The sequence below is a fragment of the Peromyscus eremicus genome, chromosome 8a (assembly GCF_949786415.1).
Source record: "Peromyscus eremicus chromosome 8a, PerEre_H2_v1, whole genome shotgun sequence".
Classification (NCBI taxonomy): Eukaryota; Metazoa; Chordata; class Mammalia; order Rodentia; family Cricetidae; genus Peromyscus; species Peromyscus eremicus.
Genome location: NC_081423.1, coordinates 92,471,963 through 92,616,141, shown reverse-complemented (window position 1 = coordinate 92,616,141; position 144,179 = coordinate 92,471,963). Strand labels below are relative to the sequence as shown.

Sequence of the window (144,179 nt, the reverse complement as noted above, 5' to 3'; positions counted from 1 at the left end):
TGCATTCATTTTATGTTCTTACCACAGAAATACTTAACATGAGTGCATTGTAATTTTAAAGTGCACAATGCTGTATTGTTGACTGCAGGTACAGTGTTTGGTAGCAGACTCAACATTTTAGTCATCTTGCTTGACTGACACTTCAGCTTTGTTAATTAGGTCTCATGTCCACTTTCTCCAGTTCCTAGAAACACCATTTACTCATTAAGTCTATGAGTTTGACTATTTTTATTAACTTTTATTTTTTACTACATCCTTTTTTCAATTTATTCTCTTCTCATATAGTATATCCTAACTTCAGCCTTCCCTCCTTCCACTTTTTCCAATCCCCCTCACACCTTTCCTTTCCCCCAAGATCCACTACTTCTCAGTTTTCCTTCAGAAAAGAACAGGCCTCCCAGTGATATCAACCTAACTTGGCATAACAAGATGCAATAAAACTAGGCATATAACTTCATATCAAGGCTGGATGAGGCAGCCCAGCAGGAAGAACTAGGTCTCACAAGCAGGCAAAAGAGTCAAAAATCCCCACACCCATTGTTAGGAGTCCAACAAAAACTCCAAACTAAAGAACCTCAGCATGCATGCAGGGGGGCTGGTTCAGACCCACGAGTTGGGTTGGTTTTTCATTTGTGTTGTGGGTTTTTTTTCTTTGTGTGTGTGTGTGTGTGTGTGTGTGTGTGTGTGTGTGTGTGTGTGTGTTTGGATGGCAAAACAATAGAAACTCTAATAACTATTCATTTAAAATGGGACAAGAACTTGAATAGACAGTTCTTTGGGAAATGCATATAAATCATCAGCAGGTATTTAATACAGATTTATAAACAGATTAAACTCACACTCATCATCTGATATCTTTCAGAACTGCAGGATGCATAGAAAGTAGAACCATCTACACACCATTGATGAAAATGCAAACTGTTGCAGCTGGTATAAAAATCATCATGTGGAAGACTTTCCTAACATTACCATGTAATCAAGCAATCCTTCTTCTAGGCATTGATCATGATTAATGGACATTGTTTTCTAAGAGAAGAATTAGCATTATTCCGCTCAGCTCAGCATGTTCACGACAGTCAAAATAGAAAATGACCTAGAAGTCTATTGATAGTAAACAGATAAGGGAAAGGCAGTATAGGCATAAAATGGAATTTGGCCTTATAAAAAGAAAATCTGCAATGCCACACAACATAGCTAAACTTTGAAATACTTAACCACAGAAACCAAAAAACCAACTACAGAAAGACACAAATGAAATAATTACATTTAGACAACATGCTTAAAACAGCCAAATTCAGAACCAAAGAGGTAAGTCAGTGGTTAAGGTGCTGAACACCAGACCTAAGACAGAACCTGGCAACCTACAGAATGAAAATAGAGAACTGACTCATGAAAGTTGTCTTGTGACCTCAAACACACACACACACACACACACACACACACACACCAAGGTGTAACAAAAAACAAAAATCAAAGTCAGTGAAAAATAGACTCAAAGACTCAAAAAGTAAATGCTATTTCTGGGGACTGGCAGAAATGAGACATAATTAACAAATATAAAGTTCGGTCAAGCAAGATAACTAAGCTGTTGAGACCTGCGATCAAACACTGTACCAGTCAACAATACAGTGTTGTGATTTTAAAAATTAAAATGCACTCAGGCTAAGTGTTTCTGTGGTAAGAACATAAAATGAATATAACGTTTTTTGGTTTTTTTTTGGTTTTTCGAGACAGGGTTTCTCTGTGTAGCTTTGCGCATTTCCTGGAACTCGCTTTGGAGACCAAGTTGGCCTCGAACTCACAGAGATCCGCCTGCCTCTGCCTCCCGAGTGCTGGGATTAAAGGCGTGCGCCACCAACGCCCGGTGAATATAACATTTTTGATGGAAAGAGTACATTGTGTAATTAGTAGCTTATATCTAAACTGCATGCAACTAAACAAAATTCTAAAGAGTTCTAAACCATAAAATGTCTTAAAACAATTATATCAACAAAAAAATAAAATATACAAAATCAAAGTTGGCTGAGATTCTATAGGAAGATGAGGTTACTCCTGCCAAGATACTTAACTGTAGAGAACTGTGTAGTGAGAGGGAATCAGAGATGAAGGCTAACTGCTTCTCACTTGCAGCTGAATAGGATGATTGAGATAGCTTCGTTGTCAAGAGTTTATAATCACATTAGCCTCTTTACACCTGGAGAGCATGCTGCATGACCTGACACTTCTCCACATTCTAAGTCAGATGCCATCTCTGCTCAGCTGAGGCATGGGCTTTGCCCACACAGTGTTTCCAAACGTGCTGTCTCAACATGCACAAGCCATCAGAGACTCAACGTTAAAACTCCCATGTATTCTCAAGTAAACCAATGGTGTCATCTGTCTCCAGTCTGTGATCTTAAGACTTAAAAAATATCTAGTGTCAGTTTCCTTTTCTGTCTTTCCTCCCCTACTCCATTATCTATTTTCTCTCTCTCCCTCTTCCCCCCCCCCCCGCAAGTATCAAAACATCTTTCATAAAACCAAGTAGAATTGTATGTATCTTGTTAAAGTGGCATTTTCCTATGTCCCAAATGTACATAAGAAATTGTTCTAGTGTTCTAGTGATGAGTTTACAGAGTGTACCCACCCTCTTCTACCCTTTCATCCTGTTTATCATATTCATGCCAGTAACATTATCTGAGGCATTCTCATACTTGCACCTTTTGACTGACCTCCAAGAGCTCACAGTAGATCTCCAGAAGCACATTCACCCACTAAAAGACTCCACACACTGCACTTTGCTTACCTCCATCACCTTCAATATACTGCATTTCTAAAAGTGTGATCAAATAGCTCATAATCGAGAAAACAATATAGAAGATTGGAGAAAACCAAATGATACCTCCCTGGTACCCATATACGCACATCACGTACCTTTCTTCTACTCACAAAATAGTGCACATTCTCTCATGTTATTAAACCTTACTTCACACAGGATACGCTTCTAAGAACTCAAGTTTGGAATCAGATACCTTTGAATTCTGGTTCTGCACACCTAGACTAGGTGTTGGCCTTTAAGAGGACACAGCTTTACTTTATTGTAATTGACTAATTTTTAATTCACAAGCAATCAAATTTCATTTTTTTTCTCCCTGGTCATATTTGATGTTCCAACCAACAAAAGTATTTTCAGCTTTAGGAAAGGTATCACTTCTCACCTCCACCTCATCTGCCTCTCCCATCTTTCAATTCTTTCATGTCTGGCTATTTGTGATTCATTGTTTACTTAGTAGACCAAGCATCACACCAACAACATCTTTCTGCAGATTGATAGGAGTGTCTTCTCTCTGCATTCCCATGGAGACCACCAAGCCCTTATCATCACAGTAAATAATGAGATAAGATAGACTTGTCTTTCTCTTCATCATTAGGCATATTTTTATTATTTTTTGCCATCTCATGTGCCTACCAGAAAGCCTACTACAAAATTTATTATTTTTTAAATTTTTCACCAGATTTCCACATCAACAAATAGCTCTATACATTTCTAATCTCAGTACATTTTATTTTAAAATTAAAAGCAAAGATAAATAAATCATATTACCTTGGTAACCAGAGTCATTTAAGAAACTGCCCATAAAGGCAAAATGGAGAACTGAGTCATTCAAAAGCAAAAGAAGTTGTTACTTGCATTGTAACTTCATCTGTTCTTATACATAGGTCAGACACATCACTGGACACATTAAGAGCCATATATCCAGAAACCACATGTGGTATTCAAAATTTCAAACTGTCTTTATACTACTTTACCAAAATGCCTGAGAAAAGCAGCTTGTAGGGAGAAATGGCTTACAGTTTGCAAAGGTTCTTTCAGTTACTTTGAGTCTATGAAAGTTAACACATCATAGTAGGATCTGTGGGTAGAAGAATTAACTTGCCACCTCAAAGTCCAGGAGCAAAATGAAAGAAAAAGGAGAAGTTTAAGAGTCCACAGTTCTCTCTGAGTACACAACTCCAGTGACTTTAAGACCTCTCCCAATGCCCAAACTCTTAAATGTTTCATTGCCTTTCCAATGAAGCAATCAGGAGTACTATGTCTTTAATGTGTGTGTGTGTGTGTGTGTATATATATATATATATATATATATATATTTCACGAAAAACTATATATATATATATATATATATAGTTTTTCGTGAATTATTTTAGTCACTTATTTATACAATGAGTACAAGATATAGACAGAAGACAGACAAATGATAGATAGGTAAAAGATATATAGATTTTAGATAGATGATAGATGGATGGATGGATTGATAGATACATAGATGCATAGATACATAGATGATACATATATATATACATAGATACATACATAGAAGAATAGTGATGGATGCTGATAAGACATAAACTGATAAGATATAAGCATTCATATGTAATATATTACAATATACATTTCAATTTAAAATATAATCACAGCATTCCCTTCCTCACTTTCCTCCTTCCTACCCCCCCCCCATTTCTGTCCTATCTCCTACTCCTGCTCTGCCCCAAAATGCATGTCCTCCTCTTCTGTAGACATTCTTGGTACAAATGCCTATAGAAAGATAAATATTCAAATAAAACCTATATTGTGTGTAGATATATGTGTATTAGCTCTCAGTTGTAAATAATTTATATGAGTGTGTGTGTATATAGATATATAGAAAGCAAGAAAACAAATAGGATCTGTTCGTTGTGTGTTTAGGGGAGAGAAAAACAGAGACAGCGATACATCAGACAGCCAGTCTGGGAAAATACAGACCCTTCAAAGGCATCCCAGTATCCTACTTCCTCCAATTGGACACAAATTCCTAATTGCCAGTTCAGCTATGAATTAATCAATAGACCAATCCATTATCTATTTGCCATCCTATTATCTCTTTGGCAATACTACCAGCTAGAGATGAAAGCTTCAATTCTTAGCAAGAATTACCACTAGAAACAGAAAACCTCTATCAGAAATAGTAATACCAAAATTTTTCCAAGGTAAGTTGGGGCTAATTTCTCACTATAAACTTGTGTGTGAAATTATAAATAGCCTGATAGTTTCCACTCCAGAATGCAGCAAGCTGGTTTCAAAACATTCCTTTCCATCTTACAAACTCTTGAGTTACTATTCAACTCTAAGATTTCTTACACATGCTGAGATAGCTACCTTGAAGATACCTTCCTTCTAGAGTCAATCATCTGGAAACTAACATGAGCAAAGCAGATAACCTTCATCATATATTTTTAGGACAAACATTTCTAAATATGATAACAGCTACTCAAAATAATGAAGTTAATAGGAATAATAAAGAAAAATTCTAAAGGTTATAACAGAAAAAACTAGTAAAATCTGGATTAATCAGAGTCAAGTGTCTGTTGATATGGAAGTATGGAATTCTGCTGTGCACAGAGATTGCAAGGGGTCCCAAATATTGCTTATTTGATTGGTTGGTTGGTTGGTTGGTTGGTTGGTTGGTTGATTTTGATTTTCAAAAACATCTCTAAGAAAAAAATCAAAACAAACAAAATCTACAATCTGTATGTATTATTAGGTCAATTTATATGCAGTAATCTGCACAGTGTCTAACAGATGTTGTTGCTATTTTTAGAAAAATGACAATATCTCAAAATAACCCAGCAGTTTACCGCAATACCCGAGAATGTCTCACACATAATTTTGAAAAGAACTACAGGTTCATTGTGTTGGTTAACTCACGATTTGAGACACATTTGAATTCTGACTCCCTCAGCATAACATATGTAAGTTAGGCATTTTTGTAGCATGAGGTTCATCATTCATATGTACTTTGCTCAATTACAAATTGGATTTGATAATATTTACTTCATAGTTGTTTTGAGGATTCAATTAAGGAATACCAAAAAGTATATAATGCATAGCTCACTAAATATTACCTATTTTCATCTTTACTAAGCATATTTTATGTCATGCAATATTCATGTGATGATTAACTTTGATTGTCAAGTTGACAGGATTGAGAATAACCTAGGAGAAATACCCAAGGGTGTATCTAGAAAGCATCTACAGAGAAAGATACATAACAAGAGGAAACCCACCAAGAAGGTGAGTAGCATCATTTTGCAGACTGGGGTTCCAGAATGGATAATGAGGAGAAAGCAAATAAAGGACCATCATTCATCTCTCTCCTGACTCTGGGTGCAATGTGGCCAACTATGATACAGTTAAATGCTCCCTGCCTTCCCCATCATGGCGAACTGCATCACTTCAAACTATGGACCGAAATACTTTTATTTTCTTTAAGTTGCTTCTGTCCAGCAATGAAAAAGGGAACTAATAATACAATTTCATTGCCAGGCACAGAAACTATCAGTTAGTCTTAGGAAGAGCCATGTATAGGACTGAAAAAAAGTTCTGAAGGCAGCTTTATCAAGAGAATCCTCCAGATACTTCCAGAACATACCAAAAGAAGAGCTTAGTCTTCCATGCTATCCTTTCTTAAAACAAAATTCTTGTTTCAATTAAGGCTTAGTCATGCAACTAGCTGGAGTTTCCAAGAAAATAATGTCTCTATATCTTTAGTATCTAATTAAATACAAAAAGAAATGCAATAAGTTAGCCAAGCTTTTGATTTTAGACATGAACAGTCTCCAGCCCACTCAGTGGACTGGCATTTCACTCTTACACATTTATCAACAGGAAAAGGTAGTGAGATTGTGATGTCTGCTGTAAAAGAAGTTGCTGAGAAGGGGAAAGAGTCATCACACAGATTTTTCACAGAACTGTGTCTACTCCAATACATTTACTTTGTTTGGCAGAACAACTTAGCTGGTTTTTTAGTTGAAGATAGGATTTTTCAAGATGATATAAAAGTTTAAAATGTGGTCACTCTCCAGCTCAGTGTTAAAACTAGTGTGATCTTTTGGACCAATGTTGGGCCAATGGTATTAGCTGTACATTTCTCCTTACTACAGTGGTTATCATGGGTTTTGTTTTTCTTTTTAATACTATCTGCCATCTTACTCTTCACTTCCAAATTTTTTGATTATCATACAAAGTAACAAGTTTCTTTATGCATTTTCACACAGACCCTTCCTCTCGCCCATCTCCCATATTCCTCCCTTGTACCTTCACCACAATATTCCTCTTTCCACCATGTCACCAAGGTTCTATTCCCTCCCACTCCATCCCTTAAAGTCTCCTTTCCTTCATCATAATCTTCCTCTTCATAATCAAATCTCTTAACATATGAGACCTCTGTTTGCATTAGCAGTCATGGTAGGCTGCAGCATGCAATAATATATTTTTCTGAAGTCAAAGTGGGCATCTCCCACCCTGTTGGTGTGGAGGACGCCATGTGGTTTTCTTTGGCCAATGAGAATATGAATACAGCATAATACTTACAAGTCTAGCCTGCAAATGTGTCTCTGTTTGTCTTCTTTCATTAGAACAGTGGTACTACATGTCAGAATGGACATGAGGATTTGCCACCACAGAGATGCCAGTGTTCGAATTCAATCTTCTACTTGAAAACTCTGATCACCTCTCTTTTGATAAAGTCACCTCTTCTATCCATGGCCATGTTAACATGCCATCATCATCATTTCTTTACTTCTGAAATTTTAATTTCCAGTGTTGCATGCCATTTCTAACCTTTGTGTCTTTACTCTTTAAATCCTCCAGCTTTTTCTCATCCTTGTTTCTTTAGAATGAAACCTGAAATAAGACCCCCAAATTTTTAAAACTATATGCTTCTTTCATTATCTTCCTCTGCTTCATTACCATCCTACCTTGGTGCCACACATGTCTGAACATCACCAATACTACCAACTATGTAGAGATTTCTACCATTGCACTTTTTCTGCTTTTCTGTCTATTCCAACCCATTCCTTACAAAAATCATGGACCTTTTTTAACAATGATTTTCACTGTAACTACTACTACAATAAAACAACACCCCAACTTAGTGATTTAACAAAACAAGCATTTTATTATTTGTTATATCCTTCAGAACAAGAAATTGGGTGAGATTAAATTAGGTGCCTCCTGAATGTTATATAGTTGAGGGGTGAACATGAAATATAAAGCCAGTGTAGATTCATAAGATAAAAATTTAACTTTACCTAGACAGATGATAAGGTCACATATTAACTGCCTGTTGAATGCTAAATCTTGTTGCAACTATCTTCAGGAAAGCATAATCTGCTATAGCAACATCTAGGAGTCCCTCACCCAACCCCTTGTATAAAGGCCATTTAGTAAATTTGAATGATCATATGATCTCTTGATTAAATCACAATTAAAATTTAGTATAGCAAATTATACTAAGTCCTAAACTGCTACTGAGGTGTGGAGGCTCCCTAGAGAGATTCTGGATTAAGTTCATACTGGACAGATGAAGAACATAGAGTTTATTGTCAGCAATAGTCTACTGAAGCACTCACTCAGGGGGAAAAAAAACAGGGGGGGGGGGAGGCAAGCTGGTACCAGGTCCTTTTTCCTCTGACTTACAATTGGAAAGTGCTACTTTCTTAGAGGGCAGATCTTCCTGGAAATGCCATCAAACACAAGCCCCTAGCTATGTCTTCTAGGTTGATTCTAAAGTCAGTAGCATTGATGTTAAGCCTAACCATTATACCAACGCACAGTCTCCTTGTTTTGTAGCTATACAGGGACACGAGCTCAGACAGACACTAGATCATCAGTTCTGTGTTAGAGCAAACTGTTGCTGGAGTTTCCTCTCCAGGTCCTGCCAATCCCCGGCAGTTCCTTAGCCCACTTATAAAATAAACATACAGACACTTATATTATTTAAACTGCTTGGCCATTAGCTCAGGCCTATCATTGTCTAGATCTTACTCTTTTTACCATTTTTATTCATCTATACTTTGCCACATGGTTCGTGGCTTACTGGTACCTTACATCTTCCTTGTCCAGGCACGGCTGCAGGCAGTCTCTCCCTCTCCTTCCTGTTCCCTCAATTCTCCTCTGTTAGTCCCACCTATACTTCCTGTCTGGCTACTGGTCAATCAGTGTTTTATTTATACAGAGTGATATCCACAGCAGCAAACAGACCTGAATCTAACTTATGAGGATCAAAGAAAACATTGTGAATCTGTGAAGGAAACTTTATTTTCGTGTTTCACCTCATATTAGAATCAATGAGGAGGAGCAACTCAGGCAAGACAAAACAGGCTTTCTTATAGACCTCATTTATCTTCTTGAGTCTTTTAAAAAATATTTTGAGAATATTATAAATAAATACAATGTATTTACATCATTTTTTCCCCTCGCTCTTTCACTTCAACTTCCTCAACACCTTTCTCCTCTCTAAAGCAATTATTATTGCTCTGTGTGTGTGTGTGTGTGTGTGTGTGTGTGTGTGTGTGTGTGTGTGTAAAACCTATGGAGTTCCTTTACTGTTGCTTATATGTACATGGGTTTAAGGGTTGACCACTTGGAATTAGGTAACCTGCCATGTCCTCATTCCATTGACATATAGACTGGTATTGTCATCATGAGGTCTTGTTTATGCAACTATATTGTTGATATTCTAAAGGTAGACCATGATTCTCATTTCTAGAAGACATTACCTCACAGCAGACATCCTGGTCTTTTGGCTCTTAAAATCTTTTGTTCCCTCTTCCATGATTTTCCCTGAGGCTTAAATGTGGGGGTTGCATTGTTGATGTACCAAGTAGAGCTAAGCACCATATAGCCACTTATCCTCTTCATTCTTGATCACCTGTGGTATCTTTAATCATCTGTATTGCAAAATGAAGCTTCATTTCTTTTTATCTGTCATTAACAATTTATCTGTTATCTGTCATAACAAAGCTGGGATGTCACACTCATTGGGTGTGAATTCAGGTTCATGTGCACTATGCCACACATGTCGGGGTCATAGGACAACTTTCAGGGAGTCAGTTTGCTTTTTCCACCATGGTTTCTGGTGTCAAGCTTAGGTCATCGGGCTTGCGTGCAGAAACCTCACTTTCCTTCTCTAAGACAGAGTTCAGCGTCTGTCAAAAAGCCTTCAGAGTTCAGTATCTCTTTGGAGATAGGCTCTGCTCGTGTCTAAGAAGCATAGGCCTTGACAATTCAGTCTCTTAAACTTTTGAGTTTGAAACACTCACAAATCTCCCCTAGCAGTCCTTACTATCACTCTAGTCTCTATCAGGATCAAAGAATCCATAGTCATTATCTCCCTTTAGAAATGTATCTCATTTTCTAATCTGACCATGTAGCCTGCTCTCTGCAATGGTGCCAGTTTCTTCCACCTTGTTGCATAGGACTCATAGCTCCACATGAGCAAATACCTCCATATCTTCACCTTCACTCATCCCTTCTCCATGTGCTATGTGAATTTGGAGGTTCCCTTGAGTCCTTGGCACCACATCAATTCTCACACTATAGGCTGACTTTTGCTTCAGCTCCACAGACACCATGGTGGAGGTGGGGTGATGTGTTTTTCTGTCTTCATTGCCTTTTGAAACTCTTTTTATCCATCCCCATTTGAATTAAATATTGTCAGAATATACCTACTCCCAACCTAGTCATCACCATTCATGATTTTACTGTTCTGATTCCATTTCTGCCTCCTTGACTACTCCTGCAAAGCCTCGAGTATGGGTTGTCCTCTTGCTCAGACTTCAGACCTCAGAGAGTCCTTGGGACTCTCTTTAGAAAGTTATATAGTATAAAAACCCTCCACTGGCCTCCCTGTTTGGAACAAGTTTAAGCCTACCCTATGGTGTCTCCATTGCTTCACATGACAACCACAACATGCACTTCAGTCTTACTCAGTTTTCTGTTTTGCTTTTGTCCTTTTCTATCCCCTTAATAACTTTTCTTGCACTTAAGCCAATGACTGCCCTCAGGTACAAATGCTTCCTGATGAATAGATAAATGAACAAATGGATGAATGGATTCTCTTTCTAAGATTTATTCTATGAAGAGCTAGACAGATGGCTTAGTGATCAAGAGTACTTAATGTTTTCCTGAAGGACCCAAGTTTGGTCCCCTGAATATAAGCTCACAACTTCCTGTAACTCCATCTCTAGGGTATTAAACTCCCTCTTCTGCCTTCTGCAGATTTCTGCACATAGATGGTATGCACTCGTTTATAGACACATGAATACATTAAGATGAGCGGGCTTTTTGGAGCTCACTGCCAGACACCTTATACAGACTTGGTCCAGGGGGAGGGACTTGGACCTGCCTCAACTGAGTGTATCAGGCTCTGCTGACTCCCCACAGGAGGCCTTGCCTTGGAGGAGGTGAAATGGGGGTTGGGATTGGAGGGAAGGCTGGGGGTGGGAGGAAGAAGGCGAGGGGATCTGTGGTTGGTATATAAAATGAATAGAAAAATTCTTAATAAAAAAGAAAAGAAAAAATAATTTAAAAAAAACTAAAAAGACAAATAAATAAAATATTTTAAAATTTTATTCTATGCAACCATCAAAGTATACAAGCTACGACATCTCTCCTACTACTATCCAAGCAGTAAAGAACATGTAAAAATCAAATGACCATGATCAATGAAGACCACACGAGAATAGGAAGAAACAAAGTGCTAGAGAGGCCCACAGAAATCCACAAAGATACCCCCACAACAGACTGCTGGCAATGGTCGAGAGACACTCCGAACTGACCTACTCTGGTGATGGGATGGCCAAACACCTTAATTGTCGTGCTAGAAACCTCATCCAACTACTGAGGGATCTGGATGCAGAGATCCATGACTAGGCCCCAGGTGGATCTCTGGGAGTCCAGTTAGCGAGAATGAGGAGGGTTTATATGAGAGAGAATTGTTGAGACCAAGGTCGGATAAAGCACAGAGACAAATAGCCAAACGAACGGAAACACATGAAATATGAACCAATGGCTGAGGGGTCACCAACTGGATCAGGCCCTCTGAGTGGGTGAGACAGTTGATTGGCCTGATCTGTTTGGGAGGCATCCAGGCAGTGGGACCGGGTCCTGTGCTCATTGCATGAGTCGGCTGTTTGAAACCTGGGGCCTATGCAGGGTCGCTTGGCTCGGCCTGGGAGGAGGGGACTGGACCTACCTGGACTGAGTCCACCAGGTTGATCTCAGTCTGTGGGGAAGGCTTTGCCCTGGAGGAGATTGGAATGGGGGGGCGGGCTGGGGGGAAGGTGAGGGGAGCGGGAGGGGGGAGAACAAGGGAATCTGTGGCTGATATGTAGAACTTAATTGTATTGCAAAATAAAAATTAAAAAAAAAATCAAATGACCATGAAACTGATTAAGTATGTTGTATCAGAGCTATGTAGCAGAACAGTAGATAAAAAGAGAAAAAAACAGAAATCTAATAGTTAATCATATTTGTTTTCTTGGGGAAATATCAATTAGACAATGTTGAAGGGGAAAAGTTATGTAACCAAACAAAACTTAAAGTGTGTGTCCATTTATACACTCTTTAACTTTCAATGTTGAATGTAAACCACGTCTTTATGCACATATACATGTGGTCTGGAGTCTAGAATCCTCTTTGAAGTTTTAACGGGGATTAACCCGAAAAGACCTGGGAATGATTTCTACTTTCTTCCTCCTATGGTTTTCTGAATCATTTCAGATTTTATATGAGCATTTACTATACTAACAATCAGAAAAATAAAAATGGAAATGTCTACTGTTAGGCTTTTAATCATTGTATAGATGATCCTAAGATTAAGTGATTTTTTTTTCAAGGAAAAATATTAGTGTTTCATTCTACCACTCTATTAAATTCCCTTCATTCCCCCCCTTATGGTTTCTTATTATTTGAAATATGAAGATGCAGTTAGCATCACAAATAATAATAGTAATATAATAATAGTAATAGTAATAGTAGTAGTAGTAGTAATAAATCCAGAAATATGATTAAGTTAAGCTTTGCAAAGTATATTTTAATATAGCATCAAGTATATGCACATTTTTATTACTGATTATAATGTTCAACAGCCTGTGACACAACAATCCAGGCTTTGGCAGGCAGAGCACAGTTTCCATTTCTTTTAGTAGAAGATGTAGGGTGTGGAAACTTTCTACTTCCTTGGAAACTCTTCTGAAAATGGGTTTTCACTCAATTCAGCCTCTAAGTGTTTAAGAGGTGAGTGAATTTCTGAAAGTGGTCTGACTGTTTTAGGGTTGCTGGCAGTGACTGTAATTTTCACACTATGTGAAAGGAGGAAAAATCCATATTATTAAAAATTTGCCCTAGATCTCTTTCCCATTTCCTATTTTTTTTCATAAAGAGGCCAAAGTATCCAGGATAATTTTTCTATGGAAATATTTAAACTCAGCATTCAAATATTTACTTATGCAACTACATCTCTGAATGATAATTATGATACTAACAGAGTTAATGTTGAGGAGACACTCCAAGTAGAAAAGATGACTAGATTCCATGCAGCTCTTTTTCCTTTCAACTTTAAGTCATTATATTACCAAAATTGATACTCATCTCTATTCAACTGCCTGAATGAGGATCAATAAGGTGCCGCAGTTCCATACAAATTTTTTTCTGGGAGGAAAAAAAATTAGCTTCTTAACAGAAAATATAATGAACATGTTCCAAAGGAAATGGGCTCTTCCCCTGTTACTGAGCATGAAATTGGTACCTTAGTCCATCTAGGTTGCTATGACAAAATATTATTAACAGGGTGGCTTGTAGACAACAGATACATATTTCCCCTCATTCCAGGAGCTTGTGGATCCAAACTCAAGGCAAATTCAGTGTCTGTTGTAGAACCACTTTTAGGCTCATAGAAGTATCTTCTTGTGGTGTCATTATAGGAAGGGGCAACAGAGTTCCCTACATCCCATCTTATAGGGGCACTAATCATTCACACGCTGCTCTTAAGACCACACTATCTCTTAAATACATAATATAGTTGCCTTACGGATTAGTGTTTCAACACAAGAAGAGAAAGCTATCTTAGTATTCAAATCATGGAAGTTAGCTTCCTAGGACAAAAATCCTACTAATAGTCAGCTTTCCTGTCTGCTTTCCATATTGCCCTTTGTTTCTATAGGCTAACAAACTAGTGTCCCAATTTCCAAGAGAGTCTTTTTACATTCTCTGTGAATGGAACCCAAGAAGAATGTGCCTATGAATTGTGAGGGCTACTATGTTTGTCCCCAAAGCCATCTTTCAAATTGCCAGGGGTAAGGGAAGGGGGAGAATAGATGACAGCACATCATTGAAATTGCCCAACCTACTCTGCCATAACAGAGACGGAATGTGGGTTTCCCCAAGCCTCTCTCTCTTGCTTCTCTTTTGTTGAATTTAACATCTCACCAGTTTCTATGGCTTTAATTACTAAATTATCAGTGGAACACTGATACATCTGAAGTCTCAGTTCTGCTCTTCACTTCCATTTTGAACTTGAGGCCCATATGGGTAAACTGCCTTCCTGTGATCTCAGCACGGTGCACATTGCTTCCACCACATTCCCACAGATCTAGCTTTCATTTGGGTTCTCTGTTGGTATCTGTCACCCAATATCCTTCAACGTTGATGTCTAATGTGAAACGTGAAAATGCCCTGTTCACCTCCCCCTTCCCTTCAACTTTACAGACTGTCTCCAACCTCTATAAATTCCACCTCATCGACATGTCTGGAACCAATTTCACCTCTCTAATCTAAGTGTCATTTCCACAATAGAATGTCCATTATCTCTAGTCTGGACCACAGGTTGGCAGGCTACAGACCACAAGCCAAATCCAGACACTGCTTGACTTTGTAAATCAAGTTTTATTGGGTTGTCTGTGGCTACTTTCACACTACAAAGCCAGAGTCGGATAGTTGCAGCATGGACTGTATGACACATTAAGTCTGAAATATTTACTGCCTGGCTATTTAAAAAAAAAAAAGCTTCACTATCCAAACAAGAGAAGTAACCTCCTAGAACTTTATATTGCTCTAATAATTGACTCAATAGAGAAGAATTGATAGTTAAGCAGAGGAAAGAAACACAATACAATGTTCAGCTCCAATAGTAAGCACACAGTGACACGATCCTATAATCTCAGCACTGAGGCAGGAGGATCATATGTTCTTAAGGTCAGCCTGAGACACATAGTGAGGACCTGTCTCACAAGAATGAAATAAAATAAAGCAACAAAACAGAAAAACATAATTGTTAAAAATCCTTCTGTGTTTTCTTCCAGGTACACGGATCCCCATTATTTCTTACAATAATTGAATCCTACTTTAGATTGCATTAGTTCATTTTCTGTTATTATAACAAAAGACCAGAGGCAGGGTTCTTTATAAGAAAAAAAAAGCTTATTCAGTTCACATGTCTTGAGGTTCAATAATGAAGTGTGGCTATCAGCCAGGTTCCTGTCAAAGCTTCACACAAGGGTTATCATGGAGAGAGTATGTGGGAGCAGTCACACAATAGGACTGAAGGTGGAGAGTAAGGAGGGTGTTTTGATAACAGTTCACTTGTGTGAGAGATATTTCTGAGTTCGCAAGAACTACTTTTATTCCTCTGAGGGCAGCATCCTCCAGTGACTCATCCAACTTCCAAGAGGCTAAGGCCTCTCCACACTGCCACAGTGAGGACAAAGCTTCTAATGCATGAGTCCTTGGGGAGACACTAAAACTTCATCCATGTCCAAACCTGACCATGTACACAACTACACAAACAAATACTATTTTTCATAAGCTGAATGGGGATATTTTTATTAGATGAAATCTCATTATGTTGACCATACTGATCTTGAAGTCCTTAGCTCATATGATTCTCCATCTCACTCGGCTTTGGAGGATCTGGGGTGGCAATAATGTATCACCATGACTGGCTGAGTCATGGCTTTAACAATTTTCAATGAAGATACCACCTGTATAAGACTTTATGTCTAGCTAATGTTCAACATTACAAAGATAGTTGGTATACTTAGATCCTCTGATATAAGACATTTTACTGGCATATATTATTATGTCATATTCTACGTGGGTATGCAATGCAATAATTTAATACATGTGTACAACATGCAATGACCAAGTCAGGGTAAGTAGTCTTTCTGTCTCCTTAAGTATTACTAACCTTTATATTGGAAAACTTTGAACTCTCTTTTGGTTGTTTACAAAATGAATACTAAATTGTAAGCTGCAGACCCCTTCTTTGTTGTAGTACATGTAAATTTATCTTCCTCTGCAGCTGTATTGGTACACATTTCAGATCATAAAGAAAGGGAATATAAAGTCTATTTTTATTCAGCATTTAAGATATTGTAGGATCTACTTACAGGCTATCTTTGGATCCATTCTTCACTGTTGCTTCCCCTGCCTTTTATTATCACCTATTCCACTCATATAGACAATCTTCCAAGTCAGGCATGTCATTTACCATTGAGCTCAAGACTATCTCTTCTATTGGAGACAATTACTCTACTAGGCATTATTGCTCAGGCTGCCTCTTCATTGTTAGCTACATACAAGTATAATTCCCACCTCATATTCTCACAAATGTTCATCATTGTTGGAAGGCCAAAATACCAAATCCTATTCAAGAATATTTCTTTCGTGGGACTCAGAGAATGGAGCAGATTCTCTATAGAAATGTGTATTAAATCAAAATGAATGAAAGAGACTTCTGTGAGACTAACTTGCCCACTTGTCTGTAATGCAATTTTCTCCTTGCTTCTATTTTTTTCTTTGTTCACAGTCGTGTGCACCATATGTGAGATCATCTGCTGCACCACAATGCATTATTCATATCTGAGAGCTTTTCCACAGAATGACTAATTTGGTGAATAAAATATTTGGAAGTTTTCATTCTTTTCTTCCTTAGTGTTTGAACTAAGACTGTAGGATAGCTAACACAGAAGGATCTTAGTAGTACTGATAGTCTATTAACATTAACAGGCTGTAGAAAAAATATTTAAAAATAATCTATTTGCACCAAGTGAGACATTTCTTATGAAATATTGTTTTCTTATTCTTTTTTAAGTTGTATGTATTTGTATGAATGTTTGCCTGCCTACATTGCTGTGCACCATGTGCATGCCTGATACCCACAGAGGTCAAAAGAAAGCATCAAATCCCCTGGGACTAGACTTACAGGTGGTTGTGAGCCTCCATGTGGGTACAGGAAACTGAATGTCCTCTGCAAGAGCAGCAAGTGCTCTTAACTACTGGCCCATCTCTCCTCTCCCATGTGTCTTTTATTCTTAATCAACTCAATAAACAAACTCTGCAGAAAACTCCAACTGTTAAGAACTTTACAGGACTTCGAGTGAGAATGGAGAGATCATAATGGAGGTCAGAAAGCACAGTGTGAACACCTATCCGAGTCCCAGCCTGGTGTGGTGACTGGGAATCCCAGGTAGAAAGTGTTTCTAGGTACAGGGGCTGACACAAAGGAATGGGTATAGACTTAAAGTGGGAACTAAGAGGGTCCACGGGTAGGAGCAAAGCTGGATCGACACCAAGATTTGATGGAGTCCCCCAGGTTCACAGGTTGAGATCTGAACCCCCATACTTCAGACTGTGACTGTATCTGAAGACCTGGCTTTTAACAAGGAAATTGAGGTGAAGTGAGATGACAGGTGACTCCTGATCCAACCTATCTTGCTGAGAAGAAGAGATTAGAATATGGGCACACACAGAAGAAAGAGTATGCGAGTAGAGGAAGAAGGGAGCCATGTACAGCAAACACGAAAAGAAGCCTAAAAAGACCAGTGAGATGCCAACAAGCCTGGTGACCTGAGTTCAAACCAGGGGCCCACATGGTACCAGGAGAGAACCAACTCCTGAAAATTTTCTTCTGACCTCCACATACACACTGGGACACACATGTATATGCATACACACAGAGAAAAATAAGTAAATAGAATAAGGAGTCTAATCAAGCCAGTGACACCTTGATCTCAGACATCTCACCTCCAGAATTTCGAAAATGTAAATGTGTTCTGAAAATCATATCGCCATGCTGTTATGAAGAGCTGAGCAAGCACACCCATGTCTCAAGTCAGCTACTAGAAGGAAGAGACAAAATAGACATTTTATTATGCTTTTTCAAAAAGACAAATTGGAGAAGATTGTTTGGAAGTGGGAACTTCAAACTTTGAAATTCCCAAACTCCAAACTTCAGTTAGAATGTTTCCAAAATGAAAACTCCTTTGGAGAATTAACTTACCATGTACATTCTTGCCTCAATATTTTAAATCTGTCCAATCATAAAAGAGAATTCACCTGGAAATATTCTGTCTTTTCTGCCTCGATTCTCTCCTATACACACTGATTTCTAGTTCACTTACATGAAAAATCACACTCTATACCTCTAGTGCATTTAGTGATTTATCTTCTCACTCATCAAAAGGGGGGCGGGAGGGGGGAGAACAAGGGAATCTGTGCCTGTATGTAGAACTTAATTGTATTGCAAAATAAAAACTAAAAAAAAAAAAGTTATACAGATACATATTGATAGCAAACCAGAATTAAAGGCTCATTCTAGCTTTTACAAGGAGTGGAGATTGCAAGGCAGTGGATGACTATAGTGAAACACTGTCTTCTGTACACAGCAGGATCATTGCACTACAAACTGACAGAGGCTGTGATTTCATGTACAATACATGTACAAAATCAAGCCAGCTGAAAAATTCCAGCATGGATGAGGAGCTGCTTGGAGAGGGAAAATTGGGTTTTTTCAGGGTTGTGCCCCCTAAGAGGCTAGCCATGCTCCAATAAATGTCCCTCTACCCAGGCACATCTGTGTTTTAAGAAGATAATACATGAAATCAGATGGGAATAGTGGTTGTGGGGAAAGGGAAGAATTGATGTGAAAGGAACCGGGGTTTGGAATTCACCAAAAATATACTATATGCATGAATGAAATTCTCAATAAAACAGTATCATTCCATATCCTGGAACTATACATTTAAAAGTGGTTTCTTCCCTATGGAGTTTGCATTTTAGTAATGGAGACACAGATAGAGCCATCATCAGGTATCAATGATGATAATAAGTCAGGTATTTGCATGTTCTGAAAAAAAATTACAAAGCCCAAATGGGACATTGCTACTTTATTTAGAGTTGCCTCTACAGTAAGGTGAGAATTGGGTCTGCTCTGAAATATACACACCAAGTGGGAAGAATTGTGCTCTAAATAGAGGAAAGATCAGGTTCAAAGGTCAAGAAGTCATATTCCTAAAAGAATCTCTGTGTGCCTGGAAGAGAATATGGACCAGAGAAGAACACTGAAGAAGATACAAGGCCTTTGCAGGCTGCTCTAAGGGAACATAGCGAGAAGAATGTTCACTAGGAGTGTGCTCACGAGATTGTATCTTGTACTGACCCTCTCATCTACCTTGCTTTCCTTCTTGTCTGTCAGGAGATGAAGAACTCTCTCTGCCATGCACTCCTAACTCCATAGTGATCTGCCCAAGCACATAGACCCAAGCAACCATGGATTTGTACCTCTAATACCTTGAGCCAAAGTTAAACCTTCCCTCTTTTAAGTTATGCTCTTGAACATTTTCGTTACAGCTACCCAAGAATGACTGTCCTTTACAGTGGCATTATACTCTATGACCATAGGGAATTTTTTTAGACTCTGGAAAAGATGAGTATAACATTTCAAAAGATGGAATGTAAGGTATCAATCTTCATCTGTTTATCCTTCCTCTAATTCAACCCAAAATCTTGGGTCTGGAGAAAGGCCTGAGTGTTTAAAAAATGTCTGCTGCTCTTCCAGAGAAACTCAGTTTGGTTCCCAGCCCTCAAATCAGGCCATTCACAACCACCAGTAACTCCAGCTCTAGGGAATCCAACACTCTCTCTGGCTTCCGTTGGCATACACATACATTTGGCAGATATATATGCATACTCACAAATAAAAATAAATCTAAATTTTAAAACTTGACATAAATGAGTTGATAAGATATCAGTTTGCCCTAAGTAATTAAACCAACTATTCCATCTCTTAAAAAATACATTTACACTATTAATACCAAAATTATCAATTATATTCATTTTTTGTAACAGAGAATGTCGGGAGTTAATCCATGACCATGCCATGTGTCATTTCCATGACATGAGTTGACACCCTCTGCAGGTCACTATAGCTATCTTTGTCTGTTCTTCCCTATACATCACTTCTTTTCTCTTTCCTTTTATGCCATTCTCTTGTTCCTCATGTTTGATTCTTCTAATCCGAGTTTGCAAGCCAAGGATTATAAATGGAAATTTGTGTCTAATAATGTGAATAATCTCAGGACTCTATTTGCATAAATGAACATGTGTGGGAGCTTTTGTCCTTGGTTTGTACAAAGGGAAGATGCAGATGGCGCAGCAGGAAAGGGGTCTATTTTTGGAAACACGCCCTTTTTAGCTTGGAGCACACGAGGCAGTCCAATGAGCCTGTTTGGAAATGTGAGAGATGAACATGTGGGGGAAAGCCACCCACGACCGCACACCTTTATTTCTTCATGACAACTCACCAATGATGGAGAAATGGAAAAAATACAGAGAGCACGGCATTGGTAGGGGAGAGAAGAGGGTGAGGCAGCATGAGAAGGCATTCTGAGGAAGATACTGCACAAGCCACTTGTACAATAGTCCACTTTCTGTCAGAAGCACCTGGGTTTTCCCTCAAGAGTGTATACTTCCAGTCTTCATTCCCAGTGTTGATACCGGCAGCCCTCCACTCCCAGAGGGCATCATGCAACCTGTGGGACAATCAGTGCCCTCTAATCCCAGTTACCTGCCCTATGTTAGAATCATCAGCACACTGGGATCTCAGACTTGATCTACTGAGGAAAAGGTATCGCGATTCCTGTCAATAGCATCTTGCTGAGTGGTCACTATGGAAGCTAGATGATGGAGACTTACGTCACAGAGAAACCAGGGGTAAGAAATGGTCCTGCTGATATCCTTTGAACAATAAAGGATCACGGATTGCACACATAGTCCCTTTGATTGAAGCTAATGAGAGTGGCACTTGTAATCACTGACAAAGGAGAGAAACTGCATTCCCAGGGTTCCCATGGTGTTACTGGTGTAAGGCACTCATCACATTGATCTCCAGTGGATGTGTAGCTGTGGGTATATGAATATAGTCCTTCCCACAGAGCCCTAAACTGGATTGAGAGCTGATGTTGTTAAGGGCCCCAAAAACTGAAAAAGCAGACTATCTGAGGAATGGAATACAGCTTTAATGAGAAGTACAAATAAATCAAAGACAATTTTTTTTTGGCTCAAATGTTTTCCTAGTGCCAACACAGTGTGATAGTTTGAATCAAACCACTGAGGGAAATAATTATGAAAATGTATATGTTCATTCTTTGTTAATGGGTGTATAGCCCAAATGAATCTAATAATTGGGTTCATTCCCTGCTTCGGCAGAAAACCATTGAACTTGTAAACTTAAAGTACAATACAACTTGATTGACCAGGCTTTGGAGCATCCTAGCATGGACATAATTAACTGTTGACAGTATCCATTCTACAAACATGTTTGAAGAGCTTAGTATTAGAATCCTGGGAAATTCAAGGGTATCTCTTTAGTTTCATGGACCCCAAATTCATCAAACAATTGCAAGTCATAGTGAAGAAATGAAGTAAAATACTTTAAATAACATAAACTACGGAGCCCATGATATGTGGTTCTTTGAACAGACAGTGCATATCATATATACAGGAAGTTAGGGTATAAAATGTTAAAAGTCAGTGGTGATTCATTGAGGGTGAGGACACCATGGGTTCTATTATAGAAATTCATTTATAAATCCAAGATGCAAGGTTCAGGTGTCCGGTGGTAGTCACCTTCTTTCCCTGTACACATATGCTGCAGTGTTCTTTCTCCACTCTTCTGCTTATCCCCTTGAGTCTGTCTGGCTCTCATAACTACTGACCAGAAATTAAGGTATAACTTTTCTTTTTTTCAAGACAACTTAGGCTATGTCATAAGAAATCCTGCTCATCCCACCTAACTACTTTAGTCATTTATCACACTCTGCATTGCCAAGGTCCATTAAAGGAAGGAAGCCACCTGCTAAGGCTGATACACTGTGAGGAAGCCCAAGATATGAGTGCATGAAAGACATATTCAGAGGAGAGGGGGAGACAGGGAGGGCATTAAAGGATAGAGAAAGAAAGGAGGAGGGGAGAGAGAAGAAAAATGGGGAAAGGAGATAGGAGAGGACCGGAAAAGAAGGGAAGAGGAGAGTAGGTGCAGGAACATGGAAGAGAAGGAAAAGGAAGAGGATGAGAGAGGGAGATGAAGGGGAAAGGGAGAGGGGAAGGATGGGAGAGGCAGAGGACCATCTGTTCAACTTTACCTTACCACCCAGCCCAGGCTCCAAACCTGTGGATAATACATTAATCCTATCAACTGTGTTGTATTGAACTAAGGGAGCAACTAATGCTACACAGGAAAACTCCTCATAAGCCACCTGAGAAGGCAGAAGTACTGTTCCCAGCAATGCCCTAAACATCACAGGGCACTGAACATCAATCCCAAATGGGCCCTATTTCATTCAATTCCCCCACAAAATTTGTGAGAATTTGACCTTTTATGTGACGAGGTATTGCAGTATCTTGTTACACAGTATTAGATAGCCAGAGCGGCAACTGTCTTCCAGAGTCAGTATCTTTTTACCCCAAATTCATACTTGAAAAATGAATAGGGTGACTATGAGGCAAAGTCTGAAACTAGAAGCTGGACACTAAAGAGGTGGTGGGTTTTAGCGTTGCTGTATTGTGCTTTAAGGAGGAAAGCAAGAAATGGATTTATCATAAGATGGTTCAGGAATATAGAAATGGAAGTACTGCAAGCCAGAGTGCTGAGATCTAGCCTGGGCAAATTAAAGACAGTGAGAAGCATGTTCAGCACATGGTCACCGAAGGCACAGAAGCCTGTCACTGTCTGTGTGAGGTAATCAGGCCAACTGAGCACGTCTGAGATGAAGCTGTTTTGCCAACACGGACTGTGTTCTGCTTTTCCAAACTTATACTACATTTGACCTTTATGATTAAAATCTAATTAAAAGTACGGTTATTTTTAAAAGGTAGAAATGGTGTAATTGTCTCATCTATTAAAGTTATGACTAATTGTTAACCTTCTTAACAGGCTGAATCACTGCCATGCCTTTCATTTCAAACTTTTGCAAAGCAAAGTCCAAAAGGAATTCAGATTGCAAAACAAAGTCTGTTAAAAAAAATTACAATTCACTTTCATCACATGAGCAAAACAATTTCAAAGTGTTTTGCCCACTGCAAAGTCTAACTTAGCATGGTTATTCAGTTACTCAACGTTTCTATTTAGATTCAAAATAATTAATAAATTTGATTAAATCCAAGACATGGATTTTGTAGCTTCCAAATACCTAGCCTGATCTCACATGCCATTATATATACTTATGTATAGAAGACTTATAAAGTACTGACCATGATCAGGTAGCCTACACACTAGTTGGGGGAGATAATTCTGTGAACACAAATCCACTGAAAACAGAGCAGAGATCTGCCTCTTTCTAGGAACAAGACTCATCTATAGCTAGAAGAAAATGATAAGTATGTGCTTGTCTTCTTATATTCAAAATATCACCAGTATTTTTCCAATGTTCTGCCTGGATACTGATGAGCTTCCCCTGATGGCTAAGATGACTCCCTAGAGACAGTAGGCAAGTGTCTTCCTGCTGCTACTATAGACCAAAGGCTGCCTGTGTGAGAGAAACAGTGCTCAGAGAAATCCCAGCCACCCAGATTTCATTTTAAGATTCCTGGTTTGGGGCTCCTAGCTGAACCCACCATGTTCTCTGTCCATGGTCCTCAGTATAAATTCTATGTCTTCTCTGCACAGCTGTGAGAGCCTCTGTCAATCTTGTTTCAGTCTCTCCCAAGGAATGACTAGCTATCTCTTTAAGGTGTTTCCCAAGTAGTGCCCCAAGCTAACTCTTTGTATGCCGTGTAAATATACTTGAATTAGATTATTGCAGACATGCTGTGTGAAAATGCTAAGACGCATCACAACCATAAAGCAATGACAAATACAATTTTGCTTATGAAACTACATAAAGACAAAACATATTGGAAGTGTGTTCCCGGAGAAACCATGAAAAATAAAGTATTGCCTTAAGTTGTTTACATGTGACTACTTTCATTTTAAAAAGTTGCACAACGCTTAAAATAGAGCAGATAAGTTAACAGTACTTCTTCAATATCCTTTAAATGCTATCTACCTCATCTCCTGCCTCTTAACTGTGGAACTCCACACTCAGACCCCACTCTACCAGCATATTGCCTACCACTGCCTGATCCTCCTGGATCCCAACACAATACATGTATCTTTTCTCTCTTTTTAAATTGTATGTAAAACATTGTATGTTTGTGTGTGAGTGTGTGTTAGTGAGTGAATGCTGATGCACACATACTATGCTACATATGTGGGAGTCAGATGACAAGCTTGGTGTCAGTCTTTACCTTCCACCTTGTTTGAAATAGACTTTCTCATTGTTTGCCTCTTCCTATGGCAGGGTGTCTGGCCCATAGGTTTCCAGGAATTCTCCAGTCTCTGCCTCCCATATCTCTATAGTCGCCCTAAGATTACAGACACATGTTACTGTTCCTGGATTCATGTGGCTTCTGGGCATCTAAACATAGGTCTTCACACTGCAATGATTAGTGTTTTCCCTGTGTAGCCATATCCTCAGCTATTCTACTTTGTTTTCTACTGCTGTGATAAAACATCCCAACCAAAAGCAACTTAGGGATAAAAATGGTTTATTTCCACTTACATTTCCAAGTACATCACTGAGGGAAACCAGAGCAGTAACTCAATGCAGGAACCTTGAATCAGGAACTGAAGTAGAGGTGATGGAGGCATGTGCTTAGCAGACTTTTTCCCAGGGTCATATTCAGCTACCTTTTTAGTATAGTCCAAGCTCACCTGCCTAGGGATACTACTGCCTACAGTGAACTTGGCTCTCCCACATCAACTAGCAATCAAGAAAATATCCAAGAGCCCCACAAACATGCCTACATGCCAGTCTGATGGAGGCAATCTTCAGTTGAGCTTCCCTTTTCCCAACTTGACAAGTTAACAACCAAGATCAGCCATTAGACCAGCCCCATGTTTTCTCTTAATCACCCTCGTTTCTCTCTCTCTCTCTCTCTCTCTCTCTCTCTCTCTCTCTCTCTCTCTCTCTCTCTCTCTCTCTCTTTCTCTCTGTCTCACTATCTCTGTCTCACTCTTTCTATATCTCTGTCTCTGTTTCTCTCTCTGTCTTTCTGTCTCTGTCTCTGTCTCTCTGTCTCTCTCTCTCTCTCTCTGTCTCTCTGTCTCTCTCTCTCTCTCTCTCTCTCTCTCTCTCTCACACACACACACACACACACACACACACACACACACAGTATACTCTTTCCATCAGTGAATTAAGATTTTCCTTTTTTGAATCACTGCCAGGTCCTTAAATTCTTCTCTCTTGTCATAGAAAATAAACAAGAATACCAAAAGACATCCCTGAATGCTTACTTACAAAAAACCAAGTTTTAATGCAGCTTCTCAAAAAGTGTGCCGAGGCTAATTGTTCCAAAGTCAACATCTCTTAACTGAACCCCTCCCTGCCGAAACAAAAAGAAAAGACAATGAAACAGTAAGGCTATCAATTCTTTAAAAATATCTATACTGTTAGAGAATTGCTTTATTTTCTTATTTATCTGATCTACATTCTTGAAAGCAGACCTTGAGGTAATGGACAAAAGATTATATTTTAAGACAGAACCCCCAGCAAATACATTTCACCCCTTATGAGTGAACTTTGTACAGGAAAAACCCTGCTTGAAGCACACAGCCTTGATTCTGCGGTTTGATTGGAGATTCAGTTACCACCCGCTTCTCTCCATTTACTTCTTTTGAATGGTCTGGCTCCTACAAAATGTCAACTGTCCACACGTTTTTGATGCCCAGGCAAGCACTTACCAAGCGTGACTATCCATCACCTCACACTTTCCTTAAGCTCACCTGTCTCTCGGCACCCACTTGAGTAAGGTTTGAATTAAGGAGAGGGTTAAGTCACTAGGCATCATTTATTGCTTCCTGCGAAGCTATCCCAAGATGCCTTGTGTATTACAACCCAGGATGCTGTGATATCTGAGATGTTTTTCCTCTTCCAATCTTAACTGAGTCTTTTAAAATGAACAGAGAACTTTGTAAGAAAAGAAAAAAATAAGATTCCAAGAATGGGTAAACATTCCAGAGAGGTTCTTGTTTTCCCCCAACAGGTCTGCCCATCCCTACAAATTGCATTCTTGTATGAATAGTCCAAAAGTGAGTCACAAAACAACAAAGAAAACAGCGTTTCTCAACGTGACAAAGGAAGATTTTTTCTTATTTGAATTTGCACGTTGTTTATATTTTCAAACAGGAACTGGAAGAAAGGGGTTGCACTCTCAGTGAATATATCCAGTCACGAGTTCTTCTAAAGTTTCACTCTTTGCCCAGTTCCTCTCAGTGGTGAATACTTGGAATGGGGGACTATGACTCAATTTCCCTTTATTCTTTCATCCGTCTTTTCCAGCATGCCATGCGTAGATTCGGTGCCAGTGTTGATTCCAAACTTTAGTTCTAACCACACTGAACCCTCCCCATCTTGTGAAGTCCAAGTTTCCAACTTTTCCAAATTCTTCATAGACCTTCGTCACTCTTTGCTCGTATCACCGCTTCTATTAGTCCCTTGCATGACACTGCCTTAGCTAACCTTCCCTGTGTCTCCTCTCTCTTTTGCCTAAAATAATATTTTTTTATGAAATGCCTCATTCCTTTTGCCTTTGATAACAATGTGTTCTCCATGTCTGTAAATAGCTTTTCTGAACCTCGCCCAGAGTCATCCTTAGAGGAATACCGTTGCCCCTTCATGACTGTATTTCTCACACCAGTCACCATTACTCAGAGTATATTATCTGACACGTGTAGGCTTACCACAATGTCTGAATTATCATATAAATCACCCTTGTCCCATCACTGTCAGTTTTATGACAATTATCTTTCCCAGGTAGAGGATGATGAAAATTCACATAGTATACTCTGATTTCATCCTACTGCCAAGACGAATGCATCACAAACACATTTGACACGTTAGTGTGAGACATGGATGTGATATCCCAGGAGAAAATGGGAAGGCAGTCCTAGAGCTATTAGGATGTGGGTGCGGAAGAAGGGAAGAGATGGTAGGCAATGGAGCGAGACGCAAGCATGAAAGGAATGTGGTGAGGAAATTACTAACTCCTAAATTATCATAATTTCCAGCCTCATTTTCAGTCAAGTGATCTACCCAAGAGTTGCAAGAAGAAGCAGCAGGATTTTTCAGCACATAGGAAGCCCCAGGAGTATGAGGTACAAGAACCTGTTAAAGAAATAGAGAGGCTGCCGTATGGAGAATTATGACTAGGGCAGGCCCAACAGAAAACTTAAGGATGCTTCACAGATTGTGTTGGAGTGAGTGAGTTAGGATTTATTTAAATATATCTTGCATCTGTACTAATATAGAGTGAAATATCCTATGTAAAAGAAAATTAAATTCAGCTTCAGAACTAAGAGAACCAGAGGGCAGAAAGATAAGGATACAAGTAATGACAATTTTTATTTAGGTGTTCTGTGTCCCTACACTTCCATTTCTTCATTTGCAAAATGGAAAGAGTCCTGTTTACCTTTTTCTCAGCTGGATTGTTTTGGTACTCAGATGATGATCACGAGGACATGAGGAGCTGTTGAAAGCTGAAAGATGAATGGCTGTTGTTGCTATGACTTCCTTTATTTGGGATCGAACATTTCCATGAGTTCAGTCTGGAAGTAAACACAGCATCAAGCACTGTCATGTAAAGCCTAGAAGGACCATCATCTTGGAACTTATTTCTAAAGCTACTGTTTGGAGATTGCCTGCAGGCCTTGAGACTTCTGAGACAGCTACAGTTACCACCATTTAAAAAGTATCCCATGTACTAAGAAACACTGCTCTTTCAATCCTCACAAAGCCCTGATATATATATATATATATATATATATATATATTACATATTCAGATGTGGTCTTCTCAAGATAAAGGAGTATATCAACTTACCCAAGGCCATTCTAGTTATTTTAGACCCAGACTACTTGATGGCAAGGAAGATAGTGTCCTCATTAATTCAGATTCATTCAAACTTCACTATTGTATTGCATTATTATTGCTATTATTTACCATTATTATTGCCCAAGCTGCCCTGAAACTTGACAGGTAGCCAAAGAAGCTGAAGGCAATTTTAGAGATTCTCCTGCCTCCGCCTCTTGAGTATTGGGATTACAGGTGTGTCATCACACCTCAGTTAGCAAAATCCATTAATATTTTAACAGAATTTTTAAAGATACAATACACATAAATGGAGCTTATCTTTTTAAGGATAAATGAATGAGATGAAAGGACCTTGCCCACTTCCTCTGTTAACCTCATAGTGTCCATTCCCAACATTGTCTCCTCAAGAACACCTACACTGATCTCTTTGGTTTGCTAGAATAGAGTTCAGAAATACTGCACTTTGCACCCTTGCCTACTTTTCAATGCAACTTTCCAAGTCTGAAATATGAGGGCATCCATGTAGAGCAGGAGGATTGCATGCTTTTAGAAGCAGAAATGTCATTTACCAATGGTGCCAGGGTCCAATGCAGGAGGCATCCTAGTTTCACATTAGCGCCAAGGGAATTCTTCCTGGATCACTTCTGAAGCTTTAGTCAGTACTTGTCATGGGCATAGTCCAGAATGAGGTCAAAGATTGCTCTTGGCCATTCCCTATGAAATGAGGGCAAGAGAAGAAAAATGCAGTATAGTTGAAAGAGTTAGGCTTGGACTTGAAGCCCTGGCTGTCACTTACAGACTGTATCATTTTAAGAAAGTCTCCATCATCTCGGGGAAGGGTTGGTGGAGGGTTTTCTATTCTCATTTGTAAATGAGAAAATCAGGCTGTTAGGTCAGGTATTCTCTAGAATTTTCCTATTTCTGGAGTTCTCTAAACCCAGAAAGAACATTTTCAGTCTTGTGTGTCCCAACTCCCCAGTAAAGCCACAGTAATGCCAAGACGGCTTTGTTCTTTTTGTACTCTGCCCTCAGTTTGTGTGGCCCTGTCTATCGGATTGCTGGTAAACAATAGTCATCTGATTTAAAGTATTTCCCAGTGTCTATATTGTAATGTACCCCCAAGGTCAACATCAAAATACAGGATTGTACACAAGTACATATTCTTTCTACCAAAGTGATATAGTAGATATATCACAAAACCTCAAGAGCTTAGCAATACCAAAACATAGAAAAATAATTAGGAAGTGATATGTTTTTAGTACTTTTTTTTGGCTTTTCGAGACAGGGTTTCTCTGTGTAGTTTTGGTGCCTATCCTGGATTTCACTCTGTAGACCAGGCTAGCCTCGAACTCACAGAGATCCGCCTGCCTCTGCCTCCCGAGTGCTGGGATTAAAAGCATGCACCACTGTTTGTAGTGCTTTTACCCTGTGCTTTATATAATCTATGTAACTTTACATCATTTAACGTTCTTTTGAGATTATAATGTAGTCATAACATTTCTCCCTTCCCTTTCCCTGCTCCAAAACTTCCCATATACCCCTCCCTACTCTCCTTCAAATTCGTGGCCTCTTTTTCACTAGCGATTTTTGAATGCATCCTAAATATAACCTGTATGTAGAGTCCATATAATGTTGTGTGTATGTATGTTTTCAGGGCTGACTGCTTGGCACTGGATAAACACATCATTTAACTTTTAATGAAAACTTTGATTTTGGGGGTTTTTTTTCTTCTTTTGTAATACTAGTTCTTTTCCTACTTTGTTATTAATTAATTTTTTCATTTATTTTACATCCCCAGTTTCCACTCCCTCCTCTCCTCCCACTCCCTCCCTCCACCCTTTTCTACCCCCCCCCCATTTTTTATTTTTTATTCTTCTATCATGCATTACATTCTTTTTTTTTTTTTTTTTTTTTTTGGTTTTTCGAGACAGGGTTTCTCTGTGTAGCTTTGCGCCTTTCCTGGAACTCACTTGGTAGCCCAGGCTGGCCTGGAACTCACAGAGATCCGCCTGGCTCTGCCTCCCAAGTGCTGGGATTAAAGGCGTGCGCCACCACCGCCGCCCGGCTCATGCATTACATTCTAACAGCAATTTCCTCTCCATCCCCTTATTGCACTCACCCCCATGTCCTTCTCCCAGAGATCCATTCCTCCTCCATTTTCCTTCAGAAAACAGCAGGTTTACCTCCCAGGCATAGGAACGGAACAAAGCACAATACGTTACAAGAAGATTAGGCGCAAACCCTTACATCAAGGCTGGATGAGGCAACCAGGAAGATGAAAAGGTTCCCGGGGCAGACAAAAGAGTCAGAGACACCCCCCACACACACACTTCTGCGCCTTCTTACAGCCCTTCCTCCCCTCTTCCATAGGTTTTTTTTTGAAGCTCTGCCTAATATTTGGCTGTGGGTCTCTGCATCTGCTCTCATCAGTTGCTGGAAGAAACCTCTCTGATGGTGATTGGGCAAGACACTGATCTATGAGTGTATTAGAATATCATTAGAAATCATTTCATTGACTTTTTTTCCAGTCCTGTTTGGTCCTATTGTAGGTCTCTGGGTTATCCAGCCTCTGATTCCTGGCCATCCAGGCAGTGCCAGGCACTGGTTCCCTCTTGGGTCATGGGCCTCAAATTGGACCAGTCCTTGGTTGGCCCCGCCTACAGGTTCTGCATCACCATTTTCTCAGCACATTATGCAGGCAGGAAAAAATTGTATTTCTAAGGTTTTGAGGACAGGTTGATGTCCCAATCCCACCACTGGAAGCCTTGCCTGGTTACAGAAGATGGTAGGTTCAGTCTCCATATTCTCCGTATCAGCTATTGCTCTAGCAAACCACTGAGATATACATTTGTAATGGCAGAGTCTATCAAATGATGCTATGGTTTCAGAGACTCTTACCCACAATCAGTTTTTCTCCCTCCCTGTAGTCTCACACCAGCACAGCATGACAGGAACATTTAACAGAGCAAACTAGCAAACTCACTTGCTTACTTTGTGCCTGTGAAACAAAAGAAAGAAAATGAGATGTGGATCTCATAGTCCCCTTGGAGGACACACCCCTAGTGACCTAGGCTTCTCCTACCAGGTCCACATCTTGAAGTTTCAAGCACTTTGCTGTGTTGGAGACCATGCGCTTATCACACAGATCCTTGTGAGACATACCAGACCCAAAATTCATCATACTCTCTCATTCTCTCCCTTCTCCTCCTCCACCCCACCCCCCACCCCCGCCAGCATCTCTGTGTCAGTTCAGTTCAGCTAGGACATTCTACTTCAAGTCTTCATTGAAGTCTAGATCTTACACAAAACAATGGTGTAAAATCAGAAATATTAGAAAAGTCATGTGTAGTGGAAACAATGAGCTCACCCACTTGGAGAGGCTAATGACCTGCAGATCCACTCACTTGGCTTAAAGTTCCATGCTGCTCAGTGACTTGACAGAATATTGGTTTGAACACAAGACTGCCACTACAGAACACAGCCTGCACCTGGGTTAGTTCTAGGTCATAAAATAAAGTTAAGACAACAAAGACAGAGTATTTGGGGCATTTCTACATTCCTGGCCATTTTCCTTTTTCTTTTATTTATTTATTTTCTTATTTTTTTCTTATTTTTAAAAAAATTTTATTCATTTTATATACCAACCACAGATCCCCCTTTCATCCTTCCTCCCATTCCCCCCCCAGCCTCCCCACCCAACCCACCCTCAAACTCGCCCCTATCCCCTCCTCCTCCAAAAGGTAAGGCCTCCCATGGGGAGTCAGCAAAGCCTGGTATACTCAGTTGAGGCAGGGCCAAGTCCCCCAACCCCACCCCTGCATCAAGAGTGAGCAAAATGTCCAGCCATAGGTAATGGGTTCCAGAAATTCTAGCCATTTTCTAATGATTTATGCATCTACTCACTAAACTGGATGAATAAGTTTGAGAAGTAAATGTCATCAATTGAGAAAAACTAAATCGAGAGATAAGACGTAAGCCTTATTTGAGATCCTGGTTGCAGTTTCAGCATTAGTTTTGTTTTGTTTTCATGGACACAATGTGAACATCAGCTTAGACCTAGGTAAGTGTGTAGCACACAAAGCTCCTGAGTAAAGCTCAGGCTTGTATGGGTGAAGGAAATATTCAAAATCATACCTGCATACTTCTTCAACAAGGAATCACCATTCCTTTACATCCGCCTACTCCACATGATTGAGTTGATGTGAAACTGCTTTTGGGAAAAAAAATGAATCATTTGCTGTACTTGGCTTTGCTTTGACCCATTTGGGGCAGCAAAAATATCAGAGAACTGTGGTATGGTTTCAAGGGGAGGTGTTGGATAGAGCTACTCATGATCGATCATAGTTTCAAAAGGAAAGGAGGGGAGAAAGAGGAAGAGGAGAAGGAGGAGAAGCAGGAGGAGAAGGAAAAGAAGGGGAGAAAGAAAGAGAGGAGGAATAGGAGAGGAAGAGAAGTTAATTCCCTGTGGTGCTAGATGCCTTACTCAGCCTTGATACAGTGGGGAGGGCCTAGTGCAGGCCCTATTTGGTATGCCAGCCTATGCTGACTACCCAAGGGAGGCCTTACCCCCTGTGAGGAGGGGGTGGAGAGGGGGTGGAGGAAGGGGGAGTGGGAGAAGGGGAGGGGGAGTAGGAATATGGGTTGGTATGCAAAATGAAAAAGAATTTTAAATAAAAAAATAAAATAAGAAGGAGGAAGGACAGGAGGAGGAGGAAAAAGAGGAAGAGGAAGAGAAAGAGGTAGGAGACTGAAGATGAGGAAGTGGAGAGGGTGGAAGAAGAGGAAGAGGGTTACCTAGAGCAAGAGCATGCATGAGTAACCACTCAGGACCAACTCAAACAATTAACACGTGTGTCTAATAAAGAACTACCGAGCTAGGAATAAATGATAATTATATAAAAGGGGGAGGGGCTGAGGCAGTAACAGAAGCCGGTGGCAACTGTACTCTTAGCCACATTGATAAATGCTACCTAATTGTTGAAATACTTTTTTAAAATTTTAAAAAACTTTAAGAACTCAGAACAAAGCACATTCCTTATTTGAATAAATTCCTAAAGTTTCCATGGATATTACGCTGGGAATGATGTTTTGGTTGCACAGAACCTGGGGAAATGTGTTACTGTGCATAGGTATGGAGTCTTTCCAATGAGTGTACTCCCTCAACAGAAGGTTGAAGGCAGATATGGGGAGTGCACAGTCCAGGTTTTTGCTGCACGTAAGCAAACTGGCAGTTAATAGTAGGTTAAGATGGTGGTAAGGTACAGGTTAAAGCAGTGAGAAGTATTTCTGGTATTAATAGTTAAAATGATTTTAGGAATTGTGTTTAGAATGCAAAATAGATGGGTGAAGAGAGATGGCTTAGCAGTTGAGAGCACTGGCTGCTCTTCCAAAGGACCCAGGTTCAATTCCCAGGACCCACATGGCAGCTCACAACTGTCTGTAACTCCAGTTCCAGGAGATCTGGCACCCTCACATAGACACACATGTGGCAAAATACCAATGTTTATTTAAAAAAAAAAGAATCCAAAATAGAAATCAAAATTAATAATGTAAGTGATTTATGGGTGGATTTTAAAAATTATGTATAAGATTGCATCATAGAACAGTAACAGGTGTAAACAAGGCAGAAATGGGTCTTAGAGCTAGTCAAGCTGAAATTCAAGTCACTAGTATATAGTTCAGGTAATGTGCTTTCTAAAATTTGTTTTTTGCTGAGGGCACAGTAGTGTTTAACATCAGTTATTATTTGGACCTTGGAAAGCTGACTAAATTGTCTTGTCTTCATCATCTGCCAAAGTTTTAATGTCACCTACATTACAGGTCTGTTTATTTTTTAATTAACACAATAAAGGTCATGGATCCTCCAGAAATGAATCCTTAAGAAGATTAAAAAGAATTGGTATAACAATCTCCCAGTTGAAATTTTTGTTGAGAATGTGAGTATGATGCGGCCAATCTGAAATTATAGTGGAAAAAAATACTTGAGTTCAATTGTATATAGTACCATGTCATTCTGTGAAGAATGGGATAGTTGAAAGTGGTTAAAAGCAATAGTCTGGAACTAAAAATGGAAAGATTGGGCAAGATATTAAAAACAAAGCAACCACAACAACCTCCCAAGTCGTAACAAGGATTGGGCAATGGGGGCAGGGGGGCTGAGTCATTGTGTAGAAGAGGATGTAAGGATAGGTTACAAGTAGATCAAACCATGCTGGAACAACTACACATGGAGACGGTTCGAGGTGGATGACATGAAATGGTTTTTCCAATCCCATCCAGTTTATTTTTATCTTCCTCATGAAATGTAAAATAATTCACATGACACTTTGATTGAGACCTTATGGGTACCATTTCCATTGTGCAAGACAGGAACATTAGGGTAGAAAGCATTTGCCAAATGGTAACAGAAGATGGCTAGTGTGAGTGAGAGTCGGGCAGAGGGCTGGGAAACAATTTAGTGAGTTTGGAAGAAGAGGCCACCAGTGTTGATAATCCAAATCAAAATGTTTCATTGTCATCATTAGAGCCTCCTCTTGTTTGTGTCATCCGTGGGATGGATCAAGAAGGAAGTAATAAAAGCCAAGAAGACAGGAGCATTAACCAAGGCCCTCTGCTCTGTGCTGTGGAAGTTATCCTTTCAGGAGTGTGCTCAGGTCTAGCAAAACTCTAGGTAGCTCTTGAAACCTATTTCTAGAAAAATTCCGGAAGTCTTTAGAAAATGATAACAGACTTTACTTTTGTCTTGTGAGACACTAGCTCCAGGTCTTTTGGGAATGTAGTGTGGCATCTACAACAATCTACATGAAATCTGGAAGCATTTATGTCTATAGTGTGACTCTGCAGTAGAGGACTTATTTTGCATGCATGAAGTCCTAAGTTCAGTCTCCAGCACTGCAAAGGATGAAATCTCTCAGGAGCCTAAAGAAAAAAAAAATATAGGCCCTGTTTCATGAAATCTGTTTCTAATTTTGTTCTGTCTTTGGAGCACCATTGGGACATTTATAAAAAGGATCACTTCACTGCTGGCCAGCTCACGCAGTTGAAGTCTCCGATGTATGGTAGAGAGTGAGAATAATTAGGGTTATGAAAACTCTATCTATCCCATCCATTTCCAGGTACGGGCTGTACTGTTGTTGGGCAATTTCATAATCTCACTTGCGCATCTGTGTTTGCTTAAAGTTTGAGTGTGCTTGGACGTGCTTTTACAAATGGCTATCTATAAATCCCCATCCATTAGGTAGCCTGGACTTTTACAAGGGGATCCAAAGGCCTAATGAAAAAAACATTTTGATGATGATTTTCTGTTTACAGAGAGTGTTTCCCCTATCCAAGGAGCATAAAGTAGTTTGTTTTTTTTTTTTAATTAAGCCGTAACAGCATATCTATGAGGTAGGTAGTCATTTGAAATCAGTAGCTTTGTGTTTTATAGATGGTCAGCTCACTCTTCTGCCAGTGTGACAGAGTCTCCTGGGAAAATGATACAAATTATCCAAGCCAGCTATGACTGCTTACTCTATACAGTCACTACTGCACAAACCAAAGAAAATTTGAGTCTAGAACTGCTGGAGGCAAATGAGCACTCAACATGCAAGATGGGTTTCCAGTGCATGTCTGTGAAGTTCCTCTCTCATTTATGTTTTCAGTGCTGTCCCAGTAACAGTATCATGGAAGCCCCATTTGCTATCACAGAGAAACACCTTTGTGTATGGCAGATAAACACCCAAGACGTTAATCACAAACATGTCAGAATAAGAACACACTGCTAAGATTCACATTTCCAAGGAAAACCATAGTAAGATTTATTTCAGAAAGTATGTTGGACATTATTCACTAAGGGTATATTAATGTGTGTGCTAAATGTAAGAAGAAACAAAAGGATTTCTGTTTACTTCATGAAAAATGCTTGAGTAACAAAATAAAAATCCCAGGAGTAATTTACCAAGTAAGAGAGCTCCTGATATTGCTGGGCCTGGAGTAATGGTTCAAATGAAGCTTTATTTGTATATTCTACCTCCCAACTTCAATGAAAAAGCTTTGAAAATGACAAAATAAATGCTCTACATTGGAGACCTACATGAAAGATCTATATTATATTCTCTCCTTCTGAGGCTTAGGGATCATTGTTGAAGAGGAAATGGGATGATTGCAAGAACCAGAGGTGGTGGATTTCTACCAGGACATCATGTTTTCTGAACTGTGTGTAAGAACTCACGGCAGTTGTGACAGCATGCACAAGATCTGTGCAAATTCAAGCCAGACAAACTCACAAAATGGAAAGGGAATGTGAGCATTAGCAGGGGCCCTATTGCATTGACAGCAGCTGAGAAAGGGAGAGTTCATTTTCTGTAAGAGTGTAACCCCTAGTAAGCCAACCACATTCCAGTAGAAGACCACACATCCAAGAATGAACAGCACAAGTTGGAACTGATGACTGTAAAAGATAGAAAACACAAAGTTGGGTGGGTATGGAGTGGGGATGGATCTGGGAGGAGCAGGGTAGGGGATAAATGCGATCAAAATGGGGAGAAAAGACTGTGTGAGTCAGAGGTGATAGACATGACCCACCAAATCAATTAAGCAGGGCTCACACAGGCTTACAGAGATGGAAAGGACAATCATGTGGCCTTCATGGGTCTGCACCAGGTCCTCTGTGTATTTTTTGACTGTTAGCTTGGTGGTTTTGTGGGATTCCTAACAGTGGGAGTGGCTGTGCCTCTGACTCTTTTGCCTGTTCCTGAGACTCTTTACATCCTACTTGGTGCCTTATCCAGCCTCAATATGGGGGCTTTCTCCTTGTCTTATATCTTTTTTGTCCTGTCTGGCAGTCATCTCTTGGAGGCCTGCTCTTTTCTCAAGAGGAAACAGAGGGGAAGTGGATCTGGGAGAAAGGGCAGGTGGAGAGGGCTAGGAAGAGTGGACAGAGGGGAAACTGTAGTCGGGATGTATTGAGGAGAGAAGAATCCATTTTCAATTTTAAAGAAGTCAAAAATGAAAAAGAATTTCTCAAAGAATAAAATTTTTAAAATAACTGTGTAGTATTATGGTTGTCATAAGACAACATTGTTCAAATATATAGGAGAACAAAACAAGGAATAAAGAATTAAAGCATATAATGGAACTGAATTCAAACAATACAAACTTGGGGATATTCTCACTTTAAAAAGAATTTACTGTAAGATACAAATAATTGAATTTTTTTAGATATTTTTTAAAGATTTTTTTAAGATATTTTTATTCTCATGTTTCAAAAGTACAGGTGAAAATACTAAAGTTAAACAAGACTTGGGGATAAATATGTATAATTCTAGTATTCAGGAAACTGAGGCAGGAGGATTACCACAAGTTAAATAGAGGGCAGCCTGGGCTTCAGAGCAAGACACTCTTTAAAAACCAAAGAAAACATTAGTATCTACCTATATTCAATTTCAGTGGCTGGTATCTACCCAGTTCTTGGAAAAAAATCTATGTCAGATATCATGCATTTTATTTCCATATATGCAAATTTACCAGTAAGGTGGACTGTTTAATATAAAATATTTCTCAGTTTGCAAACTCTGAAAATGATTTATGAATTCCTTTGGAATCATGCATCAAAATATAAAGAGAAACAAGAAAATAAGTGTTCGACATTATGAGAAAATGATATGTAGGCCTGCAATAATCTTTAGATGCATGCTACCCAGTAATGTTCTATATTATCTGACAAACTAATTTGTTCCTCCTCTAAATTAAACTCTTCTATAGCCCTTATTTTTCCTGCAGGCTGAAGCAGCATCCATCTCAGTAGGGAAGCTGAGACCAATGAATCTTCATATAATCTCTTTGGCTTTGAGGACACACAGCCAGAAATATGAAGTTTCTCCCAAGGGCTGAGACAATGTTGGTCCTAAGAATGGATGGTTAGGACCTTTGGTCACATTATGCCAGGACTGAATGTTAGATGACCAATGACAAGAAATCTTAAGTGTTCTTTCACAAATTGCCTGTGTATGTTTATGTGCTTATACATGTGCTTATGTTCATGTATATACATGTGTATGCATGTATTTATTTGTATGTGAACATGCATGAGTATGTGTGTGTGTATGTGTGTGCATACATGTGCACACTATCACTGTGAGGGTTTCTAAAGATCAGAGCCTGAAATAAACACTTTCTTTGACCCTAAGTAGACTATTATTAGTTTCAGATCTTAGAATCCAAACACTTACAAGAACTTTTGCAGTCACTCAGTTGAGAATGCTTGAACTACAAAAGAGAATTCCTGCATCTTCAGGACTGGCTTGTTTTAGCTTTTATCATTGAGTAAACAAACAGTGCATCTCAAATCTATCACTTAGGTTATGGACTAAATAATACAGTTGAGATAATGACCCTTATAGGATGAACAAGATCATGGCAAAGTGTTTAACAGTGACAAACAAGAGTTCCATCTTACTTTGTGTCTTTCAGTAAAACAGTGACACCCCCCCAAGACAATATTGTATGGTTAAATCCACTTTGCACACATCCAACAAACACCACGCAGATCAGTGAGCAGAGAGGGACAATGTATCACACCCTCTGCCTCCAGCATAACTAGAAAACAGAAATAATGCTGATGCCAGTTTTTATAATTAGGTAAACAAGTATTGTGGCAGGGTCCTATACTGTTGTTCCTTTTGGGAGAAGGGGCAAGTAGGCACAGAGTCAACAACACAGACTCTGGGAGAATGTTGATACAACAAGCTCAGTTTATTCACAAGGAGGCAAGCCTTATATACCCTACACCCTGCCTCAGAGGAAGGTCTGATGAATATGCATCTACTGGTGTAACATGGCTGCCTCTCATTGGTCCAGGTCATCTCCAGATCATGTCTCAGCTGCTGTTGCTAAGGCCCTTAGGCAGACCCAGTTTGGTTCTCAGAAAGTATCTTATTACTGGTTTGGGCTGGCTGGCCCTCAGGCCTGTTAGGAATGAGTCCTCCCACATGATAAGATTCAAGTGATGAGAGAAAACAAAAAATGCCACTCAAACAAAGACAAGGACTGGTCCTCAGAAAAAATTCAAAGTATAGGTCTGACCCCCTGAGGAATCAGTTCTGGGCCTGGGCTTCATAGGGAAGAGGGTTTTAAAATGTCCAATGTCAGGGTTTGCCTCCATGGGAAGGCAGCACTTCCAAGAGAGAGGGAGCACATGTGGGAGAGGGTGGCTTGGTGTCTGGTCAGGAAACCAGAAGAAAGGAAGGGGTAGGTGACTGGAGTTCTGGGCTAATGGAAACCTAGAAATGGAACAGCATGCTAGATTAGCTGTGTGGATCACCAGGTATATTCTAAGCAACTGACTAAATATGCAGATAAATAATACTGGGATTAAGCATGGACCAACATGCCCAGCTCTGTTTATTTGGTTTCTGGGGAACAAACTCTTGTCCTCCTGCTTACAAAGCAAGCATTTTACCAACTGATCTATCCACTCAGCTCAAAGTTGAATTCTTTATATAGTAACTGCTATCATTTTTGATCCAAGGAACAACAGATGTGAAGGAGCCTGGTCTTCATGTAGGTCAGTTGGTTTACTTGCTGTTTGTTTGTTGTTTGAGAGAAGGGGACACAGGAGAAAAGAGTACCTTTAAAATCAGAGCAAATTATTTGATCATTCAATCTTTAAGTAAGATGGTCAGCTACCTTGTGAACCAATTGCCATTGCCCATGGTGATGTCCTTAGGAATCTGCTGATAAAGTGGATAAAACAATTTGGATTGAAATCCATATTCCAAACAGTGCCAAATTGGTGTGTACCCAAAATCATAGAGAGAAAAACCCAATGTACTTGGAGAATTTTGAAGAAACATTTCTACCCACACCCATCACTTTCAAAAGCAAACCCTCTGTGGGAAAGCATAAGAGCAAAAGGCATTGGCAAGTTATCCAAAGGGCTTCTTGATACATATCTTTTAGAATTCTGTGTTCTTTTAACAGATGTTAGACTTCTAGAAAGTTCTATTTTGCAAAAAGCTTGGAATCGAGTTCCATTTTACGTATGTATCGTTTTTCAAGCCAGATGTTACATAAGCCTGCAACTGATTGGTGGTTTCATCACCTGCCATTACTCAGATGGAAATGGAAGTGATGTTCTGCAGAGTCAACTCAAGAACAATGAGAAAATCCTTCCTTTCCTTATTCTTCCACATCTATGACATTAAGAGTGAAGGACTCCCAGAGACCCACCCGGGGCCTAGTCATGGATCTCTGGCCCCAGGTGGATCTCTGGGAGTCCAATTAGCGAGAATGAGGAGGGTTTATATGAGCGAGAATTGTTGAGACCAAGGTTGGATAAAGCACAGGGACAAATAGCCAAACGAACGGAAACACATGAAATATGAACCAATGGCTGAGGGGTCACCAACTGGATCAGGCCCTCTGAGTGAGTGAGACGGTTGATTGGCCTGATCTGTTTGGGAGGCATCCAGGCAGTGGGACCGGGTCCTGTGCTCATTCCATGAGTCGGCTGTTTGAAACCTGGGGCCTATGCAGGGTCGCTTGGCTCGGCCTGGGAGGAGGGGACTGGACCTACCTGGACTGAGTCTACCAGGTTGATCTCAGTCTGCGGGGAAGGCTTTGCCCTGGAGAAGATGGGAATGGGGGGCGGGCTGGGGGGAAGGTGAGGGGGGCGGGAGGGGGGAGGACAAGGGAATCCGTGACTGATATGTAGAACTGAATTGTATTGCAAAATAAAAATTAAAAAAAAAAAAAAAGAGTGAAAGAGTATTCCTCAGCAACCAGGACTCCTTCTTAGCTGAAGTCATCTAATTCTCCACAGATCCAAGCAAAGATGAAGGTTGCCTGCACTGGGCTCCTAATCTTTGAGATTAAAAAAAAAAAGTAGTAATTAGTGGTGGGGAGAATAATTCAATGAAGACAAGAAAGTCAAGTTCTTACTAAATAAAATTTTGAGACACTGCATGAATTAAGTCTCTTACCTCCTTGAAGTCCATTAACAAAAGAGAGATACATAAGAGCAGATAGGAAGAATGATGGAATAAATACCTAATGTACATGGGTAACTTACTACACACAAGATGAGAGTCCTTTCCATGTGTTAATCCACCAAAGTATGGTAATTAGTTTTGTAAGATTAATATTATTGTTTTCTAGTCTTATTATTAAGAAAGTTAAAGTTAAGAGAGACTGTAAGACAATCTGTCTAAACTCAGAATTAACTAAAACTCAAGTCCCAGTACATTCTGACATGATGGTCCATGATCTTCATTGTTTTATCATATTCAAAAATTTAAAAAATACCAAAACATTGAAAGCAGAATTATAGAGCAAAAAATTATAGAAAACACTGGCACCACACAGCTCAAGAATGGCTAACATTCTTTATTCTGGTGGAAGCTTTTAAAACTCGTTAACGATTGAACCTGGTATTATGAAAACTAAGCACGGGAACAAAATAGGAGGATAGGACCATAAGAATAAGGAACAAGGCATATTATAACAAGTTACCCCAAGCACAGTGAATTAAAATAACATGAATTTATTGGCAGAAATCAAAGATTGACCATTAAAGGATGATCCTGCTAGAGGCTCTTTGATAATCCATTGCTTGCTCTTTTCAGTTTCCAGAAGATGCTCCATTCCTTGGTCCATAGCCCCTTCCTCTGAAGTGTGCTGTCTGACCTCTATAACTCTTGCCTTCTTGCCTTCCTCTTCTAAGTACTTTGGCCCACCCAGATAATCTCTCTATATCAAAACACCCAATTTAATCAAAAATGAAGAATTTTATTAATGGTATAACACAATATATTCTTAAGTTCAATTAGTAAGTGGAATGTGATTCAACCTGTCACTACTGTGATCAAAAATTTCATTTAAAGATGTCATTTGAACCTATTGAAGTTGTGTCACTGATTTGGGGGCACCAGCACCTTAGGCATTAAGTTTCCCAGAGGCAATGGGACAAGATATATCAATGGATTTAATTGTATTGTCCTGATTAGAAACTCAATTTGTCTGAGCTTTTCATGAGGATATCACCAAAGGTATTAGCCAAGGGCTTTTATTTAGATGAAAAATTATAAATCATCTTAAAGTATTATGATATGTTATCTAATAATGATCTAAATGGTTTAAAATATCATATTGTATAAAAATAAAGACATAAATATCTAATATGAAACAGGCTACAAATGTGAGGTATAGCTCCCTTCTTAAAATCATATTGGAGAAAAAAGATGGGATGTTTTCCATTATTTCCCTACTTCCAGACTTGTTTCAGTGAATTTGTAAAACTGCTAGGATAATATCAGCTCTGTTCATCAAAAAACTTTCTTTAGCTTGAACCCACATAAATAGGGCTCCAGTTTTGTCAAGTAGCAATAGGAGGAATGAGATCATTGTCAAGTGCTAGCCAGTCTTGGATTTCTCCAACTTTCTTCACTATCAATAAAGTCGCTGACAATTTATAACGATGGAAGATTGGGAGCCAGGAAAACACAGTGGATAACAAAAGGCTCTTGAGTCAACCATCTAAACTGGAAGCTGATTCCACTCTTTATGGGCTGTGTGATCCAGAACGATTTATCTAATTTGTCAGAGCCTTGATACATCATTTGCACATTGTTGCTGATGATGGTAAACCTCAGAATTGTGATGAAGAAGAGATGAGATCATCTACAATATAAGGGTCACACACATACAAGTTTATCAGTTGAGATTTGGAACCTGAAATTTTCCTTAACTAAGAATATAGAGAGGAGGGACTGTAAAGCAGTTAAAGAGTACTGGTTGGTCTTCCAGAGGACCAAGGTTTGGTTCCCAGCATTCACATGGCAGCTTACAACATTCCATAACTCCAGCTCCATGAGATAAAACACTTCCCCTGGCCTACAAGGGTGATAGGCATGCAAATGATGCACAGATACACATGTAGACTAACACACACATATGAAATAAAGAAAAATTTTAAATTAATTAATGTATTTATTTATTTATAATATATGTAAGGGTAAGAGAGTTTTACCTACTGTCTCTGCTTTATCCATTTATCATGGAGCCAATAGTACTTTAAAAGTAAATGTTATTAAAAAAACACTTTAGAGTTTATACAGTGCTCTTGATTACACACATGCTATAAAGACTAAAATCAAATACCAGCTGATCTAACAGATACTAAGTAAATTCTAATATAATCACTGTTTCTAATTATGAGAATGTCACTTGTGTGTGTTTTGACAGTGCTCTGGTTCTGATCCTCTGACATAAAAAAAATTGGTCGTCTCTTTATGAGTTTCACTGAGATCATGATGGAAGGACATGCAGAGATGACCAGCCACACTAGTAGAAGCCCATGAACTGTGGACTGGTGGCTGTGGAGTCCCCATGGGACTGGACTAGGCCTTCTGGATACGGAAGATGGTTGTTTGGCTCGAACTGTTTGGGGGGCACTAAGGCAGGGGGATCGGGATCTGTCCCTGGTCTACAGGCAGGCTTCTAGACCCGGTGCCTGTGGTGTGACACCTTGCACAGCCTTGGTGCAGTGGGAAGGGGCTTGGACCTGCCTAGGCTCAGTGTGCTGGGCTCTGCTGACTCCCCATAGGAGACCTTGATTTTGGGGATGTGGGGATGCTGGGTGGCTTGGGAAAGAGGGCGGGGGGGGGGGTGTGGGAGGAGGGAGGACGGGGATCTGTGGATAACATGTGGAGTGAATAGAAAATTTCTTAGTAAAGAAAAATGAAAGAAGAAAAAAAGGACATAGAAAAAATAAAGTAACGAATGGTCAGCTCTTCATACTGAAAAACTATGTTTTCCAAACCCTTTACAACTTCCTAGTGTCAATGATGAAAAAATGATTGGGATACATTTCAAATGAATTGCTCATGGTAATGAGGCTAAGAAACTCTTTATTTGGGGATTTTGGGGTTATTTTTTAGATTTACTTTAGAAGAAAAGTCTCAGTTTTCCTTAGAGAAAAGCAGGCTCAAATCATCTTATCTTGGATTCCCAGAGTATGAAACACTTCCAGCTAGAGATTTTTTTTTGAAAAGATAGAACACACAGCCACAGCTCTTGAGAAACATTAAGTGTATTGTTCTCTTTCCATTTCTGTCACTGCGATAAAATAACCACATGAAAGCAGCTTGAAGGGAGAAAGGGTTCATTCAGCTTATAATTTCAGATTATAGTCGGTCGTCGCAGGGGAGGCAAGGCAAGAATGTCAAGTGGCTGGCCACATCATATGCAGTCAAAAGCAGAGAGAAAATGAATGCATGCATGCCTATATTCAGCCTATATTCATCCTCCAAACCCAGCTAATGGTGATGTTCACTTTTAGGCTGGGTCTTCTCAAGTCAGTTAATGTAATCAAGACAGTATCCCACAAACAAGTCTGCAAGCCAATCTAATGTCAGTGATCCCTCACCAAGATTCCCAGGTGAATCCAGATGCATCAAGTTGACAGTTAAAACTAACTGTCACTGTCATTAACACATATTTAACTACCACTTTGCTGCTCTCTTATCTTTCTTATCTGCTCTAAAATGTTACTGCTCTTCAAGGTTGCAACCATCTTTTTTCAGTCTGCATGCATACTCTCAAGAAGAACATCTTTCAATCAACACCAAAGCAGATGATTCCATTTTCTATCACTATTCCAATTCTCTCTTTCAAACGTTAGCTGTATTTCTAGCTACTGATTTCTGGAATTAGGAGTCCCACCATATCCAAATTCAACTTGTCCAAGACAGACTGCAGAATTCACATTTTTTGCCAATTTGCACACACACAGCACACACACACACACACACATGAATGAGGTTCCCCAAAGAGGCCAGAATATTGTTATTCCATGGCACTGGAGTTACACCAAGTTGTGTGCTGCCCATCATGGATGCTAGGAACTAAGCTCCAACCCTCTGGAAGAGGCTTACCTGCTCTTAATCACTAAGCCACCTCTCCATCTCCATAATTCATCTTTTTTATTTAGGATTTGGATTATTGATTCATCTGCCACACAATTATATAAATCAAACCCTTAAGAGTTACCACAGGTCTTTTTTTTCCCTTCTCCTTGCCACCTATAAAATCCAGTGCATCTTACCATGGCTCTTATAACTGCTGTGCCCTCTAGAACCAGTGCCGTTCTTTACTCCATGAACTACTTACTCTGTTTGGAGACACCACAGTGCTTTGGAGTCTACTTCCACCTCAATTCTCTCCCCCAAACATTCCCTATAGTAATCTTGACCGAGCCATCCTGAAGGAATCTCTAACAGAGAATCCTTCCACGGTTCCCATTCACATTCGTGAAAATCTAAATTCATTATGACAGTCCAGGCTCTTTCTTACCTCACCAGTCCTCCTATTTAGTTATCCTTCCCATCACATGACCTCATGCATTTCACCCTCCACAGTAACAAAACAAATTTAAATTCTATAAGGCATCAATACCCTCAGTGTAGAATGCCCATCTCAGGCTCTTCCTCCCAACCCTCATTCATTCCTGTCACTTACTTGGCTAATTTTAAATTGTTTTACTTGTCATCTCAGTTTCCAACTGTTCCAGGTGAGTTAGTAGGCTCATACCAGGTTCTTAGAAACCACCTTTGATACCAAAAAAAAAAAAAAAAAAGACTTCTCACTCAGGTCTACAAGGCAGCTGAAAGTAAGGTGAAGTCCAGCACCTCTACTTTCTCTTTGTCTCTGTCTCCTCTAATTCAGATTATCTGCAGATTATCTATAGGCAGATGAATCATTTTGAGTGACTACAGAATATTCTCTGGTGGGTCAGCCATTCTCAGTGTATCCTCATACTCTGGTGGCAGGCCCCATTCACCAATGAACAGGTCATCTACCTCATGCATCTCTAAGGAGGGAGGTTCAGGTAAATTTTCATCTAGAGTGTCTATCTACAGCATTCATCTCTAAGGATAAAGGCATAAGGATGAAAGTCACCTTACATGCCAAGGACAGACCTGATGATAGTGATTATTTGTGATAGTAATGCTATAGTGTTGAATATTGTCCTCTAAGAATAATATAGCCATGGTCATCTTAATCGGAGAAGTTGTGATCGCCCAAAGAGCTCCTTAACAAAATCAGGTCTGTTGATTTTCTCTCACAGAAGGACAGATTGGAGAGGATCATTAGCCCCTTACCTAAGACTCTAGTCTTCTTTTCTTACACCTCTGCACACACAAAGATATATGTAATCCCATTCAAGCTGTATGTGGTCTCAGTAGGTATAGAGTATACAGGAGGTGGAGGCTTCATGAGAGAGAGGACTCATTCTGTTCAGCTTTGGAGAACTCATCACCAATAGTGGGATAAGATCTCAGGTATGCAACTATATGAGGGTCAGCTGCACTCCTGTAAGCAGCTCCTCAGCCATGTTCTTATACTTAAGCCAAGCAAACTCATTGGTTCACCAAGCTAGACTTGAGCTGAATCATCTCTTCAGTCTTTGGTTGGTGTCCTGTCTGTGGTGAATAGACATTTGTTCACTTCTTTCCAGGAAAAGTATTTTTTTGTAAATATTGTAACACTTGGCTTCTGATCAGGCATGTGACAGAACCAAAGGTAAGGTAAATTTCAAAAGAGTAGTTTCTTATACCTGTTATGAGTGATAAGTTTTGCAACTGAAGCCAAGCATTCTAATGGTGGACTGTTCTCAGAGGCAATTGTTATGTGGCTGTCCTTCATATGCTATGAAATGATGTGCTATTTGATAAATATGGCCCACCAACAGAGTATGAAGATAGATGGAGAACGGCTAACCCATGAAAGAATATACTATAATCACTCGAAAAGATGCGCATGGAAATTGTAAGAAAGCAGCAGCAGTTTTTGTTTTTACCCTGCTATAGGTGAAATGTATAGGTATATGTCTATACAACTGAGGCTCAGATGTCTTCCCAGAAAGAACTTGCCCCCATAAGGAAAAATTATGATAAAAAGACATGCAGGTGGCATCTTCTATGTTAGGTTCTGGTTTGACAGATAGATTGGATAAAGAGGGGATGTGATTGAATTACTGGCTTGCTATTTTATATGACTGGAGGGACATAAGGGAAAAAGTACAATTAGATCTTTACTAAGTAGTTTCTCCTGGGATCCAAAGTCTTTGAACTCATGGAAAGAACTAATGAGAAAGAAGAAACTACGATAAAAATGACAGTGAGGGAACTGGGTGTGAGAGAGATGATGTGTGGGACCTGATTCTCTGGCCCAGAGAAAACTGTGTTTACCACAGTGTTAGGAAGGGAGAAAGGGAGAAAGAGAGGGAGGGAGGAAGGGAGGGAGGACCTCAAGACTGGCATGAGGTGTTGGTAGTCTAGCTGAGTCTTGATCCTTTTGAGGTAGGGGAGGCACTAAGTGGTCTCAGTAACTTATATTGGCATCTAATTTGCATTTGTAAGATACTAAAGCAATCAAGAGGGGATCAAAAAAGGAAAATTCAGGTGATGTGTCCTATCTGGGTCATTTGATAGCAAATATGGCAGAATGTATGTTAAATCAGAGTTTCTGGTTAGAAGCAATGACAAAATGTTATGAATGTGGTTCTGGAAGACTTTAAAGACTGAATAACAGTTCATAAAGAGGTACAAGTGATCCCCATCATACCGTTTCTGTAGAAGGAGAGATCCTGGGGTGGGAAGAGGGAAAAGCCCACTGCTTCTCTAACAGAATGGCCAAGGTTATCTGTAGGTGAGAACTATGCAAAGACATGGGAGGCACCATGCTGAATTGTAGATTTACTGCTCCTTTATCAGTGCACATACCATTTGGTCTTGGGTAGGTGCTGAATCTGGATGTCTGTAGTTAGAAGTTTTTCTGTGTCCCACCTGGCCCACAGCCAGGACAAATCTCTCACCTATAGTCCCACAGCCTTTTATAAAATAATCACACAGAGGCTTAATATCATTTATAACTGCTCAGCCATTAGCTCAGACTTATTGCTAACTAGCTCTTACATCTTAAATTAACCCATTTCTATAAATCTATACTTAGCCACATGGCTTGTAGCTTATTGGTACCTTCATGTCTTGCTTCTCATGGCAGCAGCTGGCAGCATTTCCTCTGCTCTTTCTCTCCTTCTTCCTCTCTAGTTCAAATATCCCACCTAACCTTATTCTGTCTCACCATTGGCCAAACAGCTTTATTTACCAATCAGAGCAACACATATTCACACCATACAGAATGACATCACCCATCAGATGTCCCTTGGTTCCTGGTTGCCTGGAGGAGCATCAAGGGCAATAAATATCAATGGATGAATATGGAGATAGAGTGATGCAGAAGAACAGGATTAAGGAAACTGGGGCAAGCAATTACCTCCCCTCCACCCATCCCTTATATTATGTTGTGTACAATTCTTCCCAATTATTGAGATTACCCCACACACACACTTCCTAATGAAAGCCCCTTTAGCAGCCAAGTGTGGCCAACATAAAGGCTGCAGGAAGAGCTTGACAAGAGCCCATCAGATACTGGAAGCAATAGGCTATGTAGCAGGTGAGAATGAAGCCCATCTCCCCTTTAGACCCAGGGCAAGCCAGCTTGGATGATCCCATAGGAAAGAAAGCAGGGAAAGTCCTCAGCAGAATGAGGAAAAAGCAGAACAGCCCACAGAGAATGGCTGTAAGTTATAGAGTGTTAAATAATGCACTGTGTTTCATCCATGCTGTTGTACAATCCCATTCTATTTTCTCTTATTTTTTTATATACATATGTATATGTGTGGTAATGCATATATGGAAGTCAGAGGACAATTTGCAAGAGTCAGTTCCTACCTTCCACTGTGTGGGCCTTTGGGAATCAAACACAAGTCATCAGGCTTGGTAGCAAGCATCTTTACTCACTGAGCCATCTCTCAAGCCCCATTGATTTACTAAGGAAACAATTGACAGAGCAATGTGATCTTTTAATACTTCATTTAGTCTGGCATATACCATCCTCCAGAGATCTTGCCCACTCTTTGTGAAAAGGTTTCTTTATGTAACACTGAGCTGTGAGTGTCTTACGGATTTACAAAGGCATCTGAAATATGTACAAGCACACCCAAAAGAACAAGGATGGACAATCAGGATGTGAAGGCCAGACAGATCTGTAAAATTCTTGGGAGTATTGTGTCAGATAAGATGCGTATGATATCTGACAAGATTAATGAGCAACACGTACAATAAATAACCTGTGCCTTCATATATAAAATGATTACAAGTGTCTTCCCACAATGCTGGTATTTTCTTTTCTTTTTTTTTTGTGGGTTTTTTTTTCGAGACAGGGTTTCTCTGTGTAGCTTTGCGCCTTTCCTGGGACTCACTTGGTAGCCCAGGCTGGCCTCGAACTCACAGAGATCCGCCTGGCTCTGCCTCCCGAGTGCTGGGATTAAAGGCGTGCGCCACCACCGCCCGGCAATGCTGGCATTTTCATTTCTCACCTTTTTCAACTTACCAGTCTTTGTGTCACTTTATTAAAAGGAGTTCATACGGAATTGAGACATGAAAGCTCTAGAAGCTTTAGAGCAAGCTAAGACACTTACAGAATGGGCTAAATGGCTGTGTGTTCCCAAACCCCGGTGCCTGTTTATGTTGGAATTTACTAGACACTCAGAGGTCTAAATCAGGGGACCTGGGCAGAAACAATCTCAGCAAACAGACTCAGTAGAATTTTGGTCCCAATATTTAAAGAGGCAGAGGTTTCACATTCATCTCTAAAATGCCAGTTATGAGCTGCACACGAAGATTACAAGAGGTGAAATTCACCACCAGTTCCACCGAAGTGGCTATGAAATCCACTTATTCAGTGAGGAGCTGGACTGAAGGGCTTCTGACCAACCCTTTTCCTTCAGTGACATTGAACTGAACCTTACAAAAGTGGCATGCATTGTTACATCAACAAAGCATGCAGTCCTTTAAGCCTTATCACCAATTCCTTGCAGGTTATCCTGGGACCAGAGTCCTTTCAAGCCATCTGGCCTCTCTCAGGAATTTAACCAGCAACCAAACCTGACAAGATACTGGAAGAAGTCATGAGCATCTTGGTACACTGAGGGTACAAGCAATGATTTCAGACAAGAATGGGTGGTTGCATCAGTAAAAATGAATACAAATACCATGTGGATTGAGAAAGGAGAATAGTAGACAGTGAGCTAAGAGCAATATGGAAAGGAGCAAGTCATGAGACTTGGCCCATGACCATCTGTACTGAGCATTGGGCTGTAGTCAGAGGCTTGACTTTATGGGTGGCCCAATGGGAAAAGAGGTCTGGTAAGTGCTGAGTTGGCCACTGTGGAGACAACAGATGTGGAAGAAAATCTATAACAGAGTCCAATGGGAATCAGAGCCACTGGTAGTTTTCCATGTGGCAACCCATAGACCACTAAGTTCTCAGAGACACCAAGAAGTAGCTCCTTACTAAAATATGGGCCATCTGCTCACAAGTACCCTTGGAAACTTCTCACTGGGTTCAAATAATGTCTGGCCACAGGGGAGGCAAAATAGACTGGAAAATAGCTAAGGTTCCTGGCATTCCAGTGAAGAATTCTGACGTTTTGTAGGCTGTCCAATTATGTAAGGGCTGTTCTCAATTATAGCCACAGAGGAGTGTTGCTAGGGTGGAGCAAATACATAAATCTACCTGTCCTATACAAGATTGATAGGTAGATTACATAGGACCCATGCCTGGAAGTGAAGGATGCAGCTATGCCCACACCCATGCAAACAATGCCACAGGCCCCTGGCAAGTACTTTCCTGGAATCAACAGGTAATGTTACTATCAAGGGCCTCATCCAGTTTAGTGTTATGTATGAGTACTCTGTAGAATCAATAGGACAGTCGTTTCACAAACACTGGTATGCAGAACTTGGCTGAGGACATCCAGGACCAATGGTACGTCTGCCTGCCTTACAACCCTATAGAAGGAAAACAAAACAAAACAAAATTTAAATTATCATACCTTAGAGGGTGGAAAAGACAATCCCATAAGTCACAAGGAATCAAATGAAAATCTTAGTACTAAAGGTACTTGGACATAGAGGTAGTTGGACATAGAGGTCCCTGTGGCTTCCCAGATAACTCTGATTCTTGCTACTGCTATGAGCTACGCTATATGGCAAGATGGTAAGGCTTTCTTACTGAAGACACTGCATCTTTTGGTTGCTGGACATAAAAAAATCAGATTGTAAGTAAGCCAAAAGCTAGCCCTACTGGCTAACATTCAAATTGATGGAAGGTCCTATGTGGGCAACTGGGAGAAAATTGTCACCAATGTGTTAATTATTAGCATGCCAGACAAAATGTGCCTACTGGGACAACAGTGGCATGACATATATACAATAAACTGCTTTTTTATGAGGTTTAACACCCAGTCCACAGTAGAAATATCCATATTTGGTACTGTAAGGCAAAAATCTGTGGCTAAGCAAGCAGTAGCCCCTTATGGACACACTGGTGTTAAATAGAGATGATATGTCTGTCAGACTGTTTTTAAAGTATTTATGTTTATGTCATAGGTAATTGCTATTGTTGGCCTTGGTCAGGGAAGCCTCTTTTTGCAGTGGGCAGTGGTTATAGTAAAGACTCAGCACTGGTTAAAGTGTTGAAAATAAGTGATCGTTACTGTGGCATTGTGGCCTAATGTTCAGCCCCAAATAGAAGAAAATAAAATGCCTATCACTCTCTCCAAGTCTCAGTAACATCATGGAAAAAGAATGGATAGGTGCTGGGGAAGGCTGTCTTCACATGACACAATCATTAGGCTCTTAATCGGAGCAACCCTAATAGTTCTCAGGGGACCCTCAACAAGATAGGGTTTGGTGTCATGTTTTCACAGAATAAAGGGTGGAAGGGTCATTAGATTCTCACCTAAATTTCCAGCCACCCCCTCCTGACAACCCCTTGCCACCAACTGTACTTAATCCTGCCCAGTTGTTCATGGACTCAGGAAGTGCTAGAGTGTTGAAGGTTATCTGAAGGGAAGACCACATCTATACAGCTTTAAGGAGACCATGACCCATGCTGGGGGTGAGAATTTATAATGATGCAACTACTGGGGGATCATCCACATTCCTACAAATAAACTCAATGAAGTCTTTGGCTCACCGATCTAGGCTTGTGTGACCATTTCTTTTCTCTGTCGCTGGTATCCTATCTGAGATGAAAAGACATTTGTTCACTTCTCCCCAGGAAAAGTAACACCACCCTGGAACAGTAGTCACCATCTCAAGAAAACCAGCCTATCCCTTCAAGCAATAAGGACATTCTCAAGATCACCTGACAACCATTCTCAAGATCACCTGACAACCAGGACTTCAACAGTGATCAATCAGGTCACACCCTGATAAGGCCTGCTTAATTGTGCTGTTGCTCCCCCAAATCCCCACCCCAAGTTTTTCTATATTCAAATCTAAAGCCCTGGTCAGAACCCTGAAGATGGATTTGAGGTCACTGGACCATTTCATATGCTCTTTGCAAGATGACAAACTAGTTAAATCTTTCTCTGATTTCCACCATTACTTGTCTCTGGACTTGGAGAATTGGGACAGATAGCCATACTCAGCATTTTGCAGCTCACAGAGCTGGAATTTTTCACCCTAAAATGCTAGAATTACTTCCTATGAATGAAGTGTCATCTCTTGCAATAGTTACACACACTACAGTAGACTGTCCAGTAGAATTTTCTGGGTTGATGAAATATTCTATACTTACTTTGTATAAACTGGGAGCCACTGCCCAGATGTGGCTGTCAATCACTTAACATGTGACAGGAATAAATAAATTAGAATTTGAACTTGATTTAATTTGCTTAGAGTGAAGCAGCCCCTTTTCTTTGACAGTGCTTATATGGATGTTAATTAGGCATTTGTAGTACGATCATAAAAGCAGAAGCTTCATATTCCTTTGGCAATATTTCCTCATGACTTGGTCATACCCAACTTTGAAGAAAAGCAGATGAAGATCTTTATATCAGTGTCTTGGTTTCTTTTCCTGTTGCTGTGATACTCTGGCAAAGCAACTTAGGAAAAAGTAGCTTGTTTCAACTCATAATTAAAGGTACAGCCTAGCATGGCAGGAAAGCCATGGCAGGAGAAACATGAAGCAGTTGGTCACATTGTGTCCCAACCAGATGATGAGATCAATAAATAGATACATGATGCTCAGCTAGCTCTCTACACCTACAATGCCCATGACCCAACCAACGAATGATGTCACTCACAGTGGGCAGACCTTCATAGTTCATTTAATGCAATCAAGACAATCCTCAGGGATTCTCAGAGGCCCCATCTGCCAGGTCTCCCAGTCTCCCAGGACATTCTAGATTCTGCCAACTTGACAATTAATACCAACATTCACAATCAAGAACCCCTCTACCTTGAGGAAAATTTCCACCTGCCGACTTCTGAGCTCAACTCTGGTTTATTTCTGCCAGTGGCATACATCCCCAGAATCACATGGACGTACCTCATTAGACATGGAGAGAAACTTAGCTAACCTCTAGTTGCACATTCTCATCTGGTTTCCAAGAAGGTATATCTTGACCTCCTGTTCCCATGTGACTTTAGGTGGCTTGATACCTCCTAAAACGTTCATGGAAATTGGGATTTTCAAGTAAGAGGTGCCTGGGGACATGAAATTGCTGGAGGATAGACACTTCACCCCAGCCGATGTTATATTTTCTCAATTTTTGGAGGGAGTGTAACACCTGCAGGATCATATAGTCCACTGTCTCCAACATCCAGGCTTCATTTCAACACCAAATTAAAGAGCATTTTGCCTTCTGCATAAAGCAGTCCTCCATTCCTGAAGGGATCTACATTAGAAAGAACAAAAAAAGTCTTAGATCTAGGACTAAATTTTGACTCTTGCTCTCCATATCCTAGTTTAGTGGTATTTGTAGTCCCTGACTTTATCTTGTTTGATGGTGTTCAGTGAGGACATCCTTACTGCAATAGGAGACAGTAGGTACTGAATAAACATTAGAGTTGTAGACATGTTAAACACTTTAGTCTTCCGTTCTTACTACACAAAATCCTGTTTTTCTTCTAACTTACATTGAACACCTAAGAAATCTAACATAATGTTTAGAATATCATTTCACTGCCAATTTTTAAGAAGTCATTGTCTACTTAGAAGAAAAATAGTGTTGACCTGTGCTTACTAATCACAATCTGACAGGTACATGCAGTACACAGCCAGAGCCCTAGAGATTTACCTCTAGTTAACCCACTCAGAAGCAGGGCACTTCTTCACTTACAGCAGCCACTCCCGTGGGGACCTTAAATTCTGTTCACACAGCTTCTAGCATGCATCCTTCCAGTATTCTCTGTGCAAAGCAGACTGACTTACAAATATTTCTTCAATGGAAAAACAGCATTTGCAGAGCAGAGAGAAACAACTCGAGAATGGCTGCCTATTTGTTCTGCCAAGAAGATACGGGTCAATGCCTTGATTCCTGTAATCTGAAATTATAAGTCATGGGTAGCCTCAACATTTAATTCTTATTCTGGATCCAATTTAGTGTTAGCCTCAAGAATGAGCTCTGGATCTTATCAAGAGAGCAGAAGAGTGTGGTGCCTGTTCATTATGGATGCTGGAATATGGCACAGATGGCGTACAGTCCCAAAGATGAGAGCTAGAACCTCCCCTACTCCACGATGTTCATGGAGCTTCCTCGCCGATACTCTACAATGTCCAATAGGGTACGAAGACCCACAGTGGGGATCCCTGCTTATCTATCATGACTTTTCCAAATGTTTCATTCCCCAAAGAAAGAAGATTTCAATAAGCAGGGTCCTAGATACTCTCACAAGATGAACCTTACTTATCTGGCAGACCACTAAGAACCCCAAGGTACATTAACAGCAAGCACAGTCCGTTCTCCTGAGTGGAAGATGATGAGGTCATCACAGAGGGAGACAGCAGCCTCTGTACCTAGGATACACTTAGCCGTGGAAACCTGGACTGCATCCAGAACAAAGGTGCTAATGAGCTTCTATCCCGTGTCTAAGCAACATGTTCTCTGTGCTGCTGCCTACTGATGAAGACTCTTGGGTAACTCTTTCATGTACACTCTCCCTGGCTACAATCCTTGGTTCTTACTTGTCCCAGCTATAACTCACACTGTGTTAACTGCGTCAATGGCCCAAGTTCTGCTCACAAACTTGACTCACGTGGTTCTCCATCAGGCTTTTGTCAGTGTGCAGTTAGTAAATTCATCCCTCATAGATCTTAGATAACTGCTCTGGTACCAACAACAGAGCTTTAATCTAGTGAGATTAAAGCCTAAGACCAAGATTTCTTCGCCATTGAATTCACACAAAAAGAAAAAAGGCATTAATTAAATCATTTTCCAAACACTGCTTTTAAGACTTGGAGGTTAGATTTTTTTCTCAAAAAAGCATTAATTTATTCATTTTCCAACCACTAGTTTTAAGAACTTGTAGTAGAGTAGTGCTCTGGGAAATGAGAGGCTAATAATAACAACAGGTCAGGCCAAGGAGGACTCCCTGAGGATGGAATCCTGCCCACTCGCACTGCCAAGAGTATTAGCGCACATCTTCACCCTCATCTCCCAAGGTATCTATCTCAATCCTGACCCTCAACGATTCTGGCTGAGATTTGATTGCCCTGGGCTTTCTGAGAACAGCAATATGAAAAAAAAAAAAAAAAAAAAAAAAAAAAAAAAAAAGAAGAAGAACAATTTGTCCACAGTTTGATGGCAGACAAGTGTTTTCGCCTTTGGCAATGTTCTTCACTAGTTGAAAGATTTAAAGATCTTTCAACCCCAGTGTACCCTTCTGACTTTCACACTTTCTCAAAACTCCCCTCTCAGCATCTTGCTCTCTAGCTCTAACACTGTTCTCTTTAAGGTCATCCCTGTCCTCATGCTAAATAAATCTCAGGACAGTTTCTCCATTCTCACCCTCCTTTACCACACCCTCCTTCCTGCTTCCCTTGCGATCTGTGAGCTCTGTTGTCTCCATTTTCCACCTCTGCGTCACTTCTTTCCATCTCTCCTTTATCCCCCCGTGGCTTTGTGCTGTTATACTCTTACTCTCCAGCATGGATTTTGTTCTTCAATGTCTATCTTTTCATTCCCCTTCCATGTCCTCAGCCATCATTTCTGATTACCCAGAGCTCCCCAAAGGAACCGTGATTTTCAGCCAGGCACAGCTGCAGACACTGGCAGAGTCCTCTCTCCTTTGGAAAGAGAGATACCAACCCTAGTCTACACACACTTAGGACAGAGCAAATGCCTCTGTGTTTGGTGATTGATGGCCCTACCCTTATAATACTATCTCATGTTTGACTTCATAATGAAATTCAAAGCCAGGCTCATTTGAAATTCACTTCCTGTCCTTTAGGGATATCTTTTAACGCACCCAATACAGATCTTCTATCAAAGCCCCTTCCAAATATTTCCCTTCATCTCTTTCTTGAACGACTGTTAACACTGAATTTTTAATGACAAACTACTTGAGTTGACCGTGTGACCTCCCTGTAGTTTCCTTGTAGTTATCCTCTCTGTCCCCAGAGTCATAAGAGTACCTGAAACAGCGTCCTCATTCTTATAAATGAAGGCATTAGTCAACAATCAACTCATAACAGATTTGCACAGAATGATAGACTGTTGTGAAGGGTTTGACATACAGTGTGAAGACACAGTTGCAGAGTCCACCAGTCTGGATTTGACATTAAGAGTTAGATGATGTATGAAGGGTAAGAAGCAGTTAGGTATTCCCTAGAAATAGGAAAGAGGTATGCAATGGTCATATAGCAGGAAGAATCACAATGCATTTGAAGATCGGAGGGAAGAGGTGCATTACGGACCCAGAGAACTGGGGTTTGGAGATACCTAAGAAATGAAGCTGAAGCCATGCCAAGTATGGTCTTATTGGCTATGCCAATAATTGTCATTTTACCATAAATATATAATAGTAAATTAAATCTTTCATTATTGAAATTGTCATTTACTTAAAATACATTGGGAGTTGGAGATGGAGTGTTCAGGAATGGACTCCGGGAAGTCAGGTAAGACACAAAGGTCATAGCAATAAAAGTTGCCAGTGTTTATTTGAGGAAATTATTACCAACTAGTAGAGTGAAATTTTGTACTTTTCTCCTTTGCATGGAAAGATCAAATGGTCTAGTGGAACAGGAATCCAGATCTCTAACTTTGTGGCTAGAAACATGTTTCAGTGGTTAAGAGCACTTATTTTTGTCAAGGACCCAGATTCAGTTCCCAGCACCCACATAGCAGCTCACAATGTGTAGTGGGTAGCCATTCTCCATTCACTTGTAAGTTACCCCACAAAATAAGCCTCCCTTTTAACTACATGGAGTGGCCTAAATAATTTCACCAATAACAATGTTTTGTAACTTTAACTCCAAAGGAGTCAATGCCTTCTCCTGGCTTCTTCTGGCACTGTAGGCATGTGGTGTATGTACATGCATGCAGGCAAAACACACATACACACAAACTTAAATATATAGATACATAGATAGTTCTCTGACTTCAATTTGAGTTCTGTTTTTTCTTAATAATTTTCTTCACCCATACAGCAGAAAGAACTCCTTTCTTAAATCCATGCCTAAATAATTACAAAATAATCCAATAAAAGGCTACATAAATGTGTCAATGCTGTCTGTGTTGATGTTGAAGCCTATACAAGGGAAAGAAAAAAAATTATGGAAACATACCTAAATACCATTCTGGAGAGGCTAGGGGTGTAGTTCACTTACTTAGCATGCACAAAGCTAGACTATATCCCCACCACTACATAAAACCAAATGTGGAGACACAATCCTATAATATTAGCACTCAGGATATAGAGGCAGGAGGATCAGAAGTTCAAGGTCATTATTGGCTGCCTAGCAAGTTCAAAGCCAGCCTAGGGTACATAAGACCTTATCTTTAAAAAAAAAATAATAACAATAATCTGGAGATTATTTTGTTCTCATAAAATGAATAAAAACAATAATGATGATCTCTGTAATAATGCCACACCTGAAAGAGAAATTCATGGGTGTAGCCAACTTCAACTGAGAAGCCAAGTACATAGAGTGGTACAGTCAGTTCACCTAAGGCCACAGACAAGCAGCTTCTGGCTGCTCACGACCTCATAATCACATGTTGGTTCAGGCTCCAACAAGTTTAATACAGTCACAGGCAGCAAGCAGCAAAATCAGAAGGATTCAGTGACTCTGCTGCCTGCGTGTGTGTTGGCCTTATAGCAGAGTCCAGAGATGCCAGCTGGCACTCGGCTCCAACTCCCATCTTAAAGAGAGGCTAGCTCTGCTCCATGGACCAAGAAGTTGCTCCACTCTGCTCTAGTCTCCTTAGAACACTATCCTTGGCTTCCCAAACATATGTAACAACAGAGCCCTCACACCCACCATCGTCCCCACCCTCCCCACCATGCATCTGCAAACCTCTACTAGGCACAAATGCAAAACAGTCACCAATCATCCTTTTAGGGACTCATAGGGCAACCAGCCAATTGGCTGCCCTCAGGTTATTCACACTGCAATAGGAAACAAATTTCTTGCTGCAATTATCCTTAAATTTCTACTGTTTACCCCCCCCAAATAAAGTAATTGCTGCTGTAAAACACTCTTTCCCACACTGTCCAGCACACATCTGTAAATTCTAAGAGGAATGGGGTGAGCTGGACGCCAGTTGGCTTTGGAAGAAGGAATGGCAATGGGCCAACTGGAAGCCAGTTTATTATTCATGGTGGAATTGAACTTGAACTTTTTGTTGCAAATACCCTTGCATGCTTCGGTGCTTACCTTGTAAGTATACAAGTTGGATTTCTATTGGAAAAGCCCACATTTATGACTAGCTGTGCACTGGTGTGGAGGGACAGAAAAGGAAAAAAAGACCCCAGATATTTACCCAATGCAGGGTGGTGTTTAGCATTGCCAATTGCCCATGGAAATTTTAGTATTCAAGGGATCTACAAAAGTGAGTAAACTGGGCTTTCTTCATCACTATTGACTACATGATCTGTAAATAGACATTTGACATTTTCCAGTTTCTCTTCACTGTGCTTTCATGAACACAATGGTTTCTCTTCAAGTGACAAGGATGCCTCCTGTTTACTGAGAACCCTTTCCTAAGCAGGAACTCTTCAAAAGGCTTAGGCTTTTGTCATTTGAACACATTTCTTTTTCCCTGCCTGGAGCACCTTTCTCCTGCTCCTTTGGCTATACACTAAATGTAACTAAAATAAAATAAGATAAAAAAATTTAAATCTCTGAAGACCCAACTCAAATGGGAGAGAGGATACCTTAAGACTATGGTAGAAAAAACTTATAGACAAGCAACTAAAATGAGCCCAGAGTTACAGAGAGTTGAGAAGACCCCAAGAACTAATGCTTTTGATTTGTCTTTAGACATTATAATGTATGCCTCATAAACTCTTTCTCTCTGTTTCTTCCCTGACTGCAGCTCCTTCAGTGTCCAATATAAATAACAAGTAGCTTTGTGACTATGTGATCTTCAGGGGCCAGTGCCCAGCATCAGTGCTTACATTTCCCAGTGTTGCTTAATGTTTATGGGAGTATATAATGGATTCCTGGTCTTTGGTGACTCTCCTCAGGTCTGGTGCCCTTCTGAGTGAATCAAATGTGCCTAGGACACTGGATTCCACAGTGTTTGTCACATATACCTGTGATTTTTAACAAGGCCATGGAGATGCTCATGGTGGAAGGTTTTGTGAGTGACACATAAAATAGACTATCAGATAATATGCCACACTTTTGATGTCAGTGATAGATGGATCTGTCTCCCCCATACACATCCCAAACCATTCTCTGCACATGCTTCTTCAAGGCCATTTGTCTTCTTCTAGATCATTCGCAAGAGTCCCTAGAAAATAAGTAGACTCTATCAATGCTTCTTGAGTAAGACTTTTAAAAATTCAAAGTAGATCGTGTCACCACTCCCTTATTGAAATGCATATGTTAGTGGCTTCCCAGTGTATCTAATCTTTTGATGGCTAGGTCTATAGCTCAAGTAGTGTACTATTTGACTAGCATACATGAAGCTCTGGGTTGGATATCCAACACAACAGAAGTCAGGTGTGATGGCATGAGCCTCTAACCAAGCACTAGGAAGGTAGAGGCAGGAGGATTACAAAATTAAAGTCATTTTCAACTGCATAAGAAGTTTAAGGTGAGCCTGGGCTACATGAGACCATGTTTCAATAATAATAATAGTGAGTTAAACTTCAGGACAGCCAATTAATTGTCTATAGCTCTAACTGTACAGGAAGTCAATGGAGTCACAAGGCTGGGGTTGATTGAAAGTGAATGTCAAATGCCTCTAAATAAATAAAAAGCCAACCTGACAACCAACCTACAGCATGGCATGAAACAACACGCACAAGAAGTTGCACAACCCTTCATATTCTCCTTCTACAGTATTCTGACTGAAAATGCTGAATGAATAAGGCAGCTGAGCAAGAGAAACCCAAGCCAGCATGTGTGAGGCAGAAATGTGAGATAAAACAAAGTGCCAAAGCTATGAGCAGGGAAAAAAATGAGATTAACATACGTGATGGGGAAGCAGGAAAAACATGTAAACGTTCGGGTGGAGAACATAGCTGTTCATCTCCAGAAGCAGAAGGAGGTGAGACAACCATGCAAAGAAAACAGTAAAGACAAAGGGTGCAGTGTCAGAGACGCCACATGGCCCTCCTAGCTGCCTGGTCTCCTGATTGTTTTCCACTTGTGAACTAAAGGCATTACTGTCTTTTAATAAACCAGTCTTTTCTTAAAGTAATTTAAGTAATTTTCTACTCCCTGGAACCTTGACAGCCTAATAAAAACAAACGTCAAATAGAAAATAATTCTCACCATGGAAAATTCACTAAAAAAAAAAGTGGGTGGGTTTTTTTTTCAGTTTCTTTTAACAGGTATTTAATTTCTAACAAGCCAGCTTCCCATATAATCTCAACTTTATTTTGTGGAGGCAATAAAGAAAATAAGGGAGGCCTGGGAACAAATGTGTTTCTCATGACAATGTTCCTCTGCTTAGAGCCTCCTTATGGGAGCAGAATATCTTGAACCGTCTTCACTATTAGATTGTCAAAATGCTGGTTTTCAAGGTCAAGGTCCAGTGGTGTCTTCAGACACAGGATACAGTAACTTCCCACTGCATCAGAGCACGAGTTTGTACAAGGGCTTCACAACTCACTACCATTCAAAATTAGAAGCATCTACGAGTAGTTACATCAACCCTTACAAGTGCAGAAAGCAACAAGCTCGTCCAGGGAGGAGGTAACAGATCAGTGAGGCAAGAGAAGTCTGTCCTAGGAATATTGCTTTTAGATTTTAAACCTGACTTTGATTAGAAGCTTTAAACCCTTAGAATAACGTACTCCGGCCCTCCCTTGTCAGATTTATGAAGTTCCCTCCTTTTAAAAAAAAAGTATATATTGTTAAAAGGTTGTAAAAATTTAATAGCAAACAGGTTACACTCTGAAGAATAGACTAAGCACAATTAGCTCTCACATTCCTCCCACTCCTGTAAATAATTCTGTTTCCTTCCCATGTCTGCAAGTTTCATTAGACTGGGGAGGGAAGAGGGGAGGAGACGAACAAAGAAAGGCCTTCTGATTTTCTCCTATTGCAAATTTCAGATCCAATCTCTCAATTGGGGTCTTTGTACAGAGGAGGAATTGGGCTAGTGTGTAAGCAGAATTAAAATGATTCCAGCTCTGAGTCATAAACCCCTAGCTTTGGCAGGAGACTTTGTATACGTGGCTCTGGAATTCACCTGCTAAAATTCAAGTAAAGATGAATGTGATAAATAGATATTTGCTTACACTGAGGAGGGTACACACACAGATGTACTATGTGTCTACGTTTATGTGTGCACATGTCTATGTGTCTATGTGTAGATGTGTCTATGTGTTTGTGTATAGACAAGTGTATATGCCCAAGTCTATGTGTCTGGATGTATGTATGTGTCTGTGTGCCTGAGTGAACATCTCTATCTCTCTCTCTCTCTCTCTCTCTCTCTTCCCTCTCCGTGTGTGTGTGTGTGCGTGCGTGCAGGCACACTCACATGTATGGACCTGTATTTGTAAGAACATGTCTGTGTGTCTGTATCTGGTATGTGTCTGTATGTGCACATTGTCTATGTCTGTGTATGTTGGCCCTTCCAACATGCAATCTACTTCATGCACTTTTCCACAATAACTTTTAGTGATCTCAGAACAAAGGATTTTTTGTTCCTTCAATATTTTTAAGATGTATATATGGTTTTACTTTTGTTATTAGTTCTTTGAGAATTTCATACAGTGTGCATATTAACTTCCTTCCCCAGCTCCTCCCAGGTGCTCCTCCCTTCCCACCTACCCAACATCTTTTTTTTTTTTTTTTAGCTATCAAGGAAGAATGTGTGGTCTTCCACTGTAGCATGGTCAACTTACCAGGGGCTACACTCTTAAAGAAAACTGGCTCTCCCTTTTTCAGCAGATACCAATTGCCAATAGCTCCTTGGATAGGGATGAGACTTTGTACCCAACTTCCCTCTCTATGTTGAAATTTGGTCTGTCCTTGTGCATGCTGCCATAACTACTATGAGTTCAAATGGACAACTGCACTGTTGTGTCTGGGAAAACACTATAATATCCACCTATTCTTCCACAGTGATCCCTGAGCCTAGGGAGGAAGTAGTATGTCATGAATGTCCTATTTAGGGATGAGCAGTCTCTTATTCTCTGTACCTTAACCAGCTTGGGTGAGGAGGGGGGTCAGTGTTGGCCATCTATTACAAATAGTTGCCTGATGAGAGGTGAATGATACATTAGTCTATGGGTAAAATAAGTAATTAGAAGTCAGTTAAATACTATGTATATTTAGCAGAATGATAGTAGTAGCTTCTCCACCCCCACCCCCACCCCGGACCTAATGTTGTCACAGGTTCTTGTCCCGATCATCTTGTGGAGTGGGGCTTAGTTCCAATTAGAAAGTGGTTACTTACTCCCATGGCATTCATGCCACTATTGCCACAGAGGGCATGTCTTGCCAAGCCATTCAGTATTGTAGTACACTAGGTTCAGGGTTTACATCAGGGTAAGACTGATTATTACATTTTTACCAGTACCATTCATAACATCTTCCCATCACTATTAAAGTTAGCCAAAGACAAATGTTAGAGGGAGAAGAATGTTTGGGGAAAGTGAGAGTCCAGAAATCTGGAAGTGGAAATGTGAAAACTCCCCTGGAGTCTCTTGAACTCTCCTTCTCCCTGTCTCTCACTTCTCTTTAGAAAAAGAAATCTATGTCTAAACATATTTGATAGTCCTGGGGTTTGTGTTCAATTTTTGTAGGAGTCTGTTTGGATCATGGGAAAGGAAAAGTATCTTTGGCCATGGGCTGTATATTTCCAAGAATAAATAAATAAATAACTCTTACATAAAAGTTATTGGTTTACCATTTTTAGATTCATATAACCATAGCAATCATTAATTCATAACAACTGCAGTTACCTTACTGGACCTGTACAAGACTTACCCTTTTGACAAACAATCATAGAAGAATGTGAACAATTTTAATACTACCAAGGACAGGTTTCAAAATGATATCAATTCTGTGTCCTGAGTGTCTTACCACAATGAAAGTTTTCCAAAACATATCCCAATACCTAAGAGTAACTGCTACCTCAGTGAGGATAAAGGTCATTGCCTGCAGCAACAGCAACATTCAGGACTGTCACTGAAAAGAAGTTTTAAAAGGGACTGTGGTTGGGAGACCGCATCCAGTGTCTGGAGCATGAACATGCTACACCAGTCTTACAGGTATTAATGTTCACTATTTCCAAACTTTTAAACTAGCTAAATGAAAATACATCAGTAACAAATAATCCTGTCACTAAAACCCACTATCATGGACATTTGCACATATGGTATAGTGGCCTTCATGGTGTCTAAAATTAAATTAGTGCTCAAATTAAATTTATCTTTTTCTTTATGTGTGTATGTGTGCACATGTTCATACATACATGTATATATCCTTTGACCACCACATGCATACATGGGGAGTAAATTTAGCCGCTCATACTGAAAGAAAAAGGACTTTTACTCTCTGAGCTGTCTCTTCAGCCCAAGTTTTCTTTGCTTTGCTTTTTTTAATTATCAAATGGCATAATACTTTCAGAATGATCAAATTCAGCTTTAACTAGAAAAACTGTAATATTTTTCCAAAATCTATATTTTGTAAAAACAAATTATCTTTAAAGTCCCAACATACCCCTTCACTGTTGATAACTCTTTTTCTTTTGTTTGCATTTTGGTTAGTCACCCTAGATACTTTGTGGAGGTAAAGCTGTATAGATAAAGTAAAGCGAGAAATTGCTTTCTTCCCTTAGAGACCTGTTTATTTTGCAATCAACAAAAGATCAGGGAGGCACTTTGCAAACACAACAAATGAGGAGGCAGCAGTGAAATTGTTGGGAACCTTCAGTTTGTTTAAGTGCCTCCAGAGGAAATGACGGGGCTACATACATTAGCCTGTGGACATGTTGTGTATAAGTCAGGGTCTAAAGTGTTAAATTCCTTAGTGTTTTCAAATGCAGTCTAAATGTCTATCTCTTCTCCAAAAGGGTTGCATAATTAATAAATTTCATATCATTGAACCAATTCTTTGCTCTTTTTGCTTGCAAAAGTCAGAGTTTATTTTCCTGTTCTCCCTTTGAAGACTGACGCTTGTGATAGATGGTGGATGACAGTCTAGGAATTCGACCAAAATGACAGTCCACGCCCTATAAGCAGCTGTGGGCTGGCTACAGTTTTGTCTTTTGCGCACATCTAGTGCAGTACAGCCAATGGAAAGAAATAGTCACACTTGAGCATGCCATCAATCCAAAACGGCATTTGCATTGGGTGTCAAAGACACCCAAGATATACCCAGTAGAGGTCATTCCAGTTTTCGGAAACATGAAAACAGGTGGGACAGTGTTGGCAAATTCTGCACCAAACTTCTCTGTAAATATTCTATCTAATTTCACCACTTACTGCTTCTACTCCAGGGGCCTACCATGCCTAGCTGATCTTGCTACACAAGCATCCTTGATTGATCACTACCAGTGATCCAATTACTGATATTTACATATCATATAACACACTGCAGTGACACAGTCATTCCCATGACCTTGAACCTCTCACAAATTTATCCCTGCAATATTCAGCTCAATCTGACAGGAGCCAGCGGGGAGGCTTTTTGTTGGTTTTGTTTAGGGTTTTGTTGTTGTTGTTGTTCTTCTTCTTCTTCTTGAAGAACTCAAATTACAATAAAGTTTTCTAAGCCAGTGGTTCCAAAAATTTAAATTCCTCAGCCCTATCTGAGAGGAGTCTGACTCAACCCTATACAATACAGTAGTAGCTCCCATTATGTAGTCACAGACCATGTTACAGACTCAGTGTTGACATGCTCTCCCATCACTTGGTTATTACAGCAATACAGTATTCTGGACTGTAGGAACTCTGTTTTGGAAGACACCTCCTTGTTAATTATATCCTGATTCTACTGTCAGAGAAAGAAAAAGACTCAATAGACTCTGTAGAAGTGACTGACAAACCCCAGTTCTCTTTTTTTCATCTTTTTTTACATTTCTTCTTCCTATTTTTTGTTTTCTTCTCTGTCTCTTTATTATTATACTTTCTTTAAAATTTCACCTATCTCTCCTGGGCTTCCACCATGGGATCAGGTGGGCTTTTCAAACATTGTTGTCTTATAGTCCCACCATTAGAAAATACATTCTCAAAAGTGTGGAGATTCATGACCCTAGGAAGCTGTCATGGCATCTCAGGATAGGCTGTGGTCACTGTTCATGCATTTTCCAACTTGTCACTCAGTCAGAATGCTAAGGAAACTCTTCAAATGCATAGAATTCTACTGCCAATGGTCCTGGCAGAGTTTTCCCCAAAAGCAAAAAGCAAGAAAGCACAGGATAAAATTCTTCCTAAAAAACAGCTCACTTTTCACCAATTGCAGCATTCTGGACTGGTAATCACCGAGCAATAGCCCAGCTTTTACATGGGGATAGAGACAGTTGGTTTATAAGAGGATGCTGGACTCGGATCATTCTGAAAGACTGTATCAGCTACAGTCAACAGGATGGGAGAGAAGAGAGAGAATGTTTTCAAAATAGATTACCATGTGCATTTAGAAATAAATCAAAAATCTAAATTTAAATGTAGGTATTGATACCCTTATCCCAAGTTTCTATTTCAGGTTCAGTGTTAAACTATCTTAAAAGCAAACTGGCAAGGTGGCTCACTTGGCAGTTAAAGGGTGTTTGCTATTCTTTCAGAAGACCCAAGTTCAATTCCCAGTACCCATGCTGGGTAACTCAAAACCAGAGCTAATTACAGCTCCAGGAGATCTATGCTCTCTTCTGGACTCTACAGGCACACACACACACACACACACACACACACACACACACACACAGAGAGAGAGAGAGAGAGAGAGAGAGAGAGAGAGAGAGAGAGACCACTCATTCACACAAAATACATACATACACACACAAAAATAAATTTATCTTTTAACAAAAAGTTGTCTTAGGATAAATGAGATAGAAAGCAACTTGATTTTCAAATAACCACTCTCCACTAACAGAAAGTATCTAGAACACAAGAAGTAGCTGTTATTTTTTTAAATGGCTAAGTAGTTGATACAATATGTTGGAATAAGATGAGGCATAGGAAAACCTTTTGAAATATCTCATGTGATCAGAGTGTGAAGTGCACTTAATTTATTAATGTCAGCCTATACTTGGTAACTAAAATAGGATAATATCACCATTCATGAATAACTAGTGTAAGGTCTAATAGAACTTTTTTTTTTTTTTTTTTTTTTGGTTTTTCGAGACAGGGTTTCTCTGTATAGCTTTGCGCCTTTCCTGGAACTCACTTTGGAGACCAGGCTGGCCTCAGACTCACAGAGATCCACCTGCCTCTGCCTCCTGAGTGCTGGGATTAAAGGCATGTGCCACCACCACCCAGTAGAACTTCATTTTTTAAAAATGTATAAAACCTAACCTAGCATCTCTCTTGGGTTGTGGTGGTATATGACTGAAATCTTAGCACTTGCCAAGAAGAGGCAGGCAAATCAGGAGTTCAAGGCTAGCCTCAGTTACATATGTGTTCAAGGTCAGTCAGAACTACATGAGATCCAATTCCAGGAAACACAGTCCAAAAAAATTAACCAAGCATTGGACAGTACTGCTGAGTCCAGCCTGACCTTCAGACAGTCCTTGGTATAGGGGAGTGTGGATTGAGAAATAATAGATATGAAAAATAAAGACATAGACGTAAAAGAAAAAGACAGAGACACAGAATAGGTTAAGGAGGGCTCTGAGTCAATACTACAGTCTCCCCAAGTTTATTCCTTGTGGGCTTTTTACACACCAGCAAGGGGAGAGGCAAAAGACCTCCACATCTCAAGGACACTATTGTGATGATATATTGTACACCCCAATAAAACTTGTCTGGGGATCAGAGGACAGAGCCAGCCACTAGACAGACATAGAGGCCAAACAGTGATGGCACACTCTTACAGTCATGTTAAGGTATATATAGATATATTTTAGGTATACATAGATATATTTCAATTAGGTAGGTAATCTTCAAACACTTCAAATACCTACAGAATATGGCATTTAAAATATTTTAAAAACTTAGATTTACTGGACAATGAGACATGTCTGTTCCTGGCAGCACCAATTTACTTCAAAGAGAAAGATGGGAGTCCACAACACCCCATATGAAGTTTATCTTCTTCTTGGCAAAAATAGCCATTTGGGCAAGAAACTGTTCTTGCCTGGACTGCTTGTCAAAATGTTGTATTGACTAGACATGCAGGATGCATAGGAAGGTGACCACTGAATTTTGCAAGATGGTCCTTCAGATTCCTGCTTCACAGAAGAAACTGCCAGACATTCTACAGGACACAGAGAAAAGTGACTGAGAGACTAGGCCTATGGGCTGAAAATGGACGCCCCAACACTGCAGAGGAACTTTGGATGACTGTCTAGGCAGGCAGCTGTCTCTGTCATTTCCAGAGTTTTAAAAGTTGCTTACAATGCATTTCCTGTTCACTTAGGTAATATTGTATCCTTCTGAGGTCTTTGATGTAATTGAAGACTAGATAGTTACAATTATGGTTTTCCTTGGTTATGATAAGAGATAAGGTAGATATGAAACCTTAGACTCACAAGCACAGGATAAATAGAATATTTTCTTTGAATTTGCCAAATATAAATAGACTAGACATTGTAACTGTAATTCTTCCTTGATAACTGTTTTGTTATATATAATTTTACTATGTTAAAGTTAAAACTTTCCTTTTTAATTAAACAGAAAAGGGGAAATGCTGTGGGATAACACTTTTGTATGCTGGTTTAATAAAATGCCGATTGGCCAGTATCCAGGCAGGAAGTATAGGTGGGATAAGCAGACAAGGAGAATTCTGGGAAGAGGAAGACTGAGTCAGGAGACACCAGCCTGCTATCCAGGGAGCAGCATGTAATGGCACACAGGTAAAGCCACAGAACACGTGGCAACATATAGATTAACAGAAATGGGCTGAGTTTAAGTGTAAGATCTAGTCAGTAGTAAGCCTGAGCTAATGGCCGAGCAGTTTTAATTAATATAAGCCTCTGTCTGTGTACTTGGGTCTGAGTGGCTGCAGACACAGGAAAACTTTCTGGCTACAGCACACACTGTTAATCCTATCACTCAGGAGACAGAGATCCATCTGAATCTCAGTGAGTTCAAGGCCACACTGGGAACAAAGCCAAGCATGGTGACACACGCCTTTAATCCCAGCACTTAAGATCTCATGCCTTTGCTACCAAGTATTTGGGAAGCGCACACACACCTTTAATCCCAGCACTAGGAAGGAAGGAAGATGTCAGGGCGCAGTATATAAGGCATGAGTAAACAGGAAGTCTTGCTCTTTAGACTGAGGATTTCATAGAGGTAAGCTAGTGGCTGCAGCCATTCAGCTGAGTCCCATTCAAGTGAGGACCCAGAGGCTTTCAGTCAGAGAAAACAGAACCAACTGAGGAGCTAGCGAGGTAAGGTTGGCTGTGGCTTGCTCTGCTTCTCTGATCTTTCAGCTTTCACCCCAATATCTGGCTCTGGGTTTTCTATTAATGACTGTTTAGGAATTCACGTTACAGACAAAAGTACAGACAAGTGTAACCACTTCTTAACTCTCAAAACATTTGGTAGCCATGCCTTAGGGCAAAGTATCCTGTAATTAGACATTGAAGTACAAGGCACCTGGTAACCATGCCTTAGGCCAAAACATCCTATTATGCAGCCTTGCAGGGCAAAACAAACTTGGGCTCTCTGACCTTAAATCAGGATGGAATAAGGCCACACTATGGATTCTGTGTGGGCCCCCACATAGTATATTATGAATCATTCACAAAGAAAGGAACATTTCCAGTGTTTAGCCAAAATTTAAAACTTACTGTTGAAAAGAGAAAGAATAGGACTTCTCTTCATGTAAAAAAAAAAAAAAAATGGTCAAATACCCCTTATGGTTACACTTACATTGTCTTTTCTCCTCTGTGTTTTGTATTTTCAGTTCTCTAAAATAACCATTGGTTTCATGAGATAGAAAGAGAACCAACATGTGTTTGGAGAAAAAGAATGGGGATGAAGAGGAGGAAAGAAAAGAAGAAAATGGGGAGATTGAGAAGAAGAAAAGGGAGCAGAAAGAAAAGAAAGCAGGGTGAGGGACAGAAAGGGTAGCAAAAGGAAGAAAAATAGAGGGGAGAGACAAAAGAGAGGAAGAGAAGAAAAGAGAGAAGGAAGGAGGAAAGGAGGGGAGGGGGAAATACCTTGTGAAATTGAAAAGGAGAAAGATGAATGGGAGAGATAGATGGGGGGTTGCACAGTACTGTGCCTTCATTATAAAAGGGCAACACCTTCAAAACCCACAGAGTTGATATGGTTCTGCCAGTGGGAGATAGCTGAGACTCATAACTCTCAATCCTGGAATTCTACTATCTGCTCTTTGAAGAAAGGAAATCTGGGAACCAAAGCAGGTCATTGAAACACACTTTCTACGCTGTCCTACAAAACATGGAACAAAACCTCATTCCCAGTTGTGGTAAAGAAGCTTTGAGAAATTTAAATCCAAACTGAAAAGTGATTTTCTTTTTCATTCTTGTGTGTGTATGGATGTGTGTGTGTGTGTGTGTGTGTGTGTGTGTGTGTGTGTGTGTTTTCATTCTATGTACATGTGTGGGTGCAGGTGAGGTCGCCCATGCATGTGAGTATGAAAGTTGTGCACAGATCAAAGTCTAGTGTTTTCCTTAAGCACTCCCCATCTTACTTTTTGAGACTGAACCTGGAGTTCATTGACTTGGCTACAATGGCCAGCCAGGAAACTCCAGGAATCCTCCTGTCTCAGCTTCCCCATTGCTAGGCTGTAGGCACACACTACTGTGCGCAGTTTTTACATGGGGATTAAACTCAAGTCATATTGCTTTACTCAGCAAGCACTTGACCCATTGATCCATTTCTCCAGCCACAAGGCAGTATTTGTAAACGCTCCAGTTACAATGCCCCTTCAAGAGAACACAGTGTGGAAAAGCATGAAAACAGATCAAGAATGCCTTCTAGGGATACCACATTCTCAGTGTCAGGATTTGAAAATCTCCAGCTTTCCTGGTTTCTAGACTGCCTCTGTCATCACACCATGAGAATTCTCTGCCGGGAGCCAGACATTCAACTGTTAATTCATATCAGTTGACCGTACACATTACCAGTCATTACTGTATACCACAAATTCACTTTAAAGAGTTCAGGATACAAATAAAAAGAGTGGCATAAAATAGTTGCATGATTGTGGTCCAGCCATGTGCTATCAGTTGAATATTTTAAAACTTTAAATCTTCATGAGATGATAATGTGAAAACCTGTAGAACTATGTGTTAACATTTGCTTCAAAGAGAAATGGCCATGGGCTTGAGAGTGGCGGCTTGATAATGCATCTGTTAGAAGCAGAATATGACAGATGAAAGTGAGCAAAACCAGAAGCAGACTTTGTGCTAACGGTTGTTCAGAATCCTTACACGCAGTATGTCTTCGCATTAATAAGAAAGCAATCATTTGTCACTTGGTGACATTTAAAATGTCCCAGCCAAGGGCCAAAGAGAAGGGTCAGCTGGTAAAAGTGCAAGCCTGACAACTTGAGTTCTATCCCTTGATCTCAAATTAAGACATACATGTGGCAGTGTGCATCTGCAATCCCAGAACTCCCGTGATAAGAGAGGATGCAGGCACAGGAGAGATCAGAGGGGCCTGCTAGTGAGGTACAAAGCCTAGCCACAGAAATGAGAGATGCTCTGCTGCAAGGATGTGGAAGGAAGGCCAGAAGAGACTCCTGAAAGTTGTCCTCTGATCACCAGGCCTTCTCTGAGATACGTACGCAGACACATGCATATGTGTACCCACATACACACACAAGGTAAATAATCTTCAGAAAAATTGAAACATGAATTAAACGACTCTCTAATATAAACGAGAGTTTTCAATACTTCTTTTCTCTGAGGACTATCGAAAGGACTTAGGTAGCGTAGCACATGAGTGAGGCGTATTCAGTAAAAACAAAGAATTTCCCTGTGTACCAGACCCAACTGCCCCCTTTTCATGCCATTTGTGGAGCCCAGCCACCCATGGTAATAACACTTGCTGGCATCATTGTCTCAGGACACAACTTGTCTGTGCTTTGGGGACCCTCTATTAACCAAGAGAAATTAACCACCCCTGCTTTCCACAGGATCCTGTAAAATGCCAATGGAGCAGGAAATAGCTGTAAAGTTCCCTGAAATCCTCTAGGGATGTCCTGTAACATTTTCCATGGAAATGCCTTAAAATATTCCATGCAATTAGCTCCACTTAAAGAAACATTTGTCAACTTGTTTTAGCTTCTTAAAGGTGACGTTTTTCCTTCTTGAATATGTGTCATTTATGAAAGAGAGAGGGAGGCTTCTGTGGCTTAACAAAATCCGTAGACATCATTCCCACAACTGCATTCTGATTGACAGAAACCTAATAATGGCAAGATTAATTTCAACTAAAACCAAAGGAAAATATTATAAATGGGGAACAGAGATGGTGGAGTATAGAAAGTGATCATTTTCACAGACATTTGGGGGATGGGTAAAGGCAAAGTGCTACATTTTTGTGCGTCCATTTCCCAAGTTCAGAAAATATCAAATTACCTGAGAGTAGAAAGTCTCACTGTTACCATGTAAACCCAGATATTTCATGTGCATTGAAACTGACACTCAAACTCCTCACACAACACCAAGAAAATGTGCTGAAAGTCAACCCAGGTTTTCCAAAACAGAATAATGTCACCACACCTGCTAGGGATGGAAAACAGGTGTATGAATGAGACTTTCTGGATGTAGGACTTTACACTCCATCCCCAGGTGGCTTATCTACACCCTGTTCTAGACATGGGTCACTCCTAACTCACTGTGCAGTGATTTTTCCACTGGGATCCCTGGGGCTTTTGTGATGGATGGCTGCCAACATGCAGAATTCCCAGAGGTCAGTTTCCATCCCTGAGCTCTGATACCCTTATGCTCCTTGTCGTTTATCAGAGTCCCTGCCACCCACAGATCCTCATTACCTGTCCCAGTCTTCTCAGCAGCAATTTAAAGCCAAAAAGTCCCTTGTCTGTTGGATTGCTTTTATCAGGAGTTGGTACTCAGATTCTTTGTGTCATTGGTTTCTCAAAATTTTTCTGGCTGATCTTTGGTTGACCTTCACAGTAAAAGGGGAGCTGTGATGGGTTGGGTGAGCAATGTCCCCACAGACTCACGTATTTGAACATTTTGTCCCTAGTTAGTTGGACTTTTTGAGAAGTTATAGAACCTCTAGGAGGTATATATAGCCTCGCTGGAGGAAATATGTCACTGAGGGTAGGATTTGAGGATAGATAGCCTCGCCCTACTTCCTGCTCCTTCCACACACCTCTGTCTCTCTCTTCCTCTCTCCCTCTCTCCCTGTCTATCTCTGTCTCTTTCCCTCTCTGTCTCTCTCCCTCTTTGTGTCTGTCTCTGTCTCACTCTCTGTCTCTCTGTCTCTGTCTCTGTCTCTCTCCTGAACTCCTCCTTCCTCCTTCGCCCCTCCTACTTCCTTTCACTCCCCTCTCTGCTTCCTGCTTGGATGAAATGTCAGTCAGCTTACTTGCTGCTACCACCATGCCTTCTAATGCCATGCCTTCCTCACTAGGATGGACTATATCCTTCCAGAACTGGAAGCCAAAATTAACTTTCCTCCCTGTGCTGCTTTTGTTTAATCACAGCAACAGAAAAGTAACTGCCACAAGTGAAAAAAATAGAAGGGTTCATTTGGTTTCCAACGGTATTTTCCAAAGATTGGAAAAACTAAAAGCTGTAATGTCAGTGACAGTGGGCTGGATTAAGAAAGGGATATCAAAGACAGGAGCCTGGGGAAGCAGCAGCATGGCCATCGCTTCCCCTGTTAAAACAAGTGGAGAAAAAAGGAAGACAAGATCTATGAATGAGCTAGAATTCAGCTAACAACAGTCGTGAGATAAAGATAGAACAAAACCTAGTATGTGAAGCAAAAGCCAAGCTGAGAAATAACCAACTAGGAGTTACCCATCTGAAGCAAGCAGAGGCAACACCAAAAAGTTATTAAGATAGGTAAAAATTAATTAAAATAATGAGCTCAAAAGTTCTGATGGATACATGAAAATTTCAAACAAATTTGTATGAGTAATCCATCATTTGAATCCAACACAAAAAGCCTAGAACCTAATTTTGACATCCTCCCAATGTAGCCCTGGGCAGGGGGGTCCCTCTTTTATGACAAGATCAAAATTAGGGATCAGAAATGGAAAAGAATAAGAAGACTAAGAGGAGGCAGAGAAGCTGGACCTCCAGAACTGTTCTCAGAATGCTCTGGGAATCGATGTGGGTCAATAATAGAGAAGAATTAAGCTTAATGTAAGAATGAGAAAATCATTTCTCATTAAGCTGAACGAGGACACGTGACGTTGCCTGGGTTACAAACATGGCTGGGATCATCCAGAGAGATGCCCAGAGAGTGCCGTGTCCCTGGTGATTGTGCCAGAGCCTCAGGCACACCTCATATGGCTTCTTCTCATATTATTCTCTTCACCTAGTCACCTGTATTATGTGCAAGACTAGAATTTCGATGTATGGATTTGCATGTGAAAAAAACAAATTTTATTTGTGAATATATAATATGAGCTTACCTCCTTCAAAGCTGATCAACAAAGTTAGTTAATGAATATTTATTAGGCTGACTGGCAAACACAGGATATTAAGGAGAATGGTTGATATGCAATGTGAATACTTTATGAAACCAATCAAAGAAAGCTAAGAAAAATGTAAGACTCTGTCAGAGACATAGCCTTGACAGTGTGATGGGAGTGATCAAAATCTGTCTCCTTGTTTACCCTATACACTGTTTGTAATGATGCTGTCTGTAGATGTAACCAACCTTCTTATTAAATAAGAAACACAGAACCAATGCAAAGAAGAAAGCCAAGAGGTCAGAGCTAAGAGCTAAAACCTTACCCTTCCTCCTGCAGTGGTCCTACCTCTCCGAACCAGAGCTACCCCTGTGTTAAAGTCTTTATATAGTGTTCCTGTTCTGCCTTCTCATTGGTTGTAAACCCAACCACATGACCGCCTCATCACGGCCTGTCTGTATAGGCCTCCAGGTTTTCCTTGCTTGGTATTGAGATTAAAGGCATGTGTGTCCAATAATGGCTGTATCCCTGAACACACAGAGACTTACCCAGCTCTGCCTACCAAGTGCTGGGATTACAAGTGTACGCCACCACTGCCCTGCTTTCCTATGGCTTGCTAATAGCTCTGACCCCCGGGGCAACTTTATTTATTAACATACAAATAACATTTGAATACAAATAAAATATCACTATAGCTGTCAATTGTTAGCTTTGCAAATGTTCTGTTTGCATTGTTCACACATCCAACTGACACATCCTATTCTAAGGCATCTCATCAGGGCACCTTGATTTTTCCTGGCCTTGGAGCCCTTCCTTCCCCTTCGCTTGTTTTCAGATTTCTCTATTGGAATCCATGCAACAATGTTGCAATTTTAAAGTTTAACTCCTAGAGACCAGTCCCACAATTCTTCAGGCTCTAGGAAGGAAGGATAGTGGAAGGAAGGGATGATGATTTCTCTGCAACCCCAAGTTCTGGAACAAAAGTGTTTGGCTTTCCTTATTATTTAAAAAATTTAATGAGAAATTTTTTAAAAATACCTATAATTGCACTTTTCTCATTTTATACTCATTTTATATGTCCCTATCAACCAAACTCCAATCGTTTTGGTCCTCCCAGGATGCCAGACACGGAAAGTTCTTTTTTATCCAGGTCGTTAATGAATTCATGCTAACATGAATTGCTAACAAAGAAGCTTTATCTGTGTTACACTGAATATTTGCAGAGGCAAAATGGCAAGCTCCTCTGGAGGAACTCTGGCAAGTGATAATCAAAAGTAACGAGGAAACAAATGGGAAAAGAAGATAAGTTTTGTGCGAACTCTATTCGTATTTCAGAAAGACGAAGTTAAAAGGGTGAGACAGATTTAAGGCACACTCAGAATTCTACAATGGAAAAATACCACACTGAAGATTAAAGACCTTCCTGCTAAATAGATAATGCCAAATTTGATGAGAAAATACATTACATTTCCTTTCCTTTGAAGCCTTGGTTGATATTTTCCACTTTTACTGGAAAGAAACATGTTCGAAGATGTCACTCAGCACTTGGTCAAAGGGGAGCCCCTCTCCAAATGCAAAAACATGGAGGAAAGGCCTAAATGCTCTTTCTATGGAGTATAAGGGCTTTGGGAGTTCAAAATCAGTTTGCAGACTCACAGAAATTTACATTGGGTCCTTTGTTGTTTTTAACTTTTTTTCCTCTCTAACAAAAACTAAACCAGTAAAAGGGCTCAACATAGAAGGAAGGAAGGAATGGCACTTTTGATTTACTCTGTTATTGTTTCTTGCATTTTACCATCAGGTAACTGCTGACCTTGCTCCCTCCAACCTACATAGCTTAGAGAACGCACACATGCACACACTCACAGGGCTGTTAGAGTCTGGAAATGAAATGTCCCCACCTCCTCCCATAGGCTCAAATATTTGAACAGTTGTTCCACAGTAGATGAAGCTGTTTGAGAAGCTTTTGGAACTTTTGGGAAGGTAGAGTCTCACTGAAGAAGGTAGTGACTCAGCAGTGAAGAGCCCTTGATGCTCTATCAGAAGACCTAGGTTCAGTTCCCAACACCCATACCAGACAGCTGACAACCACCTATAATTCCAATTGCAATGGATTTGGTGTCCTCATCTGGCTACCACAGAGTACTGCACACACATGGCTCACATACAGACAAACAGGCACACATGTAAATAAAAATATTTTCTTTAAAAGAAAGAGCCCAATCCCACTTACTGTCTGGTCTTTCCTTCTCGCTCCCAAGAAATGTGACAAGCAAGCAGGCTCACTCTCCTGTGCCCTGTGCCCTTCATTTTATAATGGACTGTATTCCCTTAAGCCATGATTCATGATTCATCCATTGAGCTTAAGTGGCTTCTTGTGAAATGTTTGTGTTAGCGAGAAAATAACGCCCAACTAAGCCGACACAGAGTCAAGAGACATAAGAATTTCTTGTAACTCTCCCCTTGACGGTTGAGGCCCCTAATCACTTGCCTGTCTCACGCAATGCTGTGCCATGCTGACTTAAACCTTCAGTTCTCTCTTGCTGTTCTCCATCTGAAAAGTATGACCAAGATGACCCTGTCTTTTCTCTGTGTTCCACAGCCATGCCCTCTGCTTCAGAGGGCTCTATTGTCATCTTAAAACTCCTTATTTTCTGCAAATCTTGCCTCCTTATTTTACACATGACCCTGAAAATTATAAAGCTGGTCCTGAGAGTGACTTTTTTCCACACCTAAGAGCCAAAAGTACTTTTGATTGGCATTCCAGACATGACCTGACAAACCCTAGTCAAGTAAGGTATCCTAGATTAAAATGCTAAGTGCCACCAGCTGCAGCTGCATCTATGAACATTTGCCACACTTGTCAAATAGTCAGGAGCATGCACTCATTTGGTAGGTCACTAAATGAAACAAAATACAAGCCTCCAGACATGTCACATGCTAACATGGAAGAGAACAGAACGTCAGAATTATGACTGGCATTAGTTAAAAAGTCTTCTCCAGACCTTGGCTCCTGCCCCTCTCCCCCATGAAAGTTCAAGGCAAAATGCATGAATTCCAAGAAAGTGTGCAAAAAGAACCAAGAGCAAACATGAATTTCTACCTTGTTTTAGAAATCAAAGGCACCAGGCAAGGTGGCACACATCTTTAATCCCAGCACTCAGGAGGCAGAGCCAGGCGGATCTCTGTGAGTTTGAGGCCAGCCTGGTCTACAAAGTGAGATCCAGGACAGGCACCAAAACTACACAGAGAAACCCTGTAAAAAATAAATAAATAAATAAATAAATAAATAAATAAATAAATAAATAAAGGCTACTGATCTAACATTTTAGTTGATATCCTTTATTGAAACAACAACAAAACCTATCTAGACAACTGGAGCACAGAGCATGTTTGACTCTGTTAGATAATTATTTCTCAATGACAAAAACAAAGTGGTCCAGTATTCACAATATTATTTCTCAGCTCATAGTTAAAAAAAAATAAAAAATAAAAAAAGGCTACTTTCTGTCTTCTGTGGAAAGATCTGTTCCTGAAAACCCTTCTTGTCCCCCTAAACACCCATTGTTTCTTGGAGGGACAAAGCAAAGGGTTGAGTTATATATTCCCTAGTTTTCTTTTGTCGCTGTGTTTATATAGTACTTTCAACGCCGAGTGGAGCTGTACCAGTAGTTTGCTGGTGGAAGACCCCAGAAGTGATCTATGGCTTTTATTAAAGGAACAGTTTTCGAGTTAAAGAATTTCCGTTTTTAAGGAGCTGGGGAGAGGGCTCAGTTGGGAAAGTACTGAGAACAAAAACATAAGGATGGAAGTTTGTAAGATGAATTGCCATAAATGATCTTATGAATAAAAAAACCCGGACTCAGATATTGGGGCTAAAACCTGAGCGATCATAGGAAAAGCCACAGACAACCTCACCTTACTGACGCCTCAGTCTCCAAAGAGACCTACTTCCTGTATACCCACGCCTATATGTCTGTCTGTTCTGCCATCTCATCTCCTCTCTCCGCCCAGCTACATCACTTCCTCTTCCTGCCCAGCTCTGTCACTTCCTGTCTGTCTGTACAGACCTCCAGACCTTTATGGTTAACTAGTGTTGGAATTTAAAGCGTGTGCCACCACACCTGGCTCTGTTCCCAGTGTGGCCTTGAACTCACAGAGATCCAAATGGATCCCTGCCTCCCAGGTGATAGGGTTAAAGGCACGTGCTACCATTGCCTGACCTCTATGTTTACTATAGTGGCTGGCTTTTTCCTCTGATCCTCAGATAAACTTTATTAGAGTGCACAATATTGGGGGACACAATACATCACCACATTTGCTTCTCCAGCACCAAATAAAAATCTGAGTGTGGAGGCTGGAGAAATGGCTCAGAGGTTAAACATTCTAATTACTCTTGGAAGAGACCCTGGTTCAGTTTCTAACACCCACATGGGGACTCACAATCATCTGTAACTCCAGTTATGAGGAACCATATCCCTTGTTCTAGCATCTGCAGGCACAAAACCTATACATAATACACACACGTGCATGCAAACAAAACATTCATACACATAAAAGAAACCTTAAAGAAAAAAAGCTAGGCATGACAGCATGAGCCTGTAATCCCAGTGCTGCAGAAGCAGAGACAGGAGGGTCCCTGTAGATCACTGGCCAGCTAGTCTGACCAAATGAAGGAGCCATGCTTAGTAGGAGACCCTGTCCCAAAACGTAAGATGGTAGACGAAGACGACCAATATCAACTTCTAACCTCCACATGCATGTACACACAAATGCACATGCATTCACCCACATGTGCACATATACAAACATACCACACATACACATACAAAGAATTTTTTATTTCTGAGTTTTCATACACGTGTATATTCTAAGCTGAGAAAATTTCTTCTCATACCCTTCTGCCCTCCTTCCCCCCACCAACTTCTTGTTAGTCCCCTTTCCCCCTAAAAAGTTTTACTTTTATTTTTGTGTCAATATACATACATGAATTTATGTATCTATATGAAATACAGTCATCACAGATGAGAGAAAACGAACTTTGTCTCTGGGGTTGGCTTAACTCATTCAGTGTGATTATCTCCAGTTGCATCCACTTTCCTGCAAACAGTGTAGCACTATTCTTTATGGACTTCTGTTTTCTTTTCTTTTTCATTTTTTTCCCCTTTGTTGTTGTTGTTGTTGTTTTGAGGCAGGGTTTCTCTGTGTAGCCCTGGCTGTCCTGGAACTTTCTATGTAGACCAAGCTGGCCTTGAACTCAGAGATGTATCGGCCTCTGCCTCAACTCGAGTGCTGGGATTAAAGGCGTGTGCCACCATGCCCAGCTCAGTTCTTTATGGTTTGTGTTCTCATACCCCATTTTCTCTCTGTTCCTCTGCTGTTGAACACTTAGACTGATCCCATCATTTAGATACTGCAAGTAAACATTTGTGTAAAAGTGTCTCTTCAAAATGTTGGCTTGGAGTCCTTTGTGTAACTAAATACCCAGGAATGATTTAAAGACTTATGACAGAGCAGCTCACAAGGCAAGGTTTTCAGGGTGAAACAAATGCAGCCCACGAGCCTGTACCCCTGCTTCTGTACAGACCTTGAGTTAAAAACCCAGCTTCATAAGCAAGGAGTTTCTGACTCTGATTAGCTATCATGTAGGATGAAGGAAACATTTTACTTTTGGAAATATACTAAAATACTGTATTAGAACTGCTCCACAATAACCCAGTTGGAGAAAGCACTGCGATCAGGGTGACAGGGAGCAACAGGACTGGTGAGCAGCTATTTTTCTGAAACTTAGTGATGTGTTCAGGACAGTTAGCTATAATCTACTGACTGTTAGGGGTTCATAGGACTTCCTGTTGTGGTCTGGAAGTCAAATGTTCTCCTACCAGAGAAGCATAGGCTTGTATGCTTGAATGCTTGGTCCCCAGTAGGTGGCACTGTTTGGGAAACTTCTAGAACCTTTTGGAAGTGGAGCCTCACTGGAGGACATGAGTCACTGGGGCTGGGCCTTGAGGCCCTGGAGCCCAGCTCTATTTCCTGTTCCCTCTCTGCTTCCTGGGTGTGGATGAAATATGGCCATCCATGCCCCTATCCTGTCACCATGTCCTCCCTACCTAATGCCATGTCTTCCCCACCGTGATGGACTGTATCCTCTAGAACTGTGAGCCAAATTAAACACCTTCACCCTTATGTTGCTTTTATCAGGATGATTTTTTTTTTATCACAGCAACAGAAAAATAAGACACCTCCTTTATATAGTAAAAACTTATATTTCCCTTAAATAGCGAAAGGATTTAAGGTGTGTTTTAATGTATTATGTCTCTTCATTTCTAAGCTATATAATATTAGACAAATTGCTGTCTGAGCCTGTTTCCTCAGTATAGATTTTTATAGTGATGGCTGCCTTTTGGAGTGTCAAAACAAATGAGACTTTGTACCCAAAAAGCAGTAGTGGCTCCCAGAGGAAAGGGCATGTCTGTTGTGGCCTGGCCTCTTCTCCCAGACAAACTGTTGAGTAGACTCAGCTACCAGACTTCAAGTGAGCGGATTCTTTTCTTTTGTCCATGTGTCAGCCAGACTCTAGACTAAGCTTAAACTTCTGCTGGCTTTCTGAAACCAGAAAAGGCTTCGAGAATTCAGCTTGCCGAGTGGAAAGCTAGAGCTCTAATCTCCCTGTGACCTCCCTTCCAACTCCCACCCTTTTCAAAAGAATGCAAATATACGTTTGGAGTTTCCATAAACAAGAACACTTGCCAAGCAGGTTTGTGTAGACTGCAGAAAAATGTTCTTTTGATTCTGATCCTGAAAACACATCACCGAACAACAGTTCTGAGAAACAGTATCAACAAGGGCTTTCTGATTACACCATTTCCAAGCTGCCCATGAAAAACTAATTAAACAAACTTTCAGTGATCATTGATACCTATTTGAATAGTCCTAGCCCTCTGAATATTTCTAATTAAGACTCTTTTTTTTTTAACCCGACTTAGCATTGAATCCCAGGACAGCTAATGATGTAAACGAAAGGATGAGAGACCTAATATTGTTTACATGGTGGTCATTCTAACTCTAGATTCATTTTTCGGACATGGGGGTGTAGTTTTTCTTAACAGACCAGGGTCTTTCCACGTACAAGCACTGTGCTTAAGTATTCAAAGAATTAAGACAAGATATAAAGAAAAATCACACCTGATCCTGCGAAGAAGTGGATGAGATCCACATGAGTGGACTGGGTATGGTGGGGGTGGCAGAGGGCGAGGAGTGGGGGATGAGAACATAGGGAAATAGGAGGGTCAAGCTGGAACAGGGACAGAGTGGGAGGGCAGGGAGGAAGATACCATAATAGATGAAGACATCACGGGAATAGGAAGAGGCAGGGTTCTGGGGAGGCTCTCAGGAATCCACAAGGATGACCCCACCTTGATCTGCTGGCAGTGGTCCAGAGGGTGCCCGGACTGGTCTACTCTGGTGACCAGTCTAGCAAATAACCTGTCATCATAGAACCTTTGTCCAGTGACCGATGGAGGCCGATACAGAGATCCACGGCTAGGCACCAGGCTGAGCTCCGGGAATCCAATTGATGAGAGAAAGGAGGGATTCTGCAGGCGAGGGATGTTGAGATCATGATGGGAGGATGTGCAGAGATGACCGGCCACATTATTGGAAGCCCGTGAACTGTGGACTGGTGGCTGTGGAGTCCCCATGGGATTGGACTAGGCCCTCTGGATATGGAAGATGGTTGTTTGGCTCGAACTGTTTGGGGGGCACCCAGGCAGGGGGATCAGGATCTGTCCCTGGTGCATGGGCAGGCTTCTGGGAATCAGGTGCCTGTGGTGTGACACCTTGCACAGCCTTGGTGCAGTGGGAAGGGGCTTGGACATGCCTAGGCTCAGTGTGCTGGGCTCTGCTGACTCCCCATGGGAGACCTTGATTTGGGGGATGTGGGAATGCAGGGTAGCTTGGGAGAGAGGGATAGGGGGTGGGAGGAGGGAGAAGGGGGGATTTGTGGGTGCTGTGTGAAGTGAGTAAAAAAATTTCTTAACAAAGAAAAATGAAAAGAAAAAAAAGAAAGAAAAATCACACCAACAACCACCACACGCTATGGGTTACTGCGTTCCAGGCATGGTTTGGCATTCTCCATGTAGTCATTTGTCTTAATTAGGATTTCTATTACTGTGAAGAGACACATGACCACGACAACTCGACAACTCTTATAAAGGAAAACATCTGAGGTGGTGGCTTACAGTTTCACAGATTTAGTCCATCATCATCATGGCAGGAAGCATGGTGGCTGGGAGTATGGTCATGTGCAGGCAGACATGATGGTGGCTACATCTTGATCAGAAGGCAACAGGAAGTGGTCTGCTCACTGGGTGTGGCTTGAGCATATATGAGACCTCAAAGTCTGCCTCCACAGTAACACACTTCCCCCAACAAGGCCACACCTCCTAGTAGTGTCACTCTCTTTGGGAGCCATTTTCTTTCAAACCACCATGCCATTCATTGAACAAATACCAGTATTTACTTTGTTTGGCAAGATTCAGTATCTACAGATACTTCAGTGATTAAAATGCCTAGAAATTCCTGTCTGCAAGGAGCTGATGGGAAACAAAGCCATTGAATTTAACAACTGAAAGAATTATATGAGGACTACCCCTTATAGTTCCCCTTTATAGAGGAGCATATTGAGACATAGGAAGTATAAGCTACTTCTTTAATATTCCAGTGGATGATAACGCCAGTCTTTATATTCAGACACTTGCTGTCCAAGCCCAGGCTCCTTGCCATACTGATGTTTTCTGTGGTTTTTATATTTTGCAATCCAAGAAGTGGACCAATCCAGAGCAGACCCCAGAATGACACTCTACCTAGGAAACTTTATTGCACCAAATAATTCCAGAACACATTGTTAGATTGGTGACCCATAACAGATATGTAGAAGGCAAAGTTTAATCAATTATGACCCACCTGAGTAGGACCTGGTGGTACCTGTTGATATGAGTAATGAGGTGGGAGCAGTTAATAAGGGTGCTTACCACACAAATATGAGGACTGAGTTTGATCCGGAGCATTCGAATGGTGAAGGAGGAAGAGGAGCACTCAGGTACGATACCATACCTGATAATCCTAGCTTTGAGGAAGTAGAGACAGGAGGATCCCTGAATCCCACTGGCCAGTCAGCTAGTGGAGTCAGTAAGCTCCTAATTCACTAAGAGACCTATCTTAACAAAACAAACAGGAAACAAATTGAGCAAAACATTCTTTCAAGTTGATCTCTGGCCTCCACACAACTGTGCACAAATGTGTATATATACCTACATGCATATACACACACATACATAAACACATACACACAAGACAAATAATACAATACAAATACATATACACTGAAAAAGGAAAACTCACCCAGGCCACTCCACTCCTTCCTCTAGGCCACCCTCACCAGCTTCACCCTGTGCCATTGCTCTTATCAATTATTATCATAAAATTTCAAACCTCTGGAGTGGGGAGATCTGATCCCCAGAACCCATATAAGAAGATGTATGTGATGAGGCACACTCATAATGCCAGTGATGGCAAGATGCAAGGTAGATACACATGGGTCCCTGAAGCTAGATGGCCTATAGGCAAATAAGAGACCTTGTCTCCAACAAAAAGGTGAAATGTACCCAAGGAACACACAACTTCTTTGCTGATATCAACTTGGATGCACAGAGAGAGAGAGAGAGAGAGAGAGAGAGAGAGAGAGAGAGAGAGAGATGAGTTGCAAACCCTTAAGCTGAATGGAATTTCAGATAATTCTGACTCTTTCAAGCTGAGAACTAGCTAGCCTGTGATTGGCATCTCTCTTCTCAGACCTAAATTAAACCTGTAAACCCACGTATCACATTTCTAATTCTTTCTCTCCTTGACCTTTTTGCCACTTCAGTCTCTTAACCCCAAATCACAATTGGTACAACAGCCCCAAGCCTAACCATTTCCATCAAACTCCTGCCGGATATAGGCTTTGCAATACCGAGACTGGAGGGCAATTACCTTTCACCAAATAAGGGTCACATGTAATTTCCTGAGAACCTCATAAACTTCACGTAATCCAAAATAATTGGACATCTATCAAAGGAATTCATATTCTAATTCTCCTGAGAGATCATTATACTTGGCTGGTTTGATTAATTACCTAGAAATATAAACCTCCAGCTGATAAGCTGAGTCCTGGCCCTGCTGTGCAGAGAAAACCCCAGGCTTCTGGCAGCCTCTCAAGACACTCTCCAGAACCTACCTGCCTGGGGAAAATTGTTTTCACACCTGTAGAATTGTTTCCATTGACTGTATTCCCAGGGGAAGGGGCTGAATCATATAGATGCAGGAGCTCTATATTTAGCCCCCATCCTCTTGAGATCTCAAACTTTACCTTCAAGTAGACCCAACCGATCTGGTCACTCCAGCATGGAAGATGAAGAGGTGGTGGTGTGAATGCCTGGCTTTTCTTGTGCACCATGTTGAAGCCACAGGAAATTGTTCACACTGTGGTAAAAGTGAATGTATGCCAGATGTATACTCTGCTGTCAAAAGGAACCATAAAGACAACCCAGGAGGGGTCCAGATGTACACCTGCAGATACTGTTCAGCCCAGTACCCCCATGTCCAGCACCCTTCATTTCATTTCTTAAAGTTTCTAAGAAATCTAGCTCTCTGTGTTGCCACCTGATGATGTAACAGCTGTTTTCATTCAAGAAGAACAAGAGTTACCACACCACAGGTCTTCACCAGCTGTTCTGTCAACATAAGCTTGAAGCATGCAAGCATACGAAGTAGTTTGGCCACCTAGGACTCTATTTGGTTTGGACTAGACACACACACACAACCTGGGACATTTACCTACATGTAATATTAACACATACACACTCTCCCTCAAACAATGCACCTAGCAACCTCTACAATCTCCTCCTCCACCTACATTGAGCTGCATGCACATCCCATCCTAAATAATGGAATAAGTTTGTCTTCCACTTAATGTCCACAACACTCAGGCAGATCCTATCCAGATATATTCCCAATATATCCAAAAACCACCAACAATGTGTCAGTCAGGTTTGGACTAGTTTTGAATGAAGGCTCAATAAGGAAAAACGAACAAGTGAATATTTAGGGAGAATCCTTTATTTACCACCTTATGGCTGTACACAATTGAGTGTGCATACGGTTAAATTCAGGTGCATTATGGGAAGGGACATGTGCAATAGAGAAATATTTATATAATTTTTAATCTGTTATTCAAAATAAAGAATGAGCCCTCAAAGTATGCTCCCCCATAAGTAATTCCTTCCTTTTTTGGATCCCATAAAAAGAAGCCCAAAGCCGGGTGGTGGTGTCGCACGCCTTTAATCCCCGCACTTGAGAGGCAGAGACAGGTGGATCTCTGTGAGTTCAAGGCCAGCCTGGGCTACAGAGTGAGTTCCAGGAAAGGCACCAAAGCTACACAGAGAAACCCTATCTCTAAAAAACAAAAACAAAAAATAAAAAGAAGCCCCAAGTAGTAACTGGGACCCTTGCATATCTTCACTCACACAAGCCTGTTCTCTTGAGGTGTGTTATGACCTAGTCTATAATTTTCCTTGCTACTTTGCAACATGTTGGCTTTTAACTCATTCTTCAATTACAGACCAAGACCCCAACCATGAGGCCATTTGCTCAAATAATTAAAAATATTCTCCCTGTTTTGAATTGGTGTTGCTTTATTGATGGTCTGGGAAAGGGATAGTATGAGAGCCTGTTTTTTTCCATATTAGCCTTTTTTTCAGCTGTTACAACAACCCTAATTCAATATATCTACTCATCAAACGATTTATTTCCTAAAATATTAGGAAACTGCATGGAATATTTTGGGCATCCACTCCAGAACAACATGCCCTACTCCTTTGTCTTCCTAATTTGCCATTTAATTTGTCAGGTTGTCTGTTTGTTTTCAGCAAGTACTACTGTAGATTCTTTTTAGTCTAAGTATAAGATTCATCTCAAGAAGTAGTGAGCCTCATTTCATCAATAATTGATAAGACATTTACAAATAAGCATTGTTTTTCCATGCTATATGCTAAGGGAATCATTAAGTCATAAGCCATGGTTGCTTCCACCCAGAAGGGCCTCCCCAGCACTGTTAAGTGAAACTTCCCTGAGCCAGCTTTTAAAAGACATAATGCCCTTCTAGTATTTGCTCAGGGACATTTTATCTATTCTTTCCCCTGAAAAAGAAAAAAAGGGCATGTAGCTTTCCTTTCATGCTTAAGAGCCCAGTACAAATCACTAACCAGTGTTAAGGCTGACAAGCCCAGAAAAGAACCATCCATCCAACAGCCAGGAAAACAAAGGTGCCTGTGCCATGGTAAACAAACGGTCCAGAATTGAAAACATCTGCTGACTGCTCTGTTTCCGACCTGTTAGTATTTTGAAATGAATGATTAAAAACCCGTGAGTATTTCATGGGTATTAAGATGCTACATAAGAAGCCCATACCTCAAGAGGGCTTTAAGTTGATGTCTTAATTCCACTGGGAAAGTGCAAAATCAATGGAATATCAATGATTTATCACCATCACTAGGTGATAGGAGTATGCTAAGATATTCTGTAAAGTTAAAATATCCTTTTTCAATGATGTGTGAAGAGAGATGGTATGTAACTGATCAGCAGAGAAAACAGCAAGACCACTAGGTATTGATGGCTTGCATGCCAGCACTTAAGGGTTGTAGTTAAAGCTTTTACAAAATGAGGTATGCTGCCTTAGGCATAACTCTGATAGTTTGGATAAGTTAAGAGCTTACTTTTGCTGACTGCTTTTGCTTCTGGTCACCTCTCTACTGACTCAATGATATCTGGATTCCATTGCCGGAAAGAGCCAACTGCAAAAATCCCAAGGTTGGTGGCACCAAATGAGTCATTGACTGTTGATGCCACACAGGCTTGAAGCACCAGTACAGAAAGTACAAAATGTTCGCATTCCTGGATTCAGTTTGTTTCTTTGACCCTTTTCTCCACAGAAGCAGACTTCGCAATGCAGAGTGGTGTCATGCTCTTGAAGGCAACTGTGAAACAGTTTAGCAACCAGGATCCAGGCACCAAAGGACAGTGTCACCCTCCAACACCAAACACACACCACATCCACACCCACGATCATGTATGTGTACACACAAAAAAACCACAGTCACATACCACACACACACACACACACACAGTCACACACTACAGAGAGTCACACCATGCATTTCTAAACTGTCTTGCTCCAAAGTACAAAGTACCCAAAGTCCTTTGCTCTCCAGACTGTCTGTCTCTTATCCCTCCCACCTTTCAAAAGAAAAAGAAATGTGTAAATAGTGGTAACATGTTGCAAACCAAACACTGTTTCTTGAATTGAGGATGAGTGAGTGTCCTGATTCTTGCAGTATGTAAAGATTAAGGCAATTTAATGAAACAACTAAAGCAATTCCTGGTAAAGTTTCAATGACTAATAGGCTTAGTCTTTGTAGGGGTAATTGAACATGAATAAATAGAAATAGCCCCGCTCTGCCTTCTTCCTAGCTCTCACTCACACTAGACAGGAAGTCTGAACTCAAAAGTCCTCCTTAGAAAAGGCTAATGACTCTGGGGATGGTGGAGGACCTAGGAAAACCCTCTTTCTGTCTATGAATAAAAAAAATTGATCATCACAGCTTCATTCCTCTCATGACACATTAGTGTCCCATGTTCACATTCTCCATGAGCAATGGACATCAAAACTACGGAATGTTTGATGTCTACGGTTTAAAATGCCTGGGTCTCTCCCTTTCTTAAGGCAAGTTATCCAAAAACTCACCCTATCTTTGGGGCAAATGTCTTAAGATTCCATTTTATTGATTACTGGAAAATACCGTTCTTTTCGTTATTTTATTAGATGCAGTCTCCCCTCCTATAAAAATTACAATAAAATTTGACTTTCAAATCTGGAGATATAGCAAATACATGTGGCCATCAGGAACTTGCATATAAAATTTTGGAGGGAACAAAAGAAGTTTGACTTTTGACTTTTGCTTTATAAAAAGCTTTCTCTTGGTGAAATGTCATTGTTCCCTTCAGGACACAAACGCTCAGAGGAAACACGAGTGCTCTTAAAATGATGTAAATATCATTCTTTCTTGGAGACTCTTGGTACTGTCATTAAGCTGAATGATTTAATTGTAAGTGAAGAAACCCTGTATGTTCTCTTGAGGTATTTTCCATTCTTCTCTCAGCATAGGCATTTTGCTTTGACGTCACTAACAGTCAGTGAGAGTAAAGACAGACCGTGGTGAAACAAAACCACAGTGAGCAGGAAGCACACTGATGTTGCTTCTTCTGTAGCTGTCATTTGCTGGTAGTATGTTTCATCTCATACTATTGTGTAAGGGATGGTTTTCAGCCGGACTGTGAAAGAAAAGATGTGGATTACACTGTTATTCCTGGAAAACCAGTGCACAAAAGAAATGTCGCAGTTCCCCCTTGAAGCTGTCCATGACAAAAGCCTGCTCACAATATTTATTTAGAGCTGTAACACGGCTCCTTGAATGAAAATTCATTCCAAAGCTGTACTCAGTGGTCAGAGATGCTCTCACAAAGATGACTTCATTGCATTGTTTATCCCTCTACACTCAGTGATTCTGCTTTCTATAAATCATCCCATGGAAATGGAAATTGCAGTTCACCAGCTAATTAAAGCGTTATTTATGGGAACTTCAAAATAGACACAGAGGAAAAAATAGAGTACATAAAAACTACTTCATCATTGTTTTATGTGAATATGTGTGTATGTGTGCAAAAACCATCAGTTTTATGTGAATGTCTATGTGTGCATATGTGTATGTGTGTATATGTGTTGCATGAGTGCAAAAATTCACTCTTTGTTAACTTGTCAAAAAGTGTGAAAAGAAGATGTGGAATCAACTCTTTCTCAAAATCCTCTTCACATCCAAAGTCATCAAGTCCTAATACATGGCACTTTCAAATAGACCTGGAAGTATCAGAAAAAAAAAAGTACATGTGCACTAGCACACCCACCACTCAACTTAAAGCATAAAACATGGGCTTGGGAGATGGCTTGGTAAAGTGCTAACCATACAAGCATGACGACATAAGTTCATATTCCTAGTGCCTATATAAAAATCTGGGTACAGCTGCACACACCTAAAACCTTACCACTTACTGAGGTAAAGACAAGAGGATCTACAGAGCTCTCTAGCCAGCCAGTCTAGGCAAGTGGGTAAGGTCTAGGTTCAATGAGAGACCCTGTCTCAAACATAAAGTAGGGAATGAGAGAGGAAGACACTCAACATGACCTCCGGTCTCCACAGGCAGGCACACGTATGTGTACATCCATCTACAAGTACACATATACCTTCTTATTCCCACACAAATACACACACACACCCCATACACACACACACACATACACACACACACACACACACACACATATATATATATATATATATATATATATATATATGCATAGATGTACACATATACATACACAAATATACACAAAAACAAATAAAACAATACTAACAAATTTGCAGCTTCAAAATGCCTGTGATGGCTAATCTTGGTTGTCGATTTGACAATATCCAGCATCAACTAAAACCCTTCAGACTGGGCACATCTGTGGGCTTTTTTTTAACTAATTGGCTTATTTAAGATGGGAAGACTCCATCGACCTAAATGTAGATCATCTGAGGTTGGAAGACACACTCTAAACCTGGGCCACATTCTTCTGGTAGCAGCCCAGGTAAAAGGACACAGAGAAAGAAGGAAGCTTCTCCCAGCTGCCTGCTTGCCCTCACTCTCGCTGGCAAAGTCACCTATCCTGCTGCTGAGGCATTCCTTCGCTGGTGTTCGAATGTAACGCCAGAATTTTGATGTAGACTGAAAACTGCCTGAGACATCCAGCCTCATGGACTGACCAACTACTGGATTCTTGGCCTTTCTATCAGGAGACAGTCATTCCTAGACTAGCCAGACCATAGTCTATAAGCCACTCCAGTGAGACGCCTTTTAATATATATTCAGTCAACCTATCAGTTCTGTTCCTCTAAAGAACCCTGACTAATACAATGCCTTACCAACCGTATCTCCTGTCTTCATTAGAAACTAATCCAGAATTTGTTTCTTATTATTCCAGTGACTTTCTCTGTCACCAATACATGTGTTTCTAAACTATATGTAAGGGTTAAGTTTTTAACTTCTGCATGGCATCATTCTGTACATTTTCTTGCAGTTGGTGTTAGGTTTTATTTTTGTTGTTGTTGCTTATTTTGAGCTCTGTGCTATATTTGTGAGGCTTGTCACAGGATGTTCTTGCCATGGAATAATAAACTAATGAAAGGAAATGGTATACATGACTGATTTTAGTTTCTCGTTTTCATCCTTGTTGTCAGTATATTAAAGCAGCCTCCCAGCATTCCATACTGTAATCACAGTTTTCTGGATGATATCCCCACCCCTAGTCTTTTTGTATCCTAAAATAACTTGCTACACTGTCAGACATGAACCTATGAACACTATGTTTAAAATACTTACATGCAAAAATATTCAAGAATCTCTATTCTGTGATACAAGTGCAAACTTTCTGGCCTTACTGTCAAAGCATCAAGGTCATTTCCATGACCTTCATTCAGCCCACTACATAGGTCCCTGCCAATTCAGTGAACTGTTCCAACTCCTGCCCAAAGTTTCTTCCTTCATCTGGCTGCAATTCTTTCTGTCTGAGGCTCTAGCTGCACATCCAAGCTCAGCCCATAGTAGGGCAAACCAGGTGTGTTATCATCCCAGGTAATGAGGAAAGCCAGAAGCTGGTGAATAGACAGACATTTTTCTCACTTATAGTAGAATTATTCTGATACATTCCAGGCAGCCTTTAGAACGTCTCCAGCAATGGGTTGGTGAGTTGGTTCAGCAGATAGAGGTATTTGCTGACAAACCTGATGACCTGAATTCAATTCCAATGACACACATAAGTGTAAGGAAAGAACGGAGTGCTACACATTGTCCTCTGATCTCCATATATGTACTATGCATACACACACACACACACACACACACACACACACACACACACACGGAGGGGGCACACTAAAATATACTAATAAAGACTTGGTTGTTCTTAGCAACGGGGTGTTCTGCAATCTTGCACTCACTGGCTTTCCTTCTCTTCCCCTCTCAGCTCTCTACTCTCCAGGTGAGTTTCCTGGGTTTAACTACCACCCAATCTAACTGTACTTTGACTCTTGATGCAAGGTTTGCTCTTTGGACAATTGCTACCAGACTTGGCTGCAAATGGTGACTGCCAAGATGAGATCCTGGAGCTGAGATGTGCATTGGTTAGTTTTTTTCATCACTGTGACAAAATTCCTGACGGAAGCAATTTAAGGAAGGGAGGCTTTGTTTTCGACTCATAATTTGACCCAATAAAAAGAATACAGTGTGCCAGCTCAGGTAATCTAATGTAGGGAATCGCTTACAAGCATGCCCAGAGGCTGCCTAATTTACATAATCTTTCACAGGTGTGTACAGGTAATTCTGTGTCTTGTAAAGTTGACAATTTTAACCATCACAGACCATTCACCAGTAAGACAGCAAGCAGCTTCTTCTTGCTGAAGGTCAGATGATGATGGGCTGTGACCTCAAAACTATTGAGATGCTCAACTTTCACTAAGTCTAGTCCAGACAGAAGGGCAAATGAACTTCCCATACCACCAGAGAGTTATAACTCTGGCTTATGCATTTGCTTTGCCCTGGAAACATAAAAGAATGTCGACAGTTATAAAGATTGTAGAATTGCATAGTTTTTGTTACATGTCCTAGAAGCCATTAAGGAGAAAGGCTGCATTTTAGGACAGCTAGCTGCCAACTGTGGGCAAGCTGTAGAGGCAGGAAAACCTACAGCGGTGTTCACAGAAGCACTCTTTACAGACAGCCAACAACTGCTAAACCCCATGTCAAGCCTCACTCCCAAGTGATAGAACTGAAAAGGAGCCTAGAATGCCCCCTGTGTAGAATGCCTCCTATGTGGACCCCAAAATCCCAAAATGATAGCAGAAAACACCTAACATGTAGAGAACAGATTTCTGTGGGTGGATGTCATAGGAATTTTGAAGTTACCGGCCCTGTGAATTCTCCAGGGTTTTGGAAGCTGTCCCTTATCGTAACTGGAGAAGACTATTGAAGACTATCACACAGCATCCCAAAGACTATGCCGGCCCCCACCAAAAAGACACAACACAGAATGGTGTTTGGCTATTCAAGGTCGTGTCTGGGCTCCCATCATTTTTTTCTGGATCATTAATTGCAGTCAATTCTCAACGTACAGAAAAAAAGTGTATCTCTGTAGTTTATTGCTGAAATAACTGAAGGATCTAGGGGGCGGGGTGTACCTCAAATAAGTAAGAGGAAATGTCTAGAAATTGATAGTGAGGATACAGGACTCAGGTTGGAAGAGTAAGTATGCAAGAAAATAAAGGATATCAGTTACTAGCAAAGGGAATTCTCATATGGCTGAAGAGTTAGCATCCTGGCAAACTCTGGGCACTTTCCTCAATGTGTTGAAGGGTGGAGAGGATAGTTCCCTGTAGGAAATCATACAGAAATGTGACAACTGTCTTTAAAAAGCATTGAATGCCGGGCGGTGGTGGCGCACGCCATTAATCCCAGTACTCAGGAGGCAGAGGCAGGCGGATCTCTGTGAGTTCGAGGCCAGCCTGGTCTACAAAGCAAGTTCTAGGAAAGGCACAAGGCTACACAGAGAAACCCTGTCTCAAAAACAATCAAAAAAAAAAGCATTGAATGCAGAGAAGGCACAGTTTTAACATATTCCTGTCATGACACCCTGACCCTTAGGATACCATCTTTCAAGATGGTTTTCCATTTGTGGTGGATAGTGAGCACTTTATATGGTACTATCTACCACAGACTACCAAGGTTAGACTTGGAACCAGGCTCTTGTTTATATTGTTAGAAATTTAAACTGAGAAGTGTATTTATTTTGCGATCTGTATTCTGTAAACCTATAACTGGTTTAACACATTTAACACAAATAATTGTACAGACAACATTTGAGGACTAGAACAGAATTGTTTCCTGTTTTGTAATTCTCCTTTATGTCTAGCCTGAAGATGCTTAGCTTTTCATCTCTACTTCTGCATTCTGTCTATTCTGAGACATTGTTTATGCTGAAAGATGTATTTTTAAATGGAGCCTCATGCAGATAGGTAGCTGGGACTGGGTGGATTATTCAGTGGTCTTTTCAGATAATTGTGGAAATTTATCTTCAACACCAAACCAAAATTCTACCAGTGGCCATTCTTAAAATGGTCCTTAAAACTTTATCAGTGAACTTTTTGGGTGTGCTAGTTCTTTAAAACACCACTGGTTTACCTCAAAGTTTGACCCTGTGTATAGTCTTGTACCATTAAGTGCTCTGAAAAGCATCCATGTATGTAATATGAAAATTATATATATTAATATTATATGCATATATATATATACATTTCATTATCCAACATCAAAAAATAACTCGCAGTCTTATCAGTGGGTCTTTATGAACTGGAAAACTTAGGCCAATGGTAACATACACATGCTTTCCAAGTTTCATTTAATGAAAATTCAAATTTTCACATTGTATTAAAAATGTTAACAGATTCAGTTCAATTGCCTTTGAACTGTCAAAAACCCAGGTAGAAATGCTCATAGTTTATTTTTTCTTTTACATAAAGAGTGCTCAATGAGAAAAAATATTCAGTTTGAAACTCAAACAAACGCAAGGGTGCATCTCCTCGAGACAGTCTTTGTGTTTTGGTAGATAGCAGAGTGCTTTATATGCACTTTATGATCCATTGCAAAGTACAGTGTGTGTGTGTGTGTGTGTGTGTGTGTGTGTGTGTGTGTGTGTGTGTGTGTTGCATATATTCCATGTGCACGTGAGAGGACTTGCCTCTGTGTGCACCTGTGCAAAGCAGAAGTTGATGTTGGCTGTCTTCTTACATCAGTTCTCCAATATTTGTTTGTTTGTTGGAAGAGAGTGTCTCACTGAACCTGGAGTTGGCCATTTTTGCTAGGCTGGTTGACCAGCAACCCCCAGGGACCCTCCTACCTCCATCACCCACCACAAGGTTTATTGGTGTGTGCCACAGTCTCCAGCTGATTTTTGGTTTTGGTTTTGGTTTGGTTTGTTTGTTTGTTTGTTTGTTTGTTTTTCATGTGAATACTTGGGATCAGAACTCAGTCTTTATGTTTATACAGTAAGCTCTTTACCTTACTCCCTCCTCACAGAATATCAAAAAGCCACGTTCTTGCTGCTTCAGTTCCTGCTAAGGTTTTAGTAGCCCTCCACCCTTCATTGCCCATATGCTATCATCTCTGCAAATGTCAACACAGAAGAAGCCAACATCCCAGCCTTGTTATTAAAATGAATTTTATTTCTCAAACTCCCTGAAAGGGCCCTAGAATCTACAGACTGCACTTTAAGAAGTGTTCTCTTGAAAGAACATAAACAATAAGGAGTCTGCAGAAGAAAGGAGACAAAGGCACTGTGGTTACTAAACACTGGGATGAGACACCATTGGAGTCCAGTGCTGTGCATAGGTACCAGCTGAATAGGCCAGGGACTATCAGCTCTTCAGCAGAGACAATCATGTCTTCTCTACCTGTGGCAGTTCAAATGTAACTGGCTCCCATAAATTCATAGGGAGTGGAATTATTAGGAGATATGGCTCTGTTGGAATAGGTACAGCCTTGTTGGAGGAAGTGTGTCACTGTGGAAGCGGGCTTTGAGGTCTCATATATGCTCAAGCCACACCCAGTATCTCAGTTCAGTTCCTGTTGCCTTTGGATCAAGATGTAAGGACTCTCAGCTCCAGCACTATGTCCACCTGAATGCTGTCTTGCTTCCCGCCATGACAATAATGGACTAAACCTCTGAACTGTAATCGAGCCATCCTAATTAAATGTTTTCCTTTATGAGAGTTGCTGTGGTCATGATGTCTCTTCACAGCAATAGATACCACCTATTACAAATAATGTGTGGCTGGAGTCAGGGGACACTTTAGACAAAGCATGAAAACACTCTGTAAAATATTCAGAATTATTGTGAAATGGGAGTTGAGCCTTGAGTTATTTAAAAATAATCAAGATGGTAATTGCTAGATAATTCAAAGTCTCCTTCTGCCATACCTAGGCAAAACTAGTGGAATTGTCCAAGGAAGAAGTAAATTTAAATTCTTCTCATTAGGTATACATGATATTGCTGCTTATGCTTTTTGTTAGCAAACTGAGATTTCTAAAATTACACATCAGAAACAGTACAAACCTTGTTTCTCATATTATGAGATGACTTTAATTGTACATTCTCTTATGTGTGAGTGGGGTCATATGCATATCCCTATTAGAGAAGATACTTCATGAGATAAAGGTTTTCTGTTTTTCTTTTTCCTTCATTATTATCAGTTCTTTGAGAATTTCATACAGGGTGTTTTGAACATATCCACTACACCTCCAATTCCTCACAAAACCATACCCCTTCCCTACCCATCCACCTTTGTGTCCTCTTTATTTTTCCTATCCATCAAGTTCAATTTGTGATGCTTATACACTCTTTCATGTGTAGCCTTTCACTAGAGTGTGTCCGATCTACCAAGGGCAACACTCTTAAAGAAAACTGACTCTCCCTCTACCAGCAGCCACCAGTTGTCAGTCGCTAGGTGTGGGACTTCATGTCCATCTCATCTCTCCATACTAGAATTTGGTCTGGCCTGAGTGTAGCTAGAGTTTTCCTGCCTGGCCCATCGTCAGGACAAATCTCTCTCACACGCCAGTCCCACAGCCGCTCAGACCCGACCAAATAAACACAGAGACTTATATTGATTACAAACTGTATGGCTGTGGCAGGCTTCTTGCTAACTGTTCTTACAGCTTAAATTAATCCATTTCTGTAAATCTATACCTTGCCACATGGCTCGTGGCTTACTGGCATCTTCACATGCTGTTTCTCATCATGGTGGCTGGCAGTGTCTCTGACTCAGCCTTCCACTTTCCAGAATTCTCCTCCTCTTTGTCCCGCCTATACTTCCTCCTGCCTGACTACTGGCCAATCAGTGTTTTATTTACTAACCAATCAGAGCAACACATTTTCCATACAGAACATCCCACAGCACCTGAGCTTATATGATTCTTGCTCATGCCATCATAACTACCATGAGTTCATATGGTCAACTGTCTGACTGTGTGCGGAGGACACTGTTTCCCTGTAGCCACCCACCGTCTCTAACTCTTAGTCTTTCTACACCCTCTTTTGCAATTGCCCCAGAGCCTTGGAAAAGGGATGTGATATAGATGTCCTATTTAGGGCTGAGAATTCCACAGTCTCGTTCTATGTACCTGGACCAGTTGTGGGTCCCTCTGTTAATCAACTACTCAAATAGAAGCTTCTCTGATGAGGGCTGAGAGCAACATAATAAATGAACATTAAAAATAAGTTATTAGGAGTTAGTTTAATAGTACCTCCATTTAGAAAAAAAAAGTAGCAGTAGTTCTTCCCTTGCATCTAGGACCTATCTAGACAGGCTTCTTAATTCACTTAACCCCCTGATCCATCTCTGAAGTGCAACAGATACTGAGTATAACCTGGTATGTCAATCTCTTTGACCATTGTCACCAATACACTGGCAGTTTTCTTACTCTCCATTAAGAAAAACTGACAGTGAATTAAAGGTTTTAGAGTGATATGACATATGAATTATGGGAGATGATAGATAGATAGATAGATAGATAGATAGATAGATAGATAGATAGATAGATAGATAGTAAATCAACTAGAAGTCCCTTTAAATGATTCTCTATGATTGCTTGTGTACATCAGAGTCAGAAAAAGACAGAACAGTAATATAATCTTAGGTTACTCACCAAGGATAGAGGCTTTTGTCCTAAGAGAAAACTCCATACCTCCCCATTATAACAGCAAGCATTTTATCAGTAAACAAATTAAACTTAATTAGGTTCAACTCTCACACAGCAGAAGGGTAAGGATGCTTTCCTCTGGATCTCACTGCCCATGTCAGACATCTGTTAATAAAATTGGTAACTGAAAACAATCAGTGTCACTCTGGTGTTGCTATCTGGAAAGTCTCCCAGGTGAGAAATCCAAAGGGAAACTGGGGAGAACACTTTTAATAGAAAACTTCGATTGGTTTATTTAGAATATAACATGGAGTCTAATAAAAGATCTATTTCTATTGTCTATTAAATAACAGTTACTAATTTAAGAACTAGATATTATCACCTTCTGAATAAACTATACTATAGTCATTTATTTACATGTTTGGCAATTATCATGAATTTATTGACATGTGTTAAGCATGTCATACAATTTAGGTGCTCATATTAAAAAACAAATACATTATCTTTATCTTTGAAAAAAATCACAAACTTTAGCCTAGGAAATAAACTCTAAAGAAATCACTACATATAAACTTCAAAGGCCATCTGAATGTAACTGCAGCCCATTCAATGTGCACATGGAAAGTGTTTGACTCGGTCTGCAGAGATAACTTGTATAGCTCTGGCTGTCCTTAGAATTCACTCTGTAGAGCAGGATGGCCTTGAACTCAGAGATCTGCTTGCCTCTGCCTCCCAAGTGTTGGGATTAAAGGTGTGTGCCGCCACAACACCCAGCTAAGATAAAGATTTTGGAAAAGGAAGCAAACTACTTGACTTATGAAGGGCTACTAGATTATTTGTCAGATTTTGAGATGAAGAGAAAGGGGGTTTCTGAAGAGTCAGCATTAAATGCAAAGCCATGGGGCAAGATAAGCATGGTGCTCAAGAAATGCAGACAATTTTGCAGCCAGAATATAAGGAGATGGAGACACTGGAGAGTTTAAAAAGGCCTTGCCCTCATCCAGAGAAGTTTGTGCTTTCGTCCTGTTGAAGGGTTTTGCTACCCACCGGCACTAAATGGAGAACAATGCATGTGTCTGTGAGCCTGATAGGGTCTCATCTTCTTCCACACACAGTGAACATCAAGCAGGAAATATACATTTAAAAAATGGGGCTGACAAGAAGGCTCAGTGGGTAAAGCACCAACCTAAATGTCTCACTCTGATCCCCAGGACCCACATGACGGAAGGAGATCTATATCCCACAAGTTGTCCTCTGACCACCACACACTCACTGGGTGGCGCAAACACCACACACACACACACACACACACACACACACACACACACACACACCAACAAGATAAACACATGTAGTTTTTGTTTTGTTTAAGTTAGGGCTGGTGAGATGGTTCAGCCGATAAAGACACTTACGGGCCAAGTTTGACAGCCTGAGGTAGATCCCACAGGGTGAAAGCAGAGAACTGACTCCTGTAAGTTGTCCTCTGAACCCCATATGTACACTTGCTAACATATGCACACCGTGCTGCATATGCACCACACATATACTAAATAAATACATAAAATGTAAAATAAATATTTTTAGTTTTCTACAAAAATAAAAGTAGATAAGAGATGAGGGGATCAAAAATGTACTATGCCCCAGGCCCGATCACAACAAGTGAAAACGATTTACAATGCACCCTGGAATGTCAAAAGATACCAGCCTACAAGATCAACCTTCCAATAACTGCAGCTGTTTCTGAATATCCAATAAAGACAAAAATAAGATCCAAACTCTCAGACAGACCCACAAAGTCTGTAACCTTGACCCGAAGTTGGTCACTACCTGCCACCAGAAGAGACAAGTAAAGAGATGTGACACAGGGCGTCACTCAGTCTGCTCTGTTTTCGTGGCCACGTGTTAGTCAACAGCATGACACGATGTTCCACCACCAGCCGCAGCATGCTGCTCTCTGCCTCACACCAGGTCTCTAAAGCTCTTTGCTTAATTTTTTACTCTTCACAGATCTTTCTGATTTGCTGGTAAATTTACATTATATATATATACACAAATACACAAACACACAAAGTAAGGCAACTGGCTTATATTACACGCTTGTAATGCTTGTAATCATTCACTAAGAGGCTCTGTGAAAAGAAAAATCTACAGCTGGGCAGTGGTGGTGCATCATCTAGACAAAGTGTCCTTCCTGAGAGAGATCACACAGCCTGGAGTTCCAGGCCTCTATTCAAATTGAAACCTTTCCAGTTGAAAATGAGAAAGTGTCCCCTTCTCTTTAGCCATCCAAGTTTGACACTCTGGGAGTCTCTGAGATGCAGCCGAGAAGTTCTGCTGGGTTTGCATGAACTCAACTTGCTCGGGGACCAACTCTACAGGTGCCACAATACAAAGCGACCTGATTCTCTCTGAGCTTAAAGTGAAAAATAAAATGATTTTCTTCCATGAAACTTTTGTCATAGTCTCTCTCACCCCTGAATAGCTCATGCTTTAAGGAAATTGGGGGGGTGGAGGTAAGAGAAGGGCAAAAAGCAAGCAGAGAAAAAGTGGAAGAGAGCCAGAGAAGTAGCTCACCTTGTCCACTGCTGCCATGGCAGTATGAGTACCTGAGCAGGAGTAAAAGCGAGGCGTGCTGGCACGAGCTGGTATCCCAGCACGGAGGAGGGAGCGACAGGCCTGGCTCAACTGGTGATAACCAAGTCCTAATGTGAGACCTTATGTCACAAAGAAACAAGGTAGATGACTATGAGGAATGACATCTGGGTTGAGCTGTGGCCTCTGTGTACACGCATCACACACACACACACCCCTACACACAAAGAGAGGAAGGGAGGGAGGGAGGAAGGGAGGGAGGACAGGAAAAGAGAGAAGAAAAGGAAAAGGAAAAGGAAAAGGAAAAGGAAAAGGAAAAGGAAAAGGAAAAGGATGGAGGCAGCAGAGAAGATAAGCCAGGACCTCAGGGAACCAGGAGAGAGAGGAAAGACACCAGGAAGTCACAGAAGTGAGTGTAGGAAACATCAGACTTGCTTTTCAACTTTCATTTTTCTCCTTTTCAAAGGCCTGGTTTTGATTAGGTATCTAACTATTGCCACGCCCATCCCACCCCCACAGATGTGATTTAAAAACAGCCCCAGCTCCTCCCCCCACCCCCAGGGGTTGACCTTGATTGACATAGATCTGTCATAGCTGACAAGGCACTCCCTGCCAATGACGAAGTCTAGAGGGCAGACCTGTGACCCACTTCTCAGTGGCATGACAGAGGACCCATGGGACTTGTGCAAAGTGCGTCTCTAGTCTTAGGCAAACACAGAATGAGGTGGCCCCTTTTCTGCCTCGGGCGGTTGTCACATCTGGAGGTGACTTGAATCTGCCACAGCCTTTCTCCAACCATGAGGAAAATGAGCTTTAGGAAGCAGCCTCACTGGCAGCGACAAGAATGGAGACACGGAAGGACATTGGGTTCTAAAATTAGTCAGCCTTTCCTGCGGCAATAAGCAACTCCAATGTGTTAGTGGCTTAAGGCAACGCGTATTTATTTCCCTTTGTCATCTGAGGGCTGTAGGACTTCTGGCTTCGAATCATCCCCAGTGTCCTCACATTCCAGACCAGGCTGAGTAGCAGCTGTTACTGAGAGCTGTTGTTCTCCCGGTACAAGGCAGCAACCTGCCAAGGGAGCCAGAGCCAAGCCACCCCTTCAAAGTGTCGGCACGGCTGTGTCATGCCCGAGCTCTCAACCACCGTCTGGGCACATACAGTGAGGCAAGCCAGAGTCAATAAAGTGAGGGGTGAAAGGGAAGTGGGAGGGGGCAGGGCCAACCAGTGGACAAAACCAGAGGTGCTTCACCCTGTTTCAGGGGACTAGTGGTGACATTGTTGAGATACACTGAGAAAGCATCCTCAGGGTCTTCTGGATTTCCCTAGCTGTGACATAACCTACTCCCTGATAGGTACTTCCGAGTTTTCTGTGGCATATGCCTTTTACAAAAGGATAGCCTAACCAACCACTGGAACCTTCAAATGTTCTCCTATTCAGAAGTGGAAGTTTAAAACCGAAACTGCCATCAGACCACACAGAAGACAAGCCCCATCTTTTCAGGCACAGACTCCCCTTCCCGAAGAGATCAGCATTATTGTCTACAAGCGTGAAAAGTGAGGAAAAGTACGTCTGTAATGCTGGGATAGTTCTGAGGCCGGATGGTAAAAGGCAGGGCAGGCTGCAGCTTTAGTGTAATGACTGAGATGCTCTGGGCTTTGCTCTCATGTTATTAAACACATGACAGATGGGGAGGGGAAGACTGCAGAGATGGTTCAGTGGGTAAAGTAGTCGAGGAACAGCATGAGAACCTGAGTCCAGATCCCTAAAACATATGTAAAAGCCAAGTCTGCAGTCCAATCTTAGGGAGAAGCAGTAACAGGAAGGTGCTAGGGTTTCTCTGGCCAGCACCCAGGAACAGAGACAGGGGCACCAGGGCCTCATTGACCAGGTAAGACACAGGTCAAGTAAGAAATTCTGTCACAAAAAAAATATGGTAGAAACTGATAGAGAAAAATGCCTGACATTGACCTCCAAACATATGGAACTTCTAGTCTCCACATACATGTGCATACATGTGATCATACAAACACACACATACACAAAACACATGCATATATACATATAGGCATGCATGCATACATACATACATACATACATATATAACCTGAGAAAGAAATGAAGTCAAATTGATATCGTTTTTCTTTATCTGTTCAATCAAATGCCTCTTATAAGAAAAAATAACTGTTGGTTTTGAATTGTTATGTGAAAACACCTGAGATAATTGACTTGTAAGGGAAAAAAATGCATTTTTGTCTCATGGTTTCAGAAGTATATCCCACAGTCAGTCCTGTGGCCCAGTTGCTTTGGTCCTGTGGCAAAGCAGATCATGTGGGGAGCCCCTGAAAGAGCAAAGCTGCCCCCTAATGGCAGCCAGGAAGTAAGGAACAAAGAGGAAGGAAGCGTTGAGGTCCTGTGATCCCCTTCACAGGCTTGCACTCAATGACTTCACTTCCTTCTGCTAGGCCCCACCTCCCAAAGTTTGAATTGCCTCTGTGGTGCCGTAAACTATCAACCAAGCCTTCAGTACTTCGCCACTGGGGGGGTATTTAAGAGCTAAGCCCCAAATTCAGGTGCATTTACTTATGTGTTCTATTTCCTCCTTAATTTCCATAATGATACAATATGGTCTGACTTCCAGGTCAATATGTGTTTGTACATGCCAGCTTGAGACCCATGCCATGAGAGGGAGCCCATGCCTGACACAGGGTGGCCAGGAACCAGAGACTGGATAGCCCAGAGATCTAGGATAGAACCAAACATGACTAGGAAACAAGAAACACTCTGCTTTACTCATAGACCCGAGCCTAGCATAATCATCATCAGAGAGGCTTCATCCAGCAACTGATGGAAGCAGACGCAGAATCCCACAGCCAAAATTAGGCAGAGCTCAGGGAATCTTGCAGAAGAGGAGGAAGAAAAATTGTAGGAGCCCGAGGGGTCAAGGACACCACAAGAAAACTCACAGAACCAGCTAACCTGGGCTCATAGGGGCTCACAGAGACTGAACTGACAACCAGGGAGCCTGCATGGGACCGACATGGCCCTCTGCCTATATGTTACAGTTGTGTAGCTTGGTCTTCTCGAGGGACTCCTAACAGTGGGTGTGGGGACTGTCTCTAACTCTTTTGCCTTCTTTTAGAACCCTTTTCTTCCTACTGGGTTACATCATCCAGCCTTAATGCGAGGGGATGTGCCTAATCTTATTACAACTTGATATGCCATGTTTGGTTGATATACCTGGGAGGCCTGCCCTTTTCTGAATGGAAATGGAGGAGAAGTGAATCTGGGGGAAAGGGGAGGTGGGAGGGAGGGACTGGGAGGAGAGGCAAGAAGGGAAATTGTGGTCAGAATGTAATATATGAAAGAAAATTAAATTTAAAATAAAAAGAAAAACAAACAAAAAATAAATTTAGTTAATATATCTAGTGATTATATATATACATTTATGCATGTAGCATAAACACATTGATACTAGTATGTATTAGTACAAATATACTTACATATGTATGTGTATACATATAAACACACACATATTAAATATACATGTACTATAATGTATATGTGTTCTTTCATATATGTATGTTCAGATTTTATGTGTGTGTATGTGTGTGCACGCATGTTATATAGACAGGATACGCACAGGCTATACCATGACAGACAGTAGGTTTAGTCTATGTGGATGACAAAATTGAACTTTGTAATAAAGAGAGGCAGACCTAGCAGATCCACTTTCACCTCTGCTGTATCCCGGGATGGCCTTGTAAGAACTTTTACTGAACTTTAAAGAACATTAATGAAAGCATTCAGGACAGGATGGAGGGAGGTACAACACGCATCTTTTGCTCACTCTGGTTTTATTATGTTTTTCTTTGTCCTTCCCATTCCTCTCTGTAAGCATTGTTGGAGCTGTGACCACAGAGGTGATTGCAGAATCATAGCCCTCCTGAAGCGATATCCAAGCAGAGAACTTTCCAATACATATCCTGAAATCACAGAGCATGCAGTTCCACCCGAGCTCCAGGAAGGCAGCATCTTTGCTTAGGATATGGAAATTTGGAAGCTTGTTGCTATAATCTGTGGTTATGACTTCAAGCTCCCCCAATGATGTCGGGAAGCAGACCGCAGGCTCCCAGGGCTAGGAGCCTTTATTGTAATCCAATAAAGCCTTAACAACCACTCTTCTTTTTATCATAAATTAAGGGCCTCGTTTGCTTTGAAGCAGCCCCTTCTGCCCTGGGGTTTACCTCATATAGAATTCATCCTAAAGAAACACAGAACGCAGATGGGGTTGAAGATGGAGAAGGGAAGAGAGACCAGATTCCCCACCTTGGTTTCACAGATGCAGAAATTTCAAAACAAATAGAAAGTTCTCTTTTTCTAAAGAACCAACTGTTTAGGGCGAGACTCTGCCTGGGAATTCTGACAATATCTTATGGGTCCTGACTTCTCAACCTTGCACATCCAATAAAGCCCAGACTGTGAAATGATAACTGAGGCATCCAGAACCGAGGTCGTGAGGGCAGTCTACCTACGTCTAATTTAATTTTATGTTTTCCAATTTAAAGTTTATTCAGAAGCTCAAATTCTGCCCACATTTCCAATATTTAGTTTACTGCCATCATCTCTGAACTCATCTGTGGCAGAATGGCTTCTAAATCCAAAACAAGCTTCAAACAAGGGCCATGTTTATTCCCCAAACTTAACTGCTTCCTAGGGTTCAAGCAAAGGGACATCCAACTACCCAATACCCACGTGTGTGTTCTAAAAGGATTTCTCAGGTCACTCAAAAAAGACCCAGAGTATGTAGACCCTATGCTAAAAGACATGAAATTACAGTAAAGCCAAAATAAGAATTTTCTGATTTTCACTTTAACATTAGCAAAATATCTAAATTAAGATCAAAACCTAGGAAGCCAAATTGTTATTTCCCAACTATTTCCAGAACCAACATCTTTTTTTTCTAACTTTTATTTATTTTTTATTCATTTTACATACCAACCACAGATTCCCCCCTCTCATCTCTCATCTCTCCTCCTGCTCCCACACACACCTTTTCCCCCTCACTCCTCCTCCCCTCCTCCAACAGGGTAAGTTCTTCCATGAGAGGACAGCTAAGCCTGGTGCATTCAGTTGAGGCAGGACCAAGCCCCTCCCCAATCTATCAGGGGTGAGCAAGGTGTCTGACCATAGGTAATGGGATCCAGAGAGCGCGCTCATGCACCAGGGATAGATCCTGAACACACTGCCAGGGGCCCCTCAAACAGACCCAGCTACACAACTGTCTCCTGTATGCAGAGGGCCTAGCCCGTCCCACGCAGGTTCCACAGCTGTCAGTCTAAAGTTCGTGAGTTCCTTTGAGATTACAGAACCAGTATCTTTAAAAGCATTTCAAGGTATTGATTTTTCTGCATTTACTTAAGAGTCATGAATTAAATGTGTCATCCCTCTTCATGTTCACAACATTACAATCTGATACTCCTCAGGGCAGAAATTCCAAGGCCCATCATCTAGTTCCAGGCAAGCAACTTACCATGTCCTCAAGAAATTATATAACCCTTCTGAGCATTTTAAAGTGAGAGGCTTACTCTAGAACCAATATTAACAAATGTTCTCTGTCTGACACATGAAGATATCCACACTGAAATTTGAACTTAAAAACTATAAAACCTAAAGGGATAAAAGAAGCAACTCACATTCACACTGGGTAATCCATGTGTAGTGGTTATCTACATGACACAACCTAGATTCCCCCGGAAAGGAGGGACCTCAAGTGAAAAATTGTGTTTAGCAGATTGGCCTATTGCCATGTCTATGAGAGATTGTCTTAGCTAATAATTGACGCAGGAGGGCCCAGCCCATCATGGGCAGCACCAACCCTATGCAGGTGGATATAGACTGTATAAGGAAGCTACCTGACCATAAGCCAGTGAGCAAGCCAGTAGAGTTTCTGCTCTGACTTTTGGTGATGATAGACTATGACCTTGGAAATGTAAGCTGAAATAAATCCTTTTCTCCACGATTGCTTTTCTATATGGAAAAGGCAAACTAGGACACCATAAATAGGCAGATTCCAAATTATATGTAAATATTTATAATGATGACTTGATTATTAATGCTTACTGTGTACCAGGAACCATTTTATCCACAATGCTACATATAAACCAGGTATATTGGCACACATCTGTAAAGCCAGCACCTGATTGGTAGAGGCAGGAGGATCAGGAGTTCAAGGTCATCCTTGACCATAGCAAGTTTGAGACAAGCCTATGATGCATAAGACTGGAGAGGCAGGAGGAGGAGGCAGAAGGGAGGGAAGTGGGAAGAAAGGGAGGGAAGAAGTAAAAGAAAAAATGAGCTGAGGAGATGACTCAGTGAATAAAGCATGTGCCATGTAAGGGTGGGAACCAGAGTGGACCCCTACCTAGAAACCACATAAAAGCTGTGCAGGTGTGGCTACTGCCTGCATGCCCTGCATCTGAGAAGTAGAGATAGAGAATCTCCAGGGAGATCTGGAAAGCTAAATGAAATCTGGGTTGTGCAAGTATCTTAGGATTTCCATTGCTGTGAAGAAACACCATGACCACAACAACTCTTTTTTGAGTAAGAAGAATCTATTTTTTTATTTAAAATTTTTTTTTCATTTTACATACCAACCACAGTTCTGCCTCCCACCCCTTCTCCCACTCCCCGCACATCCCCCTCACCCCACCCCCCATCCATTCCTCATAGGAGGTAAGGCCTCCCTTTGGGAGTCAACACAGGCTGGCATACCACGTTGGGTCAAGACTAGGGCCACCCACCCACCCATCCTGAATCAAGGTTGTGCAAGATATCCCACCATTAGGAAAGGGCTCCAAACAGCCAGTTCATGTACCCAGGATAAGTCCTGGTCCCACTGTCAGGGGCCCCACAAACAGATTAAGCCACAGAACTGTCACCCACATTCAGAGGGCCTAGTTTGGTCCCATGAAGGTTCCCGAGCTGTCAGGCCAGAGTCCATGAGCTTCCACTAGCTAGGGTCAGCTGTCTCTGTGGTTTTCCCCAACATGGTCTTGACTCTCCTTGCTCCTATAATCCCTCCTCCTTCTCTTCACCTGAACTCCAGGAGCTCAGCCCAGTGTTTGGCTGGGGGTCTCTGCATCTACTTCCATTACTTACAGAATGTGGGTTCTACAATGACAGTTAGGGTAGTCGCAAATCTGATTTCAGGCACCCTCTCCACTATTGCTACAAGTCTTAGATGGGATCACAGCAACTCTTATAAAGGAAATGCATTTAATTGGGGTAGCTTACATTTTCAGAGGTTTAGTCCATTATCATCATGGTGTGACAGGGTGGCAGGCAGGCAGACATAGTGCTGGAGAAGTATCTGACTGTCCTGCGTCTTGGCTTGCTGGCAACAGGAAGTGGACTGGGACACTGAATGTGGCTTGAGCATACATGAGACCTCAAAGACTGCATCCACAGAGACACACTTCCTCAAACAAGGCCATACCTCCTAACAATGCCACTCCCTTTGGGGTCCTTTTTCTTTCAAACCACCACATTTGACTCCCTGGCCCCCCAAAATGCATTCAGTACAACTTCAAAAGTTCCCATAGTCTCATACAATAAAGTTCAAAGTCTCTTCTGAGATTCACGTACTCTCTCAACTGTAATCTCCTGTAAAATCAAAATCAAAAAACAAATCACATACTGCCAACATACAATGGCACAGGATATACAATACCATTCTAAAACGTAAGGAAGGGAACATATTGAGGAAATAAAAGACCAAAGCTAGGCTGAAAACCAGCTGGGCAAACTCCAAACTCTGCATCTCATGTCTGATGTCAAAATGCTCTTCAGGTCTCCAACTCCTTTCAGCTTTCTTGACGGCAACACACTTCTTCCTCCTGGACTGGTTGTACTCTCTGTTAGTAGCTCTCTTTGGTGGATATCCCACTGCTCTGGCATCTCTAACATCTTGGAATCAGGATCTATCCCTTGTGGTGATATATTGTGTCCCCTAATATATTGTACATCCTAATAAACTTATCTGGGGTCAGAGGACGGAACAGCCACTAGATAGACATAGAGGCCAGAAAATGGTGGCACACACGCCTTTGATCCTATCACTTGGGAGGCAGAGATCGATCCAGATCTCTGTGAGTTTAAAGCCACACTGGAAACAGCCAGGCATGGTGACTCACGCCTTTAATACCAGGAAGTGAGCCTTTAATTCCAGGAAGTGATGGCAGAAAGCAGAAAGGTATATAAGGCATAAAAACCACATCTCCTGTATGCAAAGGGTCTAGTCTGGTCCCATGCAGGTTCCACAGCTGTCAGTCTAAAGTTTGTGAGTTCCTATGAGCTTGGTTCAGTTGTCTCTGTAGATTTCCCCATCATGATCTTGACCCCACCTCACTTGCTCATATAATCCTTCTTCCCTCTCTTTGACTGGACTGCCGGAGCTCAGACTGCTGCTTGGTTGTGGATCTCTCCATCTGCTTCCATCAGCTACTGAGTGAAGGCTCTATGATGATAGTTAGGGTATTCACCAATCTAATTACCAGGGTAGGCCAGTTCAGGCATCCTCACCACTATTGCTAGTAGTCTAATCTGGAGTCATCCTTATGGATTCTTGGGAATTTCCCTAGCACCGGGTTTCTCCATTGTCCCATAATGTCTCCTTCTACCAAGATATCTCTTTCATTGCTCTCCCACTCCCACTCAGTCCCTCCCCCAGCTCACCGATCATCCTGTTCCCTCATATTCTCATTCCCTATCCACTCCCTTCTATTGCTCCCCCATCCCCAGTTTACTCATGGAAATCTCCTCTGTTTCTCCTTCCCAAGGTGATCCATATGTCTGTCTTAGGGTCCTCCTTGTTTTCTAGATTCTCTGGAGCTGTGGGTTGTGATCTGATTATCTTTTGCTTTACATCTAGTATCCACTTATGAGTGAGTACAGACCATGTTTGTCTTTCTGAGTCTGGGTTACCTCACTCAGAATGATATTTTCTAATTCGATCCATTTGCCTGCAAATTTCATGATGTCCTTGTTTTTTACAGCTGAGTAATACTCCATTGTGTATAATATGTACCATATTTTCTTTATCCATTCTTTGGTTGAGAGGCATTTAGGTTGCTTCCAGGTTCTGGCTATTATGAATAATGCTGCTATGAACATAGTTGAGCATGTGTCCTTGTAGTATGATTGAGCATCCCTTGGGTATATGTCCAAGAGTGGTATCATTGGGTCTTGAGGTAGATTGATTCCCAATTTTCTGAGAAGTCTACGTACTGATTTCCAGAGTAGCTATACAAGACACACAATATTTGCCTATCACTTATCACTTATAAACTACTACAGGTTAAAATTAAAGAGAAAATGTGCTACATAATACAGTCTTCCCCATCTGCATATTCCACATAACACTAAAATTTGTATAATAAATCCTACTTTGGATCATCTTCAAAATGTCCATTTCCTGCAGATATTATCTGTAGCTAACTTTTAGTCCCTCCTCATGAATTAAAATGTGGAAAATTAATTGCACTCACCACACCCATTATATTCTAACTTCTGAAAGGTTTCTCAAATAAACACCAAAGAATGAAATATAATACTAACTTTTATGAAACCCAAGGACTTGTCACTGACATTAATCACATCAATTAAAATTAAATCTAAAAGTTTATTACACATTACCCTTTCTCCTTCAAAACTAAAAGTGGTCTAAAAATAAACACCTATTCATAAGACATTCATTTTAATATCCTCAACTAAAATTAAAGCAAAAAAGAAACAGAATGAAAAGGAAAAGTCTGGGGATAAAGAGGAAGGAATGGGGTAGAGGAGGAAAAGGAGAAAATTAATTTCTCAAAACATAAAATTTTAGATATTATAAAGTGCTTCAAAATCAGGGGCTTAAATGAGATTGATATTTATGTTTTTTTCTTTTTTCTCTCATTTTACACTTTCCCTCTCAATGTCCCAAAGACAATGATGGTGTTGTGCATTCCAAAAGGAGTAATGTTTGAAGATAATTGTCAGCTTCAGCCAGTACTGCTCAGAATGAGATCAGTATTCTCAATCTCTTAAATACACTATAATATATACCAAATATTTGGTATACATATGCATATGCTGTATATGATATATATATTTGATATATATATATGTGTGTGTGTGTGTGTGTGTGTGTGTGTGTGCTGATATTTATTCAGCCAATATTAAAAGCAATTGTTTGCTAATTGCTAACTCTTCTCAAATGTTTTCCAAGTATTGACTCATCATCACAGTAATCTGAGGTGTAGATACTATTTTCTAATTCTATAAAAGAGATTTCATCACATGACTAGCATTGGCATAGCATGCAAGCATAAGGACCTGAGTTTGATCACCCAAATATGCCTGAAAATGCCTTGCATTCCAAGTGCTACTTGGTGATCTCCAGGCAAGAGAGAGAAATCTTGTCTTAGGAGAGGTAAAGGCAGGGTAATCCAGCATGGGGAATAGGTTCCCAAAAGCCAGCTAGGTGCCAGGGACAGATACTGATCTCATTGCTAGAAGCTTTACAAAGAGACCACGCTACATAACTGTCACACACATACAGAGGGCTTAGGTTGATCGTACACAGGCCCCCTAGCTGTAGGTTCAGAGTCCATGAGCTCCCATGAACTCAGCTCAGCTGTCTCTGTGGGTTCCTCCATCATGACCTTGGCCCCCTCAGGCTCATACAATCCCTCCTCCCTTTCTTCAGAGGGACTCCTGGAGCTCAGCCCAGTGCTTGGCTGTGGATCTCTTCATCTGCTTCCATCAGTTACTGGATAGAGTACCTTTGATGACAGTTAGGGTAGTCACCAACCTGATTACAGGAGAAGGCCAGTTTGGCACCCTCTCCACTATTGCTAGGAATCTTAGCTGGGATCATCCTTGTGGATTCCTGGGAGTTTCCCTGGCACCAGATTTCTCCCTAACCCTGAAATACCCTCTCACACCCAGCCCATCCAATCTGTTCCCTCAAGTTCCTATTCCCCTACCCACCTCCTCAGTTTACCCAGGAGATCTATTTGCCCTTCCCAGGGAAATCCATGCATCCCTTTTTGGTCTCTCTTTGTTATCTACAGCCTCTCTGTGGCTGTGGATTACAGGTTGGTCATCCTGTACTTTACTCCTAAAATCCACTTATGAGTGAGTACATAGCCTTGATGCAGGGGCAGGAGCTCAGTCCTACCTCTGCTTGATACCTTGTTCAAGTCCATAGGCGTCCTACCCCTTTCTGAATGGAGACAGAGGAGGAGTGGATGGGGAGGTGAGTGGATGGGAGTCAAAGGAGTGGGGAATGGGAGGAGAGAAGGGAGAGGAAACTGAGGTCAGTATGTAAAATAAATTTTAAAAGGCAATTAAATAAAATTTAAAAAAAATAAAGATTAAAAAACAAAAATAAATAAATAAAAGAGGTGAAGGCATTCTTGAAGATGACTTCTGAGGTTATCCTCCAACTGCTACATACACATGCGCATGCGTGCTCGCACACACATGCAACCATGACATATGTCAACATACACATAACATACAATATATGCACACACAAACATACACATGCATTAAAAATGTGCATTGATTACCTATGTCACAGTGCAAGGCACAAGGGGTCCAAAACGATGATAAAGACAAGTGTGCTCTCTTTCCTTGGAAGGAGTCTGGATAGAAACTTAAAAATAGTAGAGATGGGAGCTCACAGAGTCTGAACCAAGGAGCCTGCATGGGACCAACCTAGGTCCTCTGCATATATGTCACAGTTGGGTAGCTTGGTCTATATGTGGGACTCCTGGGAGCAAGGGTTGTCCCCAGTGCTTTGACTGGCTCTTGGGAAACTATTCCTCATGCTAGATAGTTTTGCCCAACCTGAATACAGGAGGAGGTGCTTGGTCTTACGGCAGCTTGATATACCATGCTTTGCTAAAGCCCATTGGAGGCCTGCCCCTTCCTAAGTGATTACAGAAGAGGGATGGATTGAGGGGAAGAGGGGGAGGGAGTGGGAGGAGAGGAGGCTGTGGTTGGGATGTCAAATTAATTAATTAATAAAATAATAGTGAAAGAAACAACTGAAGAGGTGAGAAAATAATGACTTTGAAAATGAGTATAGACTATGCTTGAAAGACTAGATTTGACTTCCTTGACAACAGGAATCTATAGAAGGCATCTATTGTAGCTAGAGTTTTCCTGCCTTGCCCACAGTCAGGACAAATCTTTGTCACCTGCCAGTCCCACAGCCGCTCAGAACCAACCAAGTAAACACAGAGACTTATGTTGCTTACAAACTGTATGGCCGTGGCAGGCTTCTTGCTAACTGTTCTTACAGCTTAAATTAATCCATTCCATAAATCTATGCCTTGCCACGTGGCTCATGGCTTACCGGCATCTTCACATGCTGCTTGTCATGGTGGCGGCTGGCAGTGACTCCTGACTCAGCCTTCCACATCCCAGAATTCTTCTCCTCCTTGTCCCACCTATACTTCCTCCTTCCTGACTATTGGCCAATCAGTGTTTTATTTACTAACCAATCAGAGCAACACATTTGCCACACAGAACATCCCACAGCAATCTATCTATCTATCTATCTATCTATCTATCTATCTATCTATCCATCTATCTATCTATCTATCCTCTATCTATCTATACATACACCTGTCAATCAATTATCTACCACCTATATATCTATTATCTATATATCTATTATCAACTTGTCATCTATCACTTATATCCTTTATAATCTATTGATTCATTTATCCATCAACTGTTATTTATCTATCTAGTAGTACTCACTTATCCATCTATCATCTATGTACTGATCCATCAATAATTGATTTACATCTATTAATTCATGTCTGTCTGTTGTCTGTTTATCTATCTCCTAACTATCATCTATCTATCTATTCTAACATAGTTTGTAGACCCAAATATATTATTAATACTGAAAAAAATAAAAAATAAATATTATGTACTTGTGTGTCAACTCTTTTGTATTGAAAAATTACCTCATAAAGGGAGGAGAGAGGCTCATGGGACTCATAAAATAAATTTACAAGTCTGAAAAAGCTCCTGAAACTTACAAGATTCACAATACCAATTCTTAAAGGCCACATGAACAATAATAATTGCTGGGCAGAAGAAACTCTACTACTGGTTGAGCTGCCTGCAGGAGAGCTCTCTGACCTGTAATGCTCCCTGCAAGTCATGCAGGAAGCTCCAGAAATTCAACTTTCATGTGTTGTTACCTATGCTGGACAGAGCTTTTCAGTGATGCAGCTGAATTTGAGTCAACCAAAAGGCAGTTCTAATACACTCATAAGTTCCCTAAATTTGTGTAGTCTCATTTCTTTGGTCCGTCACTGGTGCCATGTCTGAGTTAAATGGATGTTTGTTTCATCTCCCCAAGAAAAGCCACACAGCAAGATTCAGCACTAGAATTGGGGATGGGATCTTAAAGGTGGTAAATCCAGTTTATCACAGCCAGACCACACAGCTCCAGTGACAAGTTAACTCTGAGATAGGAATACTCAATATTCCTTAGAGCAAGCTCACAAGCAGCAATCAAAATTCCAACTGACACACTGCCATGTTATTTCAACTATAGCTCATTAGTTATCTCACTGAGGATGCAGGAAAAGCATGAACAGTAGACTTCCTTTAAAGCCACATATGTGTCCACTCTACCATAAAGCCACAAAACATGATCCAGACAGTAAATTAAAAGAAAACTCAACCATAAGGTATTAATAAGTGTGCCATGGCTATCTACCCAGTTAGTAATGTAATTTATATAGAAAAACTTGCTTACATATAACTTATTAACAAAAAACATAATTAAGAAATAAGCTAAACCTATGGGTATATGTCTTCAGTGGGTCAATGTACTAGATAAACAGGTTAAATTTTCAGCTATTAAAACTGGAGTAAAAACAAGTATTTTTAAATAATGTTTAATTTTTTGAATTTATTTGTGTGTGTGTGTGTGTATATATATACATGTGTCCATGTGCACACATGAACACATATCATGGTGTGCACGTGGAGGTCAGAGAACAACTTGCAGAAGTAAGGTTTCTTCTTCCTTCATGTGGATTCAAAGGATTAAACTCAAGTCATCAGGATTACTGACAGGCACCTTTACCTACTGAGTCATTTTGCCAGTCCTACAGCAAGTATTCTATGATAATACATTATCTCTAATTTTTAAAACTATAAAGATACAATTTTTCTTATACATCAATCAAGATGCCCATTTATTCTAAATTTATATAATCTCTGAAAAAAAAACTATCAGGTTTTCTCTGTGACCAAACTTTATAAGTTTATTGTTAAGGTCTTTTGAGAAACAAATAACAATAGCAAAGAACACAATAATAAAGGTCAATAAGATAGTGAGGGCAGAGGGTTAGACCCATCAATAATAAAATATATTGTGGGCCCTCTAGGATTAAAGTAGTTTAATAACAGAACATGAAATTTTCAATCTAATAAACACAGACCGATAAACAAGCTATCTATTCTGACTTATTTGTCAAAAGCCAAATGTGAAAACATACACCGTACACAAGTTATAAGGAAATTAGCCATCTGTAGTGTTTCTGGTTGGAGTGAAATATGAAGGTGAAACTAGTAATTTATTATAAAATTACATGTGTATTTATATATGCCCTATTTCACCCAACAATCCCACCCCTGGGAGCCTGTCTTAGTTTTCTGCTACTGTAATAAAAGCATGGACCCAAAACAGCTTGGAAGAGGGAAGGATTTCTTTGGCTGACATTTCAGGTCACAGTCCCTCACTGAGGGAAGCTGAGTCAGGAACTGAAACAGAAACCATAAAGGAACTTCCTTCATGAATGAAAGTTCTTACTGGCTTGCTCCCCCTGGCTTGTTCAGCTACCATTTTTATATAACCTAGGTCTACCTACCTGAGGGATGACACTGCTCACAGTGGGCTGGACCCTTCTACAAAGATTAGCAATCAAGAAAATACCCCTACAGATACGTCCACAGGCCAATCCAATGGAAACAATTTTTCAGTTAGGCTCCTTCTCCCCGTGTGTACAAGTTAACTACCAAGATGACAAAAGGTATCATGAAGCTACAACTGAGTAATAAAAAAATGCATATGCACCAGCCTTACAGACTTTTCATAGCACTTACTCAGTTTCTTTTAGGAGTCTGACTGAATGACACCGAGATTATCTACTGAACTATGATCTAAGCAGTTGGATTTTACATGATTACACAGCCTAGATTTTTTTTAATTGTTTTGTTTTTGAGAGACTTTCACTATGTAACCCAGGCTGACCTCAAGCTGAAGATTCTTCTGCCTCAGCCTCACTATGCTTAGATTGCAGTTATAAACCATCACACTCAACTTAAATCTCATTATTTTAATGCAATGCATAGATACTATAAGATAAAATAAATGGTCCTAAATCTATAATTAGTTGGAAGATAACCATAACCATTGTAACGAAGCTACCTGGATAACTTTGAAACACAATAAATTTCTTGCAATGTCAGGAGGGGAACACTATAACACTGCAATTGATGAAGTCAGACAACTATATAAGAAATAGCTCCCTGTAGCTTTTTTGGAATCTTATTGCTGAAAACAACACTGGTATCATTTCCAGGGTTATAGAATGTAGGTAATGTAGCTAAATGACATGGATTCTTATACGATATTCTAACTCCACAATTTCTGCTATCTAAAAAAAAAAAAAAACTTAATTTCTGGAGCAGGAGAAATAAGATGGGGAGTTGATATTAGAGGAATTAAGGTAAAAACTGTAAATTCTCCTAAATTTGAATTAATGGTATCAACACAACTATTGGTTTATAATCTTTAAAAACAAGTCAGGAGGGATGGGACTAGGTCCAGCTCCAACTTGATATGACAGCCTGTGTTGACTACCCAAGGGAGGCCTTACCCTCTATGAGGAAGGGATGGGGGTAGGATGGGCATAGATGAGGGGAGCAGGAGAAGAGGAGGGGGGAGAAACAAGGTTTGGTATGTAAAAGAAAGGAAAAACTTTTTTTAAGTAAAAAAAAAAAATACAAAATAAAATTTTTAAAAAGACTGGGGGGAAAAAAAACAAGTCTAGGGGCTAGGGAGGAGCTTCAGACAGCAAAGTGTTTGTCCTGAAAGTGTGAAATCCTGAAATTGATTCCCAGAACTCAAGAAAAGAGTTTAACACAATGACCAACATTTATAATCCAAGTTCTGGAAAGGCAGGAACAAGAGGACCCTTGGGGCTCACTGGCCAGGTAGTCTAACTGAATCAATGAGCTGCAGGTTCAAGGAGGGACCCTGTCTCCAAAAAAAGGTAAAGAGTGATAGAGGTGGACCCCTGGCATCAACCTCTGGCCTCCACACGTAGGCACATGTTCATGTACACACACACACACACACACACACACACACACACACACATATGCACATACACACACATATGCACATACACATGTACACGCACATGCACATACACATGCATGCATGCATGCACGCACACACGTTACTTATTTCCTGAGATCGTCCACTGAGAAGCTATTCCATTAGCAATGATGACACCTGCAGACAAGATTGTGATGTCCAAATATTCATTCCCATTAGAAAGAACCAGAGATCCCTGTAGAGATGACTGTTTTTCAGATATGGTTTAGATTTGGCTGGTATCCTACCTTAGGATAAAGACCCGATAAAAGAATATAAGTTTCTTATCAAAGCACTCATGAAGCAACCTAAATAAATCTCTCCTGGTCAAAGTGGAGACAAGTTGTATAGTAATAAAAAGAATAGCTACAATGGATTGAGGTTGTTTGAATCTTAGATGGTCTTTTAATAAAAAATAAATAAAAATAAATAAAAAAAAACCAGAGCCAGATATGAGGATAAAGGCTGAAAGATCAGAGAAGCAGAGCAAGCCACAGACACCACCTATTACCTCATCCTCTGACTGAAATCCTCTGAGTCTTCACCCGAAAGGGTCTCAGCTGAACTGCTTTAGTTCCTATTTCCTCACACCTTATATACCTTTCTCTGCCCTTTAATCTTCCTGGGATTAAAGGCGTGTGTGCTTCCCAGTCCTGGGATTAAAGATGTGTGCCACCACTGCCTGGCTCTGTTTCCAGTGTGGCCTTGAACTCACAGAGATCCAGATAGATCTCTGCCTCCCAAGTGATAAGATTAAGAATGTGTGCCACCACTGTCCGGCCTCTATGTCAAATCTAGTGGCTGGCTCTGTCCTCCGATCTCCAGGCAAGTGTATTAGGGCACACAATGTATCACTGCAGATTGAAATGTATCAAGGGTGTCTGTTTTGTGTCTGCACTTTATGCTCTCTCTGTTGTTGTAAAATATATGAGATCATTAAAGCCACCCTAAAATGAATAACATGCCAACTGACCCTCATAGGAGAACACTTCCTAATTCATTAGTCTGAAAACTATTAGCTGTGAATAGAAGAAATAAACATTGATCCTGATTTCCCTACACAAATTGGGCTACTAGGTACTACACAAGAAAAAAAAATATTAGATTTAAACTACAATAATTTGCAAATTCTAAGGAAAGGGTAGATCTACAGCAGTACTTGCATCTGAGAGCATTAGAAAAAGAAAAAATAAGCCCCTCTCTGAGCCACTATATTTGTTTCCCTCTATCACAGGGATAAATACCATGACCAAAAGCTTACAGTTCTCAGGTCACATCCCACCACTGAGGGAACACAGAGTGGGAACTCAAAGCAGGAGCCTGGAGGCAAGACCTGAAGCAGAAGCTATAATCGGACATTTCCTGTTCCAACCACCTGTTCACAAATATCTGGCAGCTGCTTCACAAATTACCACACAGAAGCTTGCATTAATTAAATGTTTGACTAATATCTCAGGCTTGTTACTAACTAGCTCTTATATTTAAAGTTAACCCATATTCCTTATTTACATCCAGCCACATAGAGGTACCTTTATTAGCATGGCATGTTCATTTCCTGCTCCCTCTTTGTCTGGCTAGTGACCCACTGATTCCGCCCTTTTCCTTCCCATCATTCTTAGTTTTGTCTCCCTGCCTATACCTCCTGCCTGGCTACTGGCCAATCAGCATTTTATTAAACCAATCAAGTGACAAATCTTTACAGTATGCAAGAGGATTATTCCACAGCAAGAAGCCATGGAGGATCACTGCCTACTGGCTTGCTCCTCATGCCTTGCTCAGCTTGCTTTCTTGCACAATCCTCCAAAGGGTGACACCACACACAGTAGATTGAACCCATCCACATCAGTCCTTTTAAAAATAAATAATTAAAAACTTACAGACTTTCCTTTAGGTCAATCTGACGAAGGCATTTTCTAAACTGACATTCTTTCTTCCCAGATATACTGAGGTTTGTGTCAAGTTGTCAAAAACCAACCATCATCATCCCTCACAAGTCACTTTTGCATACCATCAATTAACCAACAGATTTGTCTGATTGGGTTTCTAGGATCACCTATCAATTTTTAGAAAATTCAGAGGGCAGAGCCAGAGCCACGTGGGCACAGTACACAAAATCCAGTCTCAGGGAAAAAAAAATGAATGATTTTAAATGAAAGAGTGAAAAAAGCTATCAATTAACAATTATTTGAGAGATTCATCAAGGAATAGTAATATTTGATAGTTATTTAGATCACAATTCAAATAAACACAGAAAAAGTCATCCATTTTTAACTTACTCAAGACAATTAGAAAATTCAACACTGATATTTAAAACATAAAAAATATTCATCAGGACTGAAAACATAGGAGAATTCACTTATTTATATCTATCACTATTAATGTTATCTTATTCCTTTCTAGGTTAATTGACCATTTATTTTTCCTTTGAAAACAAATTTTGTCAAAAATCATTCTGAGGCAATAGAAATATCACCTTTTGACCATATTCTTAATTGATTCTTTGATCATTTAGTATATTTATACAGGTATTTTGATCATATACCCCTCATATTACCTGCTCTTACCCTCTCCCCACTGAACCTCTTCCTAGCAAATTCCCCTCTTCATGTGTTTTTGTCTATGACACACTGCATTTCATTAGGATCTGAAACATATCTTATCTGCCTGGACCAATTCATCTGAATGTCTTGAACAACTTGGATGTGTCTTTCATCAGGAACCCCTTACCCTACAGTCACGTTAGTAAGCCAGAAAAGTCAGTGCCTGTCGTAGCCACCCCAGATTACTTAGGAAGATGTTCAGACACAATGAAATCTCAGAGACAATCACTTAACTGCTTCAAGATGATGAGATGGGTACATGGCCACAGAAACCCTTTGCTGGAGCTAAACATAACCCTAGAAAACCATCCATTCTCAATTACAAACTAGGATTTGTTTCCTTCAAATATTTTCTTTCTATTTTCAGATGTATTGTTTTATTCCCTGTGGACCAGGGAAAACAAGAAAAGGAGGAAGAGAAAGGAGGGGGAAGAAGAAGAAGAAGAAGAAGAAGAAGAAGAAGAAGAAGAAGAAGAAGAAGAAGAAGAAGAAGAAGGAAAGACAATGAGCAATGAGGATGGGGGAGGGAAAAGAAGAAATTGAATGGGAAAAGAAAAACCATCTTTTAATGACTCTCAAATGAAAATTCTGAATAAAGTCATAAAAAGTTAGCAACTGAAAAAAAAGAGCTACAATGTGACACCCTATTTCAGAAGCCTTCTAATCTTCAGTCCTTTTATCCCAAATATCCAAACTTCGTTATGGAAGAACAATTCCAAAATCCAAGAGTCTTCAAATAATTGCACTTGAAATTAGTAGATAAAAAAAGAAATTAGGAGATAATTAAAAAATGAATATAGATTCTTTTCTCATTAAACTTCCCCTAAGCTTTTGTATTCTTTTATGATGTACATTTTGAATCAATAATTTCTATGAAAAATCCGATGTTCCACTGAGATTTTAAAAAACTCATCTAACTTCCACTGTCAAGGACATTAAAGTAAGCAGTTACATTCTACAGAAGAGAAATAGCTCCCCATATTTACAAGAATGAAGACAGAAGAAACACAGCTGTTATGGAAGTAATCCTAAGGGGAAAAAATGAAAAGGCAACTGAGGATGTGTAGGAACAATAGAAGAACAAGGTCAAACTAAATTTATTGTAACAATATTTTTTGAGAAAATTCTAGAAAGCTGTTGAATAAACTAGAGCAGTGCACAGCCCTCCTCTTCAGTCAAGGGTCCCTCTACTAACACAGGACCTCTCCTGTACCATTCCTCACCCCACATCTTCACAACAGTGTGATTAAGCTTCCAACTGGCCAGGTTTCATGGTGGGATGAAAGTATTCTTCCACACTCTCTGTGAGGAAAAGTGAGAAACCCTAAATTTCTGTTCTCCTGACTCAGACCAAAGCCTAGTTTTCTTCTCCCTCCCAGAAAACTCAAATGCTGGGGTAGTTTGAGGGTGAGGATCTGCATTCAGATCTCAACCACAGTTCCTGGGGATAGCTCCACAACTGGTCAACGTTTTCCCAGGACAGTTGGTGGTGGCATAACCCACCATTACTTTCTCAAACCATCTCCATAGGCAGTGTCTGCTTGGTCCCTGATGAGATTTCTATTGGCAAGGCCTTGCTCCTTCAGAGCCCTGGGAAATTGTACAACATTGCATCATCCTTCTAACTGCATTTTCCACAGCCATTTGTGGTTGTTGGAGATAAAGTCCATTTTTGTTCTCATCTCTTGTGTTCTCAAGATTTCTTAAGAGCCCTCATCAATCCCACCTGTCAGCATGGAACATTGTATTCTAACTCTTGCTCTTCAAAGAGCAACTAGAGAAGCAACAGTTTTTGGTATCAGTTGGGAGTTGATTAGAACTGCAGGAAATCACCCCAGACCTCAGGCCTACTGTACTTTATGAAAAGCTGCTCCAGATGATTCTTTTTTTTCCAATGTTTTCAATTGCATTTATTTATCTGATTGTTTGTTGAGGGGTCATGTTATATACCATGTATGTGGAGGTCAAATGACAACTTCTGGAAGTTGGTTCTCTCCTTCCACCATGTTGGTTCTGGGGATTGAACTTAGATGGTCGGGTTTTGCAGCAGATGCCTTAACTCACTGAGTAATCTCACCAATACCTATGGGGTTCTTGTGTAGTGTTTATTTGAGAAGTTGGGGCTGGGAAGATGGTTCAGTCAATAAAGTGCCTGCCTTGTAAGCCCGATGACCTGAGTTCTGATCTCCAGTGCCCATGTAAAATCTATGCCCATACCCATCTGACATCTCAGTACTAGGAATGGGAGGGTAGAGACAGGAGAGTCCCTAGAGCTCATTAACCAGCCAGGCTAGCCTAACAGATGAGTTCCAGGTTCAGTGAAACACCCTCTCTCAAAAGCTATGATGGAGTATGATGGAAGAAGACATCTGTCACTGGCCTCTGGCTTCCACATGCATGCACACATCTACTCAAACATCCACAAACATACACGCAAAGTGTGAGAAGTCAAACACAGAAAATGAATTTTTATTTCATTATGTTGCATTCCCATATAAAACAAAGAGGCATACATTCAAATTTTCTTTGGGGACCAGTCCTTATTTTGAAGTGTAAGTTTCTAAGGGAATTTCCAATGGCCACAGAGCAGATCTGAGTTATACCCATATGAGGCATATGTGGAAGTTGACAAATGGTTTTCTGTGCTAATATGGAAAGCAATGACAATTGGTGCCAGCTGCTTTCATTTGCAAACCATATCTCATGTTTGTGCAAATAATGACAAGTAGAAGACTCTCTAGTCTTCCCACCAAATTTACATGTCATATAACATGTAATGTCTCTTTCAGTTTCATAAAGATGTCCATAATGACACTTTCTTGGGCCTGTTCCTTATGACAAAAAAAAAGACAATCTGAAAATGATTTTTAGTGTTCTCTGAATTAACTGTAACTTTATAACAGTCCTTCAGTCACTCCAGAAATTCTGCCAGTTAAACTCTCTATGTCACTGTCTTGGGTTGTTTTTACCTGTGAAGTCTAACCTGGCATTTAAATACCCCTGCGTCATCTCAGCCAGGCATCTTTAGAGAAAGGGTTTGACAGGCAGAGTATTTAACAAGCAGTAGCATGATTCCTAGCAAGAATTTCTGAAAAGTCTGGCATACTTTTCCATTAGAAAGATCACACACAACAAGATAGGCCAGATTTCTGGGTCCTAGCCTGCTATCCTGAGTCTCTAAGTTCAGTGGAGAAGAACATGGAACTAGGGTCAGGGCCAGTTGCCTAGGCGATGCCAAATAAAATTCTTCAAGAACCATCCCTTGAAGGACATTGTATGGAGATGTTACACCATCGTAGATTCATCCCACCCCAGACTCTGAGCACAAATCGGCTCCCAGCCATAGTTTACAAGATCGAATTTCTCATGGTTATGGTTCAGACCTTTACAGCCCCATTTAACACAAAATGTGTTCTTGCCTCAATGACGTGGTCAGCTAGTTCCCTGTAATTTTCCTATCAACAACTGAACTCCCTACCAGTCCTTTATTCCCTGGTAGTTAAGGATCCTGTCCTCAAAGCACAAATTACCCCTGATACAGTCATGGAAAAATTCTTTAGGCTCCATCTACAGCCAGCTTTTGGAAGAAGACTTTGCTGTCTACCTGCCGCCTGCCCTGAAGACCCCTGTCTGTCACCTGGGTCTTTGCTTTAATTAAGGTTTGAGTGTTCATTTTTATCCACTAAACTCTGATCCTTTGAAACCTCATATAGAACTCAAATAAAATGAAAACAGAGAAATTTTTCTGTAATGAAATGATGATGAAAAAACATGCATAACTGAACATTCTCCCACTCTGAGACAAATGCACACCTTTACACTTTCATATACATGTTTACTTACTTGCATGCACACAGAACTTCTTCTTCTTCTTCTTCTTCTTCTTCTTCTTCTTCTTCTTCTTCTTCTTCTTCTTCTTCTTCTTCTTCTTCTTTTCTCTCTCTCTCTCTCTCTCTCTCTCTCTCTCTCTCTCTCTCTCTCTCTCTCTCTCTTTTACACACACACACACACACACACACACACACACACACACACATTGGACACTGAGGTGATCCTGCTGATCTGGTGATCCTCACCATCTGAAATCTCTACTCTGTGGTATGGATCACATTGTAGTGGACAATTGCACTGTTGAACTGTCCTCCTACATAAAAAGCCTGGTTTAAATCTATCTTCTAAAGTACATGACAGACTGTCTTTTCTTGAAATCTAATTCATTCCTGTGTTCCCATTTCCAGTCCTATATCTTAATCTATGGGTTTAGCTTAAATTCCTGTCCAAATATATCTCATCAGGATCCATTCAATCACTTACCAAGCTTGACTTGTTTACATGCTTGTATAAATTCTCCTGAAAAAAAAATGATCATACAAATTTATTGCAGTTAGAATTGGAAATGACTACATATAACTTAATAATCATTTAGGTTATATAAATATCTTAAATAAGTAGTGAACGTCTTGATACTGTTATAAATTACAGTTTTAAAACTCAAATTTACGTTTTTCAGTGCAGTGAGCTGATACTGCATATTGACCAGGTATCCTGCAACTTTGTTGTATTTACTAATTATATGGAAGGGTTTTTCAAGTATTCTACATAATACCTGCAAATATTAATAGCTTAATGTATTTCTTTCTAATCTTTTGTGATTACATAGGCTTGGACCTCTAAATATGATGGGGATAAGAAACGATGCAAGTAAATACTCTTGTGTTTTCTCAGTCTTAGAGGGAAAGTATTCTCTCTGTCATCATTAAGGATATGCAAGCCTTCATTTAAACACTTGTATCTTATACACAATGTTTCTGTCTGGAGTGTGCATGTGAGTTGTTACAGTGAACAGAGGGTGAACACTGTCAAGAAGATAATACTCCTGAGTGTAAAGGTATGATTCATTTCATTCACTGTTTTTATTTTTAATATTAAACCATCCTTGAATATCTAAAGTAACTACCTACTAGGTATTGTTATTTTCTTCTTCATATGCTGCTGGATTCAATTTTCTAATATTTTATGTAGATGTTTACATTCACATTTATGAATGATATTCCTTTGTGGTGTTTATTGTTTAGATGTTTATGTCTGGTTGGAGTGTTAGTGTCATTCTGGTCTCATAAAATGAACTGATAACACTATCATCCTCTATTTTCTGAAAAAGTTTATATGTAATTAATATCATGTCCTCTTTAAGCCATTGAACAAACTCATGAATGAAGATATCAAAGCCAAGATTTTCCTTTGTAAGCATTTATTTCTTTTTTAAAAAAATATTTATTATATTATATGTATGAGTATTTTTGCATGCATGTACATATGTGTACCACATAAATGTCTGATACCTACAGAGTTAGAAGAGGACACAGGACCCCCTGGAACCAGATTTAAATCAATTGTGAGCCGCCATGTGGGTGCCGGGACCTCTGCAAGAGCATTAAGTGCTCTTAACCACTGAGCCAACTCTCCAACATGCATGATTTTTTAAGTGTGTGTGTCTGTGTATATATGCGGGAAGGCCCAAAGTCCACATCAGGTATCTTCCTCTATTGTCCTCTGTCTTATTTTTGAGACAGGATCTCTTACTGAAGCTGGAGCTCAGTGTCTTTGCACTCTTCCTCACATGCACACCATCTCTCAGTACCCAGATTAAGGATTGTGCCACTACCATGCCCAGCTTTTTATGTGTGGGTGCTCAAGTTTAAAACTAAAGTCCTCATGCTTATAGGACAAGAACCTTACTTCCTGGGCCATCTCTCCAGCCATCTTTCATGAGATTTTTAGTGAGTAATAGTATAATTAGTTTTGTGTTGCTGCTACCAAAGTAACTGATAGAAGCAGCTGAAAGAAGGATGTATTTACTTTGGGTTCCAACTTGAAAGATTTAGTCCATCATGGGAGGAAGCCTATGGCAGAGAAGCTCATATCATAGCAGGCTGAGAAGCATAGAAATGGGGAATACCAGTGCCTGTTGGCTTTCTCGCTCTCCTTGTTTATTACATCCAGAACCCTAGCCTATCCAGAACACCAACATTCAGGCTGTTTCTTCTCCTATAGTTAATCCTGTCTGGATACACTGGCAGGCAGGCCTCACCAATCTCCCAGATGATTCTAAACTCAGAGAAGCTGACATGCGCTTTAACCATCACACTAAACCTAAATTTATTTTACTTGTCAATTTCACTTTTTTTAATATTTTTTGTTTTACCTGTTATCAAATATTTTAATTTACTATATGGAAAGGCATGATTTAATCTACTTCAGATGACTTGATCTCCTTCGTCCTGTCTATAAAGTGCCATTGAATGACACTAATCAGTAATGTTCTTTCTCAATTTTCTTTTTAATTTTTGTTTATTCTTGAGAATCTTGTATAGGATTACAGTGCAATACAATCATATCTAGCCTCCATTCTCCTCTCCAACTTCCCTCATGTATCTCTCAAGACATCTCCCTCCCAAATTCATGTCCTTATTTTTAATAACCCACTAAATCCATTATCTGTCTGCATAAGTATGGGTATGGACTCATCCACTAGAGCATGGGAACTCTATCAGTATCCACACCTTCATGAAAGAATGACTTTCCCTTCCCAACAAAGTATGAACTGCCAACATGTCCTCAGTAAAGAATAGAGCCTGGATATCTCCACCCAACCACTCCAGAATTTTGGCTATCTTGCTCTTGTACAGGTCTTGTGCAGCTAACCACAACTGCTGTGAGGTCACAAGTTCCATGGCCATTTCATGCCCAGAAGACATTTCACAGCCTGAGATAATCCCTGGACCTTGTGTAGGGGGAAGGGGTTGATACAGGGTCCCATCTGGCACTGAGCACTCCATCTCTTATTCTCAACAGTTATACATTTTCTCCATTGACTGCTGCCCAATGTCAGAAAGAAGTACCTCACACTGAGGCTGAAAGTAACTCAAATCTGCTACTATAAACATGAATATGTGTTTAAGGAAATGAGTACATGCATTCCACCAGTATTTTTAAATGTCTTGACCAAATTCATGGGAGGAGAGAAGGGTGAGAAAAGAGATGACAGGGTGATGTGGAGAGGGAATGTGCAATGTACCTACATAAACTTGTATGAAAACACATTCCTGTGTGGAAATGTCCCTTGTAGTAAGCACCATGTACAATGAACATATACAAAAGGTTTTAATATGTTTTATGTTTTCAAGTAATTAACCTTTAATTTTACTAATTTTTCTTCACTGTGTAATTTGTGGGGAGGGGGCGGGGGGAGAGAGGCAGGATTCTATCTCACTGACTTACACTCCAGATCTGGTCCTTTCTTCTATTTCTTTTGTTCTTAATTTCCTTTTCTCGCCTATTGAGGATGAAGATCAGGTAGCTGACTTGAGATCTTTTTTCGTAACATAAATATTTGTTGTTATATTCATAAGTTTCTCCTAAAGCAATGTGGTCACCCTCTCTGAATATTTTGATATGTGTCTTCATTTTAGCTCTACTCATGATATTTTCTAGCTCTCTTCATACATTCCTCTTTCACTAATTATTTTTCTGACATTGATTTCCAGTTTAATTTTATTATGATCCAAACACATGTTTAATTCATACCAAATATTTAAGTATGAAAAGGCTTGTTTTTTGCCTTTGTTGGTTATATTGGTGACTACTTGATGTGCCTGTGGAAAGAGTCACTTTTCTGCTGTTGCTAGGTGGAGTATTTGACAAATATTAGGTGTGCAAAATTAATTGGTAGCTTTAATAAGAAGTTTTATGGCCTTTCTAGCTTTTTGTCTGCTAGGAAAACAACATAATGTTTATATTTCCTTATGTTTGCTTCTAACCTAGGTTTTCATAAAGTTAACCTTTTGCAAACACCACATAGTTAGAAATTGTTTCTATATTAATCCCATATAATGGCATCTACTGATTAATTTGTCTGGGACATTTACATCTAAAATAAGTACTCCTGAGGTTGAATTTGGGCCTATTGTTCTATTACTTATTTTGTCTTGTCCGAGAGTTGCTTTTTTTCCTACTTCCCTTTCCTGTCTTATGAAAACTTATTTGAATTATTTAACACTTACTAGATTTAACCACTGGATTGTATTTATTTCTCTTTGAGTTTCTATGATTGTTGTAAATATTGCTGTATGTATGAAATCTTTTATGTTATAATTACAGTTGTTTTTTTGTTTGTTGTTTGGTTGTTTGTTTGGTTGGTTGGTTCGTTGGTTCATTGGTTTTTTGAGACAAGGTTTCTTTATATAGCTCTGGCTGTCCTGGAACTTACTTTGTACACCAGGCTGGCCTGGAATTCAGAGATCCACTGGCCTCTGCCTCCTACATGCTGGGATTAAAGGCATGTGCCACCACTGCCTGGCTAGTTAATATTTTTAACATTTTAAGTAAAATACTGAAGAGTTTTAATATATAAGTGCCTTCACCCTCCCTTTTTAATGTTACAGTGTTGAATGCATAGCTTTGAACCCCATCAGATAATATTATTACAATCCTTCATTTACATTTCTATGGGATGTGATATAGTTTCAATGTCTCCTCCAAAACTCACATAATAATTTGTCATTGTTCTCAAAAGTGGGACTTTTGAGAAGTTATTTGGGTTATGAGGGCTCCGTACTTCATGAATAGATCAGTGTCCTTACCAAAGAGCTGAGAATGGCCCTCTCTTTCCGCCCTGCACATTTCCTTCGCATGCCAATGCACTCCGTCATGTTATGATACAGTAAGAAGATACTCATTAAATGTAGTCCCTCAGTCTTAGATCTTCCAACCACTTAAAAGTGTAAAGAGTTCTTTTTTTTTCCTTCTAAATGTCCCTGTATCTGTAATTGAATTATATGAGGGGTAGTTTTAATTGTCAACTTGATACAACCTAGAATCACCTAGAAAGAGAGTCTCAATGGAGGACTGTCAAGCTCAGGTTGACCTGTTGGGTATGTCTGTGGGAGTTTTTCTTGATTGTGTTAACTGCGGTTTGAAGACCCACCCATTGTGAGCATCGCTGTTCCCTGGGTTTGGATCGTGGATGGTACAATAGTAGAAAGAGCAAGCAGAATACAAGCACACATGCATTCATCTCTCTCTTGAGAGATGTTCTATTTCTCTTGGCTGGACATCTAACAACTTGCTTCAAGTTCCTGTTATCTTGACATGCCCACAGTGACAGTTATAACCTGGGATTATGAGCTAAAGTAAACACTTTCTCCCTTAAATTGTTTTTGTCGGGGAATCTTACCACAGCAACAGAAGGAAAAGTAGGACACAGGAGATGAAGAGAAAACCCTCTAAGAGAGCATCATTTCCCCAGATAGAGAATTATCAGCTGACACATCTGGGGATTTGTGGTTTTGTTTTCTTCTCAGTACTTCAAAAAGACATCAGATCCTGACTTCTCATCATGGTGATTTTTCAGTTCACTCAAATTACACGTCTTCCGATATACAGTGTGTCATTATTTGACGAGCTTCTTTCAAGATTTTCTTCTTGTCCTTGTTTTTCTGCATTTTGATTATGATGTGTCTGAGTCTGTTTTTTGCTGTTGTCGTTTTGGGTTTTTTAGTATTTACCCCATTGGGGGTAGCTAAACTTCTGCGTCTGTGAACTTTCTCTTCCTTCATATTTGCAAGTTTTAAACCAGAAATTCCTTACATGTATTCTCTACATCTGTCCTTTTCCCATCATTCTGAAGCTCCATTGACATATTAGACTGTTTCATATCATCCTGTATGTCTCAGACACTGTTTACTTTTTTCCCAATTCATTTTTCTCTGTATTCTCATGTTGAATGATGTTGTATTAAAATAACCTAAGTTCACTGTTTTATCCTTTGCTGTCACTTCTACTTAGGCTGTTTTGTGGCATTTTTGATTCATCCCTTATCTTTTACCATTGCACAATTTCTGTTTGCTGTTTTATAATTTCTAGGTTTAAAAAAAAAACTTCTTTCTACTGACTTTAAATGTGTTTACTGGTACTTACCTTGATATTTCTATCATTTATTTAAGCTGGAGATATCTTCATTAGCTTCTCTAAAGAATTAGTCAAGCCCATTATCCTGGTGCACAACTCTAATCCAAGAATTTGAGAGGCTGCAGCAGGGCATTGCCATGAATTCAAGGTCAGTATGGCCTACCCACGAAAATCAGAGATAGAAAGAAAAAGGTTTCTGCTTCTTTCTACATAGATTGATTTTTAATTATGTCCTAGGTATTTTGAGTATATTTTGTGTGAATTCTGTATTATTAAAAATCCACTTGGAGCCGGGCAGTGGTGGCGCACGCCTTTAATCCCAGCACTCGGGAGGCAGAGCCAGGTGGATCTCTGTGAGTTCGAGGCCAGCCTGGGCTACCAAGTGAGTTCCAGAAAAAGGCGCAAAGGTACACAGAGAAACCCTGTCTCGAAAAACCAAAAAAAAAAAAAAAATCCACTTGGAATTTATTTTTCCCTATAGACAAAATATGCAACTGTATTTATCACATATGCCTAGTAGTCAGTGATTCTAAACACAGCTCTGCCTTTAAAGACTGTGTTCTGCTGCACTGGGTGTGTCTCATGAGTTTACCTCTCAGAGGATGGCCTGATGTTGGTTTAAATTATGGTCAATGGTTTAAGTCTTAGTTAAATTCTCAGAACCAGAGGTAAACCTTGAACTTGTATGTGTCCCAGACACAGAATTGTGGAGTTCTTTTCTTCTACTGTCTCCTTGCTAGGATAGCTCAACATTAACATGCTCACAGGCCTCTTTATTGCTGTTGCTGCCGCTGCTGCTGCTCTAACTAGAAAAATATAGGGATTTCTTTGTTCACACTATAGGACGTGTGTTTTCACTCCCTTGGGGTACATAGATTGGTTCCCTATTGGAGTGTCACCCCCTATGACATATTGGAAAGTTCAAGATGCAAGAGAAAAGTACAAAAAAAAAAAAACTTTACTAGCCATGTGTCTGATGTTATAGTCTATTTCATAACTTCCTAGTTTTGTTTATATTTAAGTATTTTCAGTTAATTTCATTTTGTATATTTCCAAAAGCTTTAGTTTTAACCACTGCAAAATATAAGTCTGTATTATTCTATCTTGGACAGATCAGAATCAGAATAATCTATTTGTGGAATTTAATATGTATGGTTCTATAGAAATTGCCAGGGAATATCAGCCTTTTCCTATTTCTAGAGTCAAACATGATGACCCTGGACCACAATTTTATTGAAGCATTTTAACATTACTGGTTTTAAATATGATTTTAAAAGGGCAATATAAGAATTTATTAGATGATAGTCCCAGCATGATTTTGGGTAATGCTTAAATATCTTGAATCATTTTCCAAAGTTTTATGTGGAAAAAAATGACGCAAAATGGGCTATGCCTCGAGTTGTGTTTTACACCTTAATTTCACAATTTGTGTGTGGTTTGAAGGAAATCAAAACCATCGTATATCTAATCCTCTAAATGTCTATCAACCAAATATTTTGTTTTAGAGTCATTTGATATTTCAGACCCTAGTAGTGTTTTTTTTTCCTTTGTTCCTTGTAAAAACAGGAAGTGATCATCTTCCAAAAGTAAATAAATGCACTCAAAAATCCTAAGAGGTCATGCTGAGTTCACAACTTCAGACAGAATTCACTGATGTATTCCACACTTAGTAACTCAGTCTTTTTATTACTATTATTATTGTCCTTACTTTTTTCAGATCTAAAAAGTCACCTGACATTAAGAACATTTACAAATATGAAACATCACCAATCTTAAAGTAATCCATATATTTAATTTTCTACAAAGGAGGAAAGTGCCCATGCAGACATCAAGGAAAAACTATGAAAACCTGAAACAACACAGCCAAATCACTATATTGAATCAAACGCCAACGTAGAATAAATGACTGTGGGCCCATATCGGCATAAATGAACCGTCCAATGGATTAAAAAGCACGCATAAGGAAATCACAGACGTCCCTGTACTCACCGCACTCTGACGCTGCTGTCGCTTGAATCTAGAATATTCCCCATAAGCTCATGTATTGAATGCTGAGAAGCCTTGGGAGATAGAACCCAGATGACTGAAGGAAGTAGGTCCCTGGGGTGGCCTTTTTGAAGATCATACCTCTTCCCTGGTCTCTACTCTGTTTCCTACCACCACCCTATGGAGAAATCTATCGCTCATGTTCCAGCCGCCATTACCACCCCTTCCCCACCATGATGCACTGAAGTCTCAGGACCCATGCGCTATAGTGTTCCCTCCTTTGTCTTGTTTCTGCCAGGTATTTCAGTCACAATTACACAAAAGTAAATAATATAGCCATCAAATACTGGTTGTAGCTGTTTTCTCCACATCAAGCAGTTCTCCCATTCTCTAAGCACCTCAAACAGGAGCACTACTATAGAGGTCCAACTAGATGTTCTATACCTGGAGTCAAGTCAGATCCGAAAAGTACGGTCCTGTAAGACTGCCCCTGCTTTTAGACTCCGATCGCTTCCCACTTAAACTGCTGTCGGACTTGAAAACTCTACTTCCTCAGCTTTAGTCACTTCTTAGAAGACTCACAGAGTTGAGGAAATCATTTTACTTATTAGATGACCAGTATATTGCAAAGGATAAAACAGAGATGGCCGCACCTGAGAAGTACGTAAGACAGCGCGTACGTGAAGGAGAGCACAGCTTCAGAATCCTTTACAAGTGCATTGTCTTCCCGGCAACCTCCACCTGTTTACTGACATCCTTCTTGGGGTCTTATGGAGGCTTCGATATGCCATCACGATTTATTAAACCATTGGCTGTGGGTTTTTAATTCAACCATCAGCCTTATCCCCTTTCTGAGAGTCAGGAGAAGAGACTGAAAATCCTAACCTAAAAAAAAATAAGAAGAAAAGTAAAAAAGAAAAATCTGTCACAGACAAGAAACCAAGAAAACGCAGACAACATGGTGCAACATTGTTTTTAGGATTTTTATCCTAAACTGTTAGGCTAAAGTGAGATAACTCTGAACAATGTTTGGGGGGTTGTTGTTTTTATTAATGATTTACTAATGTGGAGCCAGGGGCACGATTCAGTAGGTAACGTGTTAACAGACCAGCATGAGGAGCTGAGTGCAGATCTCCAGCACTCACGTAAAAAATTGGGCATGGTGGTATGCATCTGTACCCCAGGACTAGGAAGGAGACAGGAGAATCCCTGAGGCTCACTGGATGAATCGGTGAAAGATCCTATTTTATAAGTAAAGAGAGATGAGGCTGTCAAGGTGGCTGAGTAGGTAAAGATGCTTTCTACCAAGCCTGATTATCTGAGTTCTGTCCCCAGAGCTGCCATGGTGGAATGAGAGAACTGACTTCCACAAGTTGTCCTCTGACCTGTATACACACACACACACACACACACACACACTGAAAAGGTAACAAATAGATAAATGCTAAAAATAGGAAAAAAATAAGGTGGAATGTAATAAGGTATGGTATTCAACATCAACCTCTGGCCTTCACAAGTGCTGACACACATGTACATACTACACACACATATCGACACACAAATAAGAATAATGATAAACCAATATGATTGCTCACTAGCTGTGGTAATGTGCCAACCTAATGTCAGGTGTGAATAATAAAGAAAACTTGGTCTGTGGTATTTGGGACCCCTTGGGGGGCTAGCTTCAGAACTCTTCTATAACACCAAACCTATTCTAAAATAAGTTTTCTAAAACAAGACTGAATTCTCTTCTTCCACTGCCCCACTACCAATCCTAAGTAAGGAAAATGTCTATCCATCATTTCTTGTAAAAGGTACATTGTTTTTTGTAGATGTAACCAACCATCTTATTAAATAAGAAACACAGAGCCGATTCAGAGAAGAAAGCCAAGAGGTCAGAACTAAGAGCCTTACCCTTCCTGCTTCAGCGATCCTGCTTCAGCCAAGAGAGCTCTCCAAAAGGACCTACTTCCTGTGTGTATGTCTTTATATAGTCTAGCTGTTCTGCCTTCTCATTGGTTGTAAACTCAAACACGTGACTGCCTCGTCACTGTCTGTATGTACCACCCTCCAGGTCCTTAAAGGCGTGCGCCACCACTGCCATGCACTTGCTATGGCTCTAATAGCTCTGACCCCTAGGCAACTTTATTTATTAACATACAATTAAAATCACATTTCAGTACAAGTAAAATACCACCACATTTCCCCTTTTCTATTTTAATAAAAAGGAAAAAAAAGAAAAAGGTTATAACTAACAAAAGAAAAACTATATACGAAAGTACAATGACTATATACAATATATACAAGTAATAAATGTCTAAACAATGTCTAGTCCATTTGTATTTGACAAATTCAGAGAAAATAATTTCATTATCTATCCTATTTTGTTAAGTCCAAAATGTATCTAATTCACTTTCTATCCTAATTAATCTTCAACTATAACTAACTAACCTTCAACTATAACTAACTAATCTTCAACTCCCTCAGAGACCCAAGAAGGAAATAATATTAGCTAACAAAAATAAAAACAGAAAGTGCATGCAAGCAACTTTCAAAAAATTTGTGAGTTGACAGAAACAGCCAGCTGCCTGGACAGTCACCTGAGGTTTCTCCGCAGTGCTGGAGCATCATCGTCAGCCTATAGGCTTAGCATATCTGACAGACTCATTTGTGAAGTAGGATGTACACAAGGTCAACAGTTCAACCTCACATTGGGTGAGAGCAGTCCATGTACCAAAAACACGTGAATTCCACTAGTGTCATGTCATGATTCAGGATTTTAAATTCTGGAAATTGTTGATGGTTTTTTAATTCAACTGTCCATTCTTCTTGGCTGTGTATATATGGCTTCATCTCAGCATCCTGTTCTTCTCCACATCCCTCTATCAAATGCCAGTCTACTATTGAGAGGTGTGAGCTTAGTTACTCTTCAAGAATAACTGTTTCAGCTGCTGTTCCATTGCACATCAGTTTTTAGTCAATGGTATATTTTGCAAAAGGTGCATTTTCTATAAGAGGTACATTGAAAACAACGCTCCCCAAATACCATGCTGCTCAGCCTCAAAACTGGACATATAGCAGGTAATTCAATGGTCAAAATATTTTCTGGGCCTGGGGATATAGCTTGGTTGGGAGTGTGCTTGTCTAACATGCATGAAATCCTGGTTCAGTCCCCAGCACCACATAAACTGGGCACGTTGGCACATCTCTGTAATTCTAACATTTGAGAGGGTGAGGAAGGGGAATCAGAAGTTCACAGTGAGCTGGCAAGACTGCTTGATGTGTGGAGTCACTTGTCCCTATGTTTGAATTTGATCCCTGGATACCAGGAGGTGTCAGGAGACAGCTGACTCCTGAGAACTGTTCTATGACCTCCACATATATGCTGTGGCACTGGCATGGCTGTATTCACACATACAAATACATGTGCACACAAAAGTTTAATTTCTTTAAAGAAGTTCAAAGCCATCCTTGGCTACATAGTGAGTTCGTGGCCCAGCCTGGAATACATAAGGCCATTTCAAAAATAAAATTCTGTCTACATTTTCCACTTTTCAAAGAAGTATTCAAACTTTGTGCTCTCTTGTGAATAGTTTGTTTTGTGGTACTGATACAAATTTATTTAAAGAGGACTTTGTTATTGCATTTTCAAAGTTCTAAATTTTTGAGCAGATTGTAATACATGGTCCTCTTGTAGACCAAGAGATATGAGAAGGGTGGCAGAGAAAAATGGAGTAGAGAAAGAAGGAAGAATATTCCTCCCCAGCCCCAAGGATATTAGAGACTGTTGGAGCCTAAGCCTATTTCTTTTCAGCTTCCTGGGAAATGATCAGGACTCAACAGGCAGATCAAACTAGGAAGATTGAACTCCAACCAGTAGGGACCCCTCTCCTCAGAAAAAAAAAAAAAATACACCAGTATCAGGGTTAGAGAGACAGTTCTGCCATTAAAAGGACTTATTGCTCTTGTAGAAGACCCTGGTTCAGTTCCCAGCACCCACATGGCAGCTCACAGTCATCTATAACTACAGTTCCAATGGGACCCTAGCACCTCTTCTGATCTCCATGGGCACTGCATGTGCATGGCTCTCAAACATACATTCAGGCAAGCACTCATATACACAATGTGAATAAGACAAACATCCCACCTAGTACAGAATCCACTGATCGTCCACCACAAAAGCTCACTCTGGGGATAGTCTCCAAATGTTCTGTATTGCCTCAGATGCTACTATAAATGTCTTCAATCCCAAAAGCCCCAACTGTGACTGAGACTCAAGTACCTGCTAAGCCAATGACTTCAAAACTGAGAATCAAATTGACATCAAATCCTATAAAACTAATACATCGTAAAAGAAATGCACCTTTTAGAAATGAAGTACAGAGCTGTTGTTTAAAGCCCTTTAAACCCCAGACTCAGAGTTGAAGAAGGAAAAACAAAAGACCTTCAGAAAATTATCTCAACAAGCATTTTCTAATAAAAGTAACAACAGTTGGTAAACCAGGAGTTGAGCGTCGATCAACTGTGTGCTAAAAACATGACAGCACTTTGCATACACAATCTTAATTATCACTATCATGTGGAGGAATAATTAACCCACTTTGAGATGTGGAAAATTCATCTACAAGAAAAGAAATAATTTGCCCAAGATTACACTTCTAATAGCAGGCAAGAGTGCACAGAAAAAGGTCTTCTCTTGAACGTGACGCTGGCCCCCTCTGCCTGGCCTACCTGGGGTCTGCCATTTCCTCATAAGGCCCTTCCTGTCCAAACTGGGCAAGGATATGCTTGTTTTTATAGGTCATGCCTTCCTTGGGAAAAAGCATGATTAACGGCAAAAGAAATTCCCTGTCATATTGGGACCAAATCCACTCAAATGTCTATATAAGCTCTACTCCAGCTATCCCAAAGCATCACTGGTTGGGGATCATCAGGCATTCACAGTACTTGGCTGTTCCCATGCAGCAGAATGAACACTATTCTATTTGTAGAACAAAGCAGCAGAGAGCTCTCAGAATAGCAGATGATTGTTTGATTCAGAATAATTCAGAATGCTTTGTAACACACACCCCTCGTTAGCCGTGAAACATTTGGTGTCGACTTCAGAACACATGAGAACTGTGTTCATTAATCATCTTAACCTCTGTGGTAAAATGCCTGACAGATACCATTTAAGGAGGTAAGGATGTGATCTGTCTTGTCTTTCCAGGGCACAGCAGTCCATCATGGTAGGGAAGCACAGTGGTGGGGGTGAGTCAGTCTGTGACAGCAGGGGTGTGTGTGCAGCTTGTTTACATCCTGGTCGATCAGATCAGGAAGTAGAGAGAGAGACTAGAAGTCGTTGTCATTCTCAAGACCTTCCCCCAAGAACTCACTTCTACCACCTAGAGCACATGACCCAAAGACTCCACACTCTCCCAAGACTGTACCACCAACCAGAATAAGAGTATCCAGCATGTGTCTCTTTCATATTCAAGTTGTAATTAAAAAAAACTGATTCTATTCATAGTCATACTTTTCATATTCAAGTCATAATAAAAAATGAACCGATCCTACAAAAACTGGACACTTTTAGTTTGAGAAACTTGCACAGACTGCAAGCACACCATCCCTCCCCGTGCTACCTCGTGTTTTTATTTTTCTGTAAACCAGCTCCCTTGAAGAAAGACGTGAAATTCACTGTTGATGGTGATGCAGACTCTGCTGAAGAAACACCGCCCCTGTTGATTGCAAGGGGTTTTAATGCATCTCAATTAAAATGATAACAGCGAGGGGCTTTGAAATAGGTTGCCACATGATCGGTGCTGATAGATACACTGCAGCTGTTTGGTGAAAGTGTCTTTTTTCCATTTCTTCCTGATGATTGTCTTTTATCCTGCTCTGCCAAGAAAATTTACTACAGTTTTTTTTCATGACTTTCCTCGTGTCAAGTGGAACTTTTTCATCCAAATTTCACTGCTCTGGCCCATATGTCTTTTTTTTTTTTTTTTTTTTTTGGTTAGGATACCACATAACAAAAATGTTTCTCTTATATTAATTTTGTTACTCAGACAAAGTAAACCATCACTCCTCGGTATGCCATATAGGAGCCAAGAAAGAAGTGACTCACTCATGCGAAGATTTTATTTAAGACATTTGCTCAGTGGTCCAAGTAGATTAAAGACAGATCTGTTGCCCTAGGAGCAGCATTAGGGTAGTGAGGATTGTTGCCACTGGGTAGATAAACCGCATGTGGCTCACATGATAGCCACTTCCCTTGGTCTCTGTCAACCTCATTAAACACTAGGGCACCTGCATTTAACAGGCTCCGGTTGAGTATGTTTATGGCGGGGGCTGGGGGGCATATTTACAGGGCTCTTGAAAGGATCTGATGTTAATATGGTGCCTCCAAAACTCCTGGGATGCCTGGGGGAAGGGGATCTAAGTTTCCCTTAGGGATTCTCGGGAGATGAAGAAAGGAAAAGGAGAAAGTGGCAGAGAAGAAAGGGGAGCATGAAGAAGAAACGTAAGAGAACAGAAATAAACCAAGAGAGAAAACATCACAAGTTTCCACTGTTCGCTTTCTCTGCCAGAGAGTCTGGAATGTTAAACAGCAGCAAATTGAGCGGCTCCAGGGTAATGGATTTGGTCTCCGCCACTAGGGGTCAGAAACCCACGACACGTAAATAATACTCACACACTTGAAACAAGGAACAGATGAGGTCCCTGGGAAAGATGAATGTCGGCTCTCTTATTCTATAGAAAAACGTAAATCCCAGCATTAAGACAAACAATGAGAACATCGTACATGTAGACAGATCCATGTGGGTGAGTATCTCAAACCATGGGTGCTTATTTATCTCAGGCTTATCAACACCATAGAAAAATGATAACTGAGAGTGTAGCGCAGGTGGCTGAGGGCTTTCCTCCAATGCATGAGGCCCTGGGTTCTGTTACCAGCACCTGCAGAAACCCAGCATGGGGGCGCATCCGGGCACTCTCACCACTTGGGAGGTGGAAGTAGCTGGATTAGAAGTTCAGCTACACGGCAAGTTCAAGGCCAGCCTCCTATACATGAGACTTTGTCTCAAAAAAGTAGATCAGTAAGTTAACCAGTTCTTTATAAGGCAGTGTATTCGTTTTTTAATTTACTTTTTCCTATCTCTCTTCATCTTTCTTCCTTACTTTCTTGACTTTTATATGGGTATTTTTTTTGTTCTTTTTTATTGTTTTTAAATTAACACACAAGGTACTAGATAGAACCATGACATGTTTTAACACACTGTATTTTAGTAGATTCTCTTTCCCCTTTCCCTCTTGCTACTCCTAATCTCCCCTCATTAAAAGAAACTGCCTCCCCCCCCCCAGTTTCTTTTCCTGTTTTGTGTTCTATGTCCTTTTGCCCATCCCCATCCTTTTCTGGTCACCTCCTTTAAGCCTCTCTGGGTCTCTTCCCTAGTGTTGCAGGCTCTGCCCACATTTAATATCCATTTATGTGTGCACATGTGTACAACACATTCCCATCAACTCATTTACATCTCCCCATATCTTCACCACCATTTCCTGTCAGAAATTGTTATGTTATCCAATCTCTAAGGAATCAGGTGGTATCTCAGAGTAGTTTTAATCTGAATTTCCTTGCATACAAAAGATGTTGACCTCCTTTTTAAAATAATTATTGACCACTTATATTTCTTCTTTTGAGAGCTGTTAATTTCATTAGCCCATTTGGCTTGCAGAATTTGGTTCTCATGTTTTTGTTGTTGTTGTTGTTGTTTTTTGGGGGGGGTTCGTTTGTTTCTGTTTTTGGTGTTTAATTTTTCATTTCTTTGTGAATCCCTGATATTAATCCTCTGTCTCAGGTATAACTAGTAAAGGTGGTCTCCCACTTCTTTGAGCTATTTGCTCTGCTGACAGTTTCTATTGCTGTGCAGAAACTTTTTAATTTCATGTCATTTCTTCTTTTAAATTTTTTGATTCATTTTACATACCAACCACAGATCCCCCCTCTCATCCCTTCTCCCATTCCTCCCTCTGCTTTCCCCCCTCCCCAACCTACCCCTCATCCCCTCCTCCAAAAGGATAAGTTCTCCCATGAGGGGACAGCTAAGCCTGGTACATTCAGTTGAGGCAGGTCCAAGCCCCTCCCTGTATCTTGAGTTTTCTCTAGTCCCAGTCTGCCGGTGGTCAGGACAAATCTCTCTCGAGTCTCGCAGCCGCTCACACCCAAGTAAGCACACAGAGGCTTATATTATTTATAAACTGTTTGGCCATTAGCTCAAGCTTATTACTGACTAGCTCTCACACTTAAATTAACCCATAATTTTTATTTATGTTTAGCCATGTGGCTTGGTACCTTTTCCCAGTTCTGCCTTCACATCTTCCGTCCTCTGTGTCTGGCTGGTGACTCCTGACTCAGCCTTCCTGTTCCCAGAATTCTCTTCTCTCTTTGTCCTGCCTATACTCCCTGCCTGGCTACTGGCCAATCAGCACTTTATTTATTAACCAATCAGAGCAACACATTCACAGCATACAGAGCAATATCCACAGCACCTCCCTGCTGCATCAAGAGTGAGAAAAAATAAAGCCGAGCGGTGGTGGTGCACGCCTTTAATCCCAGCACTCGGGAGGCAGAGGCAGGCGGATCTCTGTGAGTTCAAGGCCAGCCTGGTCTCCAAAGTGAGTTCCAGGAAAGGCGCAAAGCTACACAGAGAAACCCTGTCTTGAAAAAAAAAACATGAGTAAAGTGTCCAACCATAGGTAATGGGGTCCAGAAAGAGGGAAGAGGGATTATATGAGCAAGGGGGGGGGGGGGTTTAAGATCATGATGGAAAAATCTACAGAGACAACTGAACCAAGCTTATAAGAACTTATGTCATTTCATTTGTTGACTCTTAGGGCTGGCTTCTATATTGCTGCAGTTCCATTCAAAAAGTTCTTGCCAGTGTTTTTGGTTTTCAGTTAAGGTCTTTCTCCACTTTGGGTTGATTTTTGTATAGGATAAGGAAGATGATTCTATTTTAATTTTTCTATAGGTGGTGCCAGCACCATTTTTTAAATGGGCTCTCTTTTTTTCCATTACATATTTTTTATATCATCTGAAGGTTTATTTCTGGGTCATTTGTTCTATTCCATTGGTCTATCTGTCTATATTTAAGCCAGTACCAGAACAGCATAAAATGGGCATATACTGTCACTATAACATTGTGGTATAATTTGAGGTCAGGTATTGAAATACCTCCAGCTATGTTTATTCTCCTTAGGATGATATCTCCTTTGGATATATGTAGTCTTTTGTGGTTCCATATGCATTCTTGAATTGTTTTTTTCTAGTCTTGTAAAGAATAACATCAGACTGTAAGGGGGAATTGCACTGAATCTTTAGATTACTTTTGATAATCTATGTAGAAGGTCTTTCCATCATCCAGTGCTGTCTTTGATTTTTCATTGTCTGCAAACTTCCATTAGAGAAGTCCTTTACTTCCTTGATTACATTGATTCCTAGTTACTTTTCTTGTTTTCATTGCTGTTGTTGTTGTTTGGAGTGGTTAAGAATGAGGTATATTTTTAATTAACTTCTTTGTCTGAGTTTGTTCTTAATATATATGGAGACAAATCACTGATTTCTTCACACTTAAAACAGCTTTGGGGATAAGAATGTAAAGTACTTGCCTAGCAGTTCAGGGATCTACAATTGACCCCCAACACTAAAGGAAAATAAATAAGTAACCTTCTTAAGTGAGGAAGGAGGACATTGTCAAGAGGCTCACAGACTGTGATTTTTTTAAAAATTCCAGTGGCTATACACTTGGATCTATGGCAAGGGCAATCTCTTCTATAATATCCATCAATACATGGAAAACAAAGAATGTTTGTATATTTTTGTTGAGAAGGGACCCACAGTTTTGAGTGGAGTTTCCACACAACTAGGTATTAAATACATATTTAAGACCTTCATGGCTACATATAATACCATAAATAAGCCTGATTAGGCAGTGTTAAGTACAACCGAATCATTATAATAGAGAAAGTTAAAATGATTAGACAATAACTATGAAGCATTCCTCTTGCAGGAGATAACATCAGGGCTTAGGGGAAACAACAGTCCATGCAAAAGGACCAGCTGAAATAACATGTCAAAAGTAAGAGTCAACAGAGGCCAGTAAAACATAGAAATAAACAATTAGTAGAGGGTGAAAGGCTAAGTTAAAGGTGCTAGAAAACAAGGTTGAAATGATTGACAGAAGCCATTCAATGTTAGGGCTTTGTAGGCTGTGCAAAGAATTGTGGGTTCTATCTTTGGAGCAATGAGAAACTATTAAACAATGTTAAATTATCCCTTTTAAATGGTTATAAATGGGTGATGGAATCTAAAGCAGTAGGTGTAGAAACAGAGACACTAATTATTAGTCTACTCTGGTAGACCAGATAGAGATTCTGATGGTTTAGACTTTGGTAGTCATCTTGGATATGAAGAGAAGTCAATGGCTTGGGGTTATATATAAGATTAAGGGTTGAAGGAGCTGGTAGAATGAATGTGTGGAGTGGGATGTAGAGGGAGGACGGAAACAAGAACCACACACAACTCTAAGATAGTTGGCTTGAACACCAAAGTATATGATCCAGTGGCAGATCATGGAAAGTGGGAGTGATCAGATAGATAACCTGACAATTCCACTTGCCCCACAGTACTTATGAAAAGCCTGAGACATACAATACTGACTCAACAAGTTCTAGACAAGTGGCATTTTTTTGAGGCATCTGTATTTTGTAAGAGCAATCAAATTATTAGACTAGTTCTTTTCGTGTGTGTGTGTGTGTGTGTGTGTGTGTGTGTGTGTGTGTGTTGTTTTCATATGGGTGCATGTGTGTGTATGTATATAGAGGCCAGAGAACAACTTCAAGTGCAGTACTGTAGAAGCCATTTACTTTGTTTTTTGAAATAGGGTCTCTCATTGACGTGGGACTTGCTGAGTTGACAAAACTCACTAGCCAGCAAACCCCAGGGATCCACCTATCTCTGCCTCTCCAGCAGTTGGATTTGTACAAATGTGCAATCATGCCCAGCTATTTTTTTTTAATATAGGTTCTAGAAAATGAACTCGGGTTCTTATATTTACAGTGCAAGTACTTTACTAACTGAGCTATATCCCTGGCCCAGAAGGTTAATTTTAATATTAAAATAAAATTTTCTCCATTGAAACTATCTGTCACACAGCCCTCTCTTGTCAGGAAGAGTTCAAGGGAACCAGTTCTTGCGAGATAAGCTTCCAAAGGTTTGAAAGAATGAAGCTGACATTCCCACACAGATGGGATACGTAAAGTATGGGAACATGAATAAGTATCCCTTTTAAAGAAAAGTACATTGAAGGCTGTGCTGTTGAAGTTCACAAAGCTTCATCATGGAGGAACAAATACAGCTGATTACAGAGTTCATGATGACATTCTGTCTCCCAGACCCACATGAACAAACACTAGTGCCCTCAAGTGTTCCTCACATAGCAAGACTATCGAGAATCTTTCACCATCCAACAGTTCCTTACTCAAGTAAATCGCTCATTAAACTCTTATTCTTCCAATGAAGCCATCTGATCTAACCAAGTAATCCAGCCATTTCCATTTTCTGGACAGATGTCTTTTCATGATGGTGCTGGACATCGCAATCGAGTGACCACATCACACTGCTGGATCTTATAAAGTTTGTGGTGAACTCCTGTCTAGCCGGGTTGCCACATCCTATACTTGTGCTATAATTTCTTTGCTTGGATTAAAAATGTTGAGGTATTTGAAATTTGAGTCTTTCTAACTGGAATATTAGTTATTCCTTCCACTTTTGTTGCCAACACAGGTCTGATGAGTGATCCTTCTGTCTGCGTCCCATTTGTTGGCTAAAATGATACTTAAGTGACAGAAAACATTAGTGTAATAAATGCAAAAGTGAAAATTTTCTGCTTGCTTACTCCACTTCAGATCTTTCTCAAAGTCTGAGTTTCCACATGTACAAGATAGAAATTACAAAACACAGAGAAAAGTAATAAATGGCCTGTGAAATACACAAGGTCATATTTACCTATCACTCAAAAAATTTTAAAGAGCATCTTACTTTGTGATAATAAAGCCAATCTCTGGACTAGCAGATGGGTGTCTGTGAACAAGTACACACAAACATCTACCAGTAACAGTTTTGAAATAGAAAGCATGAATAAGTGACATCATTAACAGTTGTCATCACTACTTCATTGGCCTCTTATCATCTGAAATAAGGTGCTGTTTGAGTGCTTCCCATAATACTCCACCAAGAAAGGGACAAAAGAGTCCATGGGAGCATGATGCTGGGTGGAAATAGCTACAGAAGGAAGGTTCTGATGAGCCTCCTCTCTACCCAACACCATGCCATACCTTGAGTTGTCCCCTGCACAGAAGTCTGTCCTTCTGTCTTAACTGAGAGATTCCCCAGAGACAGAACATGAAACAAGGACTCGAGTACAAGTTGTTTTGGGGGAGCATGCAGTGAAATTCTGGGAGTCACCAGATACATTATTAATCTAGTAACAACTCAGGGTCTCTGAAACATAACCGTCCTATGGAACTATTGGAGCTAGGGCAGAACATGTACTTTGGAGTTATTCTATTCCTGTGAATTAATTATACACTTGTTTCCATCATTCATTAATGAGAGTTGGTTGGGCTGAGGTTGAGCCCCAAGCACTTTCAAAATACCCTATATACCAGAGAAAGCCACCAAGTGAATGGAAGTCAAGTGTAGCACAATGCCATGGTGAAGTCTGGAAATAGGGCGCATGTGGATCAGGCATAACAGAATATATGACAGTCAGTAAAAGTTTATTAAAGAATGAAAGAGGGAGAATGCACAAAAGTATATAAATGGTTGAGTCTTTGTATCCACACAATCTGAATCTGTAGATTCAATCAATCCATCATGGATTAAAAATATTACTTAAAAGCATCAGTGTTTTCAAAGTTTCATGACTATAAGTATAGTTATGAGTATAAATGCTAAACATGTATGGATATTTCTATCCCCAATATGACCCCCTAGATCAGTGGTTCTCAACCTTCCTAGTGCTGTGACCATTTAATACAGGTCCTCATGTTGTGGTGACCATCAACCACAAATTATTTTTGTTGCTACTTTGTAACTATAATTTTGCTAATGTTATAAATTATATTGTAAATATATCTGTGTTTTCCAATGATCTTAAGAGACCCCTGTGAAAGTGTCTTTCAACCTCCTGAAAGGTGTCTCACCCAAGGTTGAGTACCATTGCCCTAGATGGCACAGCGTAATCTCTAT

General features: G+C 40.3%; 2 long non-coding RNA genes across 6 annotated transcripts; one reads left to right on the top strand and one right to left on the bottom strand.

Annotated features, from left to right (window-relative positions):
• Positions 1-27,557: 27,557 nt before the first annotated feature.
• On the bottom strand, positions 27,558-99,969 carry LOC131917905 (uncharacterized). Of its 4 annotated transcripts, none has more exons than XR_009380773.1 (5): positions 99,844-99,969; positions 53,494-53,842; positions 30,949-31,048; positions 28,620-28,764; positions 27,558-27,785 (listed from the first exon to the last, which is right to left on the bottom strand). It is a non-coding gene; the product is annotated as an uncharacterized LOC131917905 (long non-coding RNA). The 4 variants fall into 4 exon arrangements; XR_009380775.1 differs by having other exon boundaries at positions 53,525-53,842; XR_009380776.1 differs by lacking the exon at positions 53,494-53,842 and adding an exon at positions 40,607-40,682.
• A 200-nt stretch (positions 99,970-100,169) lies between these two features.
• Positions 100,170-104,041, top strand: LOC131916446 (uncharacterized). Of its 2 annotated transcripts, none has more exons than XR_009380544.1 (3): positions 100,170-100,270; positions 100,832-101,047; positions 103,761-104,041. It is a non-coding gene; the product is annotated as an uncharacterized LOC131916446 (long non-coding RNA). The 2 variants fall into 2 exon arrangements; XR_009380545.1 differs by having other exon boundaries at positions 100,824-101,047.
• Positions 104,042-144,179: the final 40,138 nt, after the last annotated feature.